We start from the raw sequence: 144,179 nt of genomic DNA on the forward strand, positions 1-144,179 counted from the left end.
TCTTTTCTTATGCAGCAAAACTATGATTGCATTATTCCACTGCTTAGGCATCACACCTTTTCTAATGCACTTTGTGAAGAGCCTTGCCAGTTTTTGTGTTATGTTTCTTCCTCCCAATTTTAACAACTCTACAGTAACTTCACTTCCCCCTGGGCTTTCTGATTCTTCAACGCATGTTCTACCTCATCAGGAAAGATGGTATGTCATATGTGATACTAATTTGCGATCGATCATCCCCACTACTGGCATCATTTCCTCGCTCTTTTTATAATTCTCTATAATAGTTTTCTGCTATTTGAATTATGCCTTCTCTACTATTTATAAGTACACCGTCGCGATTGTTCAATTTCAGTATCATTTGTCTTTCTGTATTGCTGATCATGGCTGCTGATTTAAGTCCTTTGTTTTCCCTTAATGCTTGTTCTACTTTTCTTGCGTTAAATCTTCTTAAGTACTGAATATCGCAAGCAGTAACCCTATAGTAACGTATCAACTGGGTGGCACTACACTGACAGTGGGAGAGAATGAAAACGACCTGGGTGTAATTTTGAAGTTTTCTGAGCACTGCAGACGGTCTGCAAGAGTAGCTCATGGTGTCTTGTCAATGATATACAGGAATTTTTCTAGAAGGAATAAGATGATTATCCCAATTGTATAAGGCAATGGTCAGGCCACACCTTGAGTTCTGTATACAGGTCTGGAGGTCTCATTTCAAGAAGGATGTAGAGCTGTTTGAACGAGTACAGAGAAGGGCAACAAGATTAGTGAATTGAACTTAAAGGTTTTTCTCTTACGAAGAATGGCTTAAGCTTTGCAAATTACAGTGTCTGGAGACTAGGCACCAGCGAGGTGATCTGATAGAGGTGTATAAAGCCTTGAATGGTTTGAGCATGCTCAATGCTGATGGGATTCTTCCTCTAGCTCAGAATAATTGCCGGAGAGGGCATAAATTCAAATTGAGGGAAGACAGTTGTAGGATGGATGTGAGGAAGTTTGTCTTTAGCCAGCAGATGGTTGATTGCTGGAATAAACTTCCATCTGTCCTTGTAGAAGTTAATAGCTTAAACAGATAATAATTAAGTTAATAATAATAGGTTATAATAATTAAGTTAATAGCTTAAACAGATTCAAGGCAGAACTACACAAACATTTGGAGCGAGTGGATGGGGGAAATGAGAAGAGAGTTTTTTTTGGCTGATGCTTTCTTGCATCATGTGCTCTTGCTAATTCTAATGCCGACCTTCAACCCAAGCAGGGTACTAAGTACTATATTTTATTATTATTATCAACCTTAAGGTGGTTGGCTAAAATAGATTTATTTCTCTTTTAATTGTAAAATTAGATCATGTGTCTACTTCTAGTTGAAATGGAGATAAGATTTTGGAGGCCTCAGATTGAAAAATAGTAGTAGCTGGTCGTGCCTCTACATTCTCAGCTAGGACCACTGGTGGCTCATATACAAGATCTGTAGGAACAAAATTATCTGCCCAATATACAGGGTGTCTCAAAAATATTGGTACAAACGTTTAGGAGAGGTAGGTAACACCTAAAGGAATGTGAATCGCATAGGAACCCATAACCGGAAACGTCACCGTAAGTCGGTACACGGCGCTGTTCATCAGTTCGCGAGGGAAAATTTCTGCTTTACTCATTCAAGCAGTGGTCGCCGCACGAGGAGCATGCATCGATATAAAAACTGTGAGCTGGCAGACATGCACCTAGTGTATGGATTAGCAGAGGGCAATGGACGAGCTGCTCAACGAATTTATGGAGAATGCTTCGCAGACATGTATGGAACCACCGTTTGCATGTGCATCAAAATTTGTGCGATTATGGGTCATTTAGAGGTAACAGTAGTGCAGGCAGACCACGTTCGACACAAACTCCCATGGAAGAAAGTGTTGAATGCCATCCAAAATAATCCTAGCACACCTGCCATTGCCTCTGCCTTAGGAGTCTCGTTGCAGTGTACAGCGTCTGGCACCTATCGTGTATGAATTGCCTGTGGAGACGGAAATGGATCTCGTCTGCCCTGCTGCTGTCAAATAAACTTCAGGTGTGTTCAACCGTGTCTGCCAATCCATGCATCATGTCTCATGGTGGAACTTTCGAGCATCTGTTGTAACATCATGAAATGCATCAATCTCGTACTTCATTGTTAATATTATGTCAAATAAATGTTTGCCACTAATTACTGCCTTGTCATTTCTGCTTCTGCTTTCCCCGTGACATTTCCGGTTATGGGTTCCTATGCGATTCACATTCCTTTAGATGTTACCTACCTCCCAGTCTTTGGAGTCTATAATGCAGCATGGACTATCTGAGATACCTAGAAGGCAAGTTACATGAATGCAAAAATCTTAGCATCTCAGCCAGCTAGTCCATGTGACTAGAAAACTGAAACTAGCTGGAATAATTCCTAGTTTTCAACCAATAGTCATTTGACATTTTCTTGGTTTAACAGAAATGTACTTACAGCCCAGGCTAACTTGCAAAGTACTAATCAGAGCAATACAGCTCTATGACAACTAAAGTTATCTAAAAAAAACCCAGCAATTTTGTATTTAACGTTTGACCCTAAACCCTTGAAGTGTAAAATTAAAATCAGCCAGGAAACTTACCTAGTCAGATTTAAGAAAGGAATTGGAGCTCCAAATGATTACTATAATCACAGCTGATGAAACAAGGGTAAGATTTTAAAATGAGAGGGTAGCCTAAACTACCTCTATGAATATCAGATGTATGCAGAAGTACCACCTTTGAAGAAAAGAGAATAAGTACTGTGGGTGGTTAGCCTTCTTGTGTTTCTTTCAAGTTGGGTATTATTTATTAATAAACCTACCTGCTACTTATGACCCTTTGGAATATAAATTGTGCTTTCAGCTTCCTTTAGGTGGAGATTCCACAAAGACCTAATTTGCAACCTAAGGTACCAGCAATATAAAATTGTTTGCCAAATTCAGAGAGATTCACTAACAGATCTATTTGGTCTGTTGGTACCTTCACAAACCTTTTACAACTTCTAACAATTGCCGTTTGCTCATCAGGCCTCTTGATGTTCGGGGAGTGCACTACGCCATGGTGGTAATGCAAAGTTGGTTGGCAGTTGTGAGACTTCCCTATTTGCTGGTTCTGATTGTGGCCTGCCTCATTGGGGATGATCCCAAGGAAATGGGTGCACAATATTAATCTTTATTGCAGGCAGTGAATGGTTACATGATTGCCTGATGCAATAATACCCATAACAGCAACAATGCTGTTATGGGTATTTTCCTGCATGAATACAGGAAAAATTACATAAAACACATAATTACATATAAAATTGATATTAACACAGGAAATGAAAGAATATGAAGAGACGATGGCAGTCACTCAGCTCTTCTGACTTCTGGTAGAAAATTCATTTTATTTTGACTAAAATAGACAATGATAAAAAAAATCTATTATCAATATCTAAAGATGTAGCATTAACCCTTTCTTTTTACAATGCTCACCTGATTAAAATCATGAACTGAAATCTTGAAGATTTGTTTGTTGCTGTAAATTGTGGAAACAAATCAGGACAGAGGTGCACTTCAGCTTTTTTTTGAATGTTTGTTCCTCTCTCTCTCTCTCATTATGCTGGCCTTTAGCTGCCATTGTGCCGTAAAACCACTAATAACAATACATTGAATGCACGGCATTAACGCTAAGTTTAATTGCTCATGCCAGATCCCATTGCTATCGAGTCCTATCACATTTGTCATAGGTTGCATGATCTCGTCCACCACAGAAGGCAAAATCCACCGGTCTTTAGCTGTCTGTTAATTCTTTAGCACCTCAAGAAATGGAAGTTGGTATTATTTAGATCCTTAGTTGTTTGATGTGCATCAAGCAACTAAAGCCATAATGCAACATTCTTAGGACATGGAAAGACAATAGTGCTTCAGTAGTCCAAATGTATTATCTCAGAATCTGAGAGCCTAGTATTCTTAACACTGCTTTTTTTTTAGCGTAACAGATGTATTGTCCAATCCTTGAGCATTTCCCCATGTATTCAGCTTCACTTTTTTACATTTCCCTTTGACCTTTCTCACAATGCACTTGTATCCACTCCATACAATTTACACTCTCCAGTAAATACCTTAATTTAAGGCATTTCGTAAAGACTACAATTTCTCTTTGATCATAAAAATTTCTTGTACACGACCATTTGATACCATTCTAGATTATGGCTGTGTGGTCTGGAAGACAAATGTGAAAATCAAGAATTGTTTCAACTGCATTAAATCAAGGTAAAAGAAAGTCAAAATATTTAGTAATAAATTCAATGAATAAATTTACAAATTGTATAACTACTGCAGAGTACAATCTCTTCAAGCAGAAGGGTTGGCCACAGATGAATTTTAGACTAAAGATACCTGTGATGTTTGTCTTTTAAGCATCGAGGAGTCAGCATACTGCACCTGTAAATCGTGTATTCTGTGCAGGGTATATGCCATATACCTTCTAGCTTTTGAAAGAAAGAAAAAAAAAAAAAAAGACCCAAATACATTAAAATTTGATTCTTAGGGCTTATAGTTTTATTTTTAACATATATATATATATACACCTTTGGAATTCGATTAATAAGCCTGATATGCACAGCATAATCTCTGCTTTCTGTAACATTCATCGAGTATACCATCTGTTAATTTTATGACTACGGCACTGATTCTGTGGAAGTTTGCTGGACAAAAAAAATCTGCAACCCACAGTGAGACTGACCAACTCAGACAAGTTAGAATTCATTGTCACTGACAGGATTCAAGCAGGCATTTTCCAACCCACTGTGGAGAGGATGGTAATTATACTACCTGAAAGGTTTATTCACTGAATGCAAAACTTTAAATTTTATAATTGTACAAATTATCAAACTGTTCATTAAATTGTTTTTAATTCTAATTTGTCTCAAAAGATTTATACAAACTATTTAATCTAGAATAGTGTCGTCACACTGCCATTTCACCATCTCCATAGACCATAATATTACTTTTAGTTGCTATGTGAAGTACAGGTACCTTGGTATAGAAAGATACCATCTGTGTTGAAAAACAGGTACATGGATGGGTGTACTCAGTCATGTTCCACAAATGTCACATTTTTATCTGAGGGCCCAAAGACTCCAAAGCATTCCACAACCATAACATTTTACACATAAATAACACCTGAACATCAGTTCAGGTTCCAGTTCATTTTCAAGTTTTTGCTGAAAAGTGAGTGGAAAAATAAGTATGGATGGCAACTGTTTGATGTGTATTGTTTTTAATGATTAGTATTTTTTTTAAAATGCAGTCAAACAAAGTAAATTTTAGAATCCTTTATTACAACTGAAGGCACAGGGCAAGACAAACTGCAGAGCTTCGTATATTTACAAACTCAATCACATTAGATTTAGGAGAGCTGTTCATTCAAAAGATGCAGATTAGAAAGCCAATTTCAAGCATCATTTCAAAATTATTAGAGTATCCTTAGTCACTGAAAAAGAAAAAAGCAGCAATATAATATAGGGCATTAACATCAAAAATACAGTCAGTCACACAAAGCAAAATAAAAATGAAACATAGAAAACCCATGGATGAGTTACAAATAAAGTTGTTATTCATTTCAGTAATCTAGATACTGATTTGAACTGATACAAAACTAAATTTCTATGTAGAGTGAGTGGCCAATGTATTAGGTATGACTTCATTCACTTCAGAGACTGTATGTCGTACCAGACTATATAAAGCAGTCATATATCAAGGTGTGTGCATGTGCACATACACACATGCAATTCAGTAACAGAATGAATCAACAGCGTGAACCACTAAAGTAACATCTGGCACAAGTTGTGCTAGTGCAGTACCATGGGGACACTGCTGTTCTATTTGTGTTTAAAGCCTGTAGCACTTAAAAAGTACTCTGCATAGGTAAATCATAAACATATTAATACAAATCTCATGGGCTGATCAGTAGTACATCATGGTTAGTGGCTCAGGAATCAAGACCATCAAAGTGCAACGGCACTGAATGTGAAATTAGTAATCTTTTTGTGGGCTTTCCAAAATCCACCATGGCAGTGGTTTTCAACCTTTTTTTTAATAACGGCACCATTACTCAATTTTCTGCCTGTTAGATCCGATTCTCTGTATATATCCGTGTGTGTGTGTATGTGTATATATATATATATATATATATATATATATTAAAAAATATATTATATGATATTTATTACAATAATATAATAAAAATTACATTTCATAATTCAAATTATATTTATACAGTATAATTTTATTCTTTATATAGAGCAGGGGTGGCTAACTTTGTGATGCGATCTACTTTTTCTTCTTCAAAATGTGCCGCGATCTACCATCTCAAGAATATCATTGCACAATGGTTAAAAAAGTTAACCAACACATTGAAAAATGTTGTTTATAAATTTTAAAATTAAATACAATTCAGAATTATTTTAAATTCATATGTATTTAAATTTTGAATTTATGTGAAGTTTGTGTCTTAATGTCATCTGCCAAGCTTTCAAAATCGGGGATATACTGTGATCAGGCCAACTGTAAAGAATCTTCTGTATGTAACTCCGTAAGAGTAGAGAGACTCTTCGTCTTTGTTTGTTTCAAATACGAAGAGGCCGATTCACACAGATATGTGGAACCAAAACAGGAATTTAAAAGTTTACTGCATTTTTTTACATTTGGGTACTTTTCTCGGCAAACATATTTTCCAAGTCTTTTTTTCCTGATGACCTGGCTTTTAGGAAGATATCGTTTCGCAATGTAATAATTTCATTTTCAAGTAATATTTTCTCCATGTGAAAAATCTCAGCGATTTTTTAGGGAAAAAAATCTGGGAATTCATCATTCTTTTGGCACAATGCGATGAATCCGCTAAGATTCCCTGTTATTTCTTTAGTTCCATCTATTGTTATTGATATGAGCTTAAATAGGGGTAATTTAATTTTTTCAATAAAATTTTTGAATGTGTTAAGACCTCTAGTTCTTTCTTTTAATGAAACCATACCCAGCAGTTCTCTAGTGGCAGAATCATCAAAAACCATATGAACAAAAACGAGCAATTGAGCTGTATCACTGACGCCTGTAGATTCATCCAGTTGTAAAGAAAAGGGCACACAATTGTTTGCTCACATTTTTACTCATTTTTTCGATGCGTCGCATCAGAGTATTTCGAGATAATTGCAGATCTTGAATAGCACTTTTAATTTCATTGTTGTTGTTAAAATTTTCAAAAAGCAAATCTTATTTCTAAAAATGCGTCTTTGATGAATTGACCATCAGAAAATAGTTTGCATTTTTTGCATGACTCACTTTAAATGATGCTGTAGATTGTAAATTAGGTGTCATGAATAAATTTTGTTGTGCGAATAATCTGGATTTGTTATTTTTTTTAAGGTCACTATTAGACAGAAAATTCGATATTTACCATGGAGTGCCTTCCTAAATTTCCTTTTTTGGGTATAGCCATGGAAGCATTGCAAATCAAACATGTTTCTTTTATCATTAAATGATATGTTTTACTCTTTGATGAAAATGATACTTTTTACTCTTTTCGTAGTATTCATTTTAAATCAAAGGATATTAAATTAATGTATAAGTACTGTCCAGTTATTAATATTAACTAAGCTCTCCACAAAGAGACTGCACGAATTTTCACTAGACCAGCCTAGTGGCTGCACTGCAACAAGCGTAGTCATGTGGTTCGATGGATTTTAATAAGCATATGCAGTGGGGTGCATAATAATAACACTTAGATTTTGACTAATCTATTATATATATATTTAAAATTGGTTGTGATCGACCGAAATTAAAGCCGCGATCGACTTGTTGCCCAACCCTGATATAGAGGTACTAACTAAACATCAATTATAGATCGCCACAAAATTAAAAGCATATTGTACATCTTTTTATAATGAAATAAACATATAAATTAAAAAATAATAAGTTTAAGTAACTTGAACCCAAATTACGTGGCACCCCAGTTGAAAACCTATGGCAAAAGTCATTCTGAGATGGAAGACTAGCTACTGGAACATACTGAATTGCATTTAATAAAGTTTTAATTGTCCCAGTTAGCTACAAGTTTATTTTTGAATCTAGCGATTCAATAAGTTACAACTTATTTGTAGATTCTTTGTCACTGATAATTTTGGCATGAACACCGTAGCTTTAAATTGTAGTAAATAAATAGTCTGAAGGTCCTATTCATATAGGTTAGCTTATTTTTTCATTTACATTTAACTAAGCATTTAGAAATATAATACTGTTGTTTATATTGCCATCACATAACCTGAAATAGCACAGCATTTTTAAAAGTAAATTTAGACTAAAATCATGCCCCTGACTAGAGCATAACGTTCAAAAGATTGAAATAACGGAAACACTTTGGCTTTGGAGAATCACAGCTGCATACAGTGTGCTACAAGTCGGCTGTTGTGGAGTTAAACTTTTGCAAAGTTCTCTGTGGGTAAAAAGTATGACAATTCAAAGGTCAGCTGGATAAGTATCTACATGAGACGGGATCAGAAGCATATACAGGGAAAGGTTTAGCCTGGAATGTAGAATTTCTCTCGTAGAGAAATTATTACAAGTTGTTGTAACTGAATTGAAATGAAATTCTCAACAAGTTGTTTATTGGAATAAGTTACTTCCTGGTTGCTGAAGCTGATAGCTTGGGGAAATTCAAATGTCAAAGCTGAATAGCTACCAGAGAGGAAAAGAAACTCACAGATGATTTATTTTATGTATGTATTTTTTTTTTTTGCATGTGCAGAAAATCTTAGGGATTCCTTGCACCACATGGCTAATACCAATTTGAATCTGCTCACTGAAAATTGTTTCTATAAAGTGGTTGAACTTATATAAGTGGTTGAACACTTAACTACACTAAAGTGCTTTAAGCTTAAGGTCCAGGCTGCAAAAGAATTAGACAACGTACAAGTTTGTGCAAAAAGCAGCATACAGTACACAGCAATTCTAAAAAAGCTAAAAACGGCATCGTTTTAGTTTTATCTCATATTGTGAATACCTTCACAATGAGATGCCATGATATTGCACTACTTCGAACAAGTAATGCTTCACCAATGGAGAAGACTATTGTTATGTATTCTCGACGGATATCACCAACCAGACGACACAGTTATGAAGTATAACTCTACAATATAAGAGATGTCTGATGGTGTATAAACTGAATTAGACTAAAGTGCTTAAGCCTCAGGCTGCGAAAGAATCAGACAACATACAAGTTTGTGCAAAAGCAGCATATTAGTACGAAGCAATTCTTAAAAAAAAAAAAAAAAAAAAACATGACATTGAGTTCTCTACACATTGTGAACACCTTCACGAGTTGCCATGATATTGCACTACTTCAAATAAGTAACCTCAACAATGGAGAAGACTCATTGCATCACCAGGGTACCTGCCCACCCACTGAAGAGTGGGTAGATACAAATAGCCCTGAAATGGTGCTGAGTGGCAGTATTCGCCAAGAATGAGTAACAATAGTCTTCTCCATTAGTGAAGCATTACTTATTTGAAGTAGTGCAGTAGTAGTCCAACAGATTGTCAGATTTTAAGGGGGGGGTAAAGAGAATATTATTATTCATGTGGGGACTACTGACATTAAATGTACACGATCTGACGATTTGTTGGAAAGATACAGGACCATGCTGAGGAAATGCCACGAGCTAGGCCACAATATCTGTGTGTCTGCAATTCTGCCCAGACACGATAGGAGGGATTATATGTTAAAAGCCTTGTGGATTAACTCAAGACTTGGACTCTGCAAGGCTTTAGGGGGGAAATTTCTATCAGCATTTCTATCTTCCACCCACACTTGTAGGTGGAAGGAATTTGTTTTGTAGAGATGGGATACACTTAAATAAAGGTGGTGCAAAAGTTTTTGCCAGTATTACTGAGGATACCTTAAAGGTTCAGGGAAATTGCTAGTTAGGGGAATGTGGGTAATACTGACATGCGTTTATCTGATAATATTGGTCAAAGTAACTCTTGCACATACCTCAAGAGTTCTTATCTGTTACAACAACTGGACGTATTATCTAGATGTTCTGGGGGCAGAAACATTTTAAGTGAGTGGGTAGCTAATGCCAGGGAAGCGAGCCTAAAAAACTTCAAGGGTTGTTAAATATACAAGAACAGTAAGTCTTAATTGTTTATATAGTAATGTTAGAAGTGTCGTCAATAAAATGAGCAAATTCGAACTGCTGGTTAAAATAAGTAACGCGGATATAATAGGCCTTACGGAGACGTGGTACCACCCGGAAATTGGGAATGATGAGTTTCAGTACGGCTTGTATAATGTATTTAGGAAGGATAGGGTAGATAGAAGGGGTGGTGGTGTAATGCTTCTTATCAGAAGCAGCCTGAGTGCAATGATAGCTTTCCCGGATTCAGACGTTTCACATGCTAGTATAGAATCTGTATGGTGTGAGATAGTTGGAAACAAAAGGTATAATGCGAGTAGGAGTAATCTACAGACCAGATGATTGTGAAGATCATGACGAAAGCCTCTACATGCAAACTGAATGGGCAAGTAAGCATCAATGTCTTATTATGGGTGATTTCAATTTGCCTCTAATTGATTGGAGTAAATGGGAAGGAAACAAAATTTTTCAATCAACTAGATGGCTGATGACATAACAGGGCTGAGAGTAGAGGAACTAGTAGCAGGAAGAGATCACTGAGTTCTACGGTGGATGATGATGAGAGAGGTAGCAGCAGTAAAAGGCAAAGAAATGGGTTTTAATTTCAGAAAGGGAAATTACGATGCCTTAAGGTACTACATGGCCTCTATTAAGTGGGTAGATATCGCACAGAGAATGAATACATTTGGACCGTGGTATGCTTTTAAAACATTAATCACAGATGCCTTGAACGTGTATTTACCATTAAAAAAATACTCCACGAGAGGGTTCCAAGTTGGATGAATAGTAAAGTTGCCACATTACTTGAGCAGAAAAAGGTGGCATGGAAAGGTTACAGAGCAATAAAAAGTACTGAAGCCTATAACAGCTACAAGATGATCTGTAACAGAGCCACAGAAAAGGTTCAAGAGGCAAAGGTGGTTTATGAGAAATCACTAGCAAACAGGGGGGGGGGGGGAATTTTTCACATATATAAATGCCAAGAAGAGCAGGACAAACCAGATCGGACCTTTATGTAAGAGAAAGAGGATAATATTAAATACACCACTGCTGTTGCAGATGAACTCAACAGTTATTTTGCATCGATATTTACAAATGAAAAACCTTTTGTGGCAATGGGAAATTGTAGGAGCGAAGTTGAAAAATATGTAATTAATGATATTGAAATTTCGCAAGATTATTTAATGAAAAAAACTTTCGAGCCTACAGGCCAGTAAGGCTACTGGAGTTAATGGAATATACCCTATAATCTTAAGGGAGGCGGCAAGTGAGTGCATTGAACCATTGAGGCTAATTATGCGTGCATCACTAGACTCTGGGGAGATTCTCTTGGACTGGAAAAGTGCCAATGTATCTCCCATACATAAGTGGCTCTAAGAGTGAAGTGGGAAATTATAGACCTGTCAGTCTGACTTCAGTGGTAGGGAAAATCATGGAGGCAATGATCAAGGGTAGAATTCAGGATCATTTGGATCGAACTGAAATTCTCAAGGATACTCAGCATTTGTAGTTTTGTAAAGGGAAAATCATGTTTGACAAATCTGGTTCGCTATTTTGAAAGGGTCACTCACAAGCTGGATTTAGGGAATAATTTCACATTGTTTATTTAGATTTCAGCAAAGCTTTTGACTCATTCCCACATGAGCGGTTGCTTTATAAGCTGCAACAGGTTGGAATCACTGGGAAAATCCTTAGATGGATAGCAGGATGGTTTCAGGGCAGGAGGCAGAGGGTTGCAATAAATGGCTATTCCTCAGATAGGGTTGATGTAAGAAGTGGGGTTCCCCCAAGGATCAGTATTAGGACCACTGTTGTTTTTAATTTTCATAAACGACATCGATGAAGGGATAGAAGGCGTGATGTCCAAATTTGCGGATGATGTTAATGATCACTGTCAAGCTGGGCTTCTTCAGAGAGACCTAGATAGACTTCGGGAATGGTCAGAAAAATGGCAGCTATGCTTTAATCCAACAAAGTGTAAGGTATTACACCTGGGAAACAGTAATCCCAAAATAACTTATTCACTTGGTGGAGTTCAACTAAACCCAGTACTGGAGGAAAGGGACTTGGGTGTTACGATACGGTCAGACATGAAATTCTCTGAGCATTGTAAACAGGTTGCAAGGAAGGCCCATGGTGTCCTATTGAACTTTTGCAAGTAGAGACAGGGACGAGATAATCCCATTATATAAGGCTTTTGCTAGACCACACTTGGAATACTGTGTTCAAGTATGGAGACCGCACCTAAAGAAAGACATCAAGCTTCTTGAGAGGGTGCAAAGACAGATAACTGTTATTTGTATCAACATGTCAGGGAAAGTACTAGAGAAAAGAATATCCTAGACCTCATCATCACCGATGAATCAGATGACATAACAGGGCTGACAGTAGAGGAACCAGTAGCAGGAAGTGATCACGGAGTTCTACGGGGTGGATGATGATGAGAGAGGTAGCAGCAGTAAAAGGCAAAGGAATGGGTTTTAATTTCAGAAAAGGAAATTACGATGCCTTAAGGTACTACATGGCCGTACTTTTGCCGATCTCACCAGGTAACTCGCCTGGTGAGATCAGCAAAACGGCGTCCTTATGAAGAAAGACTTTGAATATGTGGGTTGCAGAGTTTGGAAACTAGACACCTTAGAGGAGATTTGATTGAGGTGTTTAAGGCTCTGAGAGGCACCAGTAAAATGAATGAGGATGAAATTTTCAAGATTATAAATGATGCAAGAACTAGGGGACATAAATCCAAGTTACGGGGGGGGGGGGGTTAGATTGGACTGCAGGAAGTTTTATTTTAGCCAGCGAGTTATAAATTACTGGAATAAGTTGCCTACATGGGTGGCAGAGGCTGACAGTTTGGGGAAATTCAAAGGTCATCTGGACAGTACCCTCGGGTGAGGGAAGTGCATAGGATAGGTTTAATTTCATTTTCTTTTATTAATTATTATTATTTTTTTATCATTGTTTTATTCGGGTTTTTGTTTTGGCTGGTGCAGCATAAGCCATAGGCTTTCTTGCAACATGTGGCCATTACTAACACTAATATCATGGCAACTCGTGAAAGTATTCGCAATATTAAATTAGCATTAGCATTAGTAGAGGCATATGATGCAAGAAAGCAAGCTTATGCAGCATCAGCCAAAAAAAAACAAAAAAAAACCACTCCCATCTCACCCCTCCATTCGTTCGAAATACCTATCCAGTTGAGCCTTAAATTTATTTAGGCTATCAACTTCCACAACAGGAATGGAAGTCTGTTCCACCAACCAACTACCCGCTGGCTAAAGGCAAATTTCCGCACATCTATCCGTCTTTCCTCAATTTGAATTTATGTCCTCTCAGGTGATTATTCTGAGCAAGGGGAAGAATCCCATCAGCATTGAGCATGCTCAAACCATTCAAGGCTTTATACACCTCTATCAGATCACCTCGCTGGTGCCTATGCTGATTATTTGAAAAGCTACTAAGAGATTGGTTCAGGGTTGTATTATATAATGGTTTATCTATTAACATGAAAAATACTGTTCCATATCTATTTCAGACTACAAGAAAAAAAAAATATAACATTTGACTGCATTGGAAATCATATAATATTGAAGATTAAAGAAACGAAAGATGTCAGGATTATTTTCTCCTCTAATGGAAACTTAAACACATATATTGACAAAATTACTGTCAGGGCTTCAAAAACCTACTGTTTTTGAAGCTCTGGCACTGAAATCTGGTTACTACACAGGATCTTTTTTTTATTTCAACAAAATCCATCTAATAAAAAACTGCCTATACTATGACAGTTAATCTAATTCTGGAATATGCCTCCCAGACCCTAGTACTAAATTTTTAATTAATCAAGTACAGCAGGTTCAGAGGTCCATGATCAGGTTTTTTTTAATATAAATCTAAATTAAAATAAATAAAAATTGAAACTTTGGACATGAAGACATCCCACTCAGTTTAAGTTCTCTTCTTCTTTCCCTTTTTAAATGTAACTGATTCAATTTTAAATCTTATATCACTATTTCACTTATTTGCTATTACTTCGTTAATGTCTATATATTTAAATTTGATTCCATAGGTATAAAATTTGCTGTTTATAATCTGTTATCTATATAATATTCTGTTATCTATGGTCTATATAAGTTGTTCTTCAACAAGATCAGTAAACTATCATATTCATAACTTTAAGACTAACTATTTAAACTTTGATTTTTTACTCACCATAACTTTCAATATTTTAACACTTCATATATTAAAGAACCTTTTATTAAAGAACCAATATAAAAAAAAAAAAAAAAAAAAAAGTTATCAACTGTCACAGCTGAGGAGAATGCAAGAAATTACTAATGAGTTTACCGTGATATACATATATAATTAGTTTTATTACTTATATGTGTAATTTTATTTCCATATGTAAAGCATTTTTGCGTTTTGGAAATTAATAATAATAAAATTAAAAATAATTACTGAAAATTAAGGGAAAGATTTTACCTAAATTATGAAGCCGACTGGCTGTTATCAGCGTGCACGTGGTATCGCGGAACTGACGAAAGATAAACTCGAAACCAAAAGAAAATTTGACTAAAACGATGCTGTTTTTAGAATTGCTGCATACTAATATGCTGCTTTTGCACAAACTTGTACGTTTCACTTAACTACATTAAGCACTGCTGATTTCACATTAAACTGCCATAAAGTTTAATGCATTTTAACAACATGAACATTAATCCCTATAAGCTCTAAGAGTGTTAATGGGCAGATAATGCCATAAGAAAAAATGTCAGGTATATGGCTAATATGCACTTGAGCATGTACTACTTCCTATGTACTGTCTGAAGCAAGTTGTCTCCAATTGTTGTTTGTTTGATTTCTAATGACTTGTTTGTACCTGTGTAGAGATCCTCTCCCCTTTCCCAAAAAATGACATTAACCAACCAATACCAAATCTCTTATCACCCTGTTTGGTTGTGTAATAAAATGCTTACATATATAAAAATTCTTAGTTACAATTTTTTGATCATCCTTCATAAGTAATGGAAATCTACATAGTGCCATAGGCGCCTCCGTAGCCAGGTGGGAAGGAGCAGCAGTGCATAGCACACACGCTTCTTGATTAGACCGGGGTTCGAACCCGTCACCACCAAATACGGAGGATGCGGAAAGGTCAGGGAATGACCACCGCATATCCCCGGAGCAATATGGCCTTAGTTGCTAATGCTCCTAAAAACCAAATAACAACAATAACATAGTGCCACGTGCATAATAAAAATGAAATTTTTGAATGTAAGCAAACTACATACCACTTTTTCTTCTTCAAGACCATGCTTAAAGAACAGCATGATTGCTTGTTCCCCAGATCCATCTGCTTTTTCACGATATTCTAGCAAGCCAACCATACCATCAGGATTGGAACTCTCACCTGTTGAAAGATGACAAATATGGAGTGCTATAGTAGCGCACAAATCTTAAATTACTCTTGTAAAGCAACATTTGTGTTATCATTCTATGTTAATTATTATGGGTCTGGCCCAAAATCCCAACCATCTATTATATTGTAAAAATATGAATATAATTCTATATATTTATTAGTAAGTAAAAATTTACCTTATTAGATTAAATTTTGTATAGAAAGAATACTGGTATTTGTATAGGGCGCTTGGGCAATAATTATAGGTATAGCACTGAAATGCTAAAGATAAAAAACTTGAAACAAGAATACTTTCAAAATACAAAAATTTAGAGTAATGTATTTTAGCAGCTGCGTAACATTTGTCATAATTACCATTAGTATAACTAAAACTAATTATACAGGTATTTGTTATTAGATGCACTTTCACGAGTGCATTAGGCACGACCGCTCAGTAATTAATCTATAATCTTCTCATTTGAAGAATTAACAATGTCGTCCTTTAAAGAATTAACTTGTTTTGCAACTACCACAAGTAAATTAACTGCAGATGAAGTTAAGTCATTAAGGCAGTGACTTAGTGGAAAATCCAAAAAGTTGGAACTTGGTGTAATTAGGATATAAGATCAGGACACATTCTTATACATATATAAGAATGCATAATTGGGAAATAATATCAGTATTAGTTCGCCCTTCAGCACAAATGGATGAAGTTTGTGAAATTGTCTCAGAAGGGAAGTGTTAAAATTAACACACATGGTTATTTATTGGTGCAAGATAAACATCGTAAAAACATATACTGCTAGTGTTGTAAAAGAAGAAAATCAGAAAGTTGCAAAGGTAGAGCAACTACAAAATACTCAAATGGAGGCCATAATCTTCAAAATTTCGTAAGCCATAATCACACTCCACAATCCAGTGCTGCTACTATAGCAAAAGCTGTTGGCCAAATGAAAGATCCACATTGCCAACATATTCAAACCAGCATATCAGCAGTTCTAATCTGCCATCAAAAAATGTTCTTTGCAAGAGAATAAAATATGTAAGAGAAGCAGAATGACCATCAGAACCAGTGACTTGACGAACTTGATATCCCAGATGCTTTACGCCATACATTAAACAGTGAATTGTTTTTTGTTAAGGATTCTGCAGTGGGAGGGGAAAGAATTCTTCTACATTTACCGAGGGAAGCTAGTGATGTGATAGAGTGGTTCAAAGACAATTATATATATATATATATATATATATATATATGGAAGAATTAGACAGTATATGAATAATAGTACAGTAATTCATGCTCCACCATATTTCCACCAACATTATGGTCCATATACAATTCCATTCGACTGAGAATTCCGCACCCACCCACCCAAAACAGCGTTGAGGCTTGGCATAGAAGATGGTGGGAGTGTATAGTTGTACAAGCACATATTGGCATATGTGGGATCATCGAGGAATTTCAGAAAGGAGACAGCAGCAAGTCGATAACCAGACTGAATGCATACTTCGCGGTGTACCCCCTGTCCAAAACACAAGGCGACAGTTGAGACAGAGATGAGAATAATGATGGTTGTGAATGATAGTGAAACAGTGATGGATTACGTTTGCACTATTGCGCACTTATAAATATTATTTTATTTTATATGATATATATCATATAATTTATATATACAGTGGAACTTCTCTATTATGAACTTCTATATATTATGAATTTTTTCACAAAACATTGCACCTTGAAACGAAATTACACGTAAAATTAACCCCATATAACAAAGTGTTAGTCTCTCTATAACAAATTTTTAAAAAAAATTAGTAAAAGCATTTTTGAAGATTTTCAAGCATTTACTGCTAAACAGCCGCTCAAATATACTGCCTCCTTCCCTATGAAAATTTGCATTACCATCTGGAATTAATCATCCTTTTAGTGAACACTTGTGGCCATTGACGCCCATAGGAGGATCTTTGTTTCATTTCTGTTAGTTATTAAACCAAATGGGTTTTCTTAAAAGTGGTCGTAAACTTTACAATAGGGTAGATTTGTAAATTGATGTTGGCTCAGGGGAAAGCGAAATTTGCTGCGGTAAACCTTTAGCATGCTACCATAGTCGGTTTTTAGTAACGCCTACTGAGTGACATTCGCTTCTCACCTCAACTGTACCACGTGACCTTCATGTCAATCATTATATGATGTCCGCTCTCGTCTAACTGGACCCCCAGTAGATGGTTTTCATGATTTTTTTTTTTCATTCGTCATCAATCACATAGGCTATATGCTCTTGTTTTTTTTTCTGAAAAGTAACATACAGCATACGTTAATCATAAATTTTCTTTCGTGTATATATGAATGAAAGCAGAATAAAAGAAATTCACAAAGTTGTATATTTCTTCAAAGTGAGTGTTACTGTTGAATTGGCAAGCAAACGTCATTGAGTAGGCGGTACCTGTACTAACAATTCACTATATGGCCAGCGCAGCGAAGTTTGCGGTGTATGTATCGGCAAGAGCTGCAGTAGAGTAATTTTTACAATTGCGAAAACAATGTCGAAGAGAAAGTGTTTAAGTATTAATGATAAAGCAAAGATTGTTATGACATTGACCGGGGTTTTAAGAAAAAAGATGTTGCAGAGAAATGTGGCATACCTGCAGGCAGTTTATCTACGATTTTAAAAAAATCGAGAATCAATTTTCAATGCAATTGAAGGAGGAGCAGTCATCCAAATGAAGATGAAATACTGCTGAACAGTGCTAGACGCGACCATGATCACGAAGAAATTAACGATGACGCTGAAGACGCACCAGAACAACCCGTAGAAAAGCCAACTCGCGAAGAAATGATTAACACTTTTAAAATGGTTCGTATGGGTCTACAGTTTTGTTAAAAATGTTCCTGATGTTTTTAATGCGCTGAACAAATGAGAGGTTTTCTTTGAAAACAGACAATTTTTTAATTGTACTGTGCAAACGAAAATTACAGATTTTTTTTAATTTGTGATATTTACCGGTGAAAATTGTGTAAACGTAATTTAAATAAATATGTTTTTGAAATAAAATACATTAAAAATAAATGCAGATTCGTTTTCATTTTCTAATTAGATAACAATTTCTAATAAAAAAGATATTCTCTATATATAACGAAATCTCTCTATAACGAATTTTCCCAAAGCAGATTATCTGAACACAATGTAAATTAAAAAGACAGTAAAAGAGTTGATAATGTACGGCTTTCCAATGTGGAGCTCACAAACTAGCAACTGCAACCACTTTATCTGAAAATGTAGGTTGGAGGAAATTTTAGAATCTAGGTGTCAAAAATTAATCATTCAAATTTACCTGTACTTATAAAAACATGATTTTAAATTTGTATAAATTTTATTAACCAAATGAAGTTCCTTTAATGAATTACATTTCTCCAATATTTTTACATAGAAAAAATTGCACATATTTTCCTTTGTGACTTATATATTACATATTATATAGAATTGAAAACAACTTAAGCTTATTTTTGGTAAACATTTAACCCTCAACCCCTCCATTAATATTTTAAAATTCTCTACACATACATTTGCACTCAATCACATGTTCTGCCAATTCTGATTTGTTTTTATTATCTTTTAAAAGGTAATAAAAACATTTCATCTGCATTCTGTCTCACATACACATTTACAATGTAATTCAGTTGGGACCAACCTCTACCATCAAAACATGTTTTGTTGTTGCAACATGAGCCACTTCCAACACGAAGCACATCCAAATCAAACTGATTTAAAACACTGCAAACAAACTATTCTTCAATTTCCTGTAAGACTGAAACCAGCATAGAGACATTTTTTTAAAGGACTGATGGAATCATATCAACTTTGATGAAATATCAAATTGTCCATCTTATTTCATGTTAGGTTTAAGAATTTGAAATTGCAATATGTTCAATCTGCATTATTTTAATAAAAAAAGGATATTAACATACCCATGAAAAACTGTACATCTCCCAACTTTGGAATAACTTTTTTGACAGCAGCAGTAAATTTTGCTTTGGCATCATCAATTTCAGAATCGCTCTTTTCCAGTTCCTTCCACTTATCCTGTAATCTGAAGAGAAAAAAAAAAAAAAAAAAAAGTTTAAAAGATAAGAATATATATAGTTTAAAGAACTGGAAATGTCAATCAGATAGACTCACCATATAGTGTAAGGAAGCCAACAGGCTTTTGCTGCACTGGCAAAAAAAAAAAAAAAAAAAAAAACCCAATCAAGTAGATAAGGAAACAAATTTTATCATTCTGTGTTTCACCTACATTGTTTTATTGTAAATAATTCTTTGCAGTTTAAATTCATATTATATTGTACAGTCAGTTTTTATTGGAATTTTATTTTATTTACAACATTATTTTAATAAATATAACACTATTTATAACATCGGTTGGTGTATTGTGTAATTATTATAAATATTCCCAACCCCAGAGGCCTATTTGAAGATTAAATTATATGCTTCCCTCTTCACACAGGTAAGTATCCAGTTGAACCATGAATTTATTCAAACTGTCAGTGCCTCAACTACCTGTGAGGGCAACTCGTTCTTGCTATCAATGATGTGCTGACTAAAAGAAAACTTTCTACAATCTAATCTAAACATCGACCACAGTAATTTAAAATTTTTATGGCCACGAGTTCTGGAGTTCTTTGAGAAAGATTTCCACAACGTAATAATGGATGACAGAATTGCCTACTATATAGTCAATATCTTTCAGATGCTTTCAAAATGCATACACTTAAACCACACAAACCAACTTTATCACTAAAAAATTCAAAATATTTGATATTCTGAATGAAAGGTTTTAAGTCAAACTGAAAAGAGAGAATGGCTTCACCAAATAAATACCTTCATTACATTCACAGTTATTTATCAGGATATGGTGAATACACTAGATGATATCCATATTCCATCATGGCAAAGCCAACACCAAAGATGATCTTAGTCTTCAATGCTAGCAACTCGAATTATGAACCTGATATACAGAGTGTCTCAAAAATACACGGCATAACTTCAGGAATGAGTTCCTCATATGTGGACAATAAAAATATTTTATATCAACATAGTTCCGGAAATGCTTGGTTCCCAAGTTATTAACCAGAATGTCTTTGCAGGTGATTTCCTTCATCACAAGATACTGACAGAATCTGGTGGTTTTCCATTTTGACCATGTACTCAAATGAGGAGCAAGCGGATATGCACTTTATGTACGGTTTGGCAGAGGGTGGGTAGTCGTTTGTACCACTAATGGTTTCCAGAACAAAGATGTCCAGACAGGAAAACATTTGAAGGTATCCATCGCCGCCTTTGTGAACATGGGACCTTTACACCTAGTGCTGCCGAAAGAGGATGACCAAGATCTACAACTCCTGAAGTAGAGGAGGAGATTTTGGATGTTGTGTATGCCACTCCTGGAATCAGCACACGCAGAATAGCAATGCAACGTTTGACTATTTGGAGTGTTGCGAGTTGTTGTTATTTGGTTTTTAGGAGCATTAGCAACTAAGGCCATATTGGTCGGGGATATGTAAGGTCATTCCCTGACCTTTCTGCATCCTCCGTATTTAGTGGTCACGGGCTTGAACCAGGTCTAATCAAGAAGCATGTGCACTGCTGCTCCTGCCCACGGAGGCACCGAGTGTTGCAACAATACCAACTGTATACTTACCATCTGCAACGGGTACAGGCCTTGTCACCAGCAGATTACCTTGCACGAGTAATGTTCTACCAGTGGTTCTTGCAGCAACTCCTCACTTTCTTGCCTTAGTGATATTCACAGATGAAGGGTTTTTTTTGGTAGTTGTTGCCGCATAGGCTTCTGTGGCCATAATGCATATCCCAAGGTTTTTGCAGTACTTTGATCCAAGCCCAAGGTGGGAATCGAACCCACGACTTTTGGGTTGCCAGGCAGGCACTTTACCCACCCGGCTAGCCCGGTCGGCCACAGATGAAGTGTAGCCACACAAGACGGAATCCAAAACCTTCACAATCAGCATGTATGGGCTGAGGAAAACCCACATCACCAACAGCAGTTCAGCCTCAACATCTGGGCGGGTGTTTTTGGTGATAAGTTATTTGGACCACATATACTCCCAAAACAAACTCACAGGGCAGATGTACAGAAATTTTCTAGAAAACAACATGCCTACTTGGACAACGTGCCACCGATCATTCGTCAACAAGCACACTTCAATGCACGATGGCGCTCCTGCACATTTCAGCCACCTAGCCTGCAATTACCTGAATCGAAGGTTTCCTGGTTGGTGGATAGAGGTGGACCAACTGCCTGGCCTCCACACTCACTGATTTAAACCCACTAGATTTCTTGTGGGGGCCATTTAAAGTCATTGGTGTATTCAACTCCAGTAGCTGATGTGGAAACTCTCCACAATCGAATTGTGGCAGGTTCTGAGACAATACGAAACACGCCAGGAATTTGGCATCGTCTTTGCGAGTCCATGAGAAGTCGATGTGAGGCCTGTATTCAGGTGGAAGGTGGACATTTTGAACCACTAATGGTTCAAAACGTCACAATTACTATAAGGTGTGCGAACAGTTAAGTGTCATAGACAGACCTTTAAAACTCGGAAACCAAGCATTTCCAGAACAATGTTGATATAAAATATTTTTATTGTTTACATACAAGAAACTCATTCCTGAAGCTATGCTGTGTGTTTTTAAGACACCCTGTATATTGCAGTTTGCAGAACACTTGCAAAGTGTTCATGAAAATTAGCATTTATTACCATATCTATAAGGGTAGGTATATCGGTATGTGAAATGCAATGCATACTGATGCCTTGGCATTCATAATTTATAAAATTATAAATCAGAAAGAAAAAATGCACCTTGTAGATTGTGGCATGCAAACTCCACTCTCAGGCATGCTTAAATCATATTTATCTAACCTAATTTTTTGTCATGACGAACTGAAGATGACAAAGGAAGAGCAAGATAAACACACAAAGACAAAATTGAGTATACTCACAGTTATGCAAACCCATTAAGAAAGAGACTCAGAGCGGACAAAATATTTAACACAAGAAAAGTAGAACATGCATTAAGGGAAAACAAAGGACTTAAATTAGCAGTCACAAGCAGTAAAGACAAATGATACTTAATCTGAAGAATAGTGATAGTGTCGTTATGAATAGTGGAGAAGGCATAATTCAAATAGCAGAAGACTACTAAAGTATTATACAAGGGCCAAGGGAATGATGCCAGCAGTGGGGAAGACAGGTCACAAATCAGCAACGCATACCCGATATCCTTCCTGATGAGGTAGAACATGCATTGAAGAAAATTAAGAATCAAAAAGCCCCAGGTGAAGATGAAGTTACTGTAAAGTTGTTAAAATTGGGAGGAAGAAACAACACAGAAATTGGCAAGCCTTCACAAAATACATTAGGAAAGGTGTGATGGCTAAGGAGTGGAATAATGCAATCATAGACCAATTGGCTTGTTGTCCCACATCTACAAGTTGTTCACAAGGGTCATCACTAACAGATTAAAAAGAATACTTGATGAGAATCAACCAAAAGAGCAAGCTGGCTTTAAGACAGGATTCTCAACTATGGATCACTTTCACACAAAATCACAGCTAATGGAGAAAGCAAATGAATATAAAACACCATTATGCCTGGCATTTGTGGATTATGAAAGGGCATTTGACTCCATACAGCATAAGGCAATGTTTCAGGCAGTGGAAAGACAAGGAATAGACACCCCATATATTACAATTTTGAAGAAAATATGAGAATGCTACCTCCTTTATTAGACTAGACAAGGAAGTGGCAAATTTAAAATTGAGAAAGGAGTTTGACAAAGAGGCACAATATCTCAGAAGTTATTTACTGCTGCTCTTGAAGCTTTCAGAAGGTTGGACTGGTCGCAGATGATATTGTGATCATGAGCCATGATTCTGAAGAATTAGGGGAAAATCTTAATCAGTTATTTATGAAGTTAGAAGGATTTCGGACTAAAGATGAATATGGTTAAAACAAAAGTAATGATGAACAAGTATGCCACAGGAAAAGATATAAACATTGAAGGAGCAGAAATTGAAAAGGTGGATTCATACAAGATTATTACTATAATTAATACCACGTGAAATTAATAAGTTTATTAAGCTATTTGCCTAAACTACTATACATTAGGGTGACATTCATCTACGTCCATCTTACTGATACCCATCATCAGACCATGCTACCGACAGACTCCTCTTGGCGATAATCCCAGAAACCTGATGTGTATACGTGCCTGTTTTGGGAAGTGTTTTAGACTGTTGGAATTCATAACAACAATCTCATATGCAAATGTTTATTACAAAAGTAAAAGAAATTCATATAAAGTAGATCTGTACGTGAAGGCTTGGCTGGAAAGTGCTGTCAAAGGCATCTAAGATTTCCATGTGAAATAAACTGCAGTAAGCTATAATGAAGAATACCCTCCCTTTTTGCTGTTTTCCAATGCTCTGAAGCATTTAATAAAGTAAGCTTCGAGGTGGTTGAAGGTCCTTCTGCAACAGAGCTTTCCAAAGTGGTTGCACTAGTTGTTACTTCACATTTGGAGAAAGCATGGGTTATACCGCTGAGAAGCAGCAAAAAGTATTATAGTTCCGTTTGTATTTTATTAAACATTAATTAAGAATTCTACTAAAGCTTTTGAGAAAAAAAAAAAAAAAAATCTCTGAATATCAACAACTGTTTCAAAGAGAAACTGAATAATGTAAGATGGACGTAGTTGTAAGACAAGTCTTTAGAATAGAGTTTTTGCCTTGAATGCACAACAATAAAAATTACACAAATACACAAGATACTAAAATGCATACAGCTTAAAAAATTAAGGTTTGAAATAACCTGTACTTGAACAAATTAAAAATGTAGATATTCCACTTTAATGAAAACATCGTGGCCAAATTTCAGAAGTGAGAAAATTTAGCAATAGATTTGCATGAATAGTGATACAAATTGTCATCGGTAATTTTTGAGCAAAAAAAAAAAAAAAGTAATGGTTTTTTTATTTTACAAATTTCTTTCTTGAAAATGTTTGTACACATACGTAAGCACTCCCAAAAAAGTCAACATTTCTGCTATCAAGTCTTTCGATATCAAAAAATTCTGAATCTGAGGCACAATTGTAGAGTATTTGAATGTAAGGTATCTTTCAATTCATTAGTCAGCACGTTGAGTTTGCATTCTTCATCCATTAAACTGACTACAGAATACAAACACAATATACTGATACTTTACAGCCAAAGTTAAGTATCAGCACTTCACAGTTCTAGTGCTTAACACACACCAGTTTTCAAAGATGAAAGGCTCTGAGGTAAACCATTGGAGTGTTCTTCAAAATTCTGAAAAACTATTTTTGCAGGATTCTGCTATAGCAATCCTGTTTGGGACTCATTGATGACTGTTGTCAACAACTGCATCCGAATACATACTGGTATTGCGTATAATACTAGAGTGAAAAATTTACAACATTCATTTTCTTTGTAAACAAATAACTGAAGTAGTTTATTTCAGATGGTCTTAGTTAAAACTTGTACTGAGTATGCTTCACATATCCACCACCTCAATTTTTTTTCTACATGTTTTCAATTCAAAAGAAAGATGTGTATTGTACTGGTTTCAGATTTGTATTATGTACCTTATTCACACTGTTTTAATTTTGTAAATGAGGTTTGTGAATACAGAAAAATTCCCACTGCTACAAGTCAAAATTATCTGTGCAATCCACTGGCACTCCCCTCCCTTAATGCTGGACACAGCATCTCTCAGTTTAGTAACTTTATTAAGTTTGTAAACATTCCTTACCAGCAGTGATGAGTGTAATTGCATATTTTTCCACCTGTTCTGTGAGCAATCCATGACCAAACACAAGTCCATAGTGTATTGTCACAATGATCCTGACCTTCACTACAAATTCTGTTGTCCAATGAAACGTGTTTCAATTACCTTTGAGATCACCAAAAGGACACCCATTAAAGTGTCTACATCCATATTAGAAGAGTGTCCATTCTTTTCTAATACAACTTAAAAATAAGGAAAAAAAGGGTGGCACATCAACTGCTTTTGGCATACTGCCATAAAAAAAAAAAAAAAAGTCAGAAAGTAACATTCTAAGGTATGTCAGGAAAAAGGATGATTTTGCTGGTAAAATACCTCAAACTTCTGCAGCTTGGAGCTGCAGAAGTTTGAGGTATTTTACCAGCAAAAGCCAGCAGTTTGAGGTATTATGGAGATGCACCCTGCTTTCTATTCTATTCTTTTCTCAAGTCTTTTGTAGGATTTGCCAATGTAAAATGAAATACAGGGGCATTGAAGGTAACAGATTGGGGTTGGATGATGTTGGTCTTATAGTCAATTAAGTATTAGGGTTCTGAAAAAGTCTGATTTAATGAATTTCAGGATACACCATATACCTGTGAGCTTTCTGCAATTTCCCGTTTTAAATATTTGTAATTCCAGTTAGTATCAGTAGTGTCAAATAATGCAAGAAAGCAAACTTCCCATATCATCTGTCCATTGCCCCCAACAGTTTGCCTAGTTCTTCCACGAATTTATTCAAACTACCAATTCCACAACGACAAATAGCAGTTTGTTCCAATGATCAACCACCCACTGGCTGAAAGCAAAACTTCTGCATATCTATCCTGCAACCAATCTTCCTCAATTTGAATTTATGCACTCCTTGTGTAGTCTGAGCAAGAGGAAGAATGCCATCAGCATTGAGTTTGGTCGAGCCATTCAAAAGTTAAAAGAATGTCCAGAAATGATAACTGCTCATTCTCTTTTAGTTCCACATTGAAGTTGATTTTGTGGTGGAATCTTAATATTTTTGGCAGTGGTGTCCACCATAGTTCCAAATCAGAAAGATGCTATCAGTATACCTCACTCATATTTTTTGCTTTAATGTTTCTGTTCAAGAAAAGTTTTCGCTTGGTGACTCATGAAGGCTTCCCCTAGAACAGAAGACAGTTTTCTGCACAGAGACCAAAATTTGATGGAAGGAGCAATTGAAGTATCTCCTACAGATAGATCAACGAGATCCAGAATGTCAGAAGTGGTTATTGGTTTGGGGAAACCAATATGAATATTCCTATACATGTTGTTATAGATGGTGGTATACACTGCAACTACATTAAACACTAGACAATCATATGCTTCAAACTTTATCCTGAAGTTTATGGATTACTTCTGAATTACAGACTGATGAGGAATTTCTGGGAAGTATCATGGCGAGCAGTTTGGACGGCCAGAAAAATGTTTACTTGAATAGAATCCCCCATTTACAATTGGTCTTGACAGGAACCTTGTGTTTCTGATCTTTGACATTTGCATATAGAGAAGGTGCTTCAGACCTGTTTGAGTTAAAATCATTAAAGAAATCTTCATCTGCAGAGCCTGTGGTATTGCCTTTGTCCACTTTGGAGAAGTAGACTGTCAAATTTTTGTTTAGAGTTTTTATTGTCGCTGCAATCAAAATCTTAAAGATCCAAAATATCTCCAAACAAGAGCTTGAAGATATTGTCGGATCCTTTTAGTTTTCTTTATAGTTGAAATGCTTGAGGGTGTTGACAGCTGTCAAGTTGATGTAATCTCTTGCTGCTGGATTGGAAATTTTCTTAATGCCGACATGAAGGCAAGCTAAGAAATTGAAAGTTGGTATCGAGGTGTGGTGAGGTATTTGACTGAGGGCAAATTTAACATTCACTCTCATTTCACTAAATTTTGTTCTAATGGAAAATAGAATTTTATTACTCAAATTGATAACAGAAGTGTAGAAAGTTAGGTTACATGATTCAGCATCACTTAGGATGAGACCATTTGGGGATAGGGAAAAACTGCAGTGAGTGCTGCCTGTTGTGTTAGGGGGGGGATGCAGAAATGGAATGTCCAGTGAGATGAAGAGGATAGGTTCAGCTTTGTGTGAGCATGAGAGAATGGAATTTGTGGTTAAAGGCTATAATCTTTCCACCTATGTTTTTAAATGGAAGTTTTATTTTCACACAGCTTTCCTACACATTTAGGCAAAATACACCATCAGTTTGGCATGTTTCCTCATAGATCACCTGCCAGATGATGAGAAGCCAGTAAGCTTTGAAACAAATGTATTGGCAGTCTCAGATATTTAGATTTAGACCCACTATCCAGGTGATGCTAAACAATTTAAAATGATATTAAAAATTTAAGCAGCAGAACTGTGGATACCATTTATTGCTAAGGACTAGGAGCACTGTCTTCGACGAGAGAAGAAAATCACTCCATGATCAAAATCTAATGCAGAATGAACTGTATGAATTTTGATTTTATTTCAGTTACTGCATTAAAATGCCCATGCAATCCTACAGTACCTTCTGCTTGAAATCAACTATAGCATCAACTGGTGAAGACTAAATATTTCTCCAATCATCAACAACTGGCCATATCCCACCCTTCTCAATGCTGGCTGCAGTGCACTGTGCCAACTAGGTTCCTCTCAGAATGGCCCAAATGTATCGAGACATATTAGCAACTTTTACTGTTCTACAACTTCACCAGCAAGAATGCTTTGAAATAATTTTTTTACAAGATGGAGAACTGCCACAATAGCATTTGACCGCTAAAAAGGTAATCATCAGCTGCTTGTTAATTGAACTGCCTGACCTTACAGGATCAGAGAGAATTGCATCTCTTGTTACTTATTGGTGTGCATGTATATTTGCATGCACACCAATGCTAGGAGCATCTTTGGATTCAGGGTAAGTCTCTGTGCACTGGAGATGTGTAAATGTATCCCCAATTCACAAAGAGGGATCAAAGAATGAATTACCGACCTGTTAGCTTCTGGTTCCAGGGTAAATAACGGAGTTACTGATTAAAGAAGTAACGCAGGATCATCTAGACAAGATTGCAGTTATAATTCAGACACAGCATGGGTATGTTAAAGGGAAATCCTGTCTGACCAATTTGATTGGATACTATGATGTGGTCACAAAGGAACTGGATGCAAAAAATAATTTTGATATCATATACTTAGATATACTTAGGAAAGCTTTTGATACTGTTACACATAAAAGACTTTACCACTCTGTCTTCTCCCACTCAACCATCCCTTTATCAACTGTAGCAATTTGCCCTTAATGTCATACTGCATAAGAGAAGGGTGGGAGAAAGCCCTAGCAAAATTCGAAGGAATGGATCCCATAAAGACCCACACCATACTGAAGGAAAGACCCAACAATTGGAGCAGTGTGGAGGTAAGGGCAAGTTGCTGCTATGGATAAAGGGATGGTACAGAGTGGTAATCAATGGACACTGCTCTTCATGGATTAATGTTATTAGTGGAGTCTCCCAGGGTTCGGTATTTATCAATAATATTGATGAAGGTCTTAAGTTAAAGGGAAATCTTGCAGATGATAGGAAGGTTGGCAGGGTGGTTAATGACAGTAATGAAGGTATGTCACTGTAACAAGACCTAGAAAAATTAGGCAGCTGGGCTGAGAAACGGCAACTAAGTTAAACATTGACAAATGCAAATACTGCATATGGTTAGCAGTAATCCCAGATTAATGTACCAACCGTGTAGTACTACACCACTCAGTATGGTGGAAAATGAAGACCAGAGGGTAATTGTGCAGTCAAATATGAAGTTCTCTGAGTAGTGCAAACACGTGGCCATTACAGCACGAGCTTTTTTTCAATGATATACACCAGGTGTGGGGCAACTCCGACCCACGGTCATTTTCAAAATATATATAATAAATGGCAGGCCGGTTATTATATATATTTTTGAATTACAGTATAGTTTAGTGCTAAAGCCTCATGTTACGTAAAGAGTTTAATGTACTTAGTGCAACTGCATCATTTCTGTACATAGCCAACCATTTAAGTAGTTGGCTATGTTGAGATATACTTAATGATGCAACTGCAATATATAGTACAACTATTTTTGAATTAATGGAATTTCTTATGTATTTTTTAGAAAATACTCTGCGCACTGCAATGACAAATATTGATCCACTGATACAAATATACATGTATATATAATTAATAATTAACATATAATACATAAAGTACATATAATTAACCTACAGGGGAAAAGAAATCTAAAGAAGAAACAATTAGTGAAGAAACACTTATGATGAACCGAAGGCGACAAATGAAGAGCAAGATAAACGCTGACAAGGAGAAAATTGAGTATACTGAGTTATGCAAAGCCATTAGAAAGAGACTCAGAGAGGACATAAGAAGATTTAACACAAGAAAAGTAGAACAAGCATTAAGGGAAAACAAAGGACTTAAATCAGCAGCCATGAGCAGTAATACAGAAAGACAAATGAAACTGAAGAATAGCGATGGTGTACTTATGAATAGCAGAAGACTACTATAAAGAGTTATACAAGGAGAGAGGGAATGATGCCAGCAGTGGGGAAGATGGATCGCAAATTAGCAACACATACGACATACCTGATATTCTTCCTGATGAGGTAGAACATGTGTTGAAGAAAATGAGGAATCAGAAAGCCCTGGGGAGAGATGAAGTTGTAGAGTTGTTAAAATTGGGATGAAGAGACATAAAACAAAAACCGGCAAGGCTCTTCACAAAGTGCATTAGAAAGGGTGTGACGCCTAAGCAGTGGAATAATGCAATCATAGTTTTGCTGCATAAGAAAGGAGATAAATCAGAAATTGGAAATTATAGACAAATTAGCTTGTTATCCCACATCTACAAGTTGTTCACAAGGGTCATCACTAACAGATTAGAAAGAATACTTGATGAGAATCAACCAAAAGAGCAAGCTGGCTTTAGGACAGGATTCTCAACTATGGATCATCTTCACGTAATATCACAGCTAATGGAGAAAGCAAATGAATATAAAACACCATTATGCCTGGCATTTGTGGATTATGAAATGGCATTTGACTCCATTCAGCATAAGGCACTGGAAAGACAAGGCACAGATACCCCCATATATTATGATTTTGAAGAAAATATATGAGAATGCTACCTACTTTATTAGACTAGACAAAGACAGTAGCAAATTTAAAATTGAGAAAGGAGTTCGACAAGGAGACACAATATCTCTGAAGTTGTTTGCTGCTGCCCTTGAAGCTTTCAGAAGATCAGACTGGTGGCAGAAAGGAGTCAATGTGAATGGAGAGTACCTAAACCATTTACGATTTGCAAATGACATTGTGGTCATAAGCCACGATCCCAAAGAATTAAAGGAAAATCTCAATCAGTTATGCACAATTAGTAAGAATTTTTGACTAAAGATGAATACGGCTAAAACACAAGTAATGATGAACAAGTATGCCATAGAAAGGGACATAATGATTGAAGGAGCAGTAATTGAAAAGGTGGAGTCATATACTTATCTGGGACAAGTTATTAGCTGTAATAATGCTAAATGGCTTGAAGTCAAGAGAAGAATAAATTTTGGATGGATAGCATTCAGGAAAAAAGTCACATACTGAGGAGCAATATCCCAGTTTGTCTGAAACATAAAACAATGAACCAATGTATACTCTCCACCATGACTTATGGAAGTGAAACTTGGGCACTCACCAAAAGAATGGAAGAGAAGCTGAAACTACACAGCAAAGAACGGAACGAATTATACTGGGAATCAGACTGTTAGATAAGAAGAGAAACACACGGATTAGGCAGCAAACTCAAGTAAAGGATATTCTAATCAAAACTAAACAACTAAAATGGTCTTGGGCAGGACACATAGCTCGAAGACATGATGACAGATGGACTAAGAAAATAACAGATTGGTACCCAAGAGGAGCTAGAAGAAAACCTGGAAGACAACGGCAGAGATGGACAGATGAAATTCATGAGTTTGTGGTTAGTAAATGGATGGCCATTGCACAAAACAGATGGAACTGGAGAGGCTTTCATCCTGCAGTGGATTTAAAATGGCTGATGATGATGTATAAATATTACAATAAATAATATAAAACTGTTTAAGATAACTTTTTCATTATACACCATTTTAATAATCCTAAAATTTGTGAAAAGCTTTAAAAAAAAAAAAAAATTTGGCCAGTACCTCACAAACATTTTATTTAGCCCACCACGTATAAAACTTTGGAAGTTTGCCTTTAGCTAATGGGTAGCTTGAATAAATTCAAAGAACTAGAAAAATTATTGGAGGGGATGAATAGATGAAATGGGTTTTTTTTTTTGCTGATAAGCTTGCTTTCTTGCATCATTTGCTATTACTAGTATTAATGCCAAGAAAGTATGTCGTGCTCCCAACATAGCCCTCACCATCAAACCAAGTACATCAACATTCTACTATATATCTTGAGAGCCAGGATTGCTGATATATTAGATATCAGAAATCCTGGCTCTCAAGATATATTAAGACATTCTACCAGAACATCAATCATGCAGTATGACTGATGACTTTTGAGATTATGATGACCATTGTGGGGCGATCCATTATTCCTTACATTTTGAGGGTACAGCTCTAAAACTGTGTAAACTTTCGCAGGCCGGCCGTTTTTAAGTACACCGGACCGAGCCTATTAGTAACTCTCTAGAAGGCTTCCGGATCAGCTAGTGTATAATCTTGCTACCTCTACTCTGCAGATAATGACTGGAGGGAGTCAGAGTAGTGTGTATGCGGGGGGCATTGCCGAGACTACGTTATGTCAAGGATCTGGGTATGTTCTTACCATGTGTACGCCATATCCAAAAATTTCATTACTTCATACAGCATGTCCCACTCACTTTTTCTTACTATTGAATACACCACGAATTGTCAAACTAATAGAGCAAGCTTATCTGCAAAAAGATCTAAACCTCCCAAACACTTCCTAATTCATTTCACAAATATACACGGTCTCACTTCTAATCTCAATGATATCCATTTCAACTTGCAGTCTGCCGAACGTCATGTACTTCTCACATAATCTCAGTTATCGATTGATTCAACTACTGCTCATCTAAGATGCCTAAATTATTCGTTGTACGATTCCTTTTGTCTCAAAGGTGGTACTTGTGCATATGTCCGTTCTGATATTCTCTAACAAAGACTTGGTAATTTGGAATCTCCTCTCTTTGATCTTCTCTGGCTTAAAATCTATCTACCTCATTGTCAAATTCATCTGTTGTCTGTACCGTTCTTCCAACTCCACTAATCACTTGGAGCTCTTTGACTTCCTCTCTTTGCGAATTGTCTTTCTCCAGTCCAACTTTTCTAACAGTGAGGTAATTTTAATGTTCACAACTCCAGTTGGCTTCCGTTTTCTAGTCACACCGACCCAGCAGGTCGAGATGCTTAGGCTTTTGCAATTACTAATGACCTTGCACAGATTGTTCATTTACCTACAAGAATAACTGACAATCCTAATCATACAGCAAATATGCTTGATCCTTTTCTCACAAACAACCCTTCTAAGTACACGGTCGAAATGAGCGGTCTTTTAGGCACCTCAGATCACAACTTGGTGATTGTCTTTTCTCCAATGGAGCCTTTGTCCTATGGCTATTTCCAAACTCATGTTGTTTGGCATTACAAGAATGGAAAATGGGATGACCGGCAAGATTTCTTTTCTTCTTTTCCTTGATCGGATTACTGTTTCAAAACTTCAGATGTCAACGTTTGCTTAGATCGTGTCAGTGAAATTATTCTTGTAGGAATGGAATCCTTTATCCCACACTCCACTTTAAAATCTCATCCTTTATGTAAACTTTGGTTTTCCAATAAATGTGCTAAGGCTGTTCATCAAGAGAAGAGCGTTGCATATTGTAATTGGCTTGTTTCTAATTAATCAGTTTCATTTTCTGCCTACACCAAAGCTCGCAACAATTCTAAATCAGTTAATAACGAGTCCACACTAGAGTTTGAACAGACTAAGAGTAGAAAACTTGCTTCTTGCCTTAATGGTAGCCGAGCATTCTGGTCTCTTGCCAAAGCTATTGGCCGAAACTTTTGCCCATCTCTGCTCCCACCTCTGTCCAAATCAGATGATTCTGTTGTCACTTCAGCCAAGGATAAAGCTGACCTGCTAGCATCCCATTTTTTTTTCCAACTCATGTATTAATGATCTTGGTAAAACAGATCCATTCCCCACCATTCCCAACACACTCCATTCATCAATGCCTCCTGTGGTCTTCCGTCAAAGGATGTCAGAAGGATTTTGACGAATATTGATGCTAAGAAAGCTCCAGGTCCCGATGGTATCTCTCCGCTTTTTCTCAAAACCTGTGCTCCTGAACTTACTCCTATTCTTTTCCGCCTTTTTTCACTTTCTTATTCCAAGGGTGTTTTTCTTTCTACTTGGAAATTTGCTCATATGCAGCCAATTCCTAAAAAGGGTGACAAATCCCTCCCATCCAATTATCGCCCCATTGCAATTACTTCTATTCTTTCTAAAGTAATGGAGAAATCAATTAATTGCCAACTCTTAAACTACCTAGAAACATTCCGTCTTATCAATGATCGCCAGTATGGATTCCGTTAGTGTTGACTCACTGGTGATATTCTGGCTTATGTTACCCATTTATGGACTAATTCAATGGAAAGGATCTGTGAAACACAAGTAGTTGCTCTTGACATCTCAAATTCTTTCGATCATGTTTGGAATAAAGGTCTTCTAAACATACTTCCATCTTATGGTTTGCCAACTGTTTTTTTGCAATTGGTTATCCAGTTTTTCTCTGATCGCTCACCGAGGGTGATGGTCGATGGCTCTCTGTCTTCTAACAAATCCACTAATGGAAATGTCCCCCAAGGTTCAGTTCTTTCCCCTACTCTTTTCCTCTTGTATATTAATGACCCTCTTCCATTGACTGGAAATCCTATCCATAGTTTTGCCGATGATAGCACATTGCATTCCACTTTCCATTTTGAGAAACTTGCCCTGCTCAATCAGCCTCAACTTCTTGAAAATCTGCTATCAATTCCTTAATACTGATCTTCAGGTAATTCTCTGGTGGGGCAAAGACAACTTAGTTGATTTCAATCCTTCTAAAACTCAGTCTTGTCTTATATCTTGCAAAAAGGATTCTTCTGCTTATGCTTATCTTTGGTGACACTCCAATTTCTAGCCAGAATGATATATCTCTTTTGGGGATTACCCTGACTTCTAATCTCTCTTGGCATAAGCACATTACCAATATTGCTTCCTCTGCATCTAAAAAACTTGGTTTTCTCTTTCGCTCTCGGTGTTACTTTTTTTCCAAACAGTTGCTCACTCCGTATAAATCTCAAATCTGCCCTACCATGGAATATTGTTACCACATCTGGGGTGGTGCCCCCAAAACCTCTCTCAGGCTTCTCAATTCCATTCCGAAGAGGGCAGTTAGGTTAATTAACGATTCATATCTAACAGAGTCTCTCCACTCGCTGTCTCATAGACTTACAGTTTCTGCAGCATGCCTCTTCTACAGATATTTCCATGGGCACTGTTCTTCTGAATTGGCTTCTATAATTCCCCCTCTCTTTCAAAACAATCCAAACACAAGTACAGCCACCAGCCAACATCCATTTACTGTCCAACTTCAAACTCACAGAACCAACTTTTCATCTTCCTTGTTTATTCATTCAACTGACGTTTTCTGGAACAACCTTCCTTCATACATATTTCCTGAAAATTACAGCCTACAGAAGTTCAATAACAACAAATATCTTCTTTCGTCTTCTCAATATCCAACCCAAGCACAGTACTAAGTACTGTGCTTGGGTTGGATGTTGTAATACCTCTATAGGTTCTAATATCTCTCGTATTTGTGGTTTACATAGGAAAAAAAAGAAAAAAAGAATTGCAACGTGCACTTATTTCCCAGGCTGTAGGAACCTCAAACAGTTCTTCATCCTTGATACAACTGCAGGAAGTATAAGGAATCATTTTTTTATACAATCCTTCCCTCATTCAACAGCCCAACATAAATTGAATACCCATCAACATAAAACCTAAATAGATGAACACTTTCAAGGATCTGGTAACAAAAGATTTTTTGGGTAACTACTGAATCTACCTATATTGAACTATTTGTATCCTTTTTTTTTGCATTTGTACTCTATTTTATTCTGTTTTTCTCAAGCTGCTACATATGAACCCCTGGTGCTTGTCGCCAAGATGGGATATTGTGTTGTAACACTATACTTCACAATTAAGATTTATTTAATATCTCTTGAAGAAATTTACAATGCCATTCTACAACCTTTGGTTGTATGATCCGGCACTAGAAATGATACCATCTCTGATTAAACTACTCATCGATGGCAGAAAGGTCTGTCTTTCCTAAAGGTGAGATATTCCCTCTGCAGACACCTCTGACTTCAGAGGTTCCTGTTAGTACAGGCTGTGGCAGAACAGCTAAAATATTATAAAACAGTGTACTAAATATTTTGTATTAAGTTTACTTACCTTACAATTAACCATACTCTATATACAGAAAGGAAACAGTACATATGAATAATCAAGAAATATCACAATTCTTTCTGCTTAATCTGTTACTGCAGGCAGGTACAGTTAATCCTACTGTTCTAATTGGGTGTCAAGAAGTGAAAGCACGGCATTAAATGCTATTGTTTATTTACACCTACTATCTCCTTTCTGTAAATAAATTAGAATGCTAATTTTTTGGATATTGCAACTGTACAAAGACAGAATAAAGAACTGCATTTTTAAAACCAACCAACACATCTTACAAATATTATGTTACTAGTACATATCTCACCAATGCATTACAACCAATCAGTCTTGCAATGCATTTATGTATTTGTGTCAGTGTTTAAAAGAAATGTTTATGGACTGACTTTTAAAACTTCTTCCTGCAATGAAAATATTTACTGTATAATTTGTTGTAAAATTTTTTATAACAATTATGTAAAAATAATAAGCTACTTAAGCTTAAAAAAAAAATTTTTGAACTTAATTTTATTTTTAAATTAGTAAATACTATTAAGATACATACGCCTTCGTGTAAGTTTTCAAATAGGACTTATAATCAGCCTTAGAAAAACCAGTTTCTACAAGGCGTTGGTTAAGAATCAAATCCAGTCCAGATTCTACACTCTCATCTGTACCCTCATCAAGTTCTTCTTGAGATGGATTTGCTCCATCTAATGTAATATCTCCGTGTCTTCTTGTAACATGCTAAGTAGATAACATAAAATATTAATTAATATAGAAAATTAGTGTAAAATATAATTTTTAATGAAAAAAAAAAAAAAAAAATCTGCTACCAAGCTTTTTGGTATTGTTTTCTTGCTAACATAACACTTTTCTGCAATGAAACCGAAATTCTGGAATCATACAAAAACAAAAGTGCACATAGCTTGCTAAGATGATCTCTCCTCTGCAACATGTACCTTGCTTGTAAACTAGATAAATGATTGAAAAAGGATTTAACCTTCTGGATCCCATCTCACCAGGAACCACAAGGTATCTTGTGAGATACAAATCAAAAGCAACCAAAGCACATAGCATTTCAGTAATAGCCTGCGCTGTGGTCCTATGCTATGCAAATCACCAGAAAATTACTCACCCTTGGTACTAGCAAAGGCTGAAGCCAACAAAAAAAAAGAAAGCTCTTTTTCAATAACCACCCACAGAAAATTTCTGCCAAAATTTATTTCAATGCAGGGCAGTGTTATATTAGTAGGCATTACTACACAATTCTTATGGTAGAGGACACCCATAAGATTCGAATTTTTGATAAATGCTACAGACAAATGAATACAACTACAGACATATTGTTTGCTGTAATTTGCAGTAAATCAGAATCACACTGCTCACATTGGTACACATCTACGTGGGTACCCGGCAGCATGGAGTATACCCAATAGCTGATTTTCTGCTATGTTTGTTGCAAAATAATAGCAGCATTTGTGATATGGATATTGAGGCTATTAATGTGTAATGTAATAAAATGTCCACAATATATCTCCATATATTATGAGGATATATATATACACAGCAAAGAGTTCTTCACTTATGTAAACTCTAGAAGGAAAGGGATGAATCAGATTGGACCACTTAACATAGATGGGTTTGACTATTGATGATCATGCTCAGGTAGCTGATAAACTGAATGAGTATTTTGCATCTACATTCACACATGAGTTATTCAATGAGGGGAATGCCAGAAGTTTATCAAACTCTAACAGGGAGCTAAGTGATTTTGTTGTACCAGAGAGAAAAGTGGAGGAGAAATTGTTGAAGTTAAACATAAGGAAGGTAACTGGGGTAGATGGAATCTATCCAGTTATATTAAAGGAGGCAGCAAAGAAAGCAAGCAAACACTTAGCCATAATTATGAGAGCTTCCCTGGAGTCATGGGAGGAACACATGGTCTGGAGATGTGCAAATGTGACCCCAATTCGCAAAAGGAGAATCAAAGGGCGACAAGTAATTAGACATGTTAGTTTGACTTGTGTTCTGAGGAAAATAATGGAGTTACTGGTAAAGAAGCATTGCAGGATCATTTAGACAAGACTGCAATAACAGTTAAGACACAGCATGGGGTTGTTAAAGGGAGGTCTTGTCTGACCAATTTGATTGGATACTATGATGTGATCATAAAGGAACTGAATGTCAAAAATAATTTGTCATATACAGTACTTGGATTTCAGGAAGGTTTTTGATAATGTTGCACATGGAAGACTGCTGTACAAATTGGAGAGGTATGGCATTAAGAGTAAGTTGCTACAATGGATAAAGGGATGGTTGAGTGGGAGATGACAGAGAGTGGTAATCAATGGACACTGCTCTTCATGGACAAAGGTTATTTGTGGAGTTCCCCGGGGTTCAGTGCTGGGCCCATTGTTTTGTGTATTCATGATATTGATGAAGGTATATCAGGATTAATGTCCAAGTTTGCAGATGATACAAAGGTTTACGGTTGTTAATGACAGTATGCTACTCCAACTGGATCTAGACAAGTTGGGAAAATGGGCTGAGAATCGGCAACATTGACAAATGCAAAGTACTGCATATGGGTAGCAATAATCCGAGAGAAACTAGCTGAGTGTAGTACCACCTGTGTGGTACTACACTCAGGGAAGTGGAAAGTAAAAAAGACCAGAGGGTAATTGTGCAGTCAAATATGAAGTTTCCTGAGAAGTGCAGATGGGCTGCCAGGACAAGTCATGGAGTCATCAATGATATATAGGAATTTTGCTAGTAGGGACAGGGAGGTGATTATCCCATTGTACAAGGCAATGGTCAGGCCACATCTAGAGTACTGTCTGGAGGCCACATTTTAGGAAGGATGTAGAGTTGCTAGAACGATTACAAAGAAGAACAACAAGATTCGTGAGGGAAACAAAGGGGTGCTCTTACCAAGGAAGGCTTAAGTTCTGCAAATTGCAGCGCCTGGACAGTAGGCACCTGTGAGGTGATCTGATTGAGGTGTATAAGGCGTTCAATGGGTTGAGCAAACTGAATGCTGATGAGATTCTTCCTCTTGCTCAGATTAAAAACCTGAGGGGGCACAGTTTCAAATCGAGGAAAGACAGTTGTAGAATAGATGTGTGGAAATTTGCTGTTACCCAGCAGGTAGTTGATTTGTGGAACAGACTTTCATCTTTTGTTGTGGAAGTTGAAAGCCTAAATAAATTTAATACTGAGCTGGACAGGCATTTGTAATGAATGGAGGGGTGAAATGAGTTTTTTTTTTTTTTTTTTGGCTGATGTTGCATAAGCTTGCCTTCTTGCATCGTATGCATCTACTAATGCTAATATACAAAAGTGGAATAGTTTTTAAGAATCATAGACTTGGGACATTTTAAAAATCAGTGTATGGGGTCACATTATATATGGTCATGTTATATCATGTTTCTGCATGAAACATGTGAAAATATATGAAACATGTTAGGTCATGTTTCTGCATACAAAGAAAAACTTATGCTAATTAACTTAAAAAATATATTTTAATGTTACTATGAAAAATCAATCTTCTTCTCAGTTCTTTATAGAAAGAGAGCAATGCAGAGGGTATTGCAAATCTAGTCAATACTAATTTCTGTTGCAGTGCTTCACAGAACAAATGCAAGTTGCAGACTTGCATTTGTACAGTAGTCAAAGTGACATTAAAGTGCTGTTGTTTTAATCAGAGTATGGCTGAGAGTACTGGTTATAATCATAAAACCACTTTCATTAATTCTTTTATAAATGGAATAAAATTGCATTTTCAAAGTTTAGTTGCTTAATCGTTTAATATTAAGTAATAAATATTTGATTTCATGAACTTCATTTACTTTCAAAAAAGGTTACTTTACCAACACATTATGCCAAAACATACAAAATCAGACAGTGTTTGTTATATCCTCTGGGCACATTTTCTAACACAAAAGTCAATACCTTTTCTGACTTCTTGAGACACAAAATTAGAGGTTTTGGGTCTCAAGGTAGACCAAAATTTGAATATCTACAGTAGGTGAACACAACACAGTGAACAAATTAGATCCAGAAGAAAGGATAAAGATTTATACACGTTCAATTTACACATATAAAGTTTATATTTTATGTGCATAGTTCGCTTAACATACTTTAGTGCAGTAATTTTCGATTGTACTAAGGTAAAACAAATCGAAACCCCCAACCTTTACAAATTCTAACTTAGATAGCAAAGAGATGGCGGCGTCATGCTTCTTATCAAAAGCAGCCTGAGTGCAACAAGAGCTACATCTGCCAGTGCAGAATCTGTGTGGTGTGATTTAGTGGGAAGCAAAGGTATAATGAGAGTGAGAGTAATCTATAGACCCCCCCCTCTCTTCCATCATGCAGTATGATTGATGTCTTTTGAGGTTGTGATGGTCACTATGGCGAGATCCAACCTTCCTTACATTTCAAGGGTGCAGTTCTAAAAAGGTGTTCGCAGGTCGGCTGCTAGTTAGTACACCAGACAGAACCTATTGATAACTGTCTAGGAAGCTTGGGGATCAGCCAGTGTATAAACTTGCTGCCTCTACTCTGCTGGACAGTGACTGGATGGTCTCACTAAGTGGCAGTGATCACAGTGTGCTGATGTGGGATTTACTCAAAGCAGTAACTACCATCAGGGGTAAAGGGAAGGGTTTTTGATTTTGTAGAGGTGACTGTGGAGGTCTGAGATAGTTTTTAAAGTTTATACAGTGGGACCAACTGGTGATGTTACCAACAGCAAATTCTAAATGGGAAGCAATCAAGGAAGTAATCTTGGAAGCTACTAGGCTTTTCATACCAACTAAGAAATACCATTCTAGCTTTAAGCTCAAATGGATGTCAGATGAACTAATGAGACTCATGGCAGAGAATAAAAATGCATGGAATGCACATAAATTATCAAGCAACACAGAAGCCTATGGTACAGGGGATCCTTGTTTTCCGAGGATAATTCGTTCCAGAATATTCCACTTAAAACACAGATCAATTTTCACAATGTTTATTATTTAAATAAAACTAAATGCAACTAGGCATAATATTTTAAGAGTTTAAGATCTATATCTATATAATTTCAATGTAAGATACACCATAGACAACTCTTAAAGGAAAACTATGATAGTAGTGTGAAAAGCATCATTTCATCTGTATCTCACATCGTGTTCATCCTTCACAAAGAGTTGCCCATGTATTGCACTAGCACAAATAAGTAACGCTTCACTAATAGAGAAGACTGTTGTTGCTTATTCTCGGTGGGCACCACCATGCAGACGACACAGTTTCAAAGTTGTGGGTGGGCAGGTATATTGGTATTGCACTACGTGGGCAGTTCGTTGTGAAGGATGAGTAGATATGGTGTACCTACACCAATATTATATAGCAGGGGTGGCCAAAGAGTCTATCATGGATTTAATTTCAGTCGATCATGACGAATTTTAAATATACAGTCATCCCTCGATTTGTGAACCTTGTGCAATGAATTTTTAGGATGGTAGATCACGGCACCTTTTGAAGGAAAAAAGTAGATCACATCACAAATTAAGTTGGCCACTCCTGTTATATAGCAATGATTATTATGTACTTTTACATAGTAAAAAATGGAAAAATTATTTTTATTAGGTTATAAAAGAAGGTTATCACTAAAAAAAAAAAAAAAAAAAAAAAATATTCAAGTGCTTGGTCAATTTTCTCAAGGGAAAAAACTAATTTTTTTTTAATTTTCAAATCCTTGTAACTGCAGGGTCTCAGATACCGGTGACCCCCTGTATATATAAGCTAGTCTGTAATCAAATCGTAAAGGAGGTTAGGCAAGCAAAGGCAGATTATGGGAAATCTTTGGCAATGGATGCAAAGAAAAACAGCAAAGACTTCTTTAATTATATAAACTCTAAAAGGAAAGGATGAATCAGATTGGTCCACTTGATATGAATGGTTTGACCATTCATTCATTGATCAGATGATCATTCTCTGATAGCTGCCAAACTAAATGAATATTTTAGATCTACATTCACACATGAGAAGTTATTCATGGAGAAGAGGGCCAAATGTTTATCAAACTCTAACAGGGATTTAAATGATTTTGTACTAAGAGCAAAGTGGAGGAAAAATTGTTGAAGTTAAACATAAGAAAGGCATTTGAGGTGACTGAATTCTATCCAGTTATATTAAAGGTGGCAAAGGAAGGAAGCAAACCTGTAGCCATAATTATGAGAGCATCCACAGACTCACAGGCAGTCCGCATGGACTGGAGTTGTGCAAATGTATCTCAAATTCAAAAAGGGGATCAAAGGGTGACACAAGTAATTGCATAAATGTTAGTTTGACTTCTGTTTAGGGGGAAATAATGGAGTCGCTGGTTAAAGAAGCATTGCAGAATCATCTAGACAAGATAGAAGTAATAATTCAGAAACAGCATGGGTTTGTTAAGGGAGAATTCTTGTTTGGCCAATTTGATACTATGATGTGGTCACAAAGGAACTGGATGCAAAAAACAATTTTGATATCATATACCTGGATTTCAGGAAAGCTTTTGATACTGTTGCAGATTGGAGCAATATGACATTAAGGGCAAGTTCCTACAATGGATAAAAGGATGGTTGAGTGGGAGAAGAAAGAGTGGTAATCAATGAATACTGATCTTCGTGGACTTATGTCATTAGTCGTGTCTTCCATGGTTCGGTGTTGGGGCCATTGTTGTTTTGTATATTTATCAATGATATTGATGAAGGTATATCAAGCTTAATGTCAAAGTTTGCAGATGATACAAAGGTTGAGAGGCTTGTTAATAATAACAGTATGCTGCTGCAATGTGATCTGGAAAAGTTGGGCAGATGGGCTGAGAAGTGGCAACTGAAGTTTAACATTGACAAATGCAGAGTAGTCAGTCCTCATATAACACTTGTTTACACTACACGAATTCAATCATACACGATTTATAAATAGGGGAATGATATCTTATATATAGCACGAACTGAATTCGCTTATGCACAATTCGCCTTTGTGTTTACAAGAAATTGCAGTCGAACACAGAATCACCCCAACTGAACGCAACACGATAGGAATGAAGAGAAGATTTTGAAAATGTATTTATGTGTTTTATATCAGTGAAGGGGAAACACATTTCACCATAATAACGTAAAAACCAACATAATTCCAGCTATCGGTATAATCGAAAATGCAATTAGATCGAGTTTACTACCAGTTTATAACAGATTCCACTGGCAGAAATGCAACTGGAAATTGTTTTTATTGTTTTATGGTAGTAACCCCTAGAAATGTGCTTTAGTAAAATGTGAGGTGTTAATAGTGTATCTCTGCTTTTACCATGTTGTTTATTCAGTTGCTACACGTGCGCAGCTGTGTTTATGTGTATCAAGTGTGCCTCCTCATTTTGTAATTGTGCTTTATTCCTTAAAAATGAGTAAAATACTTTAAAAGGTGTGAAAAGGAAGGGTCCTGGTGAAGACACTGCAGATTCAGAGGGAAAAAGAAAAGCAATATTGATAAACAGAGGCGGACTGGGTCAAAAATTCTTACCTGGGAAAATTTGTAGTGGCCTCATACTACGGTTTATGGCCAAAATCACACCGGCCCCCGGCCCACCGGTAAGGCTTATGGCCAGTCCGCCTCTGTCAATAGAGAAAAAAATAATGAAATTGTGAAACGTTTTGAGCGAAATGAAAGACCATGTGATATTGCACGTGCTACAGACCTAAATGAGGCAACGCTGAGAATTACAAAGAATGCAGAGAAAATAAAAACAACTCAAAATGTAATTAAAATCCATTAGATTAAGACACAAAGAATTGGAAGAGATGAAACAGCTGTCATCTGTTTGGATAGAAAATCAAACAAAAAACAAGTTTGCTTACGATAGAAGCAAAAGCATTAGCAATATTTTATTACGTAATAGTCGTAATAACATATTAAGTATTTTATTACGATTATTTATTGTGTTTGGTAATGTTTTCGTTACAAATGTGTGTTCAATCTTGGGTGGTCAGCACCTAACCTTACTTTTCCCATTGGGCCTGTTGTTTATATTGCACGAGGGTTTCTAGGAACACAACTATCGTGCTACACGAGGACTGACTGTACTGAATATGAGTAGCAGTAACCCCAGAGAAATGTACCAACTGAGTGGTGTTACACTCAGGGTACTGAAGAATGAGAGACCTGGGGGTAACAATGCACTGAGATATGAAGTTTTCTGACCAGTGCAGACAGGCTGCCAGAGCAGGTAATGGTTAGGCCACACCTTGAGTACTGTGTACAGGTCTGGAAGCCTCATTTTAGGAAGGATGTAGAGTTGTAAAGAGTACAGAGAAGGGCAACAAGACTGGTGAGGGGGGAACAGTAGATGCTCTTAGAAAGAAAGAAAGGCTTAAGTCTGCAAATTGCAGCGTCTGGAGAGTAGTCACCTGTGAGGAAATCTGACTGAGGTGTATAAGGCCTTGAATGGATTTAGCAGGCTCAATGCTGATGGGTTTCTTCCTCTTGCTCAGATTACAAACCTGAGGGGCATAAACTGAAATTGAGGAAAGACAGTTGTCAAATAGATGTGCAACAATTTTGCGTCGTAGTGGAAGTTGATAGCTTAAATAAATTCAAGGCAGAACTAGACAAACATTTGGAACGAATGGATGGATGAAATGGGAAGGGTTTAATTTTTTTTTGGCTGATGCTGTATAAGGTTGCTTTCTTGCATCATATGCCTCTACTAATGCTAAAATTGAATTCCTCGTCAAAAATAAAAGAAGACAACGGCCATGTCAACACTGCTGTCTATGAAAATAAAGCGTAGTGCGGTGTTCAGTTCAGTAATCAAGATGCTATGTATGATGAGAGATTATTAGGTCGCAATACAGACAGTCTGATGCTAGACCTTAGTCTTATCGGATAAGGTTCAGCCAAATAGGAGGAGTCTTATCCGGACTCCTCTTTACTGCGACGCTGGTCCTGTTCTGCAATGGTAGGGATGATATATGTACTTACGCAGAAAACATTAAAATTCCAACAAACATCCAACCGTCTATGACCAATAGTGTGACAAGATAAATCATAAGCTTCTGGAGTTATTTATGTATTTAAATAAATTTGGCTTGGCCCTAAATTCACAAAAGACTGTAATGATGGTGTGCTCTCTAAAAAGATCATCTATGCTTGTACAACCAAAACTAAAAAGCACAACTATTCGAATTGTCAAAACTCAGAGCTCTAGTGATAATGACACTACTTACATTTACTTCGCATACTGGCATGCTTGTAAGATAGAATGAACTTCTTACGATGGACAACAAAACAGCACCTCTTGCACATAAAACAACCTACAACAACTGCACAATATATAAGAACCACAGTGTATTCGGCCATATTGTGAGCATCAGCCACCCATACCCACATTAGGAGAATATATGTGACTGAATTCTGGCTCCTCAAGTGGGCCAACAATAAACACCGTCTACTCCATCAGTTAAATACCACGCAGCTTGCCGAACTGCTTAAACTACAGCGTTCGACATAATTGCCTGGAAACGATTGTTAACCACAACAAAAATGAATGGCATGACCTCTTCACCTTGCTTCTGGCAGCTATGTAAGTGGCAAATCCCACCATCTGACTTAAGAAGCAAGGAATCCCTGAGGATGATAACGAAAGGTTCTTATTAGCCAGTGTTGCAGTCAATTCACAGTTTATCATATATGGGAATTGACTTTGATAAGCTTGTATAAGATGAGAACTATAGAAGACAAACTGCAGTGTGGTTTGCTGAAGCTACTGTTGCCTAGCAGTTTTGTGTATTTCTGTAATTATTATTTGAACAAGGTATATCTCACATGGGTATATTTTAGCTATTTTATATTTCATTTTATGTCAATTCTCTGGCATTTTCTGTCATGAAGGGAATTTGTCTCATACCAATGTACTACTATATTTATATTAGTAGTACATTGGTACATTCTTTCTTTCCTTCTTTAAAAACTATCAAACATAAAGGCAAGTAAGGCTCCTGGAGTTGATGCCATATATCCAGTTGTTGTTGTTATTTGGTTTTTAGGAGCATTAGCAACTAAGGCAATATTGCTCCAGGGATATGTGGTGGTCATTCCCTGACCATTCCGCATCCTCCGTATTTGGTGGTCACTGGCTCAAACCAAGGTCTAATCAAGAAGCGTGTGCTACGCACTGCAGCTCCTGCCCACCTGGTTATGGAGGCACTGCCATATATCCAGTAATTCTGAGGGAGGATGCCAGAGAGTATATGGAACAAATAAAGTTAATTATGAGGGCATCTTTGGACTCAAGAGATTCCTTTGGATTGGGAAAGTGCCGATGTATCATCAAAACATAAACATGGTTCTAGGAGCAAAGTTGGTAACTACAGACCAGTTAATCAGACTTCAGTGGTTGGGAAAATCTTAGAGGCAATGATTAAAGTCCCTTTTAATAATAATGAAAACAGTAAAAAAACAAAAACATAACACTAACTGAACTATAACTTTGACAATTAAAATCTTTAGCATTCATCATCAACAACAGCCATTTTCAATCCACTGCAGGATAAGGCCCCTCCAGCAACTTTCCAGTTCCTTCTGTTTTGTGCAATCCATTTACTACCCACAAACTCATGAATTTCATCTATCCATCTCTGCTGTTGTCTTTCAGGTTTTCTTCTAGCTCCTCTTGGGCACCATTCTGTTATTTTCTTAGTCCACCTATCATCATGTCTTCGAGCTGTGTCCTGCACAAGACCATTTTAGTTCTCTAGTTTTGATAAGAATGTGCCCAATCCTCATGTTTCTCTTCTTATCTAACAGTCTGATTCCCAATATAATTCGTTTCATTCTTTGCTGGGTGGTTCTCAGCTTCTCTTCCATTCTTTTGGTGAGTGCCCAAGTTTCACTTCCATAAGTCATGGTGGGGAGTATACATTGGTTCATTATTTTACGTTTCAGACAAACTGGGATATTGCTCTTCAGTATGCAACTTTTTTCCTGAATGCTATCCATCCAAAATTTATTCTTCTCTTGACTTCAAGCCATTTATCATTATTACAGCTGATAACTTGTCCCAGATAAGTATATGACACCTTTTCAATTACTGCTCCTTCAATCATTATGTCCCTTTCTGAGGAATGCTTGTTCATCATTACTTTTGTTTTAGCTATATTCATCTTTAGTCCAAAATTCTTACTAACTGTGCATAACTGATTAAGAATTTCCTCTAATTCTTTGGGATCATGTTTTATGACCACAATGTCATTTGCAAATCATAAATGGTTTAGGTACTCTCCATTCACATTGACTCCTTTCTGCTACCAGTCTGATCTCCTGAAAGCTTCCTCAAGGGCAGCAATCAACAATTTCAGAGATATTTGTGTCTACTTGTCAAACTCCTTTCTCAATTTTAAATTTGCTACTGTCTTTGTCTAGTCTAATAAAGGAGGTAGCATTCTCATATATTTTCATAAAAATCATAATATTTGGGGTATCTATGCCTTCTCTTTCCAGTGCCTGAAAACATTGCCGTATGCTGTATTGAGTCAAATGCCTTTTCATAATCCACAAAGACCAGGCATAATGGTGTTTTATATTCATTTGCTTTCTCCATTAGGTGTAATATTATGTGAAGGTGATCCATAGTTGAAAATCCTGTCCTAAAGCCAGCTTGCTCTTTCAGTTGATTCTCATCAAGTATTCTTTCTAATCTGTTAGTAATGACCCTTGTGAACCACTTGTAAATGTGGGATAACAAGCTAATTGGTCTATAATTTCCAATTTCTGATTTATCTCCTTCCTTATGCAGCAAAACTATGATTGCATTATTCCACTGCTTAGGTGTCACACCTTTTCTAATGCACTTTGTGAAGAGCCTTGCCAGTTTTTGTGTTATGTCTCTTCTTCCCAATTTTAACAACTCTACAGTAACTTCATCTTCCCTCGGGGCTTTCTGATTCTTCATTTTCTTCAACGCATGTTCTACCTGATCAGGAAGAATATCGGATATGTCATACGTGTTACTAATTTGCGATCCATCTTCCCCACTGCTGGCATTATTCCCTCTCTCCTTGTATAACTCTTTATAGTAGTCTTCTGCTATTTGAATTATGCCTTCTCTTCTATTCATAAGTACACCATCGCTATTCTTCAGTTTCAGTATCATTTGTCTTTCTGTATTACTGCTCATGGCTGCTGATTTAAGTCCCTTAATGATTGTCCTACTTTTCTTGTGTTAAATCTTATTATGTCCTCTCTGAGTCTCTTTCTAAAGGCTTTGAATAACTCAGTATATTCAATTTTCTCCTTGTCAGCGCTTATCTTGCTCTTCATTTGTCTTCTTCGGTTCATCATGACAAGTGTTTCTCGACTAATTTTTTCTTCTTTGGATTTCTTGGGCTTTATCACTTTCAGAAAGTTGTAATATTCCTTGTTGATATCTTGGTCCTCAGCCATCTGCAGAAGCTCAAACTTGTTCTTAAGTTCCAGTACATACTGCCTTTTCTCCTCTTCTGTTATCTCAAAGACCTTCGTATTATTTACTGGAGTCAGTTTTTTCCTTTCTTTTTTCACACCTATATCAAGTGTGCATCTTACCATTCTGTGATCACTTCCAACATTTACCTTGTTCAGAATGGTAACATCATTCACTTTTTTTTTTTGATTTGGTAGTTGTTGGCGCATCGGCCTCTGTGGCCATATTGCACCTCCCAAGGTTTTTGCAGTACTTTGATCCAAGCCCGAGGCGGGAATCGAACCTGCGACCTTTGGTTGCCGGGCAGGTACTTTACCCACTCGGCTAGCCCGGTCGGTTAACATCATTCACCATATATCTTCTGTTAGTGAGGATGAAGTCAATTGCATTAATTGTTAATCCATTTGGACTCTTCCATGTATACCTCCTGTTCACCCTTTTCTTGAAAAAAGTGTTCATTACTGACAATCCTCGAGAATCTGCAAATTCCACGTCTTTCACTCTTTTCATTTCTTTTACCAATTCCAAAATTTCCTATAGTTCCCCTTTCTTTTTCCAACCTTACTATTGAAGTCTCCCATAAAGATAGTATAGTGGTTTTTCTGCTCATCTAGAAGACTCAATTTTGGTGTACATTTCTTCGACCTCTTCATTATCATGGCTCGATGTTGGTGCATAAATATAAATCATTATATTTAACATTAGCTATGGTAAATAATATAGCATCAGCCGAAAAAAAACAAAAAAAAACCAACACCTCCCATTTCACATATTCTTCCTCCAAGCTTGTCCAGTTGTTCCTTGAATTTATTTAAACTATCAACTTCAACAACAGATGGAAGTATGTTCCGGCAATCATACACCCGCTAGCTAAAGGAAACTTCCACATCTATCCCACAACCTTCCTTCATCAATTTGAATGCATCCTCTCATGCATGTGGTTTCAGCAAGAGGCAGAATCCCATCACCTTGCTCAACCATCAAAAACAGGATATTTTTGCAAATGATCGAATTTTTTCCCCTTTTAGATCCTTAGCCATTGCCAAAAATTGAATTTTATATGCAAAATACTAGTAATCATGTCACCCACATTTTTATTTTTTCCTTGTAATTCCAAATTCAGATCACTAAATTTATTGGTAAAATCTGCCATAAAAGCCAGATCACACAATCACTCTGTATCTTGTAGCTGCTGGTAATCATCTCCCCTTTGATCAACAATTTTTTTAAATTTCAATCAGCAAATTTTGAAATCTCTGTAGAAACTTAATCCGACTCATCCGACTCACATCTGTGTGATATCAGATCTGGTTCATTTTCATTTTGCATTTTGAAAAGTTTCCTGTGAAGAGATTGTCCTCTGATGGAATTCACGATTTTGAAAGCTATGTCTATAACACTTTTAGTATTTAATTTTTTTTTGCTGGCTATTGCTTGTTGGCAAATGATACAGTGGTAACTCAAAAAATCTAGGAATTCACCATCCTTTTGGCACAATGAGATGAATCTGTTAAGATGCTATCTGTTGTTATTGGTTACGCTTAAATAGTGGTAATTTTATTTTTTCTAAGATCACTATTAGGTGGAAAATCAAATTGGTATTTACCATAGAGTGCATTGAAGCGCTTTTCTAAATTTTCTTTTTTGGGTACAGCGTTGCAAACGCTATACCCAAAAAAGAAAATACCCACGGAACATTGCAAACCAAACAATAATATTTTTCTTTTATCATTACAAAAAAGTATTCTAGTTCCCACGCTTGATGAAAACGATACGTTTTACTCTTTTCCGTAGTATTCATTTTAAATCAAAGGGTATCAAATTAATGTATAAGTACTGTCCAGTTATTAATATTAAGTAAGCTAAATAAGAATTCGACATATACACTATGCTCTCCACAACGTAACACTGCATGAATATTCACTTGACAATCCTAGCGGCTGCGTGGCAACAAGAATAGTTACATGGTTCAGCAGTTTTGTAATAAGCATATGAAGTGGGGCACATAATAATAATAACAACATTTAGATTTTGACTAATCTATTTTTTATATATATTTAAAATTCGTTGTGATCAACCAAAATTAAAGCTGCAATGACCTGTTGGCCACCCCTGCCTTATACAATGGGATAAGCACCTCCTTATCCCTGCTGGCAAAATTACTGCATATCATTAACAAAACCACATGCTGTCCTGGCAGCCTGTCTGCATTGTTCAGAGAACTTCATCATATCTGACTGTACAATTCCCCCATATCTTTATCATTTTCCACTACCCTGAGTATAGTACCACACAGTTGGTATGTTACTCTGCAGTTACTGCTACCCATATGCAGTATTTTGCATTATAAATGTCATTTCCAACCCATCTGCCTAAAATTTTCTAGATCCTATTGCTACTGCAATGGGATCTAGAAAAGTAGTATCATCTGCACACTTGGACATTAAGCCTGATATGCCTTCATCAATATCATTGATAAATATAGAAAACAACAATGGGCTCAACCCCAAAATACTCCACTAATAACATTAGTCCACGAAGAGCAATGTTCACTGATTACATTCTATCTCCTCCCAGACAACCATTCCTTTATCCATAGCAGCAACCTGCCCTTAATGCCACACTGCTCAAATTTTATAGTAATCTTTTATGTGCAACAGCATCAAAAGCTTCTGAAATCCAGGTATATGATATGTCAAACCATCTATATTGAATGGACCAATTTGATTCATCCCCATCCCATTTCTTCTAGTGTTTACCTAAGAAAAGAAGTCTGTTATTTTTCTTTGCATCCTTTGCCAAAGATTTCTCGTCGTCAGACTTTGCTTGCCTGATCTCCTTTGTGACTTGATTACACACCAGCTTATGTCTACCATAGGCTTCTGTGTCGCCTGATGATTTATATGCATCCCATGCATTTTTCTTCTCCACCATGAGTTTCGTCAGTTCATCTGACACCCAATTTAGGCCTATACCTCTAAGAGTATTTCTTAGTTGGTAAGAAAAGCTTAGTAGCTTCTATGACTACTACTGTGAATGCTTCTCATTTAGAATTTACTGATGGTTAATGGTTATTGTTGTTGTTATTTGGTTTTTAGGAGCATTAGCAACTAAGGCCATATTGCTCCGGGGATATGCAGTAGTCATTCCCTAATCCTTTCCGCATCCTCTGTATTTGGTGGTGACGGGCTCGAACCCAGGTCTAATCAAGAAGCGTGTGCTACGCACTGCTGCTCCTTCCCACCTGGCTACGGAGGCGCCTTTTACTGATGGTAACATCATCAGTTGGTCTCACTGTATTCACCTTTAAGTAAATTCCAAATCAATACACTGTGATCACTGATACCTAGTGGTTCTCTTATCTACAGATTCTTAATGCATTAATAATCACTGCTGATAATTAGATCAAGGACATTACTAGCTCTTGTTGCCTCTCTTACATGGTGTTGTAGAAACTGTCATCTTTTCTGTCTTCAAAAAAGATCTAGCACAGGATGGCACAAACTTTTGACATTGTGCCAAACAGAAAAATAGTTTTTTTGTAGACCAGTAATATGGGAAAGGGATACAATAAAAAAGAAATGTTACCATCAATTTACTTCAGAACTAATATTGGCTTTGCAATATAGTAGGACCAGTGTAAAGTAATAGTATTCACCACATAGTACAAGGAAGCAACAGGCTTTTCCTGCATTGGAAAAAAAAAAAAAAAAAAAACCCAAGTAGATAAGAAAATACAAATTATATGCTTCCCTCCTCACACCGTAACTATCCAGTTGACCTTTGAATTTATTCAAACTGTCAGCCTCAACTATCTGCAAGAGCAACTTGTTCCAGCAATCAACAACTTCTGGGATAAAAGAAATCTTTTTACAATCTAATCTAAACCTCAACCCCTGTAATCTGAATTTATGCCTCTATGTTTTGGAATTCTGTATAACAGCAAAATTTCCAACTTCATTCATTTTACTAACCCTTCTCAGAGGCATGTATGCATCAATCAGGTCACCTCTGAGGTGCCTGGTTGCCAAGCTCTGTAGCTTTCCTCATATGGTCATTCTTTTGCCTATCTCACTAGGGAAATTACCCCCATCTTTGGACCCTTTCAAGAAGCTCAATGTCTTTTTCAGATGAGGTTTCCATACTTGAACACATTATTCCAAATCTGGTCTTACAATTGCTTCATACAGTGGGACTATGACCACCCAATCTGTACAGGATAATGTTTGATAAATCATTGATAGGCCACCATGAGCTTTCCTGGTTGCCTGCTTATGCTGCTCAGAAAACTTCATATCGCCCTGTATTATAACTCCCAGACCTCCTTTCTTCCTCTACTGTTTTAATTCAACCCCCCAAGTGTATAATTAATTTTAGGGTTGCCATTTCAAGTGTATGAATCTTTCTGCATCTTTTTTAATGCATCTTTCTGCATTAAAACATAGCTGTCACTTCTAACCATTCTTGCAGCCTGTTCAAATAATCCTGAAGGAGTGTGCTACTTGGTATTGATCATTAACTATTCTTCCAATCTTTACATTGTCTACAAATTTTGTCATCAAGCCTTAATCACAATGCTCTGCCTTCTGCCCCATAGCCATACAGTCCATCTTAAAATTTTCCCAGTAATCCAGCTTACACAGTAACTTCTTATAAGGGACTGGGTCAATGCCTTGCAAAAATCCAAATAGACTATGTCAATATTGTTTCCTATATCCAGCTAAGAAACTGTCAATATAGCCTACTAAGTTCTCCAGTGGGGCCAAGGTAATTTAGTTGATTTCAATCCTTCTAAAACTCAGAACCTTTCAAAATGGATTCTTCTACTCCTATGCTTATCTTCAATGACACTTCAATTTCTAGGCAAGATCATACATCTCTATTGGGGATTACTCTGACTTCTAATCTCTCTTGGCTAAGCATATTAAAAATATTGCTTCCTCTGCATCTAAAAGACTGGGTTTTCTCTTTTGCTCTGTGTTACTTTTCTTCCAAATAGCTGTTCACTCTGTACAAATTGCAAATCTGCTCTGTCACAGAATATTGTTCCCATATATGGGGTGGTGCTCCCAAAACTTATCTCAAACTTTTGGATTCCATTCAAAAGAGGGCAGTTAGGTTAATAAATAACTCATCTCTAAAAGAGTTTCTCCACTCTCTGTCTCATAGACATTGTTTCTGCTGCATGCCTTTTCTATAGATACTTTCACAGGCACTGTTCTTCTGAATTGGCATCATAATTCCCACTCTCTCTCTCTCTCTCTCTTCCAAACCAGTACAAATGCTGCAACCAGTCCACATCCTTTTACTGCCCAACTTCAAACTCACAGAAGCAACTTTTCTTCATCCTGATTTATTCATTCAACTTCCATTTTCTGGAAGAACCTTCTTTCATATGCATTTCATGAAAATTACAATCTACAGAAGTTCAAGTCAAGTCTAATGTCAACAAATATCTTCTTTCATCATCTTAACTTTCAACCCACGATCAGTACTAAGTATTATAGGTTCTAATACCTCTTGTGTTTGAGGTGTTCGTAAAAAAAAAAAAAAAAAAAAAAAAGTTAAATATGATTTTCCCAGTTAATTACGTCCTGGCTAATTTCTGATAAACCTAAAGATATTTTACATTGGTTATAACAAATTTAAAACAGCACTTTAGAGAGAACAAGTTCTCTATAATGACCCAAACATTTCCACCACTATATTTTGGTTTTTTATTACCATGCTAATTTGATGAAGACAAGTTGCAGGCTGACTGTGGGAAATCACTCATTAGCATAATGAAATTAACTGACTGGACTCATTTCATTATACAGTACGTATAGCCTGTATGTTTATCAATGGCTCCTATGAAGCAGGAAGCATTGCCAATTGCATATAAAATTTATATTTTACAATCTGCAGATAATGGCATTTGTTCTAAGACAATATTGCTAAACAGTTTGGCATTCCTAAGAGTAAACTGTTCACCATAGTGAAAGATCAAAAAACATTCCCACAAAAAACCAAGGCTCATTTGCATAACACGAGTATTAAACTACGGAAGATATTCATTTTTCCAATGGATGATTCCAGTAATTAAGTGAAACTGAAGGAATGGAAGGACAATTGTTTAAAAAATGTTTTGTTGACAACCAATCTGATTTGATACTATGATGTAGCCACAAAGGAACTGGATGCAAAGATTAACTTTGATATCATGTATTTCGAACTTAGAAAGGCTTTTAATACTATTGCACATGGAAGAATGCTGCAGAAATTAAAGCAGTGTGGCATTGGAGGCAAACTGCTGCTATGGATAAAGGGATGGTTGATTGGGAGAAGACAGAGTAGTAATCAATGGATGCTGCTCTTCGTGGACTAATGTGGAGTCCCCAAGGGTTCAGTGTTGGGACCATTGTTGTTTTCTGTATATATTAATGATATCGATGATGGTATATTAGGCTTAATGTCCAAGTTTGCAGATGATGATACGAAGGTCGGCAGGGTTGTTAATGAAACTAAGCTGCTGCAACAGGATCTAGAAAAGTTGAGCAGGTGAGCTGAGAGGTGGCAACAGAAGTTTAACATTGACAAATGTAAAGTACGTACTGCATACGGGAAGCAGTAACCCCAGATTAACATATCAACTGTGTGGTACTACATTGACAGTGGTAGAAAATGAAAAGGACCTAGGGGTAATTGTGCAGAAAGATATGAAGCTTTCTAAGCAGTGCCAACGGTCTGCAAGAGTAGCTCATGGTGTCTTGTCAACGATACACAGGAATTTTTCTAGCAAGGATAGGGAGGTGATTATCCCTTTATATAAGGCAATGGTCAGGCCACACCTTGAGTACTGTATATAAGTCTGGAGGCCTCATTTTAAGAAGGATGTTGGAACGAGTACAGAGAAGGACAACAAGATTAGTCAATGGAACAAAGGACTGCTCTTATGAAGAAAGAGCTAAAGTTTTGCAAATTGGTGTCTGGAGACTAGGCACCTGCAAGAAGTTTGCAGGAGACGTGCAGAAGTTTGCCTTTAGCCAGCGGGTGGTTAATTGTTGGAACAAACTTCCATCTGTTGTTGTAGAAGTTGATAGCTTAAATAGATTCAAGCAGAACTAGACAAACATTTGGAGTGAGTGGATGGGTGAAATGAAAAGGGTGGTTTTTTTTTTTGGCTGGTGCTACATAAGTTTGCTTTCTTGCATCAAGTGCCTTTACTAATGCTAATGACCAGAATGACATCAATGACAAAACTGTACCTTTTTTCCCCTCAAGTTACTACTAGATAAAATAAAGGTGAGAAATGGTGGGGTAAAAAAAAAAAAAAAAAAAAAAAAAAAACACTGGATTACCATTCTCCTAGTGCAAAAAAACATTTTTGGCACAAAGAAGCTTCCTTGCCCAATCAATTAGAAAAGTCCAGATGCCTGGATGCTTTCAAGTTTTGAATACATTGCCAATTATATATGCACCCGGGGAGGGTGGTTCTATCTATTTATATTAAAGAAGGTGAGCAAACCCTTATGAGAGCATTCAAGGATTCAAGGACAGGAATTTTCAGAGCATTCAGGGACCCCATGAACAAGAGATGTGCAAATGAATCCCCCTTCACAAAGGGGGATCAAAAAGTGATATGTTCTATTAGCATAACTGTTTCAGGGAAAATAATGGAATCGCTGGTTAAAGAAATCATGCAGGACCATCTAGGCAAGAATGCAATTATACTACAGTGACAGCATAAGATCTTGCCTGACCAATCTGGTTGGATAGTATGATGCAGTAACTGATGCAAAAAATTATATTTAATATCATATACTTGGATTCCAGAAAAGCTTTTAATCATATTGCAGAAAAAATACTGCTATATAAAATGAGGCAGTTTATATAGCAGAATTAAGGAATTAAGGGCAAGTTACTGCTTTGGATAAAGGGATAGTTGAGTGGTAATACAGTGTTTATTAATGGGCACCACTCTTCTTGGATTAATATTATTATTAATATAATTAATACTAACATAGGAAAAAAAAAAAACACATGTGACAGATCTTTTGTTAGGGTAGCCAACGCCAAATGTTTACCTCGGGGATAATTAAAAAGTTATTGGTATTTCATATACAATCCTATATCTTAGCTGTCTGAAAAATAACCAATAGTGATTTTTCAAACTTTAAATGGTGAAAGAAACCAAAGAAATCACTTTTGTTCACAGCTACTGGGAGTTTCATGTCAACAGAGTAGATAAACAGCAAAAATGGTTGAAATTTGTTCAGGGTCAGTAGTTACCCAGGACTGGTTATGGGTTTTTAATGACTTGGTAGAGGTTTAAGAAGTTGAAACTGTACAGGACAAGGCTTTTCAAACTGAGAGGTGGAATGTTGTGCGTTACCAACAGCAAAACTATGGACAAGAGAGGGAAGTATGATACTACTAAGCCAGCTTTATATTTTTGGGAAAGTGACTAGAACGCTCAGTTATCATTTGGACAAGAATAACAGTAATAATTATCGTAGTGAGCTTTAATGTAGGCAGAAAATGAAGCGGGAGATTTAGATGCAAGCTAATTATGATAAGCAACATTCTTATTTAGAACATACAGCACATTTAGAGAAAACCAAGATTTACAAAAAGGATTTCATCCCTACAAGAATAAGTCCACCAACAATGATCTGAGCAAAACATTTGGATCACAAGATTTAAAACAATAACCCAACCAAGGAACAGAAGAACAAAAATCTCACATCTCATTTTGCAGTTTTGTAATGTCAATAAACACGAGAAAAGCTCCACTGCACAAGAGACCACCAAGTTATGATATGAGGTACCTATAGGACTGATAATATTGACCATGTACTTTGAAGGGTTGTTTGGGAGAAGAAAGATCAAGAGTGCCAAGTGTGTGGTTAGGATTGTCCTGTATTCTGGAAGATAAATGTGGCAAATGAAGTTTAACTTTGCCAAATGCAAAAACTGCATATCGCTAGCAGTAACTACACTAAGGGTAGTGAAGAATGAAAAAAGACCTGGGGGTAACCATGCAGCCAGACATGAAGTTTTCTGAGCAATGCAGACAAGCTGCCAGAGCAGCTCATCGGGTCTTGTCAATGATATACTGGAATTCCGCTAGCAGGGATAAGGCGGTGATTATCCCTTTGTATAAAGGCAATGGTCAGGGCACCCAGAGTACTGCATACAGGGTCTGGAGACTTCATTTTAGGAAGGTTGCAGAGCTGCAGGAACGAACACAGAAGGGCAATGAGATTGGTGAGCTGAACAAAGGGTTGCTCTTACCAAGAAAGGCTTAAGTTCTGCAAATTGTAGCATCTGAAGGCTAGGCACTTGCAAGATGATCTGGATATACTTTTGTAGTCAATGGGTGTGTGTGTGTGTGTGTGTGTGTGTGTGTGTGTGTTCTTGTATCATGGTATTAGCCCATCTCCACCTTTGTTCTCTGTGATAGTGCAAAAACTCTGCATAAAGGGCATGAAAAAGTGTAAGTGTATGTGTGTAAATATTAATGTGTTGTGTTGCTTGTGTCAGGCCACTTTGAAACCAGGGATAGCCAACATATGAGCAGCTGCTGCCTGATGCCCATCCGTGGCATGAGGAGGTGGCCCCAGGTCAACTATCATTCTGTACAGTGCAATTACCAATGAAAATCTTGCACCCACCAGAAGCAGTGCAATACAGACTTGTGCCTGCAATCCTGCCCCCAATTTGCCCATAGCTGGGAGCCAGCAAAAAAAAAAAATAAATAAATAAAAAAAACCACTAGTGGTTATACACATTTATGGTCTGAGTTTCTAGACCAAACACTCGAGTTTTTTGGAGATATGTAATTTTGGTCCCAAATCACCAGGACCAACCAATCCAATGCCAGCAAAATAATTGTAGCAATTATATTAACATATATACATGATTTCCTAAGATCATAGTTTATTGCACCACAGTTCATATGTTCTCAGTACATTTTCTTTTTGTCATATGAAGTCAAAGTAAACTGTCCAGTTTTATTTCATTCAAGAAAGAAAGAAGTCAGAAGTCAGTAGTCTTAACAGTTCTGTGCCAGCATAAGTGTGAAAGATGCTCCCACCAAATCTTAAACTAGATAGTGTATGATTTGGAATTCCAATGACAGTCCATAAGTAAGCAAATGGTGTATTTTCACTTTCAAAAGTTCCTGTTGTGAAAAACACCTTTCAAGTGTATATGTTATAGTACATCTCTATATGGTCACAAATCTAGATGCCACTAGAGACCTAACTAGGTATAACTGTATAAGTTTCAGAAGCAGTTATGTTTGTAAACTGTTTTCATTCAGTTGCTCAGATTTTAGTTTCAGGTATCATACCCCCGAACCAATTACCATTCTTTAGAGCAGTGTTTCCTAACCTTTTTTGAGTCGCGACTCCCTTTTATAATAGCCAAGTAACCTGCGACCCCTGCCATTTGCATAAAAATGGCATTTTTAATAAGATAAAGAAAACACATTTTTCAGAATATAATTCTAACCTAATATTTAATGTTGGGATAGTTGTACTTGCATCTGGGTAACCAGCTTCAAAATTCGCAGCTGAGTGTTTGCCAACCTCGTGTCATCCTCCAACAAAGGTGGTCGACTATTAGCGAACTAAGTTCGCACCAGTTTACATTAGACGGCCCATCACGGACATTATTCAATTACATCATTGCAAACATGGCAGCATCAGCAAAACACACAGGGTGATCTTCAACTGCGCTAAGAGAGCAACTCACCTTTATTTGATGGTCCGTATTCGACAGTCTGTTATTCACACATTGAGATACCGATTAAAATGAATTTTGCATCAGAGGGAACATTTTTTTCAGTTTATTATTTGTAACATAGCATTTTATTCTAATGATAACACTTCATTTGTATATTTTATTTTTAGGGAATGAATCACGGCAAAAATTTGAAAAAATTTTAAAGGCCCACCATTGCAAATAATTGAAATAACATAAAATGTTTAATATACATGAACATGGCAGGCTTTTAATATTTTTTAAGTATCTGCGGTGGAGTCACTTCCTTTCATTTATCAAAAATCAGCATTACAACCACTAGTAGAATATCACAGGTAGCTATATTTAAATAAATGTGTTGAAAACCTTTGCGGTGAAATTTCCTAAAAATAACGCACCGCCGCCCCACAGGTTGGGAACCCGGGCTTTAGAGGATCCTGTTAAAACCTGAGGGTCCCTGTAAGCACTACAGTTGTACACTTCATCACTTTTTTACCTCACTCACTGTTTACCTAATTTATAAAAATTCCCATCCTCATCCTGGGACAGGTCCAAGCATCAAAACACGTTAACCTGTATGCAGCATACAGTCAGTCCTCGTATAACACGATAGTAGTGTTCCTAGAAACCCTCATGAAATGCAAAATCGTGCAATATAAACCGGCCCTATGGGAAAAATAGGTAATAGTCGTAATAAAATACTTACGTATTTTATTACGACTATTACGTAATAAAATATTGCTAATGCTTTTGCTTCTATCATAAGCAAACTTGTTTTTTGTTTGATTTTCTATCCAAACAGATGACAGCCGTTCCACCTCTTCCAATTCTTTGTGTCTTAATCTGATGGATTTTAATTACACTTTGAGTTGTTCCTGCTATGAAAGTTGTTTTTATTTTCTCTGCATTCTTTGTAATTCTCGGCGTTGCCTCATTTAGGTCTGTAGCACGTGCAATATCACATGGTCTTTCATTTCGCTCAAAGCGTTTCACAATTTAATATTTTTTCTCTATCGACAGAGGCAGACTGGCCATAAGCCTTAGTATGAGGCCACTATAAATTTTCCCGAGTAAGAATTTTTGACCCAGTCCGCCTCTGTTTATCGATATTGCTTTTCTTTTTCTCTCTGAATCTGTAGTGTCTTCACCAGGACGCTTCCTTTTCGCACCTTTTAAGTATTTTACTCATTTTTAGGGAATAAAGCACAATTACAAAATGAGGAGGCACGCTTGATTCACATAAACAAAGGTGTGCGCATGTAGCAGCTAAATAAACAACACCGTAAAGGCAGAGATACACTATTAACACCTCACATTTTACTAAAGCACATTTCTAGGGGTTACTACCATAAAACAATAAAAACAATTTCCAGTTGCGTTTCTGCTTGTGGAATCTGTTATAAACTGGTAGTAAACTCGATCTAATTGCATTTGCGATAATACCGATAGCTGGAATTTTACGCTATTATGGTGAAATGTGTTTCCCCTTCACTGATATAAAAAAACAAATACATTTTCAGAATCTTCTCTTCATTCCTATTGTGTTGCGTTCAGTTGGGGCGATTCTGCATTCAACTGCCAGTTCTTGTAAACACAAAGGCAAATCATGCATAAGCAAATTCGGTTTGTGTTATATAAGATATTGTTCCCCTATTTATAAATCGTGTAGTGTAAACACGTGTTATACGAGGACTGGCTGTACTTATAAAGGGAAATTTCCCAGATTTTAGTAGAGCACAAACTTTTCCATTAAATTTAAAATTAGCCATGTTCATTTTGCAGAATTAGTTGAATAATCCTAATATCACGTCAAAAGTTCTTAAAATTACATTTACAGCACTGAATGAATCATTTATAAACATTTATAGTCTTTCTGCAATTTGTGGAACAACTTATCCAGCTCCAGCAAGTTGAAGACAGTTGTTAAATTTTTCTAAAATAAAGTTTCTGTAGTTCCTAAACCAATAGCCAGGTGGTATTAAATTTTTAATTAAGTATTTGTATTTTAAAAACTCAAAAGGACCAATAGCAGCCAAGATACAGCCACCTGAAGCGTAGTCAGAAAACATCCCAACATATAGCCAACTAATGTGAATGGATGTATAGTGTATTCGTGTCTAACGGCACCAGGGTTCCCCCCATCTCTGCATTGCTTTCATTGTGGGTGTAATAGTTCACTGCTAAGGCCAGTGATTCAGAGATTTAAAAGTGTATGGATTTTGTATATATTGTGTTATGTACTGTTGTTATTTTGGCCATTTAGCACTGGGCCCCTAATGGGTCCTAACATTGCTCTGTGGAGGCAGACCAGATACCAAGTAGTCTAATATTTTACTCTGGCAGACCCAGCCACCTAGTTTCCTAGTTTCCAGTGGCTAGGACCTAAAAAAAAAAAAAACACATGCATGATTCTAGGGGGTGAGATGCTAATGAGGTTTGTAGTCAAAAATTATACCCGATTGCAGCATTGCATTTGGAATTTAAATTTTGGATTGTGCAGGGCATACGCTGTGGTGTATAGTGAGAGGGGGTAGACTGATGACTAGGGTCAATAGGGAAGATGACCCCAGTTTTGTCAGCAAGGCATGCACATACCCAATGACAAAAGGACCGATAGCAGCCTCTCAAAAAGATCTCGCCATGCCCCATCCTGCTGGGAAGGAATTAAAAGTAAACAAGGCAAGACAGCCCAATTTGATTGCAAAGGTGGCCCGCAGCAGAAAGCCATAAGTGTGTCCAGTGTCCAGGTATGGCATCCTTCATGGGAACTAGTCCTGCCCAAGATTTGTGGTACTTCCTTTATCTCTTTAGGTTATGGTATCCATTTAGTGGATTACATTTCATGGTATGCTGTCCCTTGATCAGGCAAAAGGGGGTTTGGGACCACCCAGGGTGGGAGGAGACTCAACCATCCCAAGCAGTAAGAATAAAAGAACATAGGAAAAGAGATCCCTATGGAGTGTGTTTTTCGCAGCTCTGTCCCATATTGCCCTGGGGATTACCCTCATGGCCAGTGTCAGCATCCCACACCAATCCTTTTCCAGCTAAGGAAAGCTACAGCACAGTGTCAGCTGGGATAGCCATGAGGCACCCCTGAGGGCCTGTATAGCCATCAGTCTGTCTGGTGGAGAGGCTAAGAAACAACATGCAATTAATAACAACTTTCATTCACTCAACATTCACACGATTTTACTTTATAATTTTTACTTACATTTTCAATTTTATACTTTTTCTTTGACTTTAGATTTTCTAATTTTTTTTTTTTTTTACATTTCATATATATATATATATTTTTTATGAAAACCCCAAATGAGAGGTATTAGAACCTATAGTACTTAGTACCATGCTTGGGTTGGAGGTTGAGATGATGAAAGAAGATATGTTGACATTAGACTTGAACTTCTGTAGATTAATTTTCAGGAAATACATATGAAGGAAGGTTGTTCCAGATAATGGCAGTTGAATGATTAAACAAGGAAGATGTTAACAGTGATACCATCATCAACTAGTGACTTCTGATTCCACTCTGGATTTACATTTTGAACTTGTTCCTACTGGACTTGTTAAAGTTGGTTGTGTGAGTTTGAAGTAGGACAATAAACAGATGTTGACTGGTGGCAGCATGTGTTCGGACTGGTTTGAAAGAGAGAGCAGGAATTATAGAAGCCAATTCGGAAGAACAGTGCCCATGGAAGTATCTGTAGAAAAAGCATGCAGCAGAAACAGTAAGTCTATGAGACAGCGAGTGGAGAGACTGTTAGAAGTCATTAATTAATCTAACTGCCCTCTTATGAATGGAATCTAGAAGCCTGAGAGAGATTTTGGGGGCACGGCCCCAGACGTGGGGACAATAATCCATGGTAGGGCGGATTTGCGATTTGTAGAGTGAACAGCTGTTTGGAAGAAAAGTAACGCCGAGAGCAAAAGAGAAAACCAAGTTTTTTAGATGAAGAGAAAGCAATATTTGTAATGTGCTTGGGCCAAGAGAGAGAGAGATTAGAAGTCAGGGTAATCCCCAAAAGAGATATATCATTTTTCCTAGAAATCGGAGTGTGACCAAAGAAAAGCATAGAAGCAGAAGATATAAGACAAGAAGTTATAGAAGGATTGAAATCAACTAAGTTGTCTTTGCCCCACTGGAGAATTACCTGAAGATCGGCATTTATGGAATTGGTAGCAGATTTTCGAGAAATTGAAGCTGATTAAGCAGGGCGAGGTTTCTCAAACTGGAAAGTGGAATGCAATGTGCTTTAATCAGCAAAATTATGGATGGGATTTTTGGCCAATGGAAGGTCATTAATATACAAGAGGAAAACAGTGGGGGGAGAGAACTGAACCTTGGGGTCCACCAGCATTAGTGGAGAAGTTAGAAGACAGAGCCACTTACTATCACCCTCCGTCAGCAATCAGACAGAAAACTGGATAACCAATTACAATTGGTTATGAGCAAATATGAGCAAATTTCCAAGCAGAAGGAAAAACACCTTTGGAATAAGAAAATGAAAAAAGGTGGCAAAGAAAAGGACAGGTTTTGAGAACAAGTGGAGAAATACCATCAGGACCTGGAACATCAAGATTCGTCAAAATCCTTCTGACATCCTTTTGACAGAAGACCACAGGAGGCATTGAATGGAGCGTGTTGGCAATGGTGTGGGTGTTTTACCAAGATCATTAATACATAATTGGAAGAAAAATGGGATGCTAGAAGGTCAGCTTTATCCTTTGCTGAAGTGACAATAGAATCATCTGGTTTTGACAGAGATGGGCAAAAGTTGTGACCAATAGCTTTGGCAAGAGACCACAATGCTCGGCTACCATTAGGGCAAGAAGCAATTCTACTCTTCAAAATCTACTCTGGACTGATTAATAAGTGCTTTACAATTGTTGCGAGCTTTGGTATATGCAGAAAATGAAACTGAAGAATTGGAATCAAGCAAATTACGATATCCAAAATTCTTCTCTTGAACAGCCTTAGCATGAGATTTTAAAGTGGAGTGTGGAATAAAGGATTGCATTCCCACAAGAATAATTTCATTGCCATAATCTGAGCAAACGTTGACATCAGAAGTTTTGAAACAGTAATCCAACCAAGGAAAAGAAATCTCACAGGTCATCCCATTTTGCATTCTTGTAATGCTAAACAATACAAGGTTGGGAATACACATGAGATAAAGGCCCCACTGGAGAAGAAACAATCACCAAGTTGTGATCTGAGGTGCCTAAAGCACCACTCACTTTGACCCTGTACTTAGAAGGCTTGTTGGTGAGAAAAACTTCAAGCATGTTGGCTGTATGGTTAGGATTGTCTGGTATTCTTGTAGGTAAATGAACAATCTCTACAACGCCATTAGTAATTGCAAAAGCCTCAGCATCTCAACCAGCTCGGTCAGTGCGACTAGAAAATGGAAGCCAGCTGGAGTTTTGAACACTAAAATCACCAAGGAAAATTACCTCACTGTTAGGAAAGTTGGACTGGAGAAAGTCAAGTTGCAAAGAGAGAAAGTCAAAGAGCTCCAAGTAATTAGTGGAGTTGGGAGAACGGTAGAGACAACAGATGAATTTGACAATGAGGTAGAGAGATTTTAAGCCAGAGAGGATCGAAAAGAGGAGATTCCAAATTACCAAATCTCTGACAGGGAATATCAGAACGGACATATGCACAAGTCCCACTTTTGAGGCAAAAGGAATCACACAGGGAATAATTTGGACAACTGAGATGAGCAGTAATTGAATCAACCGATAACTGAGAACCTGTCAGAAAAAGTACATGGGGTTTGGCAGACTGCCAGTGGAAATGGACATCGTTGAGATTAGAATTGAGACCACATATTTTTGAAATGAACTAGGAGGTGTTTGGGAAGTTTAGATCTTTTTTGCAGATAAGCTTACTCTATTAGTTTGACAATTCATGGTGTATTCAATAGTAAGGAAAAGTAGGGGGGACATGCTGTATGAAGTTACAAAGTATGGGACATGCTGTATGAAGTTACTCCTTTGCCCAAGTTACAAAGGAGGTTAGGCAGGCGAAGGCAGATTACGAGAGATCCTTGGCAAGGGATGCGTAGAAAAACAGCAAAGAGTTCTTTACTTATGTAAACTCTAGAAGGAAGGGGATGAATCAGATTGGTCCACTTGAGATCGATGGGTCAACTGTTGATGACCCTGCTCAGGTAGCTAACAAACTAAATGAATATTTTGCATCGACATTCACACATGAGGAGTATTTCAGCGAGGGGAATGCCAGAGGTGTATTCAACTCTAGCAGTAAGCTAGAGAATCTTATAATAACTGAGAGCAAAGTGGAGGAGAAATTGTTGAAGATAAACACAAGAAAGGCACCTGGGGTGGATGGGATCTATCCAGTTATATTAAAGGAGGTAAGCAAACCCTTAGCCATAATTATGAGAGCTTCCTTGGACTCAGGGGAGGTACCCATGGACTGGAGATGTGCAAATGTGACCCCAATTCACAAAGGGGGATCAAAGGCTGACACAAGTAATTATAGACCTGTGAGTTTAACTTCTGTTCCAGGAAAATTAATGGAGGCACTGGTGAAAGAAGCACTGCAGGATCATCTAGACAAGACTTCAGTTATAGCTAGGACACAGCATGGTTTTCTTAAGGGTAAGTCTTGCCTGACCAATTTGATTGGATACTATGATGCAGCCACAAAAGAACTGGATGCAGGGAATAACTTTGATATTATATACTTGGATCTTAGAAAGGCTTTTGATACTGTTGCACATGGAAGACTGCTGCACAAATTGGAGCAGTGTGGCATTGGAGGCAAATTGCTGCTATGGATAAAGGGGTGGTTGAGGGGGAGAAGACAGAGAGTGGTAATCAATGGACACTGCTCATCGTGGACTAATGTTATTAGTGGAGTCCCTCAGGGTTCAGTATTGGGTCCTTTATTGTTTTCTGTATTTATAAATGATATTGATGATGGTATATCAGGCTTAATGTCCAAGTTTGCAGACGATACGAAGGTTGGCAGGGTTGTCAAGGACACTACTGACACTATGCTGCTGCAACAGGATTTGGAAAGGTTGAGCAGATGGGCTTCGAGGTGGCAAATGAAGTTTAACATTGACAAATGTAAAGTACTACATATGGGAAACAGCAACCCCAGAGCAACGTATCAACTCTGTGGTACTACACTGACAGTGGTAGAGAATGAAAGGGACCTGGGGGTGGTTGTGCAGGCAGATATGAAGTTCTCTGAGCAGTGCAGACGGGCTGCAAGAGTAGCTCATGGTGTATTGTCAATGATATATAGGAATTTTTCTAGCAGGGATAAGGAGGTGATTATTCCCTTGTATAAGGCAATGGTCAGGCCACACCTAGAGTACTGTATACAGGCCTGGAGGCCTCATTTCAAGAAGGATGTAGAGCTGCTGGAACGAGTACAGAGAAGGGCAACTAGATTGGTGAATGGGACAAAGGGGTGCTCTTACGGAGAAAGGCTTAAGTTTTGCGAATTACAGTGTCTGGAAACTAGGCACCAGCGAGGTGATCTGATAGAGGTGTACAAAGCCTTGAATGGTTTGAGCATGCTCAATGCTGATGGGATTCTTCCTCTTGCTCAGAATAATCACCTGAGAGGGCATAAATTCAAATTGAGGAAAGACAGATGTAGGATAGATGTGCGGAAATTTGCCTTTAGCCAGCGGGTGGTTGGTGGGTGGAACAGACTTCCATCCCTTGTCGTGGCAGTTGATAGCCTCCTAAATAAGTTTAAGGCTCAGCTGGACAGGTATTTCGAACTGACAGAGGGGTGAAGTGGAAGTGGTTATTTTTATTTATTTATGTTACTTTTTTTTTTTTTTTTTTTTTGGCTGATGCTGCATAAGCTTGCTTTCTTGCATCAAATGCCTCTACTAATGCTAATGCTAAAGTAATGAAATTTTTAGATATGGCTTACACATGGTAAGAATATACCTAATTTCTTGAAATAATGTGGTCTCGACAATGCCCCCCACATACACACTACTCGGACTCCCTCCAGTCACTATCTGGCAGAGTAGAGGTAGCATGATTATACACTAGCTGATCCAGAAGCCTCCTAAAGAGTTACCAATAGATTCGGTCCGATGTACTAACTAGCATCCAGCCTGCAAACACCGCTTTAGAGATATACCCTCGAAATATAAGGAAGATTGGATCTTGTCATGATGTTCATCATAACCTCAAAAGTCATCAGTCGCACTGCATGATGGAAGAGATGGGAAAGGGTTGACCAGAACTTAGCTCTGGAGACTAAACATGGGTTCCACCACTTCAAGCCTCCAATAAGCAAAGTGGTGGCATTGCACCAGTTGATGAGAATAATCTACCACTTAGTATTGCCTCGTAACAGAGGGGTGGCATTCCTTCATGTGGTGTGGGCGCCACACCTTGACCCTTACCTATGTTGGTTCACACCTGAGTGGTCACCCACCGTGTGCTTGTGCATGGAGGTTATAACCAGGATTACTAACAGTCCCACCATCGTGAAGGTGCAAGCAGAGGATTTGGCTGTCACAGACCATCCAACCTTTGCCGAAATTGGGTGCACGTGACTTGAATATCACCTGCATATCAGTTCCATCAGCGTTTTAGACTCCCAGGTAACAAGTACAGCTTGTCTGGCATATCTGAGAGAATGTCTGTGAGGCCAATTTTTTTTTTTTTTTACCATTTTACATGTTTTTTTTGGTTTGTTCATTCATCCATCATCTTTTACACCGAGGGGGGGGGGGATATGCAATCAATACGGCAAATGTAACATATCAGTAACCAAACATCGTTTAATCTAGCCTATACCAAAGGATAACTAATTAAAGTAATTGGTCAAATTAACAGACATTCGCATATTTATTTGGCCTTAATATAATGGGGTAAAAGTTTCTTTTATGTCATGTATTATTACTTCTGTTCTTTCATTCAGTTGATTTGATTAGTCAATATCAGCCAATCAATCTCTTGTACTCTTATTTTCACTCATGCACTTCAACATTCATCCAGTAATGCAAATAGTCATTTATTCATCCACACACTCAACTTAGTTTCCCATTCACCAAAACAGTCAGCCATTCTCATTCAGTCATTCACATTTCCCACAACTACTTAGGCTTCCACATTTACCCCACTAGTCACTCACATTCATTCACACAAGGATACCACAGTGACTCTCAGTTTACTGTTATTCTTCTGCTCAGAGGTCATTTATCAATCAATGAATTTAAACTTAATTATTTCAGTCATTTAATATAAACTAACAATTCAGTTTAACAATCACTCACATTCACCACAATGTTTAGTCTCTCAATCAGTCACTCACATTCACCATAATACTCAGTTCATCATATATCCATTCATCCATAATCATGGATGTGTGAAATGGGAAGGTTTTTTTTGACTCTTGATGTATAAACTTGCTTTCTTGCAGCATATGCTTCCACTAATGCTAATACTAAGAGCACCATTTGTTCCCTTCAAAGTTTTTTGCCCTTGCTGGCACCTGTTTCAGCAGATCTACATCGTTCCTAAAATTAGGTCTCCAGACTTGTAGCAGTACACAAAATGCAGCCTAGCCATTGTCTTAATCACTTCTTATGCTTGCAAAGTTCCTCTACATCAGTAACTTTCAACCTTTATAATGGCACCCCTACTCAATTTTCTTCCTGTTAGATCTCTCTGAATGTATGTGTGTGTATATATATATATATATATAAAATTTTAAAAATACATTATACGATAGTTATTACAATAATATAGCTATAAACAAAATTACAATTTATAATACAAATTATATATATACTGTATAATTTTATTCTTTATATAGAGGTACTAAATAAAGATCAATTAAATTAAAAAGATACCGTACACCTTTTTATAATGAAATGAATATATAAATTTAAAAAAAAAAAGTTTAAGTAACTTAAACGTAAATTATGCAGCACCCCTGAAATGTTGTTGCAGCCCCCTAAGATGCCATGGCACCCTGGCTGAAAACCACTGCTCTACATCATTGACAAAATCCTATGAGCTGTACTGGTAGAAAATGACAATCAGCCCAGCACACAAATCCCTGGGGGACTCCACCAATAACATTAGTCCAAAACAAGCAGTATCTATTAATAACCACATCTCTCACTCAACCATCCCTTTATCCATAGCAGTAACTCACCCAAATGCCACACTGCTCCAATTTGTACAGCAGTCTTTTATACTCAACAGTATCAAAAACTTTCGCAAGGCCCAAGTATATGATATCAAAATTAATTTTTACATCCGGTTCCTTTGTTACAGCTTAATAGTATCCAATCAGATTGATCGGACAATATCTCCCCTCAACAAATCCATGCTGTCTGAAGTATAATTGCGGCCTTATCTAGATGGTCTTGCATTATTTCTTTAACTAGGTTAGATTTTTTCTCCCACAAATAGATGTTAACCTAACAGGTCTGCAATTACTTATGTCACCTTTCAATTTCCCTTTTTGAATTGGGGATACATTTGCACTTCTACAGTCCATAGGGACCTACCCTGAATCTAAGGATGCTCTCATAATTATGGCTATAAATACCAGTTAATGTTATCGGCTGCTTATTGTAATCAAAAAAAAATCCCAAACAATTTATATTATGATGTATGTAAATTCTGCCGCTTTATATGATCGCACCACCGTTTATTGTTATCATTTTTCATTTCAACTAGAAGAACATCTTCAGAACATCTAAAATTGTGAATAAGTCATTAATTTGTTGATTATTTACAACCCCAATCATGCCAAATGTATATGACCTCATCCTTTGTCAAGTGAACATGGTACCTTTTTAACTTCTAACCTCTACATGTGTCTATAGCTTTCAGGAAAAGCAGGAGTGCCTCTAAACCAGTGGTTCTCAACAGGGGCCATGACATATTTCTGAAAGGGTCCACAGGTAAAAGTCGTAAAATTGGGGGCCATGGAAACTGAGTGGCCACCAAAAGTTCACTTCGAAAATAAAATTATTACTAATATATATAAAAAAAAAAAAAAATTAGTGAGACCCCGAAGGATCTTACTAAACTAAGGGACAATAATATTCTCATAATATATTTTTTAGGAACATAATTATACATTGTGAATACACAAAATGAATAAAAATCCGATTATAAATAAAGATTGTAGTTAATAACTCCCCCCCCTTTTTTATTCATATTCCTTACATTATATTATAAACAAATAATACATGTTATAAATAAAAAGTGTAGTTGATAAAAGTACATATTTATTATAAAATCACATTTATCATAATTAAACAATATGAGGGGTGGGGCCACAGAGGTGAATGAAACTCAGACACTCAAAAAGTAGGTCACAAACAAAAAAAAATTGAGAACCACTGATCTAGACAACACGGCAGTTATAGTTCAGACAGAACATGGGTTTGTTAAGGGAAAGTCTTGTCTGACCAATTTGATTGGATACTACAATGAGATCACAAAAGAACTGGTTGCAAAAAATTTTTTTTATATCATATACTTGGATTTCAGAATATCTTTTGATACTATTGCACATGGAAGACTCCTGTACAAATCGGAACAGTTCAGCATTAAGGGCAAGTTGCTGCAATGGATAAAGGGATGGTTGAGTTGGAGATGGCAGAGAGTGGTAATCAATGGCAACTGCTCTTCATGGACTAATACTGTATTATTAGTGGAATCCCCCAGGGTTTGGTTTGGGCCCATTGTTGTTTTCTATAATTATCAACGATATTGAAGTTATATCAGGCTTAATGTCCAAGTTTGCAGATGATACAAAGGTTGGCAGTGTTGTTCATGACACTAATGACAGTATGCTACTGCAACAGGATCTAGAAAAGTTGAGCAGATGGGCTGAGAGGTGGCAACTGAAGTTGACTTTACATTTATTTGACTTTACATTTGTCAGTTGACTTTTATTAGTTGACTTTACATTATTTTATTAGTTGACTTTACATTTATTAGTTGACTTTACATTTGTCAACTAACATTGACAAATGTAAAGTACTGCATATGGGAAGCAGTAACCCCAGAGCAACGTATCAACTCTATGGTACTACACTGACAGTGGTAGAGAACAAAAAGAACCTGGGGGTAATTGTGCAGGCAGGTATGAAGTTTTCTGAGCAGTGCAGATGGTCTGCAAGAGTAGCTCATGGTGTCTTGTCAATCATCTACAGGAATTTTGCTAGCACGGATAAAGAAGTGATTATCCCCTTGTATAAGGTAATGGTCAGACCACACCTTGAGTACTGTATACAGGTCTGGAGGCCTCATTTTAAGAAGGATGTAGAGCTATTGGAATGAGTATAGAGAAGGGCAATGAGATTGGTGAATGGAACAAAGGATTGCTCTTACGAAGAGACTTAAGATCTGCAAATTGCAGTGTCTGGAGACTAGGAACCTGTGAGGTGATCTGATTGAGGTTTGTAAGGCCTTGATGGGTTGTGCAGGCTCAATTCGGATGGGATTCTTCCACTTGCTCCAATTATGAACCAGAGAAAGGACATAAATTGAAATTTAGGAAAGACAATTAAAGAATAGATGTGTGGAAATTTATCTTTAGCCAGCAGGTGGTTGATTGTTGATACAAACTTTCATCTGTCTTATACAACAGATGAAAGCTTAAGTAAATTCAAGGCAGAACTAGACAAACATTTGAAGTTAATGAATGGATGAAATGGGAAGGGGTTTTTTTTTTTTTTTGGCTGATGCTATATAAGCTTCTTGAGTCATATGCCTCTACTAATGCTAAATTGATGTTAACTGGTCTATTATAGCTCAATAAAAGTAAAGTAAATCATTACAAAAGTAATGTTCCTAAAATGTATACAATATTTCAAAACGATTCTTGCTTTCTGTATTAAATCGAAGGACTATCATTAGCTTTCTGTTTTTTTTTTCAAATAAAAAATACACAACCTACAAATTTTGTCAAGTATATAATGATCCATTGCGTGCAACAATAAGCTGGCCCTTAATTCAATTAATATATAGTGCAATACGACAAAACATTACTATGAAAACCGGAAATGGACTTCACAAATCTTAAAGCTATACAACATATGATAATATGATTTTTGCCTATCGGGCTATCACTGCAGCAAGAATGAGTCACTAGGCTTTGACGATAACGCTCATCTTTTTTTAGCAACTAATTCGCGTCTGGGTTTGATAATCGCAACTTCACACGTCCCATAACAAAATAAAAAATTAATTTCGATTACACATTAAGGTTAACATGTTTTCCATATTTTAGAGAAGAAAAACTAATCTCTAACATGATCTATTAAAATGTCTAGGGGTCTGCAATGCTACAAAACCTTAAAAAGACGAATCCAAAATGTCTACGAAGTTCAAAGGTTACGATGTTCAAAGCTAACGTGCTATTTACTTTCTGTTTACTTTTAATAACATAATGGCTTATCACAATTTGAAAAACAATTAAAATTAAAATACAAAAATATTAAACTTACATTACATTCAACTTCAAACAGACAGTCGTCCACTAATCTGAACTTCGATGAGTCGGTGAACATTTCATCGCCTGAAAAATTAATTACATCACGATCTAATCTGAACTCACAAATTAAATAATATATAAAATAAAACGAGATATTCTATTCAAATACTTACCAGTCAATAGATCCTTAAAAATAATCATTTTGACGGAGATTAAAGTAGATTATAATCGAGAAGAAAATACCGACTACGTTCGTCAAATACTGACGAAAAAAGAGAGGAGGTACCTAGAAAGCGCGAGGGCGCTTCTGCGCATATTGGAACATTATTTCTTTTGAATGAAAGCCTTAAACGTCATTTTAAATTATTCATTTATTTTTTATTTAATATTTATTATTTATATTAATTTTAATCAGTCAGCAGTTTCAGTAGCATCAAAAAACAATACAAAATTTTAGTAATTGTACTTTAGCAAAATCAGCGATCGTTTAAAATACATTATGCAGTATTTCAAACATTAACAATATTAACAATTAATTTATTAACAATATTTCAAACCATTTTTTTTAAGTATCGTAAGAATTTTGTTTTAGTTGTCTCATTATCATTAGTATTATTATTATTTCTATCATTTTATTATTGTATTTTATGTTAGTTTCCATTATTTTGTAAGCCCCCGTAGCTGTTTCATTGGTTGTCCCGTGCATGCTTGTCATTGTCACCGTAATTCTGATCATTATAGGTGATACATCAAGGACAAGGCTAGGTCGTTCTATCACTTTGTCCTTTATGCTTCTGGACAAACTTGCAACCAGTGATCTGTTTGTCTTTATGTTCCCTCTCTGTATTGTATGGTAATCCTGACTAATAGCTAATAAACGGAATTTATTATTAATGGCTTTCAAAGGAAGCAAATTATCATACCTGGAAGAGGGAACTTAGCTCAATGCAGGGAAAAGAAACTTTAATCTCTTCCTTCAAGACAGTCACACAGCAAGCTTTTCAGCCTACTATTTCACGAAAGCATTCCAGAAGTATTTCAATCCAAGCTAGTTGAACCTCTGTCCATAATTCCGGTGCATTCCTGGGTGGAAGATAAGAGTCTGCGCGGTAGCACAGTGGTATCCTCACCGTCCTCCCCACACCGGGTGGAAAAGACCTGGATTCGAATCCCGTCGATGACGCGCAGAATTTTAATGGGCTTTTTACACTCCGTGGCTGAGTTACTCGGTCTCAGGCGTAGATAGCAAGGTTTTTCTCCACAGCAAAACAGACAAATCGACAATAGAACACACGCAATTTATAGACACAAATACGGGTTATGTATTCGATTAGGGCAAACCCTAAAATAATAATTTGATTTTTTTAAATTTGATTCCTGAGTGGTGGATCCAAAGGTCGAACGGATCTTTCCACAGCATCCCAAAGATACTCCGTAGATTTCGTGGTCGATGAACAGGGAGGACGTTCCATGGTTGTAACATATGCGAAATACTCTTGGAACCATGTTCTAGTCACCATGATTCTGCGGGGATGTGTATTGTCCTGCTGGAAGAGTCCATTGCCTTGTAGGTGCCCGATGACCATGAAGGGATGCAGATGGTCTGCAAGTTGGACGCGTAATCCGGACCGTTCAGAGATGCATCTAAACGTACCATAGGTCCGAACGTGTGCCAGTTGACCACATCCCAGGCCACTACCGATCGTCCACCTGCTTCAACAGTTCCTTGTTGACATAGTGGCTACATAGCTTCGTGCGGTTTCCGCAAATAGGCACCCTCCTGTCCGGTCCCAATAACTGGAAACTGGATTCATCGGACCAGGAGGCCCATGTCCAATTATCCAAGGTTCTTTCGCCCAGTTGAGGCGTAGAATCATAGTTTTAGCAATGGGACTTTGGTGGTTGGGCAGCTCCCATAACCTATTGTGGGTAATGATCGGGGTGATGGTCTTGGTTGAGACATTTCTGGCACCTCCCTCGTTGAAGTCTACGGTGATGTGTGTCACTGTCGCTCTACGGAGTCCACAAAACAGTCTTCTCCACCAATCCTCTCAAAAACAACGAGCTTCCAAATGGATATATAAGAAAATCACTGTCTCCAAGAACGATAGAGAAACCAGGAACACCTCAGAACCCAAGGAACAAGAGGATAAAACTAATACCCAAACAGAGGTGACTGACTAATCTACACCAAAAAGGGACTCTTCTTCTCCTCCATTGGAGCCTACACTACCATAAAGGCCAGTCCTGACGCAATTGTTAAGCCTGAAAACCCAACTAGAAAGGAGTATGTCAAAGCCCAATAGTAGGATAACAACTAGGTTGCACAGTGAAATCGTAATGTTATGAATCAAAATGGAAACGATTTTAATGAACACTCATACAGAGCATGAAAGAGCTACAGCTAAGTTGGTAGGTTGCATGGATTTGAGGGGGAAAATATGCCACAGCGCGCCCGCTCATATCCAGATGCGCTGAGGAACTTCCAGAATAAGACAGGGAATACAAAAGGGGCCCAGCCTAGGAAACCGCCCCTCCCTAAGGCACCAAACTTAGTGGTCTTTAGGCCAACTGATACAGACAAAGTGCAGACAAGCGAGTGACAGCAGAATTAAAAGGGAACCTTAAAGCTACCAAAACAAGTCCATAAAGAAAACTACCAATGTTGGCTCATTATAAAGATTGACGTGCAGAGAAGACGTACAGGCAATAATGACTAACCAGAAGATAGCTACGATCAGAATTTCTGCTAAACCATTTAGGAGGACCGGTCCCTCCACCGTAATATTTAATGTAAACAAGGAAATAACAGCCAACCAACTAATTACAAAAATCATCACAAGAAACTTCCAAGATGTCGCCACGGACCAACAATTACTAGAACAATTCAAGAACGGGAACTAAAAACAACTTGATAGTGAATTGGCCCAAGCAGCCTGGCAGAAGCTGAAGAACGAGTCGAGACTTTACATAGATTGGAGAAGCCATCGTTTTATGGAGCATGTTGCCGTGCCAAAATGCTTTAAGGTGACACACATAATTGCAGACCTGTTAGTTTAAATTCTGTTCCTGGAAAAATAATGGAGTCTTTTGTAAAAGAGGTGATACAGGATCACTTAGACAAGACAGGAGTAATAGCTCAGACACAGCATGGGATTATTAAAGGGATTTTGCTAATTCTATCGAGGCAGTGTTAGGTGGGTCGGAAAACTAGAGAGTGGGGGATTCACAGAATAAAAGATTTACGGTAGCCGCAGGCAGAGGCGAAACTGATTTGTGCACTGCTTCTATTGTAATGAGCAGCAGGCAACTGAGCCAGTTGCTGTAACCTTCAAGAGCTGCTGGGCGTCATCATGGAACAAGTAGATACAAGTAGGGCTGTGTTTGGGTAACTAAGAGAAAGAACAAGTGCATGTATAGTTCCATGTACACTAATTCTAGAAGTACAGTAAATAAAATTAATGAATTTGAAGTGCTGATCAAGACATCAGAGGCAGATACTGTTGGTATATCAGAGATATGGGGTCACGCAGATATGAGCAGTGCAAAATTGGAAATTGGGGGGTAAAATGTATACAGAAGGGACAGACTGGGTAGGAACGGAGGATGGAGTTATGCTGCTAGTTAAGAAACACACAAAATCTTAGAAGGTGCACTCAGACTCGGATGGACAGTGCAATGTGGAGTCTGTTTGGTATGACATAAACACTGGGAAAAAAAAAGAAGGGAGGAGTTTGTTATTGGCCAAATGACTCTGATCAGTACAATGAACAATTATAAAGAGAAATAGAGTAGGCCAGTAAATCAGAGTGTCTTATAATGGGGGATTTTAACTTTCCAGATATTAACTGGAATTTGTGGATTGCTCACTCGCACGCTAGCAACACTTCTGTGTACTTATTGGAGGATTGTTTTCTACAGCAACATGTTAGAGGGGAAACTAGACGGAGTAATACTCTTGATCTGATTATCAGCAGTGATGATTCATGCATTAGGAATTTTCAGAAAAAGGAACCACTAGGTGACAGTTGTCACAGTCTACTGATGTGGGATTTACTTAAAGATGTATCTACCATCAAGGGTAAAGGGAAGGGTTTTTGTTTTTCTAAAGGTTACTACATCGGTTGCAGACAGTTTTTAAATTCTATATAGTGGGATCAACTGATCATGTTACTAATGGTGAATTCTAAATGAGAAGCGTTCAGAGACTTAATTTTGGAGGCTACTAGGCTTTTCAGGCCTAAATGGATGTCAAATAAATTAATGAGGCTCGTGGCAGAGAAGAAAAATGCATGGGATGCATATAAATTATCAGGTGACATAGCGACCTATGGCAGATGTATGCTAATCTGTAGTAAAGTCACGAAGGAGGTTAGTCAGGCGAAGGCAGATTACGAGAAATCTTTAGCAAAGGACACAAAGAAAAACAGCAAAGAATTCTTTACTTATGTAAACTCTAGAAGGAAGGGGCTGGATCAGATTACTCCACTTAACATAGATGTTTCGACTATTGATGATGCTGCTCAAGCAGTTAATAAACTGGATGAATATTTTGCATCTACATTCATTCAGACATTTGGACATTAAGTCATATCAGACTTAATGTCCAAGTATGCAGATGATACAAAGGTCGGCAGGATTGGTAATGATAGTAAAGACAATATCTACTGCAACAGGATATAGGAAAGTTAAGCAGATGGGCTGAGAAGTGGCAACAGAAGTTTAACATTGACAAATGCAAAATGCTCCATATGGGTAGCTGTAACCCAAGAGAAATGTACCAACTGTGTGGTACTAGACTCAGGGAGGTGGAGAACGAAAACACCTGGGGATAATTGTGCAGTCAGATATGAAATTCTCTGAGCAGTGCAGACGGGCTGCCAGAGCAGGTCATGGAGTTTTGTCGATGATATATACGAATTTTGCCTGCAGAGACAATGCGGTGATTATCCCTTTGTATACGGCAATGGTTAGGCCACACCTTGAGTACTCTATACAGATCTGGAGGCCTAATTTTAGGAAGGATGTTGAGTTGCTAGAACGAGTACAGGGAAGGACAATAAGATTGGTGAGAGGAACAAAGGAGTCCGCTTACGAAGAAAGGCTTAAGTTCTGTACGTTGCAGCATCTCGTGGAGAAGTTTGCTTTTAGCCAGAGGGTAGTTGATTGCTGAAACGGACATCCATCTCTTGTTGTGGAACTTGACAGCTTAAATAAGTTAAAGGCTGAAACAAACATTTGGAGTGACCGGATGGGTGAAATGGGAGGGTTTTTTTTTTTTTTTTTTTTGGCTGATGCTGTATAAACTTGCTTTCTTGCATGGTATACCTCAACTAATGCTAATGGTAAAGTGCTGTAGGTTCGGTCAAACCTCCCACACATGCTTCCAGGCTGCCTCCATTCGTGGTCACTGATCTGAGAAGGGACACGAAAAAAACAACCCCCCCCCCCCCAAAGTACAAGAATCGATCTATGCATATTGTAAGTGTCTGAAATTGGAGCATACGCATTCCATCCGGAATCCAAGTACCCAACATATGTTAAAGCTAAGAGTGTCTTCCAAATTAGAATAGAACATGATGAGACATCGCAAAAAATTTAATACCACCAAGATCACTAAATTAGAGCAACTTGCGTAGCAGGTCGAAGCAGTGGCCGATCAACTAAGAGCAAAAGCAGACAAAGAAAATGCTAATATAATTATATTGCAGAAACAGTACACCTACTTCAAAAAAAATATGAGGGGTCCCCAATGGTATATATGATCATACAGTCTGAGGAAGACACTCCTTGGCCCGCATTGTGGTCTGCAATCCCAACTTTACAGTAACCAGAAAGCCAACTATGCACGGGCTGGGCCGAACATGCTAACAACTTAGCCCTACTGGGCCCGCTCTATGCTGTCGTACTCTACTGCAGGCTGAGTAACGAGATCCCTTTCGCCACCAGGTACCTACAGATGCTTGTTGACACACTCCCAGACCAGTGAATCAAAGTCGGGGCGGATATCAACTGTCGGTTCCATGCTTAGCACATCCAAACACCTAATAGATGAGGAACTAGGAATGGGCAGCTCCTTGGGGAGTTCCTGGCGAACTCACTGATGGTTGTCTTCAATAAACTTGCTTTCTTGCATCAAATGCCTCTACTAATGCTAATGCTAATAAGCCACACCAATTACCTACATTCTGTGAAGATAGATATGGTGGCGCTGCTGACTGATGCTTTAGAAATTGATGCTTATGCTCTAGTTGTTATTTTAAGGTAATGTTTGCATTATAAACTGAAAGAAGGCTTTTTCCTATAGCTAGGTGGACGCTATCTAACTTCCTGCGCAAGTTTTGTCTATTTTATCAGGTATTTCCTTTACATATTATAAAGTTTGTCTCATTAGGCTTAGCATTCTGCTGACCGTATGCTAATACATTATGTCACGAGTTGTTTCACCGTAAACGCAGTGATTAGGCTTAGCGTGTTCGCTACTTGCTACTGCTTTATCACCAGTTATTGAGTCCGCTGATGTTAGTGAATCACTACCACATCCCGCAACATTCCAAAAGCTCAATCCTGACATAGAGGTGTAACCCTGATAATCCGAATTGTTCTCGATTCACCGGATTACACTAAAATGGAGGGAAAACAAGGTAAAAACGGCGATAACCAGTTGCAGAGGAAGAAGGATGATCCTGTCATCATTTACTTGCAGGAGGAGGGGGAGGACATCCCATCCGGGCTCACCCCAATGAAGCGGGAAAACCGCAAAGAAAATGTCCCAATACCTGAACGGGAAATGCGCTCCAAGACGGAGAACAGGGAGCTGCCAGAAGCTACTTTGCTGCAAAAGAACAATGAGAACAAGCAGCAGGACTCACCCCTCGACTCTGCCCTACCACAGGGAACTGTTTACGAGAAGACCCTCTTCCTTAAAACGGCATTAGAAAATATATTTAAGGAGAATTCAAACAGAGGGTCCTCCGGACTTAGATCTCAAATTGTGACAATTTTCCACAAGATGGAAACAATACTACATGACCAGTACCTTGAAAGTGAGCGAGCCACCACTCGACTTCATGCTTACATAGAATGCGGGGCAAGTAAAATGCCACAGCGCCCCCCCCCGACATATTCTGAAGCGCTGAGGCATAAAGGCGCCACTGCTGCCGATACCATGACCACTACAACCACAAAATCAGCAACTAGGAAGACGCTGCTCCCCACCCCACATCTCGTGCTACTCAAACCGACCAACTCAGATACGCTGAAAACAAGTGAAGATGTCAAAAAAAAGGTTATTGACTCGCTAACGCAGGAATTTAAAACAGCCAGAATCCGCTCCATACGGAAAACTAGAAACACTGGTGTGATAATCGAAACGGAAAATAAAGAAGACGCTAAATTGATTATCAACAACACCAAGATCCCTACACTCAGTCTCATGGCGGAAACTCCTAAAGAAAAAGGTCCCTCAGTCATCATATTTGGCGTAAACCCGAATCTGACTCCGGAGACAATCTGTAAAGCAATCTTCATGCGAAATCTGCAACAAGACTTCCCCGACGGAGACTACGAAAGTTTAGTAGTGCCCAAACATCAAACCAGGACCAGGGATGGCAGCTCGAACAACTGGGTGGTCGGATTGACCCCTGAAGCGTGGAGAGTCATCACAAAACAAGAAAGGATCTACATATGCTGGAGCTCCCACCGCTTTAGGGAACACATCGCGGTGCCAAAATGCTTCCGATGTTGCCGATTCGGCCACACCACCCACACGTGCGCCCAACAGGAACCAGCCTGCGGACACTGTGCCGAGAAAGGGCACAACTATGCTAACTGCCCGAACAAAGGAAAAGAACCGGCCTGCGCAAACTGCAAGTGGCAGAAGCTTCCCCATACGCACTCTGTTCGAGACAACAAATGCCCGGTATACGTAAAAGCAAGAAGTGCACAACAAATAAAAATAAATTATGGGAACTCTCCCTAAAAGGTACAATAACAACTGTATCAAATTTCTTCAACTGAATGCGCAGCGGGCTATTGCCGTAGCTGGTCAAATTAGACAAAAAACTGAAAACGAGAAACTGGACATCCTTCTGTTGCAGGAGCCCTACACCTGCGCGGGTGCTGTCCGGGGTTACCCACTCAGCTACAAAATTGTTCAGGTAGAGGGAGCCACCCCCTGGGCTGCGGTGGCTGTCAGGAATCCCGACATAACTGTGACAAGAATAACACACCTGTGCTTGGAGTGGGCGGCCTGCGCTCACATTGTTACTCCACTGGGAGAGCTATATATCATCTCTCTGTACTGCCGCCTAGGAGCAGACATCCAACCAGCCATCCAATACCTAAATCAAGTACAAACAGAACTTGTGGGTTCTAGGATCCTCGTATCTGCGGACCTAAACTGTCGATCGCCATTGTGGCATAGTGAGACTCCTGAACGTCGAGGAACTAGGAATGGCCAATATATGGAGGAATTCCTGGCTAACAGCAGCTTCGTTGTCCTAAATCGACCAAACAATCTCCCCACATTTAGTTCCACTCTCTGGGAGGTCACTATAGATGCAAAAATGGCTACCAGATCCCTTGCTGGGCACCTAAATGATTGGAAGGTACAGGAAGACTGGACCTCCTCAGACCATAGGGTTATCACCTTCACGATGCACAGATCGCTTCACCGGGCTCCAACAAACAGCTACAAACTCAACAGATATGCCGTTGATAAGGCCAACCGGAACAACTTTAAAGAAGCCATAATTAGGAACACAGAGAACCTGTCTTCCAATAACCTCCACAACCAAACCCCTGATCAACACCAGCGTGCTGTCACTAATGCCATCCTACAAGCAGCGGACCAGTCGATCCGGAGAAGGGCCCCCCCGGCCAGGCGCTGTGCCGTGGTGGTAGCAGGAACTTGACCTACTTAGGAGAGATATGAACAGGAAAAGACGTGCCTTCCAAAGAGCCAGACGGTACTGGCCTCCTCCTGAGGTTGAACCCCTCAGACAACAATACAGGGAGGCCAGGAATAACTACACTGCGATGATCAGGCAGCGAAAGAAACTGTCCTGGGAGCATGTGGTTTCCACAGTCGGCAATACAGACCCATGGCGCATCATATATAGAATAACCACAAACAAGTTACCAAGGGGAGAGGTCACGCCCTCCACCATCACCCCACAAGGCACCATGACAAAAAACTGGCACGACACCGTCAACAACATTCTCAATGCCACCTTCAAACCCATCGAAGAGGACAACACACCTCAACAGCATCAGCTGTGCCACGCCAACAAAACCTACCAATCGGCCCGAGTCGAACAACTATTCACTCTGCAAGATTTACAAACTGCCATACAAAAAATAAAAAACAAAAGAACCCCAGGATTGGACATGCTTGAACCAGAACTGGTAAAAAAGGTGGCCGAGTATGTCCCGAACTTGCTGTTAGACTTATATAACCACTGTCTTCGTCAGGGCTGGATCCCCTCGGACTGGAAAGTAGCCAGCATTAAATTAATCATAAAAAACCCATCAAAGCAGCAACATATACCAGAGTCCTACCGACCTATATCCCTCCTGTCTGTACTCAGCAAAGTCCTGGAACAACTTCTTAGACAGAGGCTTGAAGTACATTACACTGCAGCAAATTTAACAACAGACAAACAATTCGGATTCAAAACGGGGAAATCCACTCTGGATGCACTAGAATATATCATGAATGCCGCGTCAAACTGCCAACGAAAGTACCTTCTTCTCATCTCTGTGGACTTTGCAGGGGCGTTCGACGCCCTCTGGTGGCAGAGCATCCTCGCAAGACTAAGAGCTGCCAACCTATATGGATGCATTCAGAGCTAACTGAACAATAGGAAGGTCCTAGTGCAGGCTCCCTACTGCATGGTTGAACGTCAGGCACACAGGGGCTGCCCTCAGGGCTCTGTACTGGGTCCCCTCCTTTGGAACTACGTGCTGGATGAGTTCCTCTCCCTGGAACTGGGGGGTGTGCAAGCGCTCGCACACGCAGATGACCTCTCCCTAATCCTCTCTGCTGATTCAAGAGCACAACTGGAAACGCTTGCCAACTCAGCACTTTCTACACTAAGAGAGTGGACCGAAACTCATCACCTTGATATCTCTGCCACCAAAACCCAATCTATCCTACTAAAGGGATATCTAACTCCTACCAGACCACTGCAGATAAAAATGTACAACAGAACGATCAAGTTGGCCACAGAACTCAAGTACCTAGGAGCGATCCTGGACCGAAATTTATCATTTACACCCCACTTAAAATACATCCGGAAGAAAATGAAAAACTATGCTGCCATGCTTGCCAGGATTACCCGCCGCGACTGGGGGCTGAAAAGAAGAACCCTTGCAATACTTTACAAAGCAGCCATCATCCCTGCGATTGCATATGCTTTTGGTGTCTGGCACCATAAGGCCTCTACGGCGGTAAATCGTCGGCTACTCAACATCATTCACCGACCGATTTTATTAACCCTCACCAGAGCGTGCCGCACTGTATCTACTCATGCGCTGCAAGTACTCACTGGGACCCTCCCTCTTGATCTTGAAGTGATTCGCCTAGGCATGTTACAGCAGCTTAGACGCGGAAATCCAACTACCTTCTAGGATCACACCACAGACCCAAATCGGACAGTGGAGAAGAAAAGACTCCAGATCTATTTACGATCGATATGGCAGCAGCGCTGGACGACCTCCACAAAAGGGGAAGTCACGCGGAGGTTCCTCCCTGATCTACAACAAATATACCCACAGTATCCGGTATGGCTTTGCCCTGGATTGTACAGCACATATCTCCTAACAGGATATGGAGCGATCCGCCACAAATTACACCTTCTCGGACTCGAAAACAACCCAATGTGTGCATGTGGCACTGTGGAGACCTGGGGACACCAGATGCATGACTGCAAATTTTATGAAGATCTTCATGTTGAATTAATCATCCAAGTGCGCCTTAATCCCAAAACCGGGAACACTACTTACTGGAAGATGAAGCCTCATATATAGCGTTCACCAAGTTTTCCCAGAACCTGTATGCTAGACGCTTGACCATTCCTCTGCCTGCAAACTTCGAATAGATGTGTCAAACAAAGCTTCTCAGAGACCCCCAACCAGATGTCAGGTTTGACTGCTTGATCCTTCATGCAAGACAAAACTGGAACTCTTATGAGAAGTGAGAAAACTCCACTTCCCAGAACATTGACTACCGGACGGGACAACAGTCCCATGAATGACTCCCAACTGTGACATTTTGCACAACCTGTTCAGCCAAACCAACATTGGATCACCTCTGCTGGGCCTCATGTTTTTCTGGATGGTGCGGACCTGACCCTGCAGTCTGGTTTGCTCCCACCCATGCACACAGGCCACATTGGCAACCTGAGCCAGCTCTCTTGTCTGGCTCACTGTCTCACCTCTTCCTGGCAGGTGGGGAGGCGACAGTGAACTGTCCCCTCCTCACCTCCCCTCCAGTTTACAGTGGGGCATGGGCATGCCCCACTGTAAACTGGAGTTGCCTTCCCTTTCGGCTCCATATTTCTGTCTATTTGCCCCCCAGTCTTCAGCCTTCACCACACTCTATCTGATAGCAACGTGAACACGCCCCACACAATCTAAAATTACCAATCTAAATTAATTTTGCCCATCATTTTGGACTTCTAGCGCTCCCCGCGACGCGTACGCGATTTTTTTTTTTTTTTTTTTTAAGGTCCTAACCACTGAAATCTTAGGAAATTAAGTGGCTGGGCCTGCCAGAGTGAACTATATACTAGTGAGTACCTGGTCTGCCTCCACGGGGCTAAAGTGGGACAACGTTGGGCCTCAGTAGGGGTCTGGCGGCTAAATTACCAGATGAACAACGGTACAAGGCATCAAATATATAGAAAGTCCATACACTTTTAAATCTCTGGCTTTTCCAGTCAACTGGTTCACCCACAATGTAAACTACGCAGAGATGGGGGAACCCCTGGTGCCGCTTGACCCTAAACACACTTTACACTTTACCTACATTCTGTGCGAGGTCACCGTGGACTTTAGGATAGCAACCGGAAACATCATGGTCTGCGCGGGTAGCACAGTGGTATCGTTACTGTCCTCTCCACACCGGGTGGAAAAGGCCCGGTTTCGAGTCCCGTTGATGACGCGAGGAACTTTAATGGGCTTTCTTCACTCCGTGGCTGAGTTAGTCAGTCTCAGGAGTAGATAGCAAGGTTTTTCCCCCAGAAAACTGTGGTTTTTCGCCCAGCAAACAGACAAATCGACCATAGAACACACGCAATTAAAAGACATAAGACACAGCATGGCAAATGAATCTAACTATTCGAGTGGCCTAAATATAATAGTTTGGTTTTTTTTTTTTTTTTTTTTTTTGGGAACATCACTGGTTATGTCACTGACTGGACAGTTCAAGATTCATGGACGACGTCCGACCACAGTGTGATTACTTATCAAATCCGACGATCCCTTGCCAGGGCACTAGTACTCAACCAGACGCTTAACCGATTTGCGATTAATAACGCAAAATGGGAGCCCTTTGTTGAGTTGCTCGCAGTGACTGCGGCCCACCATCTAGCTGCAATGAACCTGCAGTCTGACCCAAGTGAAACCCAAAAGAGAGTTACCTGGATAATCACAACCATTAGTGAGGCGAAAATAAAACGCAACACCCCAGCCCCGATTCCGGTCTACTCGTGAAGCCTAGAGATCCAGGCTTTGAGACGCGGAGTGATCAAAAGAAGGAAGCAGTCTCAGAGGACGCGGCGATCGTGGCAGGCTGCTGAAATTTCGGCAGTGAGGGAAAACTATAAGGATACAAAAAATAGATACACAGATCTGATAACGAAGAGCAAACGCAAAGCCTGGATTCATCTGGTTAATACTACTAGAAATATTGATCCTTGGGGAACGGCGTACAGAGTCACCACAAACAAGCTCCCCAGAGGAGAGGTTATTACTACTACCCGGACGCTGCAGGAAATCCTGCTACTACTACAATGGAACAATCAATCCATAGCATATTAAATATAATCTTCCAAGAAACAGCCACCCCTATCTCCTTTATCTTCTATCTTCTATCTACCGTCTTTATCTTCTATCTCCTTTATACATATTATACATATTCATCATACATTTTTCCCAATTAATGTAAAATTTTATTTCAGATGTTTTTGTACACACAACACCTTCTCTCTCAGACTATAGAACTCTGTGAAAACAATCCTTTTTACCCTTACAAAATATTGCTCTTCTAGCCAATTATCAATCAAATATCTACCACATTTTTTTTTTTTTTTTTTATCACAAACATATACAACCTCAGAATACATATATTCTCCCAAGAGCACTTATGCAACGTAATCCTGAGAATATAATATATATTCCACACAATGCGATTATATCAGAGATAGATCGTGTTTTCTCGCTCTCTCTCTTTCTATCTTCCCACCTTTCCCTTCCTTTATTTCGCAGCCACCAGTAGATTCATCCTCCACTTCTGGTTTTTCTTTGTGGCCGTCTTCCTTGTGCTTGACTTACGAGTTCTACAGGCATTAATTTCCTAGATTCTCCTTTAGAGGAATCGATGGGCGACGGTCTGCATCCATTTACTTTCTTCTTCTTCTTCTTCTTCTTCTTCTTATTATTATTATTATTATTATTATTATTATTATTATTATTATTAAAATCAGTTTATTTCCCAAGAAACCTTGGATCACCCCGGGACGGCTCGGTGCCAGAAGGGTGTGAATACAGACTAAGGTGCGAGGAACACAATGTACAATAAACAAGGGTACATTCGTGCTCGACCCGAGACTTTTACAGGATTAAATAAACAATAATGTACAAAATATACAGTAATATACATGATTACATGAAGACAGAAAGTCTTTGTCATATACAAAGAGGCAAGTTAAAAAAAAAAAAAAGTCTGTCCAGGAGCAGGTGAGTATTATAGATTCAAAATCTGGTAACAGTTCTTGAGGATTTCCTTCCTGTAGGGCTTGTCTTCACAGAACCTATCAGGGTGGATCCTAAATTTAGTGAAGATCCGAAGACAATTGGCTGGAAACATGTTCCTCAGGGAATCAATGCTTGACAGCGTAAGACGTAGAGGGAGACAGGAGTCGGGGTGGTTCCCTCTTACCCTCTTCGGGCCAGAGATTAATGCGGATACTGATGAAGCATCAATTCGCCTCGTTATAAGCCGTGCAAGCGTGAGAACATTTTTTGTCATGATGATATGTCTCCAGGGAGTGGTGCCTAGATTTGCTTGTAGGATAGATCTGGAGAGAGTTAGGGGATGGCCTACCACCCTGTTCATCCATCTAAGCAACCAATACTCTAAACTAAGATACTTCTGAAGGTATGAGGCAGGGGCAGATGACCAAATTTCTGAATCATAGAGAGGAATCGGCGTAATACACCTCAGGATGTGCCGAACAAGCAGCGCTGGCTGATGCACACCAACGAGCTCTTGATGCACTGCCCAAAGAGCAGCGTACGTCTTCTGCCTCATTCTGGCAAAGTGAGGCTGAAATGTGAGCCCAACGTCCCAGGTGAGGACAAGATCAGTATGAGAGGTCACCTTTTGCACCGGTTCCCCACTCACAAAGATTTGGATATCATTTTTGGCTTTCTTCTTGGTTATCGTCAGTTGTGCTGATTTGGAAGGGCTCAGATGCAGACCTATTGTGGCAAGATAACTTTCCAAGCTCAATATCTGCCTAGAAGCTTGTTGGTTGATATCATGAATCTGATGATTATGATCTGAGCTCACGTAGAACTTCAGATCGTCGGCATAAGAAACAAAGTTCGGATTCTGAGCAAGGAAAGGCTCCAAAACTGCTGCAAACAGGATAGCTGACAGTACACTTCCTTGTGGAATGCCTCTTGAGACGTCAGTAGTTACTTGAAAGTCATTGTGGGTCACAGACAGATGTCTAGGAAGTAAAATAGACTTCAAAATTTGAATTAAGGTTTCCGCCAGGCCGAAGTAGTGTTTCAAAATGGTAAAAAGAGCTGGGAGGTGTATTCTCTCATAAGCCGATTTTATGTCGAGGAATATGATATCAATCTGTGATTTGTTGTTAAGGGTGTGCTGAATTCTGAAGAGGGTATCAAGAAGATTGGTAGTTGTCGATCTCCTTTGTAGAACGGTATGGAGGTACTCGGGCCTGTGTGCAAAGCAATGCTGGGCAATTGTTGGCTGAATTACTTTTTCGAAAATTTTGAGTAGAGAACAGCTGATGGATATTGGTCTCAGGTCTTTAGGAGATTTGGGTTTCTTGATCTTTGTAAGTTTTCCAAATTGAAGGAACTGTTCCAGATTGCAGAATTTGTCTGAAAAGGTGAAGGAGAAGGTCGACTATATATGGGCTGCAAATTTTGATAATAAAGAGTGGGAAACCATCCGGACCTACAGTGGCTTTGTTGGGTAGATTATTGATGACATCAGTTAGGGTCTCTCTAGTTATTTCTATTTCAGACAAGTGTGCCCTAGGTAACCAGTCCTCCTGCGAGAGAGAGGAATCACAGCCAGGAAAATCTGCCTGCCATAAGCTGAACTGTGCCCATTCCTGGACAAGCTTTTTGTCAATGGGTAGATGATGATGATTCGAAAGGATCCTTCTACCACTCTTCAACCTATTGAGAACAGCTTGGTTAAGGACCAGCCTTTTCTTTTTCAAGAAGCAAGCTCTTTCTTTCTTAAAGATGGAATGGTCTGAGGGAAGTTGAGTTTTCTGCCATTTCCGGTAGGCCTTCTGCTTCTTGATGAAAGCCATCTTAGTTTCCTTATTGAAACCCGGATTCGACCTGTTACCACTCCTGGTGATTCTGGCTGCACCATGTAGGCCAATTAACTTCAGTTGTTCCGACAAGAGCATAATGGCATCCTCCAACGGCTCAGAACAGAGACGCCCCCAGTCAAACCCAATCAAGCATTGGAGAATGATCTCTGGCTTCAGATATTTTGTAGAGAAAGCTATCCTAGGCAATTCAGCAGAGTACTCGTCAGGTAACCCAAGGGAATTGCTCTGTAAGGATAGTTTACATGCAATTGGCGAGTGATCAGATTGGAATCGAAAGTTGCCAGGTGGGAGTTTGATATCTTTTAAGTTGTGGAAGATTAGGTCCAGCGCTTTACACGCTCTAGTTGGTTGCGTCACTAACCGTGTAAGGTTAAAGGCCCGAAGAGTGGCCTCAAGGCCCTCAAGAGCATTCCCATGCCTGGGCAGTGGCAAGTTAAAGTCACCTGCTACAACAGTTGGAATTTTACGCATTAAGTTGGTTGCTAACCACGTGAACAGCTCCGCTCTAGAGTCATCATTGTGGTCCGGAGGAAGGTAAACCAGGCGGCATTGGATTTGAAGAAGAGGACTCCTCAGTGTCAGGGAGACTGCCTCAAAGTTGTTAGACTGGCTCACTCGTGTCCTTATTGGCTGGAAGCGATCGTTGAACAGGATTTCAACACCTCCGCCTCGCCCGTTAATTCTGTGATTCCCAATGTGTTTGTAAGGGGTGTTAAAATGGGTAAGATCAAGCTGTCTATCTGCTGCTAACCGTGTTTCTGTAAGGCAGATGACATCAAACTCATTAAGCAATAGGAGAGTCTGGAGACAATGAAGCTTGTTTTTTAGGCTGCGTACATTCTGCATAAACCAGAGAATCTCTCCTTCGTGTGAACCTGGTAGCAAGTCATCCTTTTGTAGCTATGGCTGTTTATCTCGCCTGGATCCGCTATAAGCGATCGATCTGCTCCTCTCTTGGAACGGCTTTATAAGGGTGCCTACCGGCCAGCAGCCAGAATCCAAGACGATATGCTTTGCATTCGCAGGGCAGGAGATGATAAAGGAAGAATAGGTCGGGTGTCTAGTTTTGATCGCTTTTGCGTCTAAGTTGATCCTATGTTCTTGGGCAAAGAGTGCCCTGATACTTTCCACTTTTGTTGCTGGTCCTAGTCTGGAAACAAAAATTCTCTCTCGGGTCTGGACAGCTGAAGTCTCCGCGACAGAGGGACCGAGGCAGGTTCAGTAGGAACCGACATATTAGGGTCCTCGCATGGAGTTCTGTTACCTTGTGTTTTCACAGTCAAAACACTTTGAGCGCAAGCCATTTGTGGGTTATGCCTGGGAAATTGCGCAAGATAGTTAATTTGGTCAGAGACAGAAGGCATCCACTTGAGCATAGATCCGCTCCTCCCTGTTTTGGCGTGGGATTTCTCTCATCTCCATCCTCTTGTAACCGTGCTGCTCCTGGCTCAGAACCTGGCCACCAGGCTTCTCCTGACGTCTTTTGCAAGGTTGGTGCAGATTAGATTCACCAGGAATAATACACTTGTCCTGTATAAAAGGGCTGTCAGCCTCGAAGGTCGGATCGCGCTGATGGAGAGCGGTGTGAGGGGGATGAGTACCCAAAGGGTTCAACATCCCGGCCGGGGCTACGATCTGATCAGTTGTTTTGTCTGCAAAACGAGGTGAACTGTGCAGATTTTTGAGATCTCGATTTCCTCGCTGGACGCGCTCAGTTTGAGTTGGAGGTCTTGGTAGTGCATCATCTGCTTCCTGTGAATGCTCCTGAGGTTCCAAATGGTCCATCACTGACGTCTGACTAGAGGGAAGACAGTATTCACTTATAAAGATTTTGAGATCCCTGAGTTGTTCATTCATTGTGAGCACTTGTTCGAGAATTTCCGTATTTTGGGCTCTGAGTTTTCTATTTTCGTTATTGAGGCAGGCAAGAGAGTCGATTATTGGGGACAAAATCTCCCTGAAAGTGATCTTAAATCTTTCAGGGAGGGCATTGAGTATGGAGGTGTTGTCCCTTAGAGCGCTTTTAATTGACGAACAATCAAAGGGGCTATTAACCTGCAAGTTTGCGGAGGCAGCAGGAGCGGTATCAAACTCCCTATTCGAAGAAGCAACGTCTTTCCCAAAGCATAAGCTTAAATCTCCAGGTGTTCTCAACGCAGGCGACACAATACTACCTTCAATCGAACAGCGCACATCAAGAACACCAGATGGGGTTTCTTCTGCAAGAGTGATAGTGGATATCTCTTCCTTCGAGATGTCCGCGCTTTTTGGGTTACTTGCGCAAAGGTGGCAGGTCCATTTTCTTCTCCGTTGTTTGTTGGCTGGCAATCACGACAGAAGATTCTACGACACGTAACACAAAGTAATGCCAGAGCCTCGGGTTTGAACCCATATTCGGCACAGGAATTTTGCTGAACGCCGGTTCTATCCTTCATTGTATACAGTTGAATTATAGGCGAAAGGTCTGAGCTGAAAAAGGGAGCGGATGGCACGTCGAGAAAGGCAGTAATCGGGTAGGTGAAACGCAGGGAGCAACAAAGTCTTGCTGCAATTGGGCAGCTTACTAGCTTGAAGTGTAGGCTAAATTCCGGAGATGCACAAATTAAGTAAGTTTTGAAAGTGCAGCTGGGCCACCTGAGACCTGTTGATGAGGGGTTCCAGGAAAAGCGGTCATCTTATCGTATACTTTATTACCAGACAGAAGTAGACAAAAATAGTCAGAGTTAGTTTGCTAAGTTCCTTCTAGCTCGCTTTCAACATGCAATCTCTTAAGCTAAACAGATGCATAAGTAGGTCAGAGTTATAAAAGTCGCACCTTACAAGCGGTCAACTGCAGGAAAGCTCCCACCGCAGAGGAACTGCTTGACTTGTGATATAGCCCGAAACGGACAGTGGTCAGCCAGCAGAGTAAGCCTACAGAAGTGAAGTTTGAATTCAGGCCTCGGAGACGAGCAACGCTGGTAAATGTGAATATATGGATAGAAACAGATCATGCAAAAAACATAATTACCTAAAATGTTAGGTAATAATCTTCCACAGGATGCACAGTATTACCATTAGGCAGGTCATTATACAAAAAAACTAGTGTAACTCGCGAAATAAATACATGAAATCACTGTAAACTTGAGGAGCACAAGATTAGACAGTCTTCATAGCTACGCGCACGCGCACTCATTATGACGAGACTCGGGCTCCTTGAGCATTCAGCAGGCCATTCATCTGACACACTTCTCATTTTAGCGACTATCTTTACATCAAACACAGCCACTTCTGCTTGACCATTCTTTCCGACACAGTGTTACAACACTATTTTCAGGACATTCACAAACCAAAGTTTTTCTACTACGACACCCTTTTCTCATCGTGCTCCTGCTTTTTGTTTCTATTCTCCCGCCTTCTTCTCAACCAATACAATCACCTTCTCTTCCAGCATCTCTACTCTAGTTCATTCTTCATCTCAAACCTTTGTTTCAACCGTGCTGTATGCAGTGGTGAGCTGTGAATATTTTAACAAATTTAAAATTCAGATTATTCTATTAGGGCCACCCGTAATTTCTTACATCTACCCATATTTACCCCCAGAGGCTTGGCTCACATCTGGTAAGTATGGGCTCGGCACACCCAGGGTCCTGAGCTGATATCATCATTCTTCTCTTTCTTGGTGATTCCCTTCAACTTCTCTCTCTCTCTCTCTCTCTCTCTCTCTCTCTCTCTCTCTCTCTCTCTCTCTCTCTCTCTCTCTCTCTCTCTCTGGGTAATTCAGAATTTTTTTTTTTTTTGCTTGGAGCAGCATGAGCCTCAGGCTTCCTTGCACCGATAATAACATGGCACCGATAATAATATGGCCGATAATAACAATAATAATAATATATTTATCTGTAAATTGCGTTTGTTCTCTGGTCGATTTGCATGTTTGCTGGACGAAAAACCCCAATTTCTGGGAGAAAAAACCTTGTTATCTACGCCTGAGACCGACTAACTCAGCCATGGAGTGAAAAAAGTCCATTAAAATTCCAACAATGGGCTCGCAGTTTTTCGGACTTTCTACCGAGTAAATTTATATACTGTATATATATAATTCGTATTATGAAATGTAATTTTTATAATTATATTATTGTAATAAATAACATATATATTTTTTAATATTATATAAATTGAGTAGGAGTGCCAGCAAAATAAAATAAATTACTTAGGGGTGCCGTTATTAAAAAAAGGTTGAAAACCACTGTAATAACTTGTCACGAGGTAATTTTTTTACTTTCGATTTTTTTTAATTCCTTCAAATTGTTTGGAAAGAATCCACTTCAACGTGTTCTCAATTTTAGCTTCATAATTTACTTTCAGAATTTTCAAATTAGCGATAGCATTGATATTTCGAATAATTCATTTATAGGCTTTTACCATGGTGATTCTGTAAAGCTTCTGAAAGATAAAAGATCTCCTGCAGGATGTCAATCATTAGAGGGCGCTGAATCTCTTTAAAAGTTACAGCTGTCAGTTACAGGCTCCGCAAAAACGATAAGTGTTTGCCTTTTATTTACATGATTGTTATTTTATATTGTACTTAATGCGTAGTCATATAGTTATAGTTACGCTGGTTATTTTTATTTTTAATTTAGATAAAGAGTTTTTGTGGATTTTACTTACGATAGGTAAAACCGTTATTTCGTTCCATTTTTGTAGCCATTGTTTTTGGATATAGTGGTAGGGAATTTTTTAATTGAGGTAGCTAGGTAGCTCTAACGCATAATTATATAGTAATACGCTTCACTGTTTCTATTTAATAGTTTCTATTCAAATACTATTGACATTTAATTTATTGATTTTATTAATTTAAACTACCATGCCCCAAACTAGAGCAGCAAAGCAACGGGCACAAAGTGGCAGGAGTGCTGTGACTCGGGGGAGAACTGAGGGGGGCAGTTCTCCAACGCATCACAGCCTACAAAAATGTGCAACTTGTGAAATGTTTGCCGAACTCTCTGGAACGGAACATGATATTGCCATGGGGGATGTCTTTGTGTGTGCGCGATGTAAGGAGTGTAAGGAAATCAGGCGACAACTCAGCGTTGTTATGGGCCTATATGAGAGTTTGAAGGACAGGGTGGATGCCCTCGAAAGATCTAAATTGAGGGGCCCATCAGGCTCTCAGCTGCCCACATCAACGCCAGAGCTTGCACTTGGTCATCACGCACCACAGCGGCAACCCCTAAGGCAGAATGCGCTGGTCCCACAGGAACTAGTTGTTGTTGGTGACTCTATTGTCAGGGAAACGGGGAACATGCTTTGTAAAAAGGATAGGTGGAACAGGACCAGGGTATGTCTGCCAGGGGCAAAGGTTGATGACGTTGTAGAGCGGATATCATCTTTCAAGGGCACAAAAGGTGATATAGTTGTACACGTTGGCACTAATGATATTAAGAGTAGGAGACCGGCGGAATTACTCAACAAGTACAGGTCACTGTTGAAAAAAAGCCGTGAATTAGGGTTGAATTTGAAAGTGTCTGCAATTCTGCCCAGACACGATAGGAGGGAGTATATGATGAGAGCCTTGTCGATCAATTCGGCCCTGGAAAGATTGTGCAAGGCTCAAGGGGTAGAATTTTTTTCAGCCTGGACTGTACTTGTTAACAGGAGAGATTGTTTCTACAGGGATGGGATACACTTAAATAGAAAGGATGCAAGAATATTTGCTGATGCTATCGAGGCAGTGTTAGGCGGGTCGGAAAACTGCTAGTTTGGGGGGATACAAAGACTAATAGTTTAACAGTAACCGCATTCAGAGGTAGTAGTAGTAGTAGTAGTAGTAGTAGTAGTAGTAGTGGCACTTGATGCAAGAAAGCAAGTGTAGGAGCTTATGCAGCATCAGCCAAAAAAAAAAAAAAAAAAAAATCACACCATACCCTCCAAATGCCTGTCCAGTTCCTCCTTAAATTTATTTAACCTATCAACTTCCACAACGACAGATGGAAGTTTGTTCCAGCAATTAACCACCCGCTGGCTAAAGGCAAATTTCCGCACATCTATTCTACATCTGTCCTTTCTTAATTTGAACTTATGTCCCCGTAGGTTCGTATTCTGAACAAGTGGGAGGATCCCATCAGAATTCAGCGTGCTCAACCCATTCAAGGCCTTATAGACCTCAATCAGATCACCGCGCAGGTGCCTAGTCTCCAGCCACTGCAATTTGCAGAACTTAAGCCTCTCTTGGTAAGAGGATCCCTTCATTCCCCTCACCAATCGTGTTGCTCTTCTCTGTACACGCTCAAGCAAATCTACATCCTTCCTAAAATGAGGCCTCCAGACCTGTACGCAGTATTCAAGGCGTGGCCTGACCATTGCCTTATACAGAGGGACAATCACCTCCTTTTCCCTGCTAGCAAAATTCCTATATATCATTGACAAAACCCCATGACCTGCCCTAGCAGCCTGTCTACATTGCTCAGAAAACTTCATATCTGACTGCACAATTACTCCCAGGTCTTTTTCATTTTCTACCACCTTAAGTGTAGTACCACACAGTTGGTACGTTTCTCTGGGGTTACTTCTACCCATATGCAGTACTTTGCATTTGTCAAGGTTAAACTTCAGTTGCCACTTCTTAGCCCATCTGCCCAAATTATCTAGATCCTGTTGCAGTAGCACACTGCCATTACTGTCATTAACAACCCTGCCAACCTTCGTGTCATCTGCAAACTTCGACATTAAGCCTGATATACCTTCATCAATATCATTGATAAATATACAAAACAACAGTGGACCCAACACCGAACCCTGTGGGACTCCACTAATAACATTAGTCCACGAAGAGCAGCACCCATTGATTACCACCCTCTGTCTTCTTCTCCCACTTAACCATCCTTTTATCCATTGTAGCAACTTACCCTTAATACCATTCTGCTCCAATTTGTACAGTAGTCTTCCATGCGCAACAGTGTCAAAAGCTTTCCTGAAATCCAAGTATATGATATCAAAATTATTTTTTGCATCCAGTTCCTTTGTGACCACATCATAATAACCAATCAAATTTGTCAGACAAGACTTTCCCTTAACAAACCCATGCTGTGTCTGAATTATTGCTGCAGTCTTGTCTAGATGATCCTCCAATGCATCTTTAACCAGTGACTCCATTATTTTACCCGGAACAGAAGTTAAACTAACTGGTCTGTAATTATTCGTGTCACCTCCTTCGAACCTCCTTTGTGAATTGGGGATACATTTGCACATCTCCAGTCCGTGGGAACCTCCCCTGAATCCAAGGATGCTCTCATAATTATGGCTAAGGGTTTGCTTAGTTGCTTTGCCGCCTCCTTTAATATAACTGGATAGATCCCATCCGCCCCAGGTGCCTTTCTTATGTTTAACTTCAACAATTTCTCCTCCACTTTGCTCTCAGTTATTACAAAATCATTAAGCACACTGCTACAATTTGATAACCTTCTTCCATTTTCAAACTGTAATGATTCCTCACGTGTGAATGTAGATGCAAAATACTCATTCAGTTTGTTTGCTATCTGAGCAGGATCATCAACAGTCGAACCATCGATGTCAAGTGGACCAATCATATTCAGCCCCTTCCTTTTAGAGTTTATATAAGTAAAGAAATCCTTGCTGTTTTTCTTAGCATCTTTTGCCAAAGATTTCTCGTAATCCGCCTTCGCCTGCCGAACCTCCTTTGTGACCTGATTACAGACTAGCTTATATCTGCTACAGGCTTCTGCGTCGCCTGATAATTTATATGCATCCCATGCATTTTTCTTCTCTGTCACGAGTCTCATTAGTTCATTTGATAACCATTTAGGCCTAAACCTTGAACAATATTTCTTCATCGGTATGAAAAGTCTAGTAGCTTCCACGATTAATTCCTTGAATGCTTCCCACTTAGAATTTACTGTTTGTAACATCGTCAGTCGATCCCACTGTACAGAATTTAAAAACTGTCTGAGACCACTGTACTCCCCTTTACGGAAGCAAAAACCCTTTCCTTTACCCCTGACGGTAGTTACCTCTTTGAGTAAATCCCACTTCAGCACACTGTGATCACTGCCACCTAGTGGTTCCTTTATCTGCAAATTCTTAATACACGAATGATCACTGCTGATAACCAGATCAAGAGTATTACTTTCTCTGGTTGCCTCTCGAACATGCTGCTGCAGAAAACAATCATCCAATAAATCCACAAAAGTCTGACTAGTGTGTGAGTGACCAACCCACAAGTTCCAGTCAATATCTGGGAAGTTAAAATCCCCCATTATAAGACATTCTGATTTACTGGCCCACTCTATTTCTCTGTACAATTGTTCATTGTACTCATTCGAGTCATTAGGCCTATAACACACTCCTACTCTTATCTTTGCTTTTGCAGTGCTTATGTCACACCAAACTGACTCAACAGTGCACTGTTCATCTATATCAACTGGATGCACTTCTTTTGATTTTATGTTTTTCTTAATTAACAGCATAACACCTCCTCCCTTTCTGTCCTGTCTATCCTTTCTGTACACATTGTACTCCCCAAATTCCAGTTCTGCATTCCTTATATCTTTGTGACACCACGTCTCTGCTATCCCAACAATATTCGCCTTTGATGTCTTGACCAACACTTCAAATTCATCAAATTTATTTACTATACTTCTAGCATTGGTATAAATGCAAGCATACATGCTCCTATGCCTATTCCTTGTTACCCTAACACATCCCATATACCCAACTATTCCAGGATGACTGCCATCCGTCCCTGAAACCCTCAACACCCCTCGCTCCAGGTCGCTTCTTATTCTAATAGAAGTTGTGCAAGAATCACCTTCACCTCTGCCTGAGGTTACTGTTAAACTATTAGTCTTTGTATCCCCCCAAGCTAGCAGTTTTCCGACCCACCTAACACTGCCTCGATAGCATCAGCAAATATTCTTGCACCCTTTCTATTTAAGTGTATCCCATCCCTGTAGAAGCAATCTTTCCTGTTAACAAGTACAGTCCAGGCTGAAAAAAATTCTACCCCTTGAGCCTTGCACAGTCTTTCCAGGGCCGAATTGATCGACAAGGCTCTCATCATATACTCCCTCCTATCGTGTCTGGGCAGAATTGCAGACACTTTCAAGTTCAACCCTAATTCTCGGCTTTTTTTCAACAGTGACCTGTACTTGTTGAGTAATTCTGCCGGTCTCCTACTCTTAATATCATTAGTGCCAACGTGTACAACTATATCACCTTTTGTGCCCTTGAAAGATGATATCCGCTCTACAACGTCATCAACCTTTGCCCCTGGCAGACATACCCTGGTCCTGTTCCACCTATCCTTTTTACATAGCATGTTCCCCGTTTCCCTGACAATAGAGTCACCAACAACTAATAGTTCCTGTGGGACCAGCGCATTCTGGCTTGGGGGTTGCCGCTGTGTTGCGTGATGACCAAGTGCAAGCTCTGGCGTTGATGTGGGCAGCTGAGAGCTTGATGGGCCCCTCAATTTATTTCCTTCGAGGGCATCCACCCTGTCCTTCAAACTCTCATATAGGCCCATAACAACGCTGAGTTGTCGCCTGATTTCCTTACACTCCTTACATCGCGCACACACAAAGACATCCCCCATGGCAATATCATGTTCCGTTCCAGAGAGTTCGGCAAACATTTCACAAGTTGCACATTTTTTTAGGCTGTGACGCGTTGGAGAATCGCCCCCCTCAGTTCTCCCCCGAGTCACAACACTCCTGCCACTTTGTGCCCGTTGCTTTGCTGCTCTAGTTCGGGGCATGGTAGTTTAAATTAATAAAATCAATAAATTAAATGTCAGTAGTATTTGAATAGAAACTATGAAATAGAAACAGTGAAGCGTATTACTATATAATTATGCGTTAGAGCTGCCTCAATTAAAAATTTGAATTCCCTACAAAAACTTTGAATTCCCTATATACAAAAACAATGGCTACAAAAATCGAACAAAAATAACGGTTTTACCTATCGTAAGTAAAATCCACAAAACTCTTTATCTAAATTAAAATAAAAAATAACCAGCGTAACTATAACTATATGACTACGTATTAAGTACAATATAAAACAACAATCATGTAAATAAAAGGCAAACACTTATCGTTTTTGCGGAGCCTGTAACTGTCAGCTGTAACTTTTAAATAGAGCCAGCGCCCTCTATCAAGGTGAAGGTGATTCTTGCACAACTTCTATTAGAATAAGAAGCGACCTGGAGCGAGGGGTGTTGGGGGTTTCAGGGACGGATGGCAGTCATCATGGAATAGTTGGGTATGTGGGATGTGTTAGGGTAACAAGGAATAGGCATAGGAGCATGTATGCTTGCATGTATACCAATGCTAGAAGTATAGTAAATAAATTTGATGAATTTGAAGTGTTGGTCAAGACATCAAAGGCGGATATTGTTGGGATAGCAGAGACGTGGTGTCACAAAGATATAAGGAATGCAGAACTGGAATTTGGGGAGTACAATGTGTACAGAAAGGATAGACAGGACAGAAAGGGAGGGGGTGTTATGCTGTTAATTAAGAAAAACATAAAATCAAAGGAAGTGCACCCAGTTAATATAGATGAACAGTGCTCTGTTGAGTCAGTTTGGTGTGACATAAGCACTGCGAAAGAAAAAATAAGGGTAGGAGTGTGTTATAGGCCTAATGACTCGAATGAGTACAATGAACAATTGTACAGAGAAATAGTGTGGGCCAGTAAATCAGAATGTCTTATAATGGGGGATTTTAACTTCCCAGATATTGACTGGAACTTGTGGGTTGGTCACTCACACACTAGTCAGACTTTTGTGGATTTATTGGATGATTGTTTTCTGCAGCAGCATGTTCGTGAGGCAACCAGAGAAAGTAACACTCTTGATCTGGTTATCAGCAGTGATCATTCGTGTATTAAGAATTTGCAGATAAATGAACCACTAGGTGGCAGTGATCACAGTGTGCTGAAGTGGGATTTACTCAAAGAGGTAACTACCGTCAGGGGTAAAGGAAAGGGTTTTTGCTTCCGTAAAGGGGAGTATAGTGGTCTCAGACAGTTTTTAAATTCTGTACAGTGGGATCAACTGACGATGTTACCAACAGTAAATTCTAAGTGGGAAGCATTCAAGGAATTAATCGTGGAAGCTACTAGACTTTATATACCGATTAAGAAATATCGTTCAAGGTTTAGGCCTAAATGGTTATCAAATGAACTAATGAGACTCGTGACAGAGAAGAAAAATGCATGGGATGCATATAAATTATCAGGTGACGCAGAAGCCTGTGGCAGATATAAGCTAGTCTGTAATCAGGTCACAAAGGAGGTTCGGCAGGCGAAGGCGGATTACGAGAAATCTTTGGCAAAAGGTGCTAGGAAAAACAGCAAGGATTTCTTTACTTATATAAACTCTAAAAGGAAGGGGATGAATATGATTGGTCCACTTGACATCGATGGTTCGACTGTTGATGATCCTGCTCAGATAGCAAACAAACTGAATGAGTATTTTGCATCTACATTCACACGTGAGGAATTATTACAATTTGAAAATGGAAGAAGGTTATCAAACTGTAGCAGTGTGCTTAATGATTTTGTAATAACTGAGAGCAAAGTGGAGGAGAAATTGTTGAAGTTAAACATAAGAAAAGCACCTGGGGTGGATGGGATCTATCCAGTTATTTTAAAGGAGGCGGCAAAGCAACTAAGCAAACCCTTAGCCATAATTATGAGAGCATCCTTTGACTCAGGGGAGGTTCCCACGGACTGGAGATGTGCAAATGTGTCCCCAATTCACAAAGGTGGATCGAAGGGTGACACGAGTAATTACAGACCAGTTAGTTTAACTTCTGTTCCGGGTAAAATAATGGAGTCACTGGTTAAAGATGCATTGCAGGATCATCTAGACAAGACTGCAGCAATAATTCAAACACAGCATGGGTTTGTTAAGGGAAAGTCTTGTCTGACAAATTTGATTGGTTATTATGATGTGGTCACAAAGGAACTGGATGCAAAAAATAATTTTGATATCATATACTTGGATTTCAGAAAGCTTTTGACACTGTTGCGCATGGAAGACTACTGTACAAATTGGAGCAGAATGGTATTAAGGGTAAGTTGCTACAATGGATAAAAGGATGGTTAAGTGGGAGAAGACAGAGGGTGGTAATCAATGGGTGCTGCTCTTCGTGGACTAATGTTATTAGTGGAGTCCCACAGGGTTCGGTGTTAGGTCCACTGTTGTTTTGTGTATTTATCAATGATATTGATGAAGGTATATCAGGCTTAATGTCGAAGTTTGCAGATGACACAAAGGTTGGCAGGGTTGTAAATGACAGTAATGGCAGTGTGCTACTGCAACAGGATCTAGATAAATTGGGCAGATGGGCTAAGAAGTGGCAACTGAAGTTCAACCTTGACAAATGCAAAGTACTGCATATGGGTAGAAGTAACCCCAGAGAAACGTACCAACTGTGTGGTACTACACTTAAGGTGGTAGAAAATGAAAAAGACCTGGGAGTAATTGTGCAGTCAGATATGAAGTTTTCTGAGCAATGCAGACAGGCTGCTAGGGCGGGTAATGGGGTTTTGTCAATGATATATAGGAATTTTGCTAGCAGGGAAAAGGAGGTGATTGTCCCTCTGTATAAGGCAATGGTCAGGCCACGCCTTGAGTACTGCGTACAGGTCTGGAGGCCTCATTTTAGGAAGGATGTAGATTTGCTTGAGCGTGTACAGAGAAGAGCAACACGATTGGTGAGGGGAATGAAGGGATACTCTTACCAAGAGAGGCTTAAGTTCTGCAAATTGCAGTGGCTGGAGACTAGGCACCTGCGCGGTGATCTGGTTGAGGTCTATAAGGCCTTGAATGGGTTGAGCACGCTGAATTCTGATGGGATCCTTCCACTTGTTCAGATTACGAACCTACGGGGGACATAAGTTCAAATTAAGAAAGGACAGATGTAGAATAGATGTGCGGAAATTTGCCTTTAGCCAGCGGGTGGTTAATTGCTGGAACAAACTTCCATCTGTCGTTGTGGAAGTTGATAGGTTAAATAAATTTAAGGAGGAACTGGACAGGCATTTGGAGGGAATGGTGTGATTTTTTTTTTTTTTTTTTTTTGGCTGATGCTGCATAAGCTCCTACACTTGCTTTCTTGCATCATGTGCCACTACTACTACTACTACTACTACTACTACTATTAGTGCTAAATGGTTAAGAAATTCCAAATTTAAAAGCCGATTTAATAATCCTGAATATTTTACTTCTGATTCAAAATGTTTGCACAAAGCGGGATAATTCCTCCAACCCACAATTGCCGTCCGCAAGTATAAGCTGCTCATCGTGGTCCAAACACATGACCGATCTTTATAGTTTCCACATCAAGTTCTTTACCAATCATCTTCAATTCGCTCTAGTTTTTTGGAGATTGGTAATACAGCTTTTTTTTATGCCTGTATGCCATTATATTTTAGAACATTTTCTGCACAGTGAAAAGCTCAACAAAGTTTCAAAATCTGTCAACATTTCATCTTCGTAAAGTTTATATAATATCTTAGTTGCCCAAACCCTCCCCCTCTACGTTGCTACTCTCACTAGTTATTTGAATACAGTGCAAAAAAGTCGGAATCACGCGGAAATTCAGCTACTGTGACCATGTAAACATAGATAGGAGAAATTTACTGGAAGGCATGGATCACTTCTCCGAAAAACATATGCCCGTTTTTCGGAGTAAAGGGGACCCACACCACAGGTTGACCAGAAGCTATAATCTGTGTCCAGAATCTTCTTAATCCTCTGACTGGCTATGGAAAGCATATTGACTAGCGCGACTTCTCGGTAGGTGACTGCATAGGTTTTACGGACATCACTAACATTGTGAAACGGTAATCAGTTTCACCCTTAATTCGCACTTTCTAATTACCTAAATTGCCTAAAGGCCAGAGGTGAGAACAATGCATACAAAGTTGTCTCTCCTAATCCGTTCGTATCATGGAAATTTTTTTCGTTCAACGGAAACTATTTTAAATGTATTACCAAGGGGAATTAAAAACTTCGCTATAAAGAAGTTCGTTAAACAGAGGTCCGACTGTAATTAAATCAAAAATAAAGCAATTTTAAAATACATAAACGATCGATTGCGTCATTAAAATGCTGGGACTACGGTGGGGCTCCGCTCTGGATACTCAATAATTGCATTCAGGATTTAATTTGTAAAATAAATGATCGTCTCAACAATAGGCTCGCAAATATTCGAAAAAAACATAACGATGGGCTCTCGCGAGCCCACTATAGCTCACAACTAAGTAACACATTGTCATTAACTGTCTTTCCAATCTTTGTATCATCTACAAACTTAAACATTAAGCCTAATTAACCTTCACCAATATCATTAATAAATACAGAAAACAACAATAGGCCCAGCACCAAACACTGGGGGACTCCACTAATAACATTAGTTCACGAAAAGCATTGTCCATTGATAACCACTTTCTGTCTTCTCCAACTCAACCTTCTCTTTATTCTTAGTAGTAACTTTCCCTTAATACCACACTGCTCCAATTTGTACAGCAGTGTTATGTTACAATAGTATCAAACTTTCCTATAAAGTATATGATACCAAAATTATTTTTTGCATCCAGTTCCTTTGTGACTGCATTATAATAATATCCAATCAAATTGATCAGACAAAAATTCCCCTTAACAAACCCATGCTGTGACTGAGGTATAACTGCACTCCTGTCTAGATGGTCCTGCATTACTTCTTTAACCAGCGACTACGTTATTTTCCTTGGAACAGAAATTAAGCTTACAGGTCTGTAATTACTTTGCCCTTGATGGTAGTTACATCTTTAAGCAAGTCCTATATCAATATTCTGTGATCACTGCCACCTATTGGCTCTTTTATCTGCAGATTTTTAATGCTTAAATAGGTGCCCTGACAAAAGCCCACACAAAAACTCCTCACAGAAAAAACCCCACTGTTACAAATACTCACAAGAAAAATACCCACACGGAAAATTTCTCACACGAAAGAAAGCTCACATTATTTTTAGTTTACAAAAAACAAAAAATTTCATATTCCAAAACACAACAAAATGTTGAATTTATATATTTTATTTCTACTTCTATACGATGTATTTTATTATAAAGTAGAATATTTGGATGTAAATGTTTGTAAGGGAAATTACAGGAAATAAAATGCTCTGGTTTTATTGGAACAAAAGCCTTTAATTTTATTTATAAAAATAAATGATTTTTCCTGTGTCTTTCAAAGTGAACAGAGGCGCGCGGGTGCATAAGTACACGTGATTTCAGTGACGGGGTTCAAGCCCGTGACTGTTGAATACGGTGCTGTTTCTTGTATTCTGTCTACCTTGTGAACCTGTACATTTGTATTTATAAATGATATTGATGATGGTATATCAAGCTTAATGTCCAAGTTTGCAGACGATACGAAGGTTGGCAGGGTTGTCAAGGACACTACTGACACTATGCTGCTGCAACAGGATCTGGAAAGGTTGAACAGATGGGCTGACAGATGGCAAATGAAGTTTAACATTGACAAATGTAAAGTACTACATATGGGAAACAGCAACCCCAGAGCAACGTATAAACTCTGTGGTACTACAGTGACAGTGGTAGAGAATGAAAGGAACCTGGGGGTGGTTGTGAAGGCAGATATGAAGTTCTCTGAGCAGTGCAGACGGGCTGCAAGAGTAGCTCATGGTGTATTGTCAATGATATACAGGAATTTTTCTAGCAGGGATAAGGAGGTGATTATTCCCTTGTATAAGGCAATGGTCAGGCCACACCTAGAGTACTGTATACAGGCCTGGAGGCCTCATTTCAAGAAGGATGTAGAGCTGCTGGAACGAGTACAGAGAAGAGCAACAAGATTAGTGAATAGAACAAAGGGGTGCTCTTAGGAAGAAAGGCTTAAGTTTTGCGAATTACAGTGTCTGGAGACTAGGCACCAGCGAGGTGATCTGATAGAGGTGTACAAAGCTTTGAATGGTTTGAGCATGCTCAATGCTGATTGGATTCTTCCTCTTGCTCAGAATAATCACCTGAGAGGGCATAAATTCAAATTGAGGAAAGACAGATGTAGGATAGATGTGCGGAAATTTGCCTTTAGCCAGCGGGTGGTTGGTAGGTGGAACAGACTTCCATCCCTTGTCGTGGAAGTTGATAGCCTAAATAAGTTTAAGGACAGGTATTTCGAACGAACAGAGCTCAGCTGGACAGGTATTTCGAACGAACAGAGGGGTGAAGTGGAAGTGGTTATTTTTTATTTATTTTTTTTACTTTACTTTATTTTTTATTTTTTTTTTTTGGCTGATGCTGCATAAGCTTGCTTTCTTGCATCAAATGCCTCTGCTAATGCTAATGCTAATGCTAATGCTAACTCCCCTGAGCGTTTGGTTGTCCCAGAGTATAAACAGAAAATGTATGTATTTATTTTATTCCTGCACAAAAGTGGCAACCAAGTCATGCAGTGCATCATATCTTCTCTTTTTCACGTTTAGAATACCTGCCTGTGCATTAGCCGGTTGCAAGCCAGGTCCCTCTTCAGTCCATAAAACAAAAACCACCCGATAGGATGATGGCAGTGGAACAGGGAATTAAGTGCATTGTGAAATCCCTCACAGAAGTTTGTAGTTTTAGGCGACCATTCAAGAGCTGCATCATGATGATTCCATATTCTTATTAGAAACTGGGGATCTCTACCTGCTGCACCCTCAATTGTCATTCAGTTATGAAGACAAAAGATGGCAACAGAGTACAACAACCAACCGAACACTATCATGATTCCTGTCCTCAAAGAGCAGAAGCCAACCTTGCCAAAAGCAAAATGGTGCAATATATGAGAGTAGTTAGTTCTATTCCTCGCAATGTGATGGGGAATGTGTTGTCAGAGTTGAGTACCGATGTACTGGCCCATATTCCCAAACAATCATCCCTTGCGAGAAATCTTCGCAATCACAGAAAAGACAGTAATTTGCTTAATCCAACAACAATAAACTTTGACTTTCCTGAGAAGTACCGTCAACTGATACTTCATGTTTCAGGTGTAGATGAACCAAAGATAAAATTTTGTGGATGAACCAAAGATACAAACATGTTTTACCAACTGTATACGTGGCATGCCAAGGTGGGTAACTCAATCCGCCTATATCCGCTATATATTTACATTTTGTTACAGAAAAAGAACTTGGATACTTATAATAGAATGCTTGAAATCATGAAGCTGTTGGTTTCAAATGTGGTTCTTCAAAAGGTTTTAGTGGATTTTGAGAAAACTTGCATGAATGCAGTGCGTATTGCCTTTCCACACGCTGAGGTCAAAGGATGCTAATTCCATCTGTGTCAGAGTCTTATCGGGAAACTCAGCAATGTTGGTTTGAAGACTGAATTTGAGATATATAAATATAAAACTCAAGCTGAAGTCTCTTGTTGCATTAACCTTTGTCCCAGTCCATGATGTGAGGACTGTCTTTGATAAGTTTGCCACAACATTTCCAGAAGAAGATAGCTATAATGAAGTTCTTACGTACTTTTTTTCCACATACATTGAGGGTGCAGTAGGTAGAGTTCCCCAGTTTCCAATAAGAATATGGAATCATTATGATGCAGCTCTTGAATGTTCGCCTAAAACTGCAAACTGCTGTGAGGGATTTCACAATGCACTTAATTCCCTGTTCCACTGCAGTCATCCCAGTGCGTGGTTTTTGTTTGATGGACTGAAGAGGGACTTGGCTTGCAACAGATTGACACTGGCTAATGCACAGGCAGGTCGTTTTGCCACCACATTTCCAGACGAAGATAGCTATAATGAGGTGCTTACGTACTTCTTTTCTACATACTTTGAGGGTGCAGCATGTAGAGCTCCCATTTTCCAATAAGAATATGGAATCACCATGATACAGCTCTTGATTGGTTGCCGAAAACTACAAACTGCTGTGAGGGATTTCACAATGCACTTAATTCCCTATTAAACTACAGTCATCCCAGTGCGTTGTTTTTGTTTGATGGATTGAAGAGGGACTTGGCTTGCCACAGATGGGCACTGGCTAATGCACATGCGGGTCGTCTAGAGGCGAAAAAGAGAAGATATGATGCACTGCATGACTTGGTTGCCACTTTTGTGCAGGAATATGAGCACGTAGAAGACGAACTGAAATACTTGCAGTAATGAAAATTCTATTCAAATCTTCGACAAATCACTGAAATATGTCTGAATTAATTGTTTGTTGATAAAAAACCAAAAAGCGTTGACTGTTCACTTTGAAAGACAGAGAAAAAAAATTATTTTTATAAATAAAATAAAAGGCTTTAGTTGCAATAAAACCAGAGCATTTTATTTCCTGTAATTTCCCCTACAAACATTTTATAATAAAATCAAAAGTTTTATATCAAAAGTTAAACTGAAATACATTCTATAGAAGTAGAAATAAAATATATAAATTCAACATTTTGTTGCGTTTTGAAATATAAAATAATTTGTTTTTTGTAAACTAAAAATAATGTGAACATTCTTCCATGTTGAGCAATTTTCCGTGTGGGTATTTTTCATGTGAGTATTTATTACGGTGGGTTTTTTTCTGTGGGGAATTTTCATGTGCGCATTTATCTTGTCACTCTTAAATAATCACTTCTGATAATCAGATCAAGAGTATTACTCCCTCTGGTTGTCTTTCGAACATGTTGCTGTAGAAAACAGTCATCCAATAAATCCACAAAAGTCTTGCTAGTGTGTGAGTGACCAACCCACAAGTTCCAGTCAATATGTGGAAAATTAAAATCCCCATTATAAGACATTCTGATTTATTGGCCCACTATTTCTCTCTACAGTTATTCATTGCACTCAGTACAGTGATTTGGCCCAAACACACTCCTTCTCTCATTTTTGCTTTTCCAGTGCTTATGCCAAACCAAACTCACTCAGCATTGCACTGTCCACCCATATCAACTTGATGTACTGTCTTAGTTTTTATGTTCTGCTTAACTAAGAGCATAACCCTCCCTCCTATCCTTTCTATATATATTGTACTCCCCATATTCAAATTCTGCATCCCTTATATGTGAGTGACATCATGATTTGATATCCGCATATTGTCTGTATTTCATGTCTTGACCAGCACTTCAAATTTAGCATTAGCATTATCTGAGGCATACGTAATTTTCTCGTAATCTGCCTTGGCCTGCCTAACGTCTTTTGTGACTTGACTACAGACGATCTTATATCTGCCGTAGTCTTCTGTGTCGTCTGATAATTTATATGCATCCCATGCATTTTTCTTCTGCCACGAGCCTCATTAATTCATCTGACCTCCATTTATGCCTGAACTTTGAACAATTTCTTTGTTGGTGTGAAAAGCCTAGTAGCCTCGAAGATTAAGTCCCTGAATGCTTCCAATTTACAATTTAGAAGCAAAAACCCTTCCCTTTACCCTTGATGGCAGTTACATCTTTAAGTAAATTCCACATCAGTGCACTGTGATCACTGCCACCTAGTGGTTTCTTTATCTGCAAATTCTTAATACACGAATGATAACTGCTGATAATCAGATCAAGAGTATTACTCCCTCTGGTTGCCCCCCGAACATATTGCTGTAGAAAAGAATCCTCCAATAAATCCACAAAAGTCTTGCTAACATGCGAGTGCCCAATCCACAGTTTCCAGTCAATATCTGGAAAGTTAAAATCCCCCATTACAAGACATTTTGATTTACTGATCCACTCTATTTCTCTGTACAACTGTTCGTTGAACTCACGAGAGTCATTAGGCCTATAACACTCCTACTCTCATGTTCCATTTCACCGTGTTCATGTCACACCAAACAGACTCGTGTCAACTGGATGCATTGCCTTAGATTTTGTGTGTTTCTTAACTAACAGCATAACCCCTCCTCCTTCCAATTCTGACTATCCACTTTGTACACATTGCACTCTCCAAAATTCAATTCTGCATTGCTTATCTCTGTTTGACACCATGTCTGATATTCCAACAATATCTGCCCGGGATGCCTTGATCGGCACTTTAAATTCATCAAATTTATTTATTGTACTTTTAGCATTGGTGTACATGCATGTATTAGCATTAGCATTAGTAGAGGCATATGATGCAAGAAAGCAAGCTTATTCAGCATCAGCCAAAAAAAAAAAAAAAAAACCACTACTCCCATTTCACCCCTCCGTTCGTTCGCAATACCTGTCCAGCTGAGCCTTAAATTTGTTTAGGATATCAACTTCAACAACAAGCGATGGGAGTCTATTCCACAAACCAACTGCCCGCTGGCTAAAGGCAAATTTCCGCACATCTATCCGACATCCGTCTTTCCTCAATTTGAACTTATGCCCTCTCAGGTGATTATTCTGAGCAAGAGGAAGAATCCCATCGGCATTGAGCATGCTCAAGCCATTCAAAGCCTTATACACTTCTATCAGATCACCTCGCCGATGCCTAGTCTCCAGGCTCTGTAATTTGCAAAACTTAAGCCTTTCTTCGTAAGAGCAACCCTTTGTTCCATTCACTAATCTTGTTGTCCTTCTCTGTACTCGTTCCAGCAGCTCTACATCCTTCTTGAAATGAGGCCTCCAGACCTGTATACAGTACTCAAGGTGTGGCCTGACCAATGCCTTATACAAGGGAATAATCACATCCCTGTCCCTGCTAGAAACATTCCTGTATATAAATGACAAGACACCATGAGCTACTCTTGCAGACCATCTGCACTGCTCAGAGAGCTTCATATCTGCCTGCACAATTACCCCCAGGTCCTTTTCATTCTCTACCACTATCAGCGTAGTACCACAGAGTTGATACGTTGATCTGAGGTTACTGTTTCCCATATGTAGTACTTTACATTTGTCAATGTTAAACTTCATTTGCCACCTCTCAGCCCATCTGCTCAACCTTTCCAGATCCTGTTGCAGCAGCATAGTATCAGTAGTGTCCTTAACAACCCTGCCAACCTTGGTATCGTCTGCAAACTTGGACATTAAGCCTGATACACGATCATCAATATCATTTATAAATACAGAAAACAACAATGGACCCAACACTGAACCCTGAGGAACTCCACTAATAACATTAGTCCACGTTGAGCAGTGTCCATTGATTACCACTCTCTGTCTTCTGCCACTCAACCATCCCTTTATCCATAGCAGCAATTTGCCTCCAATGCCACACTTCTCTAATTTGTGCAGCAGTCTTCCCTGTGCAACAGTATCAAAAGCCTTTCTAAGATCCAAATATATAATATCAAAGTTATTCCCTGCATCCAGTTCTTTTGTGACTACATCATAGTATCCAATCAAATTGGTCAGACAAGACCTGCCCTTAACAAAACTATGCTGTGTCTGAGCTATGACTGAATTCTTGTCCAGATGATCCTACAGTGCTTCTTTAACCAGTGCCTCCATTAATTTTCCTGCACCTGTATACATGCACCTGTTCTTATTCTTAGTTACCCTAACACAGCCCATGTATTTACTTGTTCCTTGATGATGACTCCCAGCAGCTCTTGAAGGCCCCAGCAACTTGCTCTCTAAGCTGCTGCTCATTACAATAGAAGTAATGCACGAATCACTTTCGCCTCTGCCTGCGGCTACTGTTAATCTTTTAGGCTGTGAATCCACCCAAGCTAGCAGTTTTCCGACCTACCTAACATTGCCTCAATAGCATCAGCGAATATCATTGCACCATTTCTATTTAAGTGTATCCTATCCCTGTAGAAGCAGTCTCTCCTGTTTGCAAGCACAGACCACGCTGAAAAAAATTCTACCCCATGAGCCTTGCACCGTCTCTCCATGGCCGAATTGATTGAAAAGGCTCTTATTATATACGCTCTCCTATCGTGTATGGGCAGAATTGCAGACACTTTCAAATTTAACCTTAACTCACGACGTTTTTTCAGCATTGACCTGTACTTGTTAAGTAAATCTGCAGATCTCTTGCTCTTAAGATCATTAGTGCTAACATATATAACGATATCACCTTTTGTGCATTTAAAAGGTGATATATGCCCTAAAATGTCATCAACTTTCATCCCTGGCAGTCATAATGTGGCCCGGTTCTACCTGTTTTTTTTGCATAATATCTTCCCCATCTCCCTGACAATAGAGTCACCGACAATAACTACTTCCTGTGGGACCAGCACATTCTGCCTTGGAGATTGCCGGTGTGTTACCTGATCCAGAGGAATGAGTTCTGCAGTTGAGTTGTGCAGCTGAGAGCTTGATGGGCCCTCATATTAATTTATTCGAGGGTATATACCGCACACGTCAAACTCATAGACACCCATCAGAATGCCTGGTTGGCACCTAATTTCTTCACCTAGCACACACAAAGACATCCCAGTTGGCTAGATCATGTCCTGTTCTAGACAGGTCTGCAAACATTTCGCACATTTTTTAGACTGTGATGTGCTGGAGGATCTCCCCCTTTGGTTCTCCCGCGAGCCACAGCAGTACTGCTACTTTTTGCTCGCTGCTTTGCTACTCTAGTAGGTGTCATGAGTCCGTTTAAGTATAATTTATTTAAGAATGAAATTTAATAAGATTAATAAATTTTATTGATTAATTGATAATATTAAACTAATCTAACAGATTTCTAATACAGTGCTATGTATTTCACTATTTAGTTAGTTTAACGTTAAACTTCACGCTGTGAAGTTTGGTATTTACGTTACGCTATTCCGTATTGTCTAACAATGGCGACAAGTTACGAATGGGAAGATCTATGGACGCTAAGTATTAACTTTCAAAACCCCTTCTAAATTCAAATAAACCAAGGAGCTTGACTACTATTTGTATTTAGGCCACCCGAATAATCAAATTCATCTCCATGCTGTGTCTTATGTGTGTTAACTGCGTGTATTCTATGGTCGATTTGTCTGTTTGCTGTAAGGAAAACCCCAGTTTCTGGGGAAAAAACCTTGCTATCTACGCCTGAAACCGACTAACTCAGCCACGGAGTGAAAAGGAGCTTGACTAGGACTATAAAGCTACTTATAGAAAATGATTATTATAACAATTAAGGAAATAAAACAACACCATATATATAAAAAAAAACTTAGCTTTCGCCAGAGCTACAAAAATCTTGGCTAACAGGGTAATAACCTCGTACCCAGATCTATTTACTATATTCCTAGCATTGGTGTAGATGCAACTATATATGCACCTGTACTGAAGAGTCCATGTATTTAAGTTCTTAAATACAGTTCTTGTATTTAAGAACTGACTGTATTTAATAATTACTAGCAATGACATGTCAGCTTTCACTCAATGCTATTAAAGATATTAAATTTATAGCTTTGCAAACTCAATTTTACTGGTCTCAGGAACTTTGCAAAATTGTGACAAAGTGATGGAGTGACAAATCAAGGTATATGCTGGCCTCAGTAATGGCACCGTTTCCATCTGACAGTTGCCTGGAGAGCTCTGTATACCATCCCAACTGTGATATTGTGAAGATGCTGTCATCTGAGTTTGCCAATCCGGAAAAATTATTATACGTGGTACATTGATATGTTTTGGATAATTCTATACACTGACAGTAGTTTGGAAGAGCTCTTATCTGTTTCAGCATGATAATGCACCACTTCATTCTTTTCATCCTGAATTAAATTAGTTTGAAGATAGGGCCATGCAAAAGCTTCATTAATATGGGAAGATCTGATATCCCTATGGCTGGGTTCAAGTGGAAGACAGATTTTCAGCCAGTATAACACACCGATGAGCCAAAATATTATGACCACCAACCTAATATGATGTTGGTCTTCTACGTGCAACCAAAACAACTCGTACCCAGCAAGGCATGGACCTTACAAAATTTCTAAATGTTTCTTGTGGTATCTGGTACCTATACGTAACCAGCAGATCCTTTAACTCCTGTGAGGTCTGTGGTTGAGATGCCGCAGATCGGAGTTGCTTTCCAACAAAAACCACAAATGCTCAATGGGATTGATGGCTCGAAAATCTGGAGGCAAGGGCAATACCTGGAATCTTCCTCATGTTCCGCGAACCAGTCTCGAACAATTCGGGAGGTGTAACTTGGCGCATTATCCGGCTGAAAGACGGCACCGCCAGAGGGGAAGACGGTTGCCGTGAAAGGGTGTACCTGGTCAGCAATGATGTTTAGGTAAAGTGTATTTAGGGTCAGACGGCACCAGGGGTTCCCCCGATATCGGCGTAGTTTACATTGTGTGGTGATACAGATCACTGTGAAAGCCAGAGATTTCAAAGTGTATGAATCTTGGAGTGTGATGTCATGTACCGTTGTTCTGGCAATTTGGCCGCCAGACCTCTGCTGAGGCCCGACGTTGCCCCACTTTCGCCGCATGGAGGCAGACCAGGTACCCAAGTCTAAGATTTCCTCTGGCAGGTCCTACCACCTAATTTCCTGAGAATTAAGTGGCTAGGACCTAAAAAAAAAAAAAGTGATCACGTAGCTTAGCAGGGAAGCGCTAGAAAAAGCCAAAAATGGTGGGCAAAATTGGTTTTAGATTGTTGAATTTAGTTTGTGTGGGGCATTCACTTGCGTGCAGGTAGAGTGGGGGGGGGGGAGACTCAAGACTGGAGAGGAGATAGAAATATGGAGCCGAATGGGAAGGCAACTCCAGTTAGAGTGGGACATGCCCATGATCCACTCGAGGGAAAAGTGGGGGCGGCAGAAAAGTGAGGGGACAGCGAGGCCGTCTATACCCCCTCCCACCCAGGGAAGGGGGTGGAAAAGTGGCCGGCAAGGGAGCCGGCTCAAATCGCCTGTAAGGCACATTGGCAATAGCTGTCGATTAACAGCCAGTAGAAAAATTATGGCTAGGACAGCATCCCAGTCTTGGTTTCCAAGATGTTAGGATCATTTGTGGGAGGAATTCCGTCCGAGATTCATAGTTATGAAGGTATGATTGATTTCCACGGGTTAGTTTGGTATGGTCAGTTCCTTTGGCATATGAGTGGTGACTTTTCCTTTGGGGGAGTCATGTTATGGTGGTATGCTTGCTCTTCGTCGCCCAAACAGGTCATGGACGAATTTTGTGAAGGCATTGTACGTTTCCTTTGATTCCAGGAGATAGTGCTCCTTGTCCCTCGGATTGAAATGGATCCTTGCGATCAACATGCAGTGGAGGTCTTCATATAGCGGACAGTGGTACTTTGTGTTCCCAGGATTCCAGAAGGCCACAGGAGCAAAGTGGGGCGTCAGTCAAGCCTAAGATAATTAGTTTTCCTTTGATGGCACCATGGCCAGTCAGGAGATAAGTAGTGAAGAGGCCTGGAGAGAACCAGGATGGTGGTACTGGGTGGGTGTTGTCATGCTCTGGTAAGAATTTCTTTGTTATTGCACCTTTGGTTGTGTTATTCCAGCGTTGTTGCCAGGTCTATTTGAGGAATGTGGAGAGTCGCCTTTTTTCCATAGAGTGGTTGTTTTCAGGGTCAGTGGTGTGGTCTATGAAGGTGGTCGATCTTCCTCTTGTCAAGTTGTAGAGCGTGCCACACCCACAACCTCCAGGTCCAGGGGGGCGCCCACCCGGAGCTCTGGAGAGCATGAGTGCTGACAGTGCAGCAAGACTGGGAGATAGTCAATAGGATTGAGTGTGGTATGCTCTCGAGTTTTCTTTGGTTGGCTGCCATCATGGCTTTTCTAAACCATACCAGGGCAGCGTAGGTTATGGCGATAGGAATACTGTTTTGTAGAAGAGACTGAGGGTTCTCCGTTTGCAACCCCAATCGCTACGGGCGACTCTGGCAACCATTGCCGAGTAGCCTTTTATTTAGCACTAGCAAAGGCACATGACTCAAGAAAGCAAGCTTATATAGCATCAACCAAAAAAAAAAAAAAAAATTCTCATTTAGTGACAAATGGGCCTGGAGTACTGGGGTCCATAGTTTAACAGATATTTATTTAAAGTATACCCAGTATAAAATAAAATAAAATAAAATATTTCCAGTAGCTTTCGGAACTCGTGTCCCTTTCTCAACTGACAGAATTTTTTGAATACATTACAAGCAAAGTGTGGCACGTTACTCATTCGTCATTGTTGTAGCACGGACGTGTGCTGCCTTGCGCCAGTGATCATCCATCAATAAAACGGTTGTCTCCAGGATTGGATGTATACGCATGCCTTTCTGGCGATTTAATGCCTTAGGGTTGTTCATTATGTTTAGTGACTCTAGCCATAGGCGGTGGCGAAAGTGTCGCGCGTGGTCCACTATCTCAAAGTCGCGCTTGGGGTCAAGATCGTGGTTGGTAGCCCAAAAATGTTCTGCAAGCGCGGACTGGTCAGTTTCGGCAAGCCGGATTGCTCTGTCGTGTTCCGTGAGGCGATCCTGGAGACGTCTCGATGTCTCACCTACGTAGCAACTGTTACAGGCCCTACAGGTGATACGGTACACTACATTGCTGCGTAAGACAGGTGTGACAGGGGTCTTCACACTGGAGACAAGTGAACGTAGGTTCCTACCTGGTAATTGTACACATTTTTATGTTGTAACTTCTCAGGATCTTCGAGAAGTAAGTTCTTCCAACCCAAGACCTCCGAAGCAAGTCGGCATATCATCCGCCTACATTCCGTACTATCCAGGAGTGTCAGGACGTATCTCGAAGATCCTGAGAAGTTACAACATAAAAATGTGTACAATTACCAGGTAGGAACCTACGTTCACTTGTCTCCAGTGTGAAGACCCCTGTCACACCTGTCTTACGCAGCAATGTAGTGTACCGTATCACCTGTAGGGCCTGTAACAGTTGCTACGTAGGTGAGACATCGAGACGTCTCCAGGATCGCCTCACGGAACACGACAGAGCAATCCGGCTTGCCGAAACTGACCAGTCCGCGCTTGCAGAACATTTTTGGGCTACCAACCACGATCTTGACCCCAAGCGCGACTTTGAGATAGTGGACCACGCGCGACACTTTCGCCACCGCCTATGGCTAGAGTCACTAAACATAATGAACAACCCTAAGGCATTAAATCGCCAGAAAGGCATGCATATACATCCAATCCTGGAGACAACCGTTTTATTGATGGATGATCACTGGCGCAAGGCAGCACACGTCCGTGCTACAACAATGACGAATGAGTAACGTGCCACACTTTGCTTGTAATGTATTCAAAAAATTCTGTCAGTTGAGAAAGGGACACGAGTTCCGAAAGCTACTGGAAATATTTTATTTTATTTTATTTTATACTGGGTATACTTTAAATAAATATCTGTTAAATTCTCATTTCACACATCCACTCGCTCCAAATGTTTTTTATAGCTCTGCCATGAATCTATTTAAGCTATCAACTTGTACAACAGATGAAAGTTTGTTCCAGCAATCAACCACCCTCTTGAAAAAGGCAAACTTCCGCACATCTATCTTACAACCATCTTTCCTCAATTTGAATTTATGCCCTCTCAGGCGATTACTCTGAGCAAGAAGAAGAATCCCATCAGCATTGAGCATGCTCAAACCATTCAAGGCTTTATACACCTCTATCAGATCACCTCGCCGGTGCCTAGCCTATAGACACTGTAATTTCCAAAACTTAAGTCTTGCTTCGTAAGAGCAATCCTTTGTTCCATTCAGTAATCTTGTTGCCTTCTCTGTACTCGTTCCAGCATCTCTACGTTCTTCCTGAAATGAGGCCTCCAGATCTGTATAGAGTACTCAAGGTGTGGTCTGACCATGGCCTTATACAAGGGGATAATCACCTCCTTATCCCTGCTAGAAAAATTCTTGTATATCATTGACAAGATACCACGAGCTTCTCGTGCAGACGGGCTGCACTGCCCAGAAAACTTCATATCTGTTTACACAATTACTCTTAGGTCCTTTTCATTCTCTTCCACTGTCAGTGTAGTACCACAAAGTTGATACGTTACACTGGGATTACTGCTTCCCATATGTAGTACAGTACTTTATATTTGTCAATGTTAAACTTCATTTGCCACATCTCAGCCCATCTGGTCAACTTTTCTAGATCCTGTTGCATTTTTCGCTGGATATAGATGAGATGTGGCTTGAAGCTTAGATTTCTTTCAAGGATAAGTACCAGATGTTTGAGTTGTGAGGCAAACTTGGTGGTATTATGGATCTTGATTTGTGGTCGGTTTGGGTGGAGATGACCTCTCAGCAAGATATAGCAGGTTTTTATTGGTGATATTTGAAGGTTGTTTTGGGCAGCCCATCCTTGTAGTGTCGCGAGGGCTCGAGTTCCCAATGCCTCCTGGTGTGCTCTGGAGTCTGCGGCCAGCAATAAGTCAAGATCGTCGGTGTAGGCCTGGGAGGTTATGCATCCAAGATCCTGATCGAGGAAATCATCCATGACCGCGTTCCAGAGCAGTGGGCCCAGTACAGAGCCCTATGGACAGCCTCTATGTACCTGGCACGTCGTTTGACAGAAAAGTGCTCAGACTGTATTTTTCTATTTGAGAGATTTTGCTTTACACAGTTGTACAGGTTTATGAGCAGGTTTGCCTTTCTGAGCCTGCCTAGGCCACCATAAAGTGTAGAACGCCCTTGCAAAGTCGATGGAGATGAGTAAAAGATATATATTTGGTTGCAGGTGTTTGCAGTAGTGATGTTGTTCGGGGCATCGGTGATGGACTTTCCTCGTCTGAAGCCGAACTGATTGAAGCAAGATTTGCAATGTTGTAGTGGTTCTCAATTCTTTGTCGCAGAAGGTATTCCATTGCCTTGCTCAAGACAAATAATAGGGCTATGGGACGGTAGGAGTCAGATAAGTCCTGTTTCTTCGCCGGATTTTTTAGGATTAGGGATATGCTGGCTATTCTCCAATCAGTTGGGAACCATCCCAGGCGGAGGCAGTGGTTGATTAAGGTAAGGAGTAATTCGGGGCATATTCGATGGTTCTTTTTATGATTTCCGGCTCGAAAAGGTCCAGGCCTGGTGTCTTCTTATTTCTGATTTTCTGAGCTGTGTGATTGAGGTCTAGTTGTGTGAAAGTTCTTCAATCCGATCCGACCGGTATTGTTCATTGTCCTCACAGAGTTGGATCTGTTCATGCGTAGAAGGCAGTTTTGTGGGTTTGAAGACAGTATTTAGTATATTGTTTATGTGGTGTCTTGCTTGTGGGAATGACCTCACCCCTGGGGAGTTTGTTTGTAGTGATCTGGTAGACCCCCCCCCCCAAGGGTTAATTGTTTCCCACAGTGGTGACAAGGTGCTCCCATGACTTTCTTCCTCTCTCTGATCATTGAGGTGTATTGATTCCTTGTTTCTCTGTAGTACTGTTTCAGGGCTTCAATCTCAGCCGCTGGCCAGGATCTGCATGTGCACTGGAAGGCACGGCGTTTTGCATTCATTTCTCGTCGGAAGTTTTGCAGCTCTTGGTTCCACCCTGGGACAGCACCTGGTATCGGTTTTTTTCGTGGGATGGCAGCATTTGTGATGATCTTTGTTACAGCTCATTGGGTGGAGTTTGCACAACCAGCCTGTGGATCCTGCGCTTGGAGCACTTGGGTGCCAGCGATTAGGTTTTCCCGGAAGACGGGCCAGTATGCTTTTGCCAGAGAGTATCTTTGCATTTGTTGTCTGGGATTGATTGTGCGGTCCTGGGATCTTAGCATTCGGAATGTGATTGTACGGTGGTCTAATGTTAACCAGTTGTCTTGTACAGTCCAATTGGAGATAGGTCTTGCTAGTGATCTGGTTGAGAAGGTAGCATCGATCGTCGCCTCTCAAAGGGTGCTGGAGAAGGTTGGTAGATTATTTGCTTGGTTTAGAATTTCGTATGAACTGTGCAAGATATTCCTCCAGGTATTGCCCATTCATTGAGCCGCAACGTCCTTGAGTTTCACTGAACCAGCTGGGTAAATGGCAGTTCACATCAGCACTGATGAGTATTCTAGCATTGGGGAGCTCGGTGGATAGGGTTTGTAGGTAGGCTATGGCCGGATGAATGTCGTCTCCAGGTCTGGAGTATATCGAAACAGTGTAGAATTCGCCGGGCTGATGATGTGTGCATAGGCCGCCCAGGGGAAGCAGAGATGGCAGATTCTGGTAACTGTAAAGTCTGGGTTAAGCACCAGGATTGCAGCCTTTGGGGATCTCATCTGGGCATTGCACAATTTTATAGGTGTTTGGATATCCTATCATTTCCTTGGCACGAATGTAGGGTTCTTGTAGCAGAAGTATATCTATATTTTCTTCATCCGCTTTGAGGCATAGTTGGGTTGCAATTGAAATTGCGCTTTGTGCGTTGTTTTTTAGGAAGTTAACTCTGTTATTAAATTGTTGACGGTAGATACTCATAATTGATCCTTGACTGGAAGTTTTTTGTTTTGAAGTAGACTGGGCATTTATTATTTCTGGTGAAGTGGGACATAGTGACATAGTGTTTTTTGACAAGCGGCAACGGTGCTTTCGCACAACTCTGCATTTGAATCTCTTGTGAAGTAAGACAGTACAGTACTGTCAAGGCCAGATAGCATATGTTAGTGTATGTTCATGTTTGCTTAGTGCGGGTTATGTTGTTCATCTGGCCGCTTAGCCTTGGGTCCGGGGAACACCACAGACCACTAGTTACCGTCACTGGCACTGGGAGCCGGACCAGGTATGTGGGAAGAGAACTCTGGCTGGCCGACCCTGGGGTTCGCCTGAGCTTCCCAGGGAGAGCCAAAAAAAAAATAAAAAATAAATAAATAAATAAAAAAAAATAATAAAATAAAATAAAATAAAATAAATAAATAAAAATAAATAAATATAAAAAAATATATATATATAAATTAAAATAATAAATAAATAAATAAATAATAATTAAAAAATAAACAAAATAAAAAAATAATAATAATAAATAAATAAAAATAATAAAAAATAAAATAATAAAATAAAATAAAATAAAAAATAATTTTTTTTTTTTTTTTTTTTTTTTTTTGAAATAGGAGAAGGGGTGAGAGATTGAGGTGAAGAAAGAAGGTAAGCAGAAGAAAGAGGGCGGAGGTAGGCTCTCCCTACCTCAGGAAGAAGAGAAAAGATTGTGAGGTCAAGTGACCCACAAAGTCAGATTGCCTAATAGCATGACCCTGCTTTTGATGTCAAATGCCAGTCCCACTCCCAGAGGAGTATTTATATGAGTTCCTACACAAGTAGGAAAATCAGATATTGTCCTACAACTTGAAGAGAAGAGGTGCCGGCAAGTGAGTGGGTCCCACATTGGGCAAGGGGCCCAGTGTCAGCAATTTAATCTTCTTCCTCCAAGGGTGACTTGTAGGCAATGAGCAGTGTCCCACACTGTGTAGAGGACTTGGATAATCTTCTCTTAGGGGATGAGAGGAGGCACATGGATTCATGAAGCTCGAGGATTGCTTGGAGTTCTTGTGTCTATTGTAGAAAAGTCCTTTTTGGGTTCGTGGGTTTGTCAGATAGTTTCCTTTGTAAACGTCGAGAGATTCCTGTTAGGTCAGGATAAAGATCAATATCCTGTTTGTGTTTTCTTTGATTCCATTCAGGATATGTTCTGTGAATTGAGTTTTGGGTTCATTATAAGATTGGGGGTGCGTTGAACAGTTTGCTGTAGGTGAATTTGGCGCATTTCAAATACAGTCTGGGCAAAAGTAGTGAAGGCTTTGTAGTTGGTTTCGTCAATTATGTAGAGATGTTCCTGCCCACTTGGTATATTTCCAGTTCTGGTAATTAGGAGACTTCTGGGTAAATCATAAAGAGGGCAATTATACATGAGGTGAATCCAGTCTTCATTGTCACCGCATGTGCAGAGAGGAGAATCGGTGAGACCCAGGGCATGCAGCTTGGCCCGAAACGATCCATGACCAGTGAGGAAGAACGAGACGTGAAGGCCTGGTGGAGGTTTTGGTGCAGTTATCATAACTTGTGGAAGAAATCTTTTAGTTGTTTCACCTTTGGTTGTTTTCTCCCAAGATCTTTGCCAATGCTGGAAGAGCTTAGAGTAAATCTGTTGCATTTCGTTTTTTGGATCATTAGCTAGATCGAGTGTTATATCCAGAATGGTGGTGGTAATTCCTCTCTTTATGCGGTATGCAAGGCCGCGACGAATAACCTCCAGGTCCAGAGGAAGAGTACCTGCTAAGACCTGCAGTGCAGGATTACTGACTGTGCGGCAAACTCTAGTCACAGTGAGTAGGATATTGCGTTGAATTGTATGTAGCTTTGCTTTATTACGGGCAATGATGGCACGAGGGAACCATATGGCTGCACCATAGCACACAGCTGGTAAGAAGATGGTTTTGTAAAGTAGCATGAGAGTCCTCCTCTTCAAACCCCAGTCTGCTCTGCTAATTCTTACGATCATGGCAGTATAACGACGTATTTTGTTGGAGAGGTAATTAAGATGAGGTAAGAATGTTAATCGGGAGTCGAAGGTTACTCCTAGATATGTTAGTTCTGTTTTGAGTTGCAATGTCTGCCCAGAGATTTTAATTTGGGGCGGTCTTCTTATGTCCAAGGATCCTTTGAGGAGGATAGTCTTCGTTTTTTCCCCAGAGATGGGAGTGTTGCATGTCATGCTCAACAGTTTACGCAGATTGCCTCTTCTTATTTGTTTGGGTATGTATAAAATTCATTGCCCTTTTATGCGCAGTGGCCACAGGTTGGTATTTTTTGTGCACAGGTGTGCATGGTGTGGCCGAAGTGGCAACACCGGAAACGTTTGGGCACAGCCACGTATTCCTTGAAGCGGTGGCTGCCCCACGTTATAAAGACTTCTCTCGTATGGCCTCCCAGGCTTTTGGGGCCAGTTCTAACGCCCAGTTGGTTGCGATGCCTGTTCGGAATTTAGTCAGGTGTTTTGGTTTAATGAGAGTTGCTGGGTAATCATTCGGGAATGTCATCTGTATGTTTCTTTGGTCGAGTTCGTCTCTAATTGTTTTTAAATTCTGTACACTGGGATCAACTGATGATGTTACCAACAGCAAATTCTGAGTGGGAAGCATTCAAGGAATTAATCGTGGAAGCTACTACAAGTTTCATACCTGTAAAGAAATATTGTTCAAGGTTTAGGCCTAAATTGTTGTCAAATCAGAACATCCTTGGATTCAGGGGAGGTCCCCCAGACTGGAGATGTGCAATTGTATCGCCAATTCACAAAGCGGATCGAAGTGACACGAGTAATTACAGACCAGTTAGTTTAACTTCTGTTCCGGGCAAAATAATGGAGTCACTGGTTAAAGGTGCATTGCAGCATCATCTAGACAAGACTACAACAATAATTCAGACACAGCATGGGTTTGTTAAGGGAAAGTCTTGTCTGACAAATTTGATTGAATATTATAATGTGGTTACAAAGGAACTGTATGCAAAAAATAATTTTGATATTATATACTTGGATTTCAGGAAAGCTTTCGACACTGTTGCGCATGGAACCTACTGTACAAATTGGAGCAGAATGGTATTAACAATGTGGTACTACAAGCTACTACAACTATGTGGTACTACACTGACAGTGGTAGAAAATGAAAGGGACCTAGCGGTGGTTGTGCAAGCAGATATGAAGTTCACTGAGCAATGCAGACGGGCTGCAAGTGTAGCTCATGGTGTATTGTCAATGATATATAGGAATTTTTCTAGCAGGATAAGGAGGTGATTATTCCCTTGATAAGGCAATGGTCAGGCTACACCTAGAGTACTGTATACAGGTCTGCAGGCCTCATTTCAAGAAGGATGTAGAGCTGCTGGAACGAGTGCAGAGAAGGGCAACAAGATTAGTGAATGGAACAAAGGGGTGCTCTTACGAAGAAAGGCTTAAGTTTTGCAAATTACAGTGTCTGGAGACTAGGCACCGGCGAGATGATCTGATGGAGGTGTATAAAGCCTTGAATGGTTTGAGCATGATCAGTGCCGATGGGATTCTTCCTCTTGTCCGGAATAATCACCTGAGAGGGCATAAATTCAGATTGAGGAAAGACAGATGTAGGATAGATGTGCGGAAATTTTCCTTTAGCTAGTGGGTAGTTTGTTGGTGGAACAGACTTCCATCCCTTGTTGTGGAAGTTGATAGCCTAAATAAGTTTAAGGCTCAGCTGGACAGGTATTTCGAATGAAGAAGTGGAAGTGGTTTTTTTTTTTTTTTTTTTTTCTGGCTGATGCTGCATAAGCTCATACACTTGCTTTCTTGCATCACCTGCCACTACTACTACTACTATATCAATTGATGGGCCTTTTTCCATTGGGATCTCCGAAACTAGCCCCAGGTTTGGAATTTTGGCATTTTTTATGATTTGTGAGGCATAATCCTGTTTCTGTCTCGATGATGAGCCCTCTGTTTCTTGTTTTTCTTATTGACTTTATTTTTTTGGTTGTCAAGTCGCCTGTAAGGTTTGTTATCACTGTATCCTTTATCTGTTCACTTGTTTGTGTAGCCTCTGTGGATGCTGGCTCCAGCAGGGCCAGGTGGGGATATGGGAGGAGAGTCTTCTTTTTCGTCATTGTTGTGGTTTGAGGTGGTGTGGGATTTTGTTTGGATTCCTCGGCGTTTCAGCACGTGAAGGGTCACACTGGCAATTGTTCCCCCCTACATTGCATGTATGCCTCTAGTATTGCTTCGTTTCTTTCCGATTTGGAGTGAACGGAAAACAGTATGGTTTACAGCTTGGTCCATAAGGTCCCCAGGGAGGGCTCTGCTGGTCCTGTCGGTTTCCTTGAGTTTGTTCTCAAATTGGAGACTAAGCTTCATGACATGTTCTTGAACTGTTCCTTCAGGGAGGGTTGCGTCAATATCCAGTGTCACTGTTTGTTGATTTCCTCGCCATTTTCCCCTCGACGTGGGCGCCTGCACGTGGCGAGGGGAACTCCCAGTGATGCTGCTGGACTTCCATACTAGCATCACTAGGATCCAAAACCCACAGCCTAGGTTCCAGGCTACCATCAATGGAATCCGACGTGTTTGCCGTGTGCTGCGACCCGTGGAGATTCGAAACGGGGATCCTGGTGGTTGAGGGGATCAGCTTCAATACACCACTTTGGCCCCCGCTTCTACAAGGCGGGTGGTTCTGGAAGGCCCGGGTAGGGTCAGTCGGCTAGTAGGCTACCGTGTCATCAGCCTGTGTCATCGGCTAGTAGGCTACCGTGTCATCGGCTAGTAGGCTACCGTGTCATCATACCGTGTGATCAACCGTGTCATCAGCCTGAATCCTGTCCCTCATGGTCCGAGGGACAGGATTCAAGCTGATGGTGGTGTGGGTATCTGGGTAGCCCTGGCGTTCCATTCCCGAGCTCATTTATTGCATGCTGGGTAGTGGGCGTCCCTTTGGGCTTTGCGCCTTTGGTGGGCGGGGAGCCAGGCACTGAGCCATTTCAAAAACTTCATGAACCTTGATAAACTTACTTCTTCAGGGTCCCCAACCCGGTCCATCTATGCAAATATAGATGACACAGATAGCACTATTGCTACAAAGGCAGCAAACTGAAATATCATCAGGGCCTGTTCCAAGGTTTTTAATTATACACTCTACCAGCAAAAAACCGATTGGCAAAATGTTACTCTTCTTTATACACAAAGGGTTAGATGGGTTAGCAGGTTCACCCAAATCAATTAAGAGGCTCCGTTCAGGTGACCTTTTAATTGAAACTAAAACTGACAGGCAGTCTGAGAAGCTACTCCGAGCAACATCATTCGGAGGAGTACCCACAACAGTGATACCGCATAGAACACTCAATTCGTCAAGATGTATCATTTCAGAGTGGGACCCTCTCGACGTTACTAAGGAGGAAATCTGATAAGAACTGAAACCACAGGAAGTTATTGCTATAAAGAGAATTATTGCGCGTGGAGAAGGGAAACTTGTTAAAACTAGAAACATAATCCTGACTTTTAACTCACCTAAGTCCCCTGATGAGATTAAAGCTAGCTACATCAACTGTTCAGTACGTCCATAGGTTCCAAACCTTTTACGGTGTGTTAAATGCCAGAAATATGGATATTCCCAAATGTCCTACCGTGAGTCCTTGCATGCACTCGATGTGGTGCAAAAGACCACGAAACAGCAGCATGTTCAGCCACAAAACCCGCCTGCATTAACTGCGAGGGAGAACATCCAGCCTACTCACGTGCATGCCAGAGGTTGAAAGAAGAAAAAGAAATCCAACGGCTGAAGGCAGCGCTGAACATATCATACCAGGAGGCAAGGAAAGCGGTGAAACCTCTAAATATCAAACCCACCTACGCCCCCTAGAAAGTAGCAGGGAGATGTTCCTTCGGAACTCAGCTAGACATGACCATTCCTCCAAAAGTCATTCACTCCCATCGCACGTTTCCTCAAGCCCACAAAAACCTGCACAGAAAGACCAAATCAGCTGCCACTCCTATATCGGTACCTCCTAATGCTCCACAATTAACAAAAGCAATTTCCAAAGAAAAGACTAAGAAAGTTGGAAGTACCTCCTAGTACCCAAGAAAACATGGATGTCGAGGAGATGGAGGTACAAGCAGATTCAGTCTTGAGCTCTTTGCTGGGGAGGAAATGGACATTGGACAGTGCCCATACTTCCCCAGGAAGGATAAAGCCAATACTGACAAAAAGTAAGCCTTTAGCACCTCGAAAGCCACCTGATTCACTCACCAACCCAAAATAAATGGTTAAATTTCTACAATGGAATTGTCGTGGATTCTGGCAAAACAATGATGACATCAAGGCACTCCTGCAAAAGCATGAAGCAAATTGCCTTTGCTTGCAGGAAACATAATTGAAGGCAAATGAAAACTCTTCCCTTCGTAACGCTAATATCGTCCGAAATGACAGAACTGGGGATGGACCTGCTCATGGGGGTGTTGCTATACTTCTAGGCAACCATACCCCATTTGAAACTATTCCGCTCTCCACCAACAGAAGCGGTAGTGGTTCGCCTTACGGTAGGGTTTATTTTAACAGTCTGTTCAGTTTATTTGCCACATGGGGCTGATATCTCCCAGAAAGACCTTGATGATCTCATTGTGCAGCTGCCTATTCCTGGGCGATTTCAATGGACATATCACCCTATGGGGTAGTACAGACGTTAATGGAAGGGAACATGTCATAGAGCATATGCTCACTGACAATGACCTTTCTCTTCTAAATGTGGGAACTAACACCTTTTTCCACATGCCTACCCGTACCTTCTCTGCTATTGACCTCTCTATATGCTCCCCCTCTCTCCTTCCTTCACTCACCTGGGAGACAGAGAAGAAGAACCTTTATGGAAGCTATCACTTCCCCGTGATAACCATCTTACCTAAATGGAGGACGTGCCCACCTTTTAGGTTACCGCGATGGAAGATTGATCAGGCTGACTGGAATACCTTTCAACACCTGGCAGACTCTAACAACAGTGCAGTCAAAAAAAAAAAAATTATTATTTTAGGGTTGCCCGTAATTAAATACATTAACCCGTATTTGTGTCTGTAAATTGCGTGTGTTCTCTGGTCGATTTGCTTGTTTTGCTGGACGAAAAAACCCCAGTTACTGGGGAGAAAAACCTAGCTATCTACGCCTGAGACCAATTAACTCAGCCACGGAGTGAAAAAAGCCCATTAAAGTTCCTCGCGTCATCGACGGGATTCCAACCAAGGCCTTTTCCACCCGGTGTAGGGAGGACGGTGACGATACCACTGTGCTACCCGCGCAGACACAACAGTGCAGTCATTCCATTTTGGCCTCCAATATGAATTCCACTCCCTGGACCTAAGTCCATCCGTGGTTAACTCATAACTGGGAAATTGTCTAAACTGTAAATCTTTATATTAGTTTTATAATTAAACGGCGAACGTAAAAACAACTCCAAACAAATAACACAATTAACGCTTGGCATCTTAGCCTCGTGCCAGAAAGACAGCTCTTAGAATTTTGTCTCAACTGTCTTAATGGCCCGAGTTCCCATCCCTGCCGCGGGGAGGCGTGCCACCACTATCTAGCAGTAACCTTCTTCTTCTTTTAAAAACACTATCAACATAGACGTTAAAATAGCAAAATAATCGTCTATCTCCAAACATAATATAGAGCATCTCTTTCTCCAGTATTCCCATAGATAGTTCTAAAGTACTTCTCAAGTCCACATACAGTCTACAATTCAACATGACATGTTCAGATGTTTCGCTCTCTCCGCATGAGCACAAGCCAGTGTTGTGCAGCCCTAGTTGGTGAAGTCGCAAGGCCAATCCATGTCCTGTAATGACAAATGTGGCCTGCAGACCAAATTGTAACCAACTTTTTCTTTTAAAATCAATTATGTCAACTTTTGGCAAGAACATATAAGTTTGTCTACCCTTATCGGAATTGTCCCACTGTTCTTGCCATCTGATCTTAACTTCATTCAAAAATCTTTTCTTCTCCATTTTAACATCTGCACTAGAGTATACCTTATCAACATCTGGACAAGTGCTCATGCCACATATAGTCTTTCTTATGTTTCGCTTTGTCAAGTATGAGAGCCCAGCTAGCAACACTTCATAGTATGCAGGCATTTTTCCAGCTATAACTTGTAAAGCATCAGAGGAGACCGTTCGACATGCCCTCGTTATTCCTAGCAGAGCAAATCTCTGTGCCTGTACTAGGTACTTTTGAATTATTACGTTTTCAATTCTGTGCACCCAAGCTCCGGCTCCATAATTTATAATAGGTACAAATATGCACTCATACAATAAATTTAAGGATCTACCTTTAATTCCCCAATCCTTTCTTATCACTCTCCGGAGCTTGGCATACAGCACGTTAATTTTACCTTTAAGATACTTGACGTGTTCCGTAAAAAATAATCTTTCTTCTAATTTAAGTCCAAGATATTTTACAACTCGGGCATATCTCACCGGTCTTCACATCAACTTCACACTTGGTGCTCTGTTCATACTCAACTTGCCTTTTAAAAGCATCTGAACTGTCTTATCTTCAGAAATACAGAGACCATGTTTTAAAGTCCATTCCTGCAAACTTCTTAACGCCTCATTGGCTTTACTTTCAATAATAGATCGAGCATTTCCCTTTACAACAATTACCAAGTCATCGGCGTACGCTATTTTTTCTATATCCGAATCTATCATCAGATATTCATCAAAGACCATGTTCCAGGCATAAGGGCCTATAACTGAGCCCTGAGGACATCCTCTAGTAATTTTCTTTTGAACTTGTCTATATTTATTTTTAACAATCACTTCTCTATCAACAAAATAATCTTCAAAAACAGTATTCAAACTGGTATCATTAATTTCTCTTATTCTAGAGAGGACGCTATCCCAGCGAAGATGGTCGAAAGCACCTTTAAAATCAATAAATATTGCTAATATATATCTATCATCGCTTCTTTCAACAATCTGCATCATTTTACAGATCGCGTCTTCAGTTGATAAGCCCTTCTTATACCCATATTGGCAGCAAGAAGATAATTCATTAAATTTTGGCTTCATCATAAGACGATTTATGCATATTCTTTCGTAAGTTTTACCAATTACAGAAAGAAGCGCTATTGGTCTATAAGATCCAGTTTCATTTAACATCCTGTCAGTACCCTTTACTATTAAAACTATCCTTGCCCTCTTCCATTCAGCCGGGAAAACACCCTCTTCTAAACATTTATTATACATTTTAACATATAAATCAGGCATCATTCTATATGTTCTTTTCATTACAGATATTTCTATTTTATCAAGGCCCGGTGATCGGCCATCTCGTGCACAACAGTGCAGCACAACACGCACGACTGCACAACAGTGCAGTCAGTCAGAAGCCTATCAATGATGCAGTGGTATACATCACAGAAAGCATTATCCACGCAGCTGCAGCTACAATTCCAAAAACATCTAGCCGGTTCACGCCATTTCCAAAATCTTGGTGGAATGCTGAATGCACAGAAGCAAAAAAGGCACAAATAAAGCTTGGAGTATATTCCGATGATATCCTACCACAGCCAATCTTTTAGCCTTCAAACGTGCACGCGCGAAAGCACGATATAGTGGTCGTCAGAGCCAAAAGAAATCATGGATCCGCTTTACATCCACTATTACCCAGTCTACCAGCAGTAAAGCTATCTTGGACAAAATCTGGAAATTAAGGGTAAATATACATCGCACCCTTCATCGGTCCTGGAATGTTATGTATGCATCATTGCGGACCCAACTCCAATGGCCAACGCACTTGGGGTGACCTTTTCTGCCATCTCGTCAACTCCTTACTCCCCATTTTCTGGTCTGGAAAGACAAATTCGAAAAGCAGCCAATTAATTTTAAATCAAAAAAGTCTTATCCCTATAACGGGCCGTTCATCAGGGAAGAGTTAAAAACAGCTCTATCTCTTACCAAGGCAAGTGCTCCTGGACCAGATCCCACCATTATGAAATGAGCAAACACCTGTCAACTAAATCCAGAATTCATGGACCGTTTGCTCTTTCTATACAATAGGATCTTTCTAGAAGAGCAATTTCCGGATTCCTGGCATAAGGCATTCGTGTTTGCCTTTTCTAAGGAAAAGATCCTAAATCCCAACGAACTACCGTCTTATTGTTCTGACCAGCTGTCTGTGCAAAATCCTGGAGAGAATGATCAATATTCGCCTTATATGGTATTTTAGCATAAGCATTAGCATTAGTAGAGGCATTTGATGCAAGAAAGCAAGCTTATGCAGCATCAGCCAAAAAAAAAAAAAACCCACTTCCACTTCACCCCTCTGTTCGTTCAAAATACCTGTCCAGCTGAGCCTTAAACTTATTTAGGCTATCAACCTCCACCACAAGGGATGGCAGTCTGTTCCACCAACCAACCACCCGCTGGCTAAAGGCAAATTTCCGCACGTCTATCCTACATCTGTCTTTCCTCAATTTGAATTTATGCCCTCTCAGGTGATTTTTCTGAGCTAGAGGAAGAATCCCATCAGCATTGAGCATGCTTAAACCATTCAAGGCTTTATACACCTCTATCAGATCACCTCGCTGGTGCCTAGTCTCTAGACACTGTAATTTGCAAAACTTAAGCCTTTCTTCGTAAGAGCACCCCTTTGTTCCATTCACTAATCTTGTTGCCCTTCTCTGTACTCGTTCCAGCAGCTCTACATCCTTCTTGAAATGAGGCCTCCAGACCTGTATACAGTACTCTAGGTGTGGCCTGACCATCGCCTTATACAATGGAATAATCACCTCCTTATCCCTGCTGGAAAAATTCCTGTATATCATTGACAATACTCCATGAGCTACTCTTGCAGCCCGTCTGCACTGCTCAGACAACTTCATATCTGCCTGCACAATCACCCCCAAGTCCCTTTCATTCTCACCACTGTCAGTGTAGTACCACAGAGTTGATACGTTGCTCTGGGGTTGCTGTTTCCCATGTGTAGTACTTTACATTTGTCAATGTTAAACTTCATTAGCCACCTCTCAGCCCATCTGCTCAACCTTTCCAGATCCTGTTGCAGCAGTGTAGTGTCAGTAGTGTCCTTGACAACCCTGCCAACCTTTGTATCATCTGCAAACTAGGACATTAAGCTTGATATACCATCATCAATATCATTTATAAATACAGAAAACAATAATGGACCCAACACTGAGCCCTGAGGGACTCCACTAATAACATTAGTCCACGATGAGCAGTGTCCATTGATTACCACTCTCTGTCTTCTCCCACTCAACCACCCCTTTATCCATAGTAGCAATTTGCCTCCAATGTCACACTGCTCCAATTTGTGTAGCAGTCTTCCATGTGCAACAGTATCAAAAGCCTTTCTAAGATCCAAGTATATAATATCAAAGTTATTCCCTGCATCCAGTTCTTTTGTGACTGCATCATAGTATCCAATCAAGTTGGTCAGGCAAGACTTCCCCTTAACAAAACCATGCTGTGTCTGAGCTATAACTGAAGTCTTGTCTAAATGATCCTGCAGTGTTTCTTTAACCAGTGCCTCCATTAATTTTCCTGGAACAGAAGTTAAGCTCACAGGTCTATAGTTACTTGTGTCAGCCTTTGATCCTCCTTTGTGAATTCGGGTCACATTTGCACATTTCCAGTCTATGGGTACCTCCCCTGAGTCCAAGGAAGCTCTCATAATTATGGCTAAGGGTTTGCTTACTTCCCTTGCTGCCTCCTTTAATATAACTGGATAGATCCCATCCACCCCGGGTGCCTTTCTTGTGTTTATCTTCAACAGTTTCTCCTCCACTTTACTCCCAGTTATTTCAAGATTCTGTAGCTTACTGCTAGAGTTGAATACACCTCTGGCATTCCCCTTGCTGAATAACTCCTCATGTGTGAATGTCGATGCAAAATATTCATTTAGTTTGTTAGCTACCTGAGCAGGATCATCAACAGTTGACCCATCAATATCAAGTGGACCAATCTGATTCATCCCCTTCCTTCTAGAGTTTACATAAGTAAAGAACTCTGCTGTTTTTCTTTGCATTCCTTGCCAAGGATTTCTCGTAATCTGCCTTCGCCTGCCTAACCTCCTTTGTAACTTGGTTGCATATCAACTTGTATCTATCATAGGCTTCTGTGTCATGTGTTAATTTGTAAGTATCCCATGCATTTTTCTTCTCTGCCATATGCCTCATTAGTTCATCTGACATCCATTTTGGCCTAAAACAATATTGAACAATATTTCTTAGTTGGTATGTAAAGCCTAGTAGCTTCCAAGATACGTTCTTTGAATGCTTCCCATTTTGAATTTGCTGTTGGTAACATCATCAGTTGGTCCCACTATATAGAATTTAAATACTGTCTCAGTCCATCGTAGTCGCCGTTACGGAAGCAATAACCCTTCCCTTTACCCCTAATGGTAGTTACCTCTTTCAGTAAATCCCACTTCAGCACACTGTGATCACTGCCCCCTAGTGGTTCATTTATCTGCAGATTCTTAATGCATGAAGAATCACTGCTGATAATCAAATCAAGAGTATTACTCCCTCTAGTTGCCTCCTGAACATGCTGATGTAGAAAACAATCATCCAATAAATCCACAAAAGCCCTGCTAGTGTGTGAGTAACCAGCCCCCAAATTCCAGTCAATATCTGGGAAATTAAAATCTCCCATTATAAGACTCTCTGATTTACTAGCCCACTCTATTTCCCTGTACAGTTCCTTATTATACTTATCAGAGTCATTAGGCCTATAGCACACTCCTACTCTCAATTTTGATCTCCCAATGCTTATGTCACACCAAACTGACTCAACACTGCACTGTCCAGCGATGTCGACTGGCTTCACTTCCTTGGTTTTTATGTGTTTCTTAACTAATAGCATAACCCCTCCCCCCTTCCTATCCTGTCTATCCTTTCTGTAGACGTTGTACTCCCCAAATTCCAGTTCTGCATCCCTTATATCTGTGTGACACCACGTCTCTGATATCCCAACAATATCTGCCTTTGATGTTTTGAGCAATACCTCAAATTCATCAAATTTATTTACTAAACTCCTAGCATTGGTGTACACGCAAGTATACCTGCACCTGTTTCTATTCTTAGCTACCCTAACACAACCCATGTGCTTATTTGTACCGCAATGGCTCCCAGCAGTCTCTGAAATACCATGCATCTTGTTTTTCAGGCTTCTGCTCATTCTAATAGAAGCAGTGCAAGAATCTCTTTCACCTCTGCCAGTGGCTACTGTCAATCTATTGGTCTTTGTCTCCCTCCAAGCTGTAGATTGACAGTAGCCACTGGCAGAGGTGAAAGAGATTCTTGCACTGCTTCTTGGAGGCAATTGGAGGTATTTGGAGGCAAATGGGCTCATTCCAGATTTCGGTGCGGCTTCCGCAGGAATAGGTCAACGTTGGACCATTTAATCAGGCTCGAAACTTTCATTCGAGATGCCTTTTTAAAACGAGAACACCTGGTGTCCGTGTTCTTCGATATGGAAAAAGTGTGACACAACTTGAAGATTTGGAATTTTAAGACCTCTACAGCATCGGCCTTAAGAGGCCATCTCCCAAATTTTATAAAAAAAACTTTTAATCTCATCGTTCCTTCCAAGTCCGTGTAGGATCTACTCTTTCTCGCTCTTTTAGCCAAGAGGAGGGAGTACCTCAAGGATCCGTTTTGTGTTACGCTTTTTTGCCATCCAAGTGAATACCATCACAGAACAACTTCCTCCAACTTTAAATTGTGCCCTCTATGTTGACGATTTTAGCATATTCTGTCATTCCTGCAACATGAGGGTAATGGAGAGGCAACTGCAACATGCCGGTGACCATCTGAACTCATGGGCAATGAATAACGGATTCAGGTTCTCTACACAGAAGACTGAATGCATTTTTGCAGGAAGAGCAGTCCTCACTCTAAACATGAATTGAGTCTTGGACTTAATGCTATTCCAATAGTACCTGAGACTAGATTTTTGGGGTGCACATTTGATAGAAAGTTGACTTTTCTACAACACATTCGTCAACTACGTATGAAGTGCACGAGAGGCTTGATTATCCTACGCACAATCTCTTCACATTCGTGGGGCACTGACCGGTGCACTCTTTTGTGCCTCTATCGTGCACTCGTGCGATCAAAGTTAGATTACGGGTGCCAGGTATATGCATCATCTAGACTCAGTGTACTCCGATGGCTGGATCCCATCCACCATCAGGCGATTCATATTTCCACTGGAGAATTCCGAACGTGTCCAGAGCTTATATGTTGAAGCGAATGAGCCGTCGTTATCGCTTCGTAGGAAACAGTTTCCCCATCTCCGCGTAGTATACATTGTGGGTGCGAAACAGAACACTGTCAATGCCAGAGGTTTAAAAGTGTATAGATTATGTATATGTGTAGTTGTTGTTCCTCTGGTCACATAGCCACTGAATCCCTAATGGTACCCAACGTTGTCCACACTCTGGCCCATGGAGGCAGATCAGGTACCCAGTAGTTTAGATATTATTTACTCTGGCAGGTCCTGCCACCTAGTTTCCTGAGATTTCAGTGGCTAGGACCTTAAAAAAAATAATAAATAAAATAATAATAATAATAATAATAATAAAATAAAATAAAACTAAATAAAATATAAAATAAAATAAAATAAAAACACGCTAGAATCAGTAGCCAAAAGTCGTGCGAGGTTCAATTTTGTATGATTCGATTTTGATCATTAGGACATACTCTGGTGTATAGGTGGGGAGGGGAGACTGAAGAATGGGGAAAAAACAGAAGGATGGGGACGATAGACAAGACCACTCCAGTGGTCAGTGGGGCCTGGCCCAGGCTCCACCAGAGGAAAGGCGGGGTGGCAGGAAGGGGAGGATACGGAGTACCGTTCCCCCCCGCCGAGGAGGAGGAGGAGGGTATAAAGTAAATCGAGACAGGGAGCTCGATTTAGATCGCCAATAAGGCGCTTTGCAGCAGAGCTGCACCGTGAAGTCCAGTGGCATCCGTCTAGCCTCCATAGAGGTCTAATCAGGTACTTGTCGTTCATGAGATTTAGGTCCTGACCATGCTGTCTTCATTGCAGTCTTTCCAAGTGGTAGTCAAGTCCAGTGTTTGTCGCATTTTCATCACTCTTGTCTGGGAAGTGGCGTTTACGGGTCGGATCTGTTGGTCATTTGGTAGTCGTGTTTCAGTTAGTCATATTTCAAGACTTGTCGGGAAAGTGGAGATCTCTCCTGGCTTCGTTGCGTTCTGTGGTCAGTCGCCTCCGAATTTGAATCACATCCGAGGATGGGTGTTTTAATCTGGTTTGCTTTGATTTTCTTGAGGGCATCATCCTATCCTATTGTGGTTAGGTACCTCTGTCCAGGCAACAAGTCATTGCTGCTTAGGTTTGTTGCACTGTAGTTTTCATGTTAGCGGGTTGCGGTCTAGTCAGTGGGTTTAGTGGTTGCGGCAGTGTCGGTCTTCTTGTGAAGAGAATTTGGGCACTCTCTATGATGTCGTGCTCTCTGTCTTTAGGGATAAACTGTAGCTCAGTAATGAATAGACTCCGGAGGTCCTCATAGAGTCGGCAGTCATATATCAGGTGGTCCCAGGTTTCCTGTGATCCACATGCGCAGAATGGTTTGTTGGCTATTCCCAGTGTTGTTAGCTTGCTGCGTATAGCACCGTGTCCTGTTAATAAGTAAGTGCAATAGAGTCCCGGGGAGAATGACGAAGGCGATTTTGGATACATTGTTAGTACTTATGGAATGAGCTTGCGAGTTATTCCCCTTTTGTGAACTCCATCCAACGTTGTTGCCATACGGATTGGAGACAGTTTTGTTGTTTTTTTTTCTGCAGATCGATTCCTAGTGGGGTCTGTAATGTGGTCCCTGTGTGTTGTGCTCTTTCCTCGTCCAAGCTGGTACAGCATGCCTGTGCGTATCACCTCCAGGTCAAGAGGCAAGGCCCCCGTGATCACCTGCAGGGCGTGGGTAGAGATGGTGTTACAGGCACGCGTCATGGTAAGAACTGGTCGGTGAATAATATTTAGTTTCCTGATATTTGCCGCTTTTGTAGCCTTGTTAAACCACACACCTGAGGCGTATGTAGCTGTTGGAATGAAGACTTTTGTAGAGGAGGGGAAGTGTGCGCCTCTTTAGGCCCCAGTCCCGGCAAATGATCCTTGCCACCATTGTTGCATATTTCTTCATCTTTGTTTGGATGTAGTTCAGATGTGGTAGGAAAGATAGATTACTGTTGAGAATGATTCCCAGGTGCTTTAGTTCCATGACCAGTTTTATGGTTTTGTTGTTAATTTTAATTTTTGCAGGCCCTGTGGGTGTTAGGTATCCTTTGAGGAGAATAGATTGAGTCTTGTTTGGAGATATTTGCAAGTGCAAATATCTCCAACTTTTGTGGTCCATTCCTGAAGGCCGGATAGGGCTCCGTTTGCTGTTGTTTCCATCTGAGTTCTTGAGTCAGCTTTCAAGATTAGGGTTAGGTCGTCTGCAAAAGCCAGTGCCCAGATGCCCCCAAGGTCCATGGAGAGGAATTCATCCAATACATAGTTCCAAAGGAGCGATACAAGCACTGTGGGCATCCTCTGTAGATGTCTTTCAACTCTAGAGTAAGGTGTCTGGATCACCACTCTTCTATCGGTGAGATAACTCTGCAGGCAGTTGTACAGGTTCATGGAAAGATTTGAGAACCTCAGCGTGCAAGGACGCTCAGCTACCAGAAGGTGTCGAACGCCCCGCAAAATCGACTGAGATGACGAGGAGGTATTTTCTTTGGCAGTTTTCAGCTGCGGTGATGATTCTTTCAAGTGCGTCAGTGGTGGATCGGTCTCTCCTAAATCCAAATTGGTTCTGTGCAGGAAGCTGTGCTGAGTTGTAGTAGGTTTCTATCCTTTGACATAGGAGCTGCTCAAAGACTTTGCTTAGCACAGAGAGAAGAGCGATTGGGTGGTATGAATCAGGCATGTGTTGTGGCTTGGTTGGGCTTTTCAGAATCGGTTTAAATGGAAGTTTTCCAGTCTGTGCGAAAGCGGCCGCTTTGGAGACAGTGGTTGTATAGGTCCAGGAGATTTGAGGCAAGCTCTGCCACCTTTTTGACTATCATATCCATTCCAGGAGATTTCTTTAGTTTGCCGACTGTGGATATTAGATCCAGCTGCGTGAAGCTTGCCTCTGTGAGGATGGTCCGATATGTGTCATTCTCCCGGCAGATTTGCTCTTGCTTAGGGAAGTTTTGGCTGTCCAGGGTTTTGAATATGGGGTTTAGGATGTTGTTAACCGATTCATTCCAATTTTTCGTCATTCTTCCTTGGGGCGACCTGGTAAAGGGTGTCACCTCACCTCTGGGCAGTTTGTTCATTGTGATTTTATAGACTACGCCCCATGGGTCTGAGTTTCCCACCATGGAGACCAGGTGCTGCCAGGTCAGCTTTTTCCACTGCCTGATCACTACAATACCAGGCTCTTTTGAAATGCTAGTCTGGCTCTTTGAAATGCTTGTCTATTTGGTTGAGTTCTCTGCGTAGGCTATCCAGTTCCTTAGACCACCAGGGAATGGCCCTGGTCTTGGGGATTTTTTCTTAATGGCCTGGTTTGCTGCATCTACAATTGCGTTGGTGACTGCACGCTGGTGGAGGTCAGGGGTTTGGGTCTGGTAGTGCTCAGTCGACAGTCTGCATTTGTAATGATCGCTTCCTGACATTGCACTGCCTTTTCCACGGCGTATCTCTGGAGTTATAGCTGGTGATGGGCTCTGTGCATGTTGAAATTGATCGCACGGTGGTCTGATGTGGTTGAATCCTCTGACCTTCCAGTTCGTTATATAGCGGGAGAGAGATATTGTTGATAGGGTAACATCCAGAGTGTAGAGGCAAAAGTTGGAAGGTTGTTTGGACAGTTTAGTATGACAATGCCACTATTTGCCAAGCCTCCATTTTGTTCATTCCAGATTCCTCTGAGGTGGCACTGTGCCAGAGGGGGGGGGCGACCGTTTATGTTAGCAGAGATTAGAATTCTGCCAGAACTTGATTCAGGTACTGTATTGCCGGGAGAATGTCCTTGCCTGGTCGAGAGTAGAGAGAAATGACATAGAAATCTCCAAGGGCAGAGATGATGTGCATGAAGGAGGCCCAAGCCTAGCATAACTGTGATATTTGTGACCATTAGGTTTGGGTTCCTAACCAGAATGGCTGTCCAGGGTGTTTCGCCGTCCACCTGGACAGTTCTGTAGGATGTTGGGTATCCCTGCACTTCGTTAGCTACCGCATAGGATTCTTGTATGAGTATGATATCGCAGTTTTCATCTGCCTTTTTTCGTATCAGGCCTGCCACAGCTTTGGCCCACTGCGCATTGATCTGCATGAACTTGATGCACTTGTGGTTATATTGTTTAGGCAGAGTCCATATTCAATTCTCTGCTGGTCGGTACTCTTGGCTTTAAGGTATAATGGGCATTTACTGTCAAGATTGGAATAGATATGTGGGAGTTTCAGGCTTTTGCAGTTTACACACTTTGGTTCTTGTTCCTTGTTGGGGTAATTTTCTAAGTTGTGCCCCTTCTCTGCACAATGGCCGCAGCTCAAGATTTGGGCATACATGTGGGTTGTGTTCAAAGCGACAGCAGAAGAAGCACTTGGGTACTGCTACATGCTTTCTGTACCGGTGCGATTGCTGTTTATGAATATTCTTTTATTCTTTTCTGCCGTGTGAGAATCTTCCATGCGTCTGGAGTAAGCTATACAACCCAGTTTATGGAGTTGCCTTACCTGCTTGTCTGATATTTAGGGATAACACTAGCCGGGTCTTGGTTAGATAGATTCTGTTGTAGGTTGCGTCTGTAACCTACAACCTACAACAGGACCTGTTGTAGGTTGTGTCTGTATATTTCATCAAAGATTGTGGCAGGACTAAGGTCTTTGTCTACGTTATTGATGGCTATGGAGGGTCCTTTCTTCCTGGGTGGTTCTGCCATGAGGCCAAGTGTTGGGATCTTAGTATTACTAAAGATAAGGTTGGAATCATGGCTGGATTCCGTTTCAATAATCACCCCAGTGGTGTGAGTTTTCCAAATCGATTTTATTTTGGCCGTCCTAAAGTCCTCGGTCAGGGAGTCCATCACTGTCTTTTTTACTTCCTCGCTGGTTTGGTGTCCGTCCGGAGTAATGGGTTTAAGAACCACTAGGTGAGGTTTGGGGCGTATTGTCTTTCTTGCCTCTGGCTTTGCATTGTTTGTTGTTTTGGCAGTGTTTGTCCTCAGCGCTTCAGCAAAAGTGGAAGCACGCTGTGGCATTTTGTTCACCCCACTTTCCAGACAGGCATCGAGCACGGCCGTTATTTTTTCATTTTCCAGGTGGGTTTGGTCCAAAACTGTTTCCAGTTGTCCGAAGGGAAACTATTTCGACTCTTAATCGTGTGGTAACTGCTTCTTGAATAGGTTTTCAAGGGCGGCTTGCAGGATCAATTTTTGTTGAAGGACAGTGCCCTCAGGCAGAGGTGGGTCTAATGGTGTATCGTCTTATTTCTGCTCGGTGGAATCCCGTTGCGATGCGTGGGTCTCTTGTAATTCTCTCATGTCGGTTTGTGAGCGGATTTCCGGCTCCAAATTGAGAAAAGTGAGTTTATAATTTTTTCTTATTAGCATTTTAGCATCAGCATAAGTAGAGGCATATGATGCAAGAAAGCAAGCTTATGCAGCATCAGCCAAAAAAAAAAAAACACTTCCACTTCAGCCCGCCTTTCGGTCGAAATACATGTCCAGCTCAGCTTTAAATTTATTTAGGCTATTAACTTCCACAAAGGATGCAAGACTTCCACCAACCAACTACCCACTGGCTAAAGGCAAATTTCCGCACATCTATCCTACATCTGTCTTTCCTCAATCTGAATTTATGCCCTCTCAGGTGATTATTCTGAGCAAGAGGAAGAATCCCATCGGCATTAAGCATGCTCAAACCATTCAAGTCTTTATACAACTCTATCAGATCACCTTGCCGGTGCCTAGTTTCCAGACACTGCAATTTGCAGAACATAAGCCTTTCTTCGTAAGAGCAACTCTTTGTTCCATTCACTAATCCTGTTGCGCTTCTCTGTACTAGTTCCAGCAGCTCTACTTCCTTCTTGAAATGAGGCCTCCAGACCTGTACACAGTACTCAAGGTGTGGCCTCACCATTGCCTTATACAAGGGAATAATCACCTCCTTATCCCTGCTAGAAAAATTACTGTATATCGTTCACAACACACCATGAGCTACTCTTGCAGCTCGTATGTACTGCTCAGAGAACTCCACATCTGCCTGCACAATTACCCCCAGGTCCTTTTCATTCTCTACCACTATCAGTGTAGTACCACAGAGGTGATACGTTGCCCTGGGGTTGCTGTTTCCCATATGTTTTACATATGTCAATATTAAACTTCATTTGCCACCTCTTGGCCCATCTACTCAACCTTTCTGTTGCAGCAGCATAGCATTAGTAGTGTCCTTAACAACACTGCCAACTTTTCTATTGTCTGCAACATGGACATTAAGCTTGATATACCATAATCAATATTATTTATAAATACAGAAAACAATAATGGACCCAACACTGAACCCTGAGGGACTCCACTAATAACATTAGTCCAGGATGAGCAGTGTCCTCAACAACCCCTTTATCCATAGCAGCAATTTGCCTCCAATGCCACACAGCTCCAATTTGTGCAGCAGTCTTCCATGTGCAACGGTATCAAAAGCTTTTCTAAGATCCAAGTATTTATCAAAGTTATCCTCTGCATACAGTTCTTTTGTGACTGCATCATAGTATCAAATCAAATTGGTCAGAAAAGACTTTGCCTTAACAAAACCATGCTGTGTCCGAGCTATAACTGAAATCTTGTCTAGATGATCCTGCAGTGCTTCTTTAACCAGTGCCTCCATTAATTTTCCTGGAACAGAAGTTAAACTCACAGGTCTATAATTACTTGTGTCAGCCTTTGATCCTCCTTTGTGAATTGGGGTCACATTTGCACATCTCCAGTCTATGGGTACCTCACCTGAGTCCAAGGAAGTTCTCATAATTATGGCTAAGGGTTTGCTTACTTTCTTTGCTGCCTCCTTTAATATAACTGAATAGATCCCATCCACCCCAGGTGTCTTCCTTTTGTTTATCTTTAACAATTTCTCCTCCACTTTACTCTCAGTTATTACAAGATTATCTAGCTTACTGCCAGAGTTGAATACACATCTGGCATTCCCCTCGCTGAATAACTCCCCATGTGTGAATGTGGATGCAAAATATTCATTTAGTTTGTTAGCTACCTGAGTAGGATCATCAACAGTTGACCCATCGATATCAAGTCGACCAATCTTATTCATCCCCTTCCTTCTAGAGTTTACGTAAGTAAAGAATTCCGTGCTGTTTTTCTTTGCATCCCTTGCAAAAGACTTTTCGTAATCTGCCTTCGCCTGCCGAACCTCCTTTGTAACTTGGTTACAGATCAACTTGTATCTATCATAGGCTTCCATGTCACCCATTAATTTATATATATCCCATGCATTTTTCTTCTCTGCCATATCTCATTAGTTCATTTGACATCCATTTAGGCCTAAACCTTGAACAATATTTCTTAGTTGGTATGTAAAGCATTAGCATTAGCATTAGTAGAGGCATATGATGCAAGAAAGCAAGCTTATTCAGCATCAGCCAAAAAAAAAAAAAAAAGCACAACCACTACTCCCATTTCACCCCTCCGTTCGTTCGAAATACCTGTCCAGCTGAGCCTTAAATTTGTTTAGGGAGTTCCAACTTATCTTGGAAGCCTAGTAGCTTCCAAGATAAGTTCTTTGAATGCTTCCCATTTTGAATTTGCTGTTGGTAACATCATCACTTGGTCCCACAGTATAGAATTTAAATACTGTCCCAGTTCATCGTAGTCACCTTTACGAAAGCAATAACCCTTCCCTTTACCCCTAATGGTAGTTACCTCTTTGAGTAAATCCCACTTCAGCACACTGTGATCACTGCCACCTAGTGGTTTCTTTATCTGCAGATTTTTAATGCATGAAGAATCACTACTGATAATCAAATCAAGAGTATTACTCCCTCTAGGTGCCTCCCGAACATGCTGATGTAGAACACAATCATCCAATAAATCCACAAAAGCCTTGCAAATGTGTTAGTGACCAACCCACAAATTCCAGTCAATATCTGGGAAATTAAAATCTCCCATTATAAGACTCTCTGATTTACTGGCCCACTCTATTTCCCTGTACAGTTTCTTATTATACTCATCAGAGTCATTAGGCCTATAGCACATTCATACTCTCAATTTTGATCTCCGAATGCTTAGGTCACACCAAACTGACTCAACACTGCAGTGTCCAGCGATGTCAACTGGCTTCACTTCCTTGGATTTTATGTTTCTTAACTAATAGCATAACCCCTCCTCCCTTCCTATCCTGTTGCCTCCGTAGCCAGGTGGGAAGGAGCAGTGCCCGGAGCAATATGGCCTTAGTTGCTAATGCTCCTAAAAACCAAACAAACAAACAAACCTATCCTGTCTATCATTTCTGTACACATCGTACTCCCCAAATTCCAGTTCTGCATAACTTATATCTGTGTGACACCACGTCTGATATCCCAACAATATCTGCCTTTGATGTTTTGAGCAATACCTCAAATTCATCAAATTCCTAGCCATTGGTGTACATGCAAGCATACATGCACTTGTTCCTATTCTTAGCTACCCTAAGACAATCCATGTGTTTACTTGTACCACAATGATACCCAGCATTCTCTGAAATATCCTGCATCTTGTTTTCCAGACTGCTGCTCATTCGAATAGCAGTGCAAGAATCACTTTCAACTGTTAATCTATTAGTCCTTATATCCCTCCCAAGCTAGCAGTTTTCCGATCCACCTAACACTGCCTCGACAGCATCAGCAGATATTCTTTAACCCTTTCTATTTAAGTGTATCCCATCCCTGTAGGAGCAGTCTCTCCTGTCCACAAGTACAAACCAGGCTGAAAAAATTCCCCTTGAATCTTGCACAATCTTTCCAGGGGCGAATTGATCGACAAGGCTCTCATCATATACTCCCTCCTATCGTGTCTGGTCAGAATTGCAGACACTTTCAAATTCAACCCTAATTCACAGATTTTTTTCAACAGTGACCTGTACTTGTTAAGTAATTCTGCTACTCTTAATATCATTAGTGCCAACGTGTACAACTTATGGCAGAGGAAGCTCCCACGTGGCGATCCCTGATTCTCTACTACTGCAATGCCATCCTTGCTCGTTTCCTGCAACGTGGTTTGGGCTTTGTCAGTTTTTCCCCTGCATGTTGGGATAATCTCAGATAATCGAGGTAAGTTCGGATTTCTGAGGCTGGGATGTTGGTACAATAGGGCTTTGTTATTGGTGTTGAAAGACATCCGCTACAAGTTCGCAGCAAAATTTGGTTAATTTCTGCACACTAGATCTAGATTTAAGCTGTTCCCCACAGTCAAGTGGGGTCGGGGGAAATAGCTATTCACAAAAACACACCTAGAGGACCATTTCCATTTAAGCAACAGAACCTTCAGTGCGCCACCCAGGCAATTTGCCTATCTGCGCAAAAGTCTTAATCTTTTGTTTTATTACAATTTTATTTGTGTGATTTATCATCACTGCAATAGTTATTAGGACCAAAATTATTCTAAACATTTCTGTTGATTAAATAGTTCATTATATCGGTCTTTAGCCTGTGGTCACACAGAGATAAGCAAATATCCCGTGTGACCACAGTTACCGCCCCTTCCTCGTGGAGGAAGACCTCTACTCGTACGGCGGTTAAAAAAAAAAATTTAATCATAATAAAATTGTAGTCTCACACTGAGTCTCTCTCCAAGCACAGCACTATCTCTAATCATAATCTGTTCTTCGATTTAAGGCCATTGCCTTTTCATACTCGGGACAAGTATGGTCTACAGCATTATGTTCTGCTGTCTGTTTTCTACGTTTGCAATTTATACAGCAAAGTGGCTTTTCCTTGTTGACACAATCTTTATAGGAATGTCCTTCGGTGGAACAATGTCCGCAGAACGCTTTCATTTTACAGGACTTTGCAATATGGCCAAAAGTCATGCATCTGTAACACTGGGTTACCGTGACAATGTCACGGACCCGACAGGCAGACCAATACGAACACTTTTCCTTTTCTGATCAACTGTTTATGGACAGGACCTGCTATCTGCACTATCCAGTTATTCAAATTCTTGCTCTTTGCTTTGTTCACAGATATCACGTTGAAACTTTCTTGGTATACTTCTTGGTTTACTCCATAATCTTTTAAGTTCTTAATCTATAATTGTTCTTTCAATTCATCTTTATTCACATCTAGTTCCACATCGTAAATCAAAACTTTAGGATTTCGCTTCGGTACCTTTTCTACACACAATTTTAGTTCTTTAAACTTTGGACAATCAGCGAGCATATCTATATCTTTTTCTGACTCTACTTCAAGGACGATCTTATTATCCAGAACAGTTCTTAGATTTTGGACTTTAACATTCTGTGTAGTTCTGTGCAGAAGCTACCTGCCACCGAATTCACCTACCAAGCAAAATAAACTTATTTCGCTTTCAGGGAAGAGGATTTTAATTAACAGATCTTGTGCGTTTTTTTTTTTTTTTTTTTTTTTTCCAATCCCATGGATGAAAACATACCTAGCTCTCAGAACTCTGAGTCTGAGACTATAGACTCAGATGCGAGTGCTAAATCTGCATCAGAACTCCTGTCTAAGAGTGCCAGGAGAAAACGTGCCACGATTATGTCTGATTCAGACAATGAATTCTCAGTTAAAGCTGGAAACGAGGGCCCAAAACGGACTGACGTAGATGCTGAGGAGCAGATAGCTAAGACAGCAAATGTAAAAACTGTTGGTAAAAAAGGAGAAAAGGAATTGCTAACATCTAGCTTCGCCAAAACTGGGAACTCAAAATCTGAGGGAACTAATAAAAATGTGGGCAAAGTGTACCCTAAGACAGCGATCAAAAAATGTGTTCAGATCTCCAATACTGATGAAAAGAAAAACTCTCTTGCTTCGGATTTCAGTGAAGTAAAGGTATGTAAAAATCATGATGTACAGGATACCTCAAACTTAAGTTCTCTGAGTAATCAAGAAATTGTACATGAATACTCTGAAGTAGTTAAAAATCCTGAAAAGGAACAAGCTTTGCCCAAGTCTGACTTGACACAAAACACTTATTTTGTGGAAGGATTTGATTTTTCTGAACCTCTTGACCCAACAAGGGTATATAATACAATTACAAAAATTAAAAGATCTTTAAAAAATTAAAATTAAAAGAAGCAAAAAATGCCCCGGAATTGACCTTGTGGAGAATCTTGTTATCGTCAAGTTTTTCAACTTTTACCCACAAGTACTGCTAAATC

General features: G+C 39.7%; 1 protein-coding gene across 1 annotated transcript; it reads right to left on the minus strand.

Moving 5' to 3' along the window:
• Positions 1-5,323: 5,323 nt before the first annotated feature.
• Positions 5,324-72,979, minus strand: LOC150092028 (translationally-controlled tumor protein homolog). Its single transcript, XM_090386655.1, has 6 exons — positions 72,866-72,979; positions 72,706-72,776; positions 36,548-36,729; positions 19,561-19,682; positions 15,490-15,608; positions 5,324-5,496 (listed from the first exon to the last, which is right to left on the minus strand). Exons 1-6 carry the CDS (start codon positions 72,891-72,893, stop codon positions 5,494-5,496), a joined length of 525 nt encoding a protein of 174 aa, XP_090242781.1. The 5' UTR covers positions 72,894-72,979; the 3' UTR covers positions 5,324-5,493.
• Positions 72,980-144,179: the final 71,200 nt, after the last annotated feature.

Source organism: Mastigoproctus giganteus, chromosome 1 (assembly GCF_048544385.1).
Source record: "Mastigoproctus giganteus isolate SK-2022 chromosome 1, ASM4854438v1, whole genome shotgun sequence".
NCBI lineage: Eukaryota > Metazoa > Arthropoda > Arachnida > Uropygi > Thelyphonidae > Mastigoproctus > Mastigoproctus giganteus.

What these genes read in the sequence shown, in the direction of transcription:
- LOC150092028 (XM_090386655.1), bottom strand. Translation starts at nt 72,893, where the DNA reads ATGATTATTTTTAAGGATCTATTGACTG. An exon ending in TTTTAAGGATCTATTGACTG is followed by an intron (nt 72,777 to 72,865) that starts GTAAGTATTTGA and finishes TTAATTTTTCAG; the next exon opens with GCGATGAAATGTTCACCGAC. An exon ending in TTGAAAACTTACACGAAGGC is followed by an intron (nt 19,683 to 36,547) that starts GTATGTATCTTA and finishes TTTTCTCTTCAG; the next exon opens with ATTACAGGATAAGTGGAAGG.